Source organism: Canis lupus, chromosome 19, assembly GCF_003254725.2.
Source record: "Canis lupus dingo isolate Sandy chromosome 19, ASM325472v2, whole genome shotgun sequence".
Classification (NCBI taxonomy): Eukaryota; Metazoa; Chordata; class Mammalia; order Carnivora; family Canidae; genus Canis; species Canis lupus.
Window position 1 is genome coordinate 24,166,341 of NC_064261.1, and position 144,179 is coordinate 24,310,519.

Consider the following 144,179-nt stretch of genomic DNA (forward strand, 5'->3'; position numbering starts at 1 on the left):
TTCTTGAGTGAAATTCATTTAGAGCAGGAACCAAAAAAAAAAAAAAAAAAAAAAAAAAACCCATCAATTTACTGAAAGCCATTTAGCTGAGAACTGATCTCTACACTGCAAACTCTGTGGCTGAATCTCAGTCTTCAATTTGCTCAGTTGATCAGCAGCATCTAATACAGCTGACCACTTCCTCTACCTTGAAATGCCATGAAATGGAAGCAGGACTTCCAGGTCTCTTCATTTCCCTCTCTCACTGACTGTTGACTTGTGTTGCCCCAGTTTCCTACCTTCCAGCCTCTGCACTGTGAAGCGTTCCCCAGACTTTTCCTTACCTACACCCATTCCCTAGGCAGCCTCCACCAGTACCATAGCTTCAGTACCACAGATATGTTGACAACTCCCAAACTTATATTTCTAGGTCCCTGAACTTCAGACTTCTATCCAACTGCCATCTTGACATTTTTTAAAAAAGATTTTATTTATTTACTCATGAGAGACACAGAGAAAGAGGCAGAGACACAGGCAGAGGGAGAAAAAAGCTCCCTATGGGGAGCCCAATGCAGGACTCGATCTCAGGACCCCAGGATCACACCCTGAGCCTAAGGCAGATGCTCAACCACTAAGTCACCCAGGTGGCCCCCGTCTTGACATTTTATCTGGAGGCAGAACCTGTAAGGAAGTGATAAAATTTTAATGAAGTCACAAGGGTGGGACCCTAATCTGGAAAGGCTGGTGTCCTTATGTGAAAAGGAAGAGACACCAGAGTTCTTGTGAGTAGTGTAATATACGGGGTCCGATTTCATTCTTCTGCATGTGGTTATCCAGTTTCTTCAAAACCATTTATTGGAGGGGTTATGCTTCCCTTATCCCTACAGTGAAGACACACAAGAAAGCAAGAAGTTGGTAATCTGCAATACAGGAAGAGAGCAGGACTTAGATCTGGGACTTCCATCCTCCAGAATTATAGGAGAATAAATTTCTATTGTTTGTCATACAGTCTGTGGCATTTTATTCTGGGACTTGGTAGACTAATGCAGCCACTCCAGTTCAGAATGTCCCAAACCACCCTTCAAACCTGTGCCTTCTTTAAGGTACATCATTTTTTCAGTTGCTGAAGCCAAAAATCTTAGTTATCCTTTACTCCTGTCTCTCACTTTCCAAACCCAGTCAGCAATTCCCACTCTATCTAAAAAATACATTCAGGCTGGAACCACTGTTCATCATCTTTATCCCTACCACCCTCATAAAGCCGGCCTTTCTCCACTAGAGAGTCGCCATCGCTGCCCTTGGCCTTGTAGAGGCTATCCTTGACACAGCAGCTACTGTGGGCTTTTTAATAGTGAATCAGATTTTCTCTGCTCAAAAGTCTCCAGCAGTTTTCTATTTTGTAATGAAGCCCAGAGTTTTGTGCATGGCCTACAAGGCTCTACATCAGTGGTTCTCAAACCTGGCCATCAGTATCGAGTGGAGGTCAAGGCTGTTGTGCCTCTAGAGTTTTGGGGTAGGGCTGGACACTTTGCTTTTGTGCCTCTCTCCTCAGTTTGAACGTTTCTGTTCCATGTTGATGCAACCAGGGGACCCCACTTTGAGAACCACCAACCTGCATGCTTGGTGCTGGGCGCTGGGTCTCGCCCCCTGCTCCTCGCAGCCACAAGCTCCCTCCGCTTCTTCCCATCGGACGCCCAGCCCGTGAGGTCCAGTCCTAGGCTCACACAGCTCCTCCCTGGGGATTTGCGGAGGACACTGGCTCCCTTTATCAGAACCTCTGCTTGAATCACGCCACCTGAGAGAGGCACTGCGGGGGCTCCCCGCCTGGACCGGCCCTGCCACTCTGGGCCGGCTTCGCTCCTCCTGGAGCTCCTCACGCTGCAACTGTTCATCGCCCCCATCTCTCTCAGAACTCGAGTTCCGGGAGGCCAGGGGCTCCACTTTGCTCAGTCCTACCCCAGCAGCTAAAGACAGCGCCTGCACGCTCATACTGATGATGCTCAACAGATATTTCAACGACCAGAGGAAAGAACGGGTGGGGGAGGGGCCCGAAGCCGAACACTCAGAAGGAACCTCAGCGGAGAGCTCGCTCGCGCCCGCCCGGACCCCGAGCCCGGAGGCGGGACTTCCTGCGCGCCTGCCGAAAGGGCTTCCGGTGCGCAGCGGAAGTGAGAGCCCTGAGAGCGGCCGCCGCCAAGACCCGGCGGCGCAGGCCGTGTGCCGCTACCGCTGCCATGGGCAAGAGAGACCGCGGTGAGACGTGGTGCGGGCGCCGTGGGGGCCGTCCCCGTCGGCCGGTGGCGTCGCGGCCCGGCTTCTCCGCGGCCGCCCACCCCGCCGCATCTCGCGGCCTGTGCACGCTGCCGCGACCGGCCGCGGGGCGGGGCGGGGCGATCCGGACCCCGGTCGCGCCGGGTGGGAGGCCTCGCGGCGGGAGGACGCCGCGGGAGGACGCCGCGGCACGCAGCGGGCCCCGGGCTAGCAGGGCGTGGCGTCGGCGGAATGTGGTTGCTGCCATGGTTTCTGTCGGGCTCACTTCTGTGTCCGTGTCTGCAGATAAGAAGAAGTCCAAGAAGCGGCACTACGAGGATGAAGAAGAAGATGAAGACGACGTCCCCGGGAACGAGTCCCAGGAGGCGGTGCCCTCGGCGGCCGGGAAGCAGGTGGATGAGTCCGGCACCAAAGTGGATGAGTACGGAGCCAAGGACTACAGGCTGCAGATGCCCCTGAAGGACGACCACGGCTCGAGGCCTCTCTGGGTGGTGAGCATGCCTCAGCGAGGGCAGGACTGAGAGGCTGTGGGCCCAAAACAAATGCGGCTACTGCTCCGCAGAGCTGCTTGGGAGAGAGTTTCTTGCATACTGTGTGGGGGGCCCGCGGTAGGAATGAGCAGGTGGGGCAGCACGTGCTGGCTGGACTTGGGCCCGTTCATCCCCAGCCATTCATTCCTCTTACTCCTCTTACTTCCACCTAGACCGCATGCGTGGAAATACTTTTTTATTCACCGGATAAATGCCGTTTATTATGTAATTTTTTAATTCCCCATTTAAAAAGTTAATAGAAACTTTGTATTTGCTAGGTACCACTTTTGCTCAACTTGAAGTAATTAACACTCTACATTCTTTTGAAACCTGGCCAGAAGGTACATTGAGGGTAGCCCATCTGGTGGGCTTTCCCTGCGAAGAAAACGAGGAAGCAGCTCCTGACTTTGGAAACCTGTTCTAGTCTCTGCATTTCTTGTTTCTGGTTAAAGTAACAGGTTTCACAGTTGGCTGAAGCAGTGCTTACACAAACATCCCTGGTGTTTAAGATCACTTCTGGGGCAGCTTGTCCTTTCTGAATAGTGCTCTGGGAAAGAGTCTAATAGTCTCTACAACTCATTAATTTCTTTGCCTCTTGTGTCCATTTGGTGTTTCTTAGGCTCCTGATGGCCACATCTTCTTGGAAGCCTTCTCTCCAGTTTACAAATATGCTCAAGACTTCCTGGTGGCGATTGCAGAACCAGTGTGCCGACCAACCCATGTGCATGAATACAAATTAACGGCCTACTCCCTGTATGCAGCTGTCAGTGTTGGGTTGCAAACTAGTGACATCACTGAGTACCTCAGGAAGCTCAGCAAGACGGGTGTCCCTGATGGAATTATTCAGTTTATTAAGGCAAGTGGGGGCTAAGGCCAGCTCTTTTGCCTTCCTTGTTAATGCAGTAATAGTGGGCACAGATGCTACACGTTGTCAGCCTATGGCAGGTGTGAAAATGCCATGTGGTCAGCACACCTAACTGATTACCCCAGCTGCTCCTCTTCTGGATCCAGCTTGGTATGCTTGCTGAGGCCACCCTTCCCATGAGCTGCTCCAATACAGTGGATACTAACACACTTGGGATACTAATTCAGCCCTTCTGGCCAGGACTATTTGGGAATGCAACCAAAAGTGGATGGTGTTTTGGACTGAATTGTGTCCCCTCCAAAATTCAGATGCTGAAGCTGTGACCCCTGACACAACTGTATTTGGAATGAGGACGTAATTAAGGTTAAATGAGGTCATAAGAGTGGGGCCCTGATCCAGTAGGATGAGCATCCTTTTAAGAAGAGTTAGCCAGAAAGCTCATGTGGTCTGTTTCTCTTTGTGCACAAGGAAGAGGTCATGTGAGCACAGTGGTGAAAGGGTAGCCAGGAAGAGAGCTTTAACTAGAAACTAATCACTGGCAACTTGATCACGGACTTCTAGAAATGTTTCTGTTGTTAAATCACCCAGTCTATGGTGTTCTGTATGGCAACTGAGTAGACTAATTATAACTGGTAGACTATCTCAGGCTGAATGCCTATATGGGATCAATGGCTAACAGTTTCTGTTTGGGAATGTGGAAAAGAACTTCCAAATGTTGAAGTGCATAAGGTTCCATATGAAGAGCAGTTGAACACGCTTGGGTTTGTCCTGAGAGATGGGCGAATGCCATTCAGAAGAGATAGACAGGGACTTTTGTTGCCCTTGGCTGATCTAAAGGGAGTTGGATTCAGACCCCCAAACCTAGAGTGGCAGGCAAGTGCCACAGGCATCCGGCACACTAATGTATCCAAACTCAGAGAAGCTGACAGGAGCCCTGGTGAGAATCTTCTCTTGTGCTGTGGGGAGGGTACCCAGGGAGAAGGGCTTGCACCTTGCTGGGAAGAACCCTGCATCAGCACACTAGCTGTGCTCAGTGTTGGCTGTGAGCTGCCTGCAGGAGTATAGATACAATGCAGTAGTCGATCCAGAAGGGAAGCAGCAGGGGCAGCCTGAGATCTGAGAGTTTTCTTTTCTTTTCTTTTCTTTTCTTTTCTTTTCTTTTCTTTTCTTTTCTTTTCTTTCTTTTCTTTTCTTTTTTCTTTCTTTTCTTTCTTTTCTTTCTTTTCTTTCTTCTTTCTTCTTTCTTCTTTTCTTTCTTTCTTTCTTCTTTTCTTTTTCTTTCTTTCTTTCTTTCTTCTTTCTTTCTTTCTTTCTTCTTTCTTTTCTTTTTCTTTTCTTTCTTCTTTCTTTCTTTCTTTCCTTCTTCCTTCCTTTCTTTCCTTCCTTTTTCTTCTTTTTCTTCTTTTTCTTCTTTTCTTTTCTTTTCTTTCTTTTTTCTTTCTTTCTTTTCTTTCCCCTTTCCTTTCCTTTCCTTTCCTTTCCTTCCTTTCTCCTTCTTTCTTTTTTTTTTTAAGAGTTTATTTATTCATGAGAGAGAGAGGCGCAGACATGGGCAGAGGGAGAAGCGGGCTCTCTGCAGGGAGCCCGATGCAGGACTTGATCCCTGAACCCCGGGATCATGCCCTGGGCCAAAGGCTGACACTCAGCCACTGAGCCACCCAAGCGTCTTGAGAGGTCAGTTTCTATGGCTACCACACAACTTCTGCTGCATTCCATCCTAAAGATTGTTGGGAACCAGGAAGATTTTAGCTGTATTCTCTTCTGTCAAGAAGCTTACATTCCAGTTAGGGAAATAGGAACATTGGTGGGGAGGCCAGGAGGCTTTGCATTTAATTTATGCAGCAGTTACTGAACACTTAACTCTGCCAGCTTCATGCTGGGAACTGTAGTAATGCTGGTGTACGTAGCATTTTGTAAATTAAGGCATGTGGGGCACATTGGTTAAGTGTCAGATGGTTAAGCAACTGCCTTCGGCTCAGGTCATGATCCCAGGGTCCTTGGATCAAGCACCACATCGGGCTCCCTGCTTCGTGGGGAGCCTGCTTCTCCCTCTTCCTCTGCCCGCTGCTTCTCCTGCTTGCCCTCTCTATGTCAAATAAAAATCTTAAAAAAAAAAAAAAAAAAAATCAAGGCATCATGCATCAGAAAGAGCCAGGCAAGAGCAAGGTTTTACTCTCAAAAGTAGAGATTAATAAGGAAAAGCTCAATTGAGGCAGACCTGCTCTCTTTAGGATTCACACTGGGCTTTCCTAAAGTAAAATGAACTCTTTGCTTCAGTAGTAAGTAGTAAGACCTGCCCAGTGATGAATGTATCCCAAGTGAGTGATGTATTGCTAATTGTGCCTGTTTGATGTTGCTCCTTTCAGTTGTGTACTGTCAGCTATGGAAAAGTCAAGCTGGTCCTGAAGCACAACAGGTAAAGGGTTCTGTGACAGCAACCCCCCCGACCCCCCCCCCCCACGCCCAGCACTTCCACCCTGTGCAGACTGGGTGGCAAGGAGCTAACTCTGTGGACCGTTTGTCTGCACTAGCACCCGCTCCCCTGAGTAAGAGGATAAAAAGAATAAGCAAAGCAAAGTGACCAAAACCAGGAATTCGTTCACTCACCACTGTGCTCCCCTCTAGCAGTAGAGCTGGGGCTCAGACCTGTCCTTATTTGACTTTAAAGCAGGGCTTTGCTCACACCCTCATTTTGTTATATCTTGGCCAGTAGCTCATAGCTCAGATTTGGCTAAGGGTGTGGGAGAGTCTAGAGTGGAGAGAGGCACAAAGCCACTATTTCCAGACCATCTGATCAGATGAGCAACAGAACCTTCTGGAAATGTATGCTGGTTAGTAGTCACCTCCTTCCTTCCCTCTTGCAGGTACTTTGTTGAAAGCTCCCACCCTGATGTCATCCAGCATCTTCTACAGGATCCAGTGATCCGGGAATGCCGCCTGCGGAACTCTGAGGGGGAGGCTACCGAGCTCATCACAGAGACCTTCATGAGCAAGTCTGCTGTATGTGGGCTCCTGGGTCACCCTTGGGGGTGGGAGCATTTGGAATGTCAGTTCTCTTAGGGGTGATTAGTTTAGCACTTGCAACCTTGGGACCCCATGATCTTCTTACAACTGCAGTTCCCCTTAACAACTTTGGCGCTTGCCTGGTAGCAGGAGGGTTCATACAGAGATCTAGGTCCTAACTTTCTATTACAGATTGCTAAGACTGCTGAAGGCAGTGGTGGGCCTTCTACTTCCCGGGTGACAGACCCACAGGGTAAATCTGACATCCCCACAGACCTGTTTGACTTTTATGAACAAATGGACAAGGATGAAGAAGAAGAGGAAGAGACCCAGACAGTATCTTTTGAAGTCAAGCAGGTTAGTGAAGGTACCCCTGCCTAAGCTGGCCCAGCCCTGCATGAACTCTGCAATCTGTGTGCAAGGAAGGGGTTCCCGTCTGTCCTGTATTGCTTTCTCCTTTTTGGTGTCTGTGGACTATAGCGTCGTTCATCCTAATGGATTTAGATCTGCGTGTCCTGTTCCTTAGGCTGGTGGGGCAGTCTGCACGAGTTCCTAGGAAAATGTAGGAAGTGGCCTCTTGGATTTATGTACATTTGATTTTTATTTATTTATTTTAAAAATATTTATTTATTTATTTATTTATTTATTTATTTATTTATTTATTTATTATTTATTTATTCATGAGAGACAGAGAGAGGCAGAGACGTAGAAAGACGGAAAAGCAGGCTCCTCACAAGGAGCCCAATGTGGGACTCGATCCCCTGACCTGGGATCACTCCCTGAGCCTAAGGTAGATGCTTAGTTGCTGAGCTACCCAGGCGTCCAAGATTATGTACAGTTTATAAGCATCCTTTGGACCTAAGATCATAAAACCTCTTTCATGCTCACTCCTTAGGAAATGATTGAGGAACTCCAGAAACGTTGCATCCACTTGGAGTATCCTCTGTTGGCAGAATATGACTTCCGGAATGATTCTGTTAACCCCGATATCAACATTGACCTGAAACCCACAGCTGTCCTTAGACCTTACCAGGAGAAGAGCTTGCGGAAGATGTTTGGGAACGGACGTGCCCGTTCAGGGGTCATTGTCCTTCCTTGTGGTAAGTGACACCCGAATGAAGAAGGTGGTCAGGCTCTTTAACTCGATGTGCCAGCTTCCCCTCACTCTCTTTTGTGTGCTTTTCTCCAAATCATACCTGGCCAGGGAACAGCCAAGGTCAGATGACTCCCTGATTCAGAACTTAAATATTTGAGTGCCTGCTGTGTGCAGGACTCTGACCTCAGCAGTGAAGATACATCAGTGGGTAGAACAACCCTTCTGACATCATGGAGTGCGCTTTTGTGGTGGAGACAGGTGGTCAATCAACTAAGCGATGTGTCAGATCTTGGGCCCTGGAGAAGAGGGCAGGTTTTGGGGTTAGATGGTGATGTGGGGAAGGTGCTATTTTGCATCCTGGGGTTAGGGTTTCAATCTTTGCAGCCTTGTGAGTTGTGTATATATGGAGACTTCCTAGCATAGAAACTATGTTCCTGGATGTATGTCCAAAAAAAGGGCAGTACAGCCCCCTTGGCACCTGTCTGATACTATTTGTCCTAAGTCATGTCCGGTCCTGGCCGGAGTTCTTGGCCAGAGGTCATAACAGATTCACCTGGGGGCCCTACAGGTTCCTTTTTGTTTTTTTTTTTTAATCACCCGGGTGATTTTGATGCACATGCCCTGTAAAGGAGGAATTGCTGTTTTTATTTTTTATTTTTATTTTTTTTAAGATTTTATTTATTCATGAGATACAGAGACACAGGCTCCATGCAGACTCCAGGGACTCCAGGATCACTCCCTGGGCCCAAGTCAGGCGCCAAACTGCTGAAATATTTTATTTATTTATTCATGAGAGACACACACACACAGGCAGAGGGAGAAGCAGGCTCCATGCAGGGAGCCCAATGCGGGAATTGATCCCAGGACTCCAGGATCACGCCCTGGGCTGAAGGTGGCGCTAAGCCACTGAGCCACCTGGGCTGCCCGAATTGCTGTTTTTAAAGGAAGAGCTTGACTTTTATCTTGATATTCAAACGGTGGATGATAGTAAACTTGGCAGCCCTGGAATGTTGCTTCTGTGCCAGTAGTGTCTGCTTTTCCTGTATTCCTGAGTTCTTAGTCCAGCATGCCATGCAACCATCGAGGCTGCCTTGTACTGAGTCCTCCTCTGTGTGGCCCATCTGCCCCAGCAGTGCCACCTCCCCATGGCTTGGGCAGGTTATCCTCAGCTTTTGTTCAAAATGGCAACAATAGGAATGTCTCTTATGTCAGGTTTGTTTTGAGATTTCAGCATTTGAACAGAATTCATGAAAAAATGATACAGTAGGGCCCAGTGCTTGTCTCTCTTGATTCTCATGTTTGTGCATGAGCTGGGCAGGACTCCTTTTTACAAAAAGGGAAAACAGAGGCTCTGGAGCAATAGGTGCCCCTCAACATCAGTCGTGAGGATCAAGGAGTTTTCCCAGATTTGTGTGTGGATGAAGCCAGTCTGTCTGTATCCATTGCAACCTGGCCTTGGACATCATTGCCATTTGGTTTCACATAGGTGCTGGGAAGTCCCTGGTTGGCGTGACAGCTGCATGCACTGTGAGAAAGCGCTGTCTGGTGCTGGGCAACTCTGCTGTGTCTGTGGAACAGTGGAAAGCCCAGTTCAAAATGTGGTCCACCATCGACGACAGCCAGATCTGCCGTTTCACCTCTGATGCCAAGGACAAGCCCATAGGCTGCTCCATTGCCATTAGCACCTACTCCATGCTGGGCCACACCACCAAAAGGTCCTGGGAAGCTGAGCGTGTCATGGAGTGGCTCAAAACTCAGGAGTGGGGCCTCATGATCCTGGATGAAGTACACACCATACCAGGTGAGCAGGCGGAGAGCTGAGCCGCCCACTCCTCGCAGAGACAGAAAATGATTTCCCCTTGTTGGGTTGAGGGAAGGCCTGCTGTGTAGTACATTGGTCTTGCTAGAAAGGCTTGGTGGGTAGATTTTTTAAATAAGAGGTGGGGGTGAGGGTGAGGGTAGGTTAGGTGGTGGATAGGTGTATCCCTTCACAGCTTCCTTAATTATGGGTCTGGAGTAGTCATTCAGAAAATGGTATTTCCCTCCTTCGTCCATGTTTACTGTTGCAGCTCAGCTTCCCCTTAACCCACTGGTTTGTGATGCTATGAAAACTGGGCCAGGAGCACTGAAATCCTTGCTATAGTGGTGTTTGTTTTATTTGAAACCCAAAGTATTTCTTCTTAATGTATTATAAGAATCCTACTTCTCCAGGTGTTTCAAGTAGTCTTTTATTTTTTTAAAGAATAGCTATAGTGATAAACTATCTGCTAATAAAATCCACCCATTGTAAATGTACAATTCAAGATTTTTAGTTAATTTCTGGACTTCTGCAGCTATCACCATGACCCAGTTTTACTTTTTTTTTTTTTAAAGATTTTTATTTATTTATTCATGAGAGATACAGAGAGAGAGAGAGAGAAGCAGAGACACAGGCAGAGGCAGAAGCAGGCTCCATGAAGGGAGCCCGATGTGGGACTCAATCCCAGGACTCCAGGATCATGCCCTGGGCCAAAGGCAGGTGCTAAACCGCTGAGCCACCCAGGGATCCCCATGACCCAGTTTTAGAACCTCTCCCTCACTCCTTTACAGTAAGTGCTTTGATCCCTAACCCCAGGGACCATTGAAGTACTTTTTGTCTCTCTAGATTTGTTTTTTCTGGAAATATCTTATTAACAGAATCATATATTGTATATGTGCCTGCTTTACTTTGCATGATGATGTGTCCATATTATAATGTGTATTGATAGTGTCTTCCCTTTTATTGCTGAGTAGTATTCCAGGCAAATCTTTTTTGATAAAACAAATGAAGGGGGAGCCCTAACAAATTAAGAAGTGTAAATTAGAGATTTCTCTGAATGAAATGGAATCAGAGGCATTTTCACATAGAATATTCGAGATATGGCCAAAGTGGTGCTCAAATCTATTCTTTTCAGTGTAATGAGAGTCCCTCCAGCATTCCTGGATGTCTAGAGAGAACTAGAGAAATTCACAGCAAGCCAGGTGGGAATCAGGGGTCTTTTAGGTTGAAGGAATGGTATTTGTCCTGAGGTAGGAGGGTACTTGCCATGGTCTGACAGCAGGAAAGTGGCCATGTGGTGGGAGGGCGGACATAGGAGAGAGCGAGAGAGCAGTCACAGCCAAGGTTAGCGAGGAGCAGGAAGGGTAAAATGGGGGCCAGATGCCATAGGACCTCAGAGGTCACTGGAGAGGCTTTGGCCTGTACTGGGAGCCAGAGGGAAGCCATTTGAGGGATTTGAACAGAGAATGACATGTTCTGATCATGGCTATAAAAATACCACCCTGGCTGCTGTGCAGAGAATAGACTGAAGGAGGCAAGGGTAGAAGCAGCTGGATGGGTCCCAACAGGAGTAAGAATAAAGGTCATCTACTTCTGGATGTGTTGTGAGGGTGAAGCTGATAGGCTGGATGTGGGCTCTGAGAAAGAGAAATCGGGGATGACTGTAAGGTTTTTAGCTTGAGTAATTGGAAGGATGGAGTGGCTATCAATTGAGATGTTGAAAGCCATAGAAGGAGCAGGTTTGAAGAGTACTAATCAGGAGTAAGCTTTAGATACTTACATTTGATTGCCAGTTAGACATTCTGGCAGTGACAAAGATGTTAGAAAATGGGCAAAAGACAAGAATAGACATTTTACCAAAGAGAATGTATGTACAGATGCCAAGAAGCATTTGAAGAGATGTTTCACATCATTAGTCTTGAGGGAAATGCAAATTAATATCATGAGATGAGATGCCACTATACACCCATCACAGAGGCTACAATGAAAAATACTGACAATAATGAGTACTGATGAGAGGACAGAGCAGCTGGCATACACCACCAGAGGAATTGCAAAATGATCAGTCACTGTGGAAAAGTTGGGCAGTTTCTTAGAAAATTGCCATATGACTCAGCAGGCCCACCCCTGGGCATCCATCCTAGAGGATGAACACTCAGGTTCACGCAGAAAGTTGTTCCTGAATGTTTATAGCAGCTCTAGTCAGAGTCTTCAAAACCTGGGAACAACCAAAATGCCCAGCAGTGGGTGACCGGATAGATAAACTGGTACGTCCCTCCCCTGGAACGCTACTCAGCCATGAAACGGAACACATGGTTGCTGCGCACAACACCTTACATAAACTTCCAGAGATATGTGCTGAGTGAAATCAGCCCATCCTGGAAGGTTACAGAGTGTATGGTACCTTTAAAAACTGTAGTGATGGAGAGCAGATCAGCGTGTGCCAGGGGTTGAGGAGGGGGTGACTGTAAAGGGAGAGCATGAGGGAGTGTTTTGGGGTAATGAATGCATTGGTCCATATTCTGGTTATGGTGGTGGTGACACAAATCTATACATGTGTTAAAATTTATAGAACCAATCCCACCTACCCACCCACCCCACCCCACCCCACTCCCCAGCAAAAGTCAGTTTTACTGTGTTTGATTTTAAAAACTTAAAAAAAAAAAAAAAATAAGGAGCAGGGGGTAATATTGGGTCTGATTGTATTGGAAATTGGTGACCTAGAGAATCACATCCTGTGAATGAGTTTGGGATTGCGGCTTAGTTGGAGGCTGTGTTTGAAACTTGGGAAAACTTGAGGCTTTCTGCTTGAGTGTGTATTTAGTTTATGCTGATGTCCCTCTGTAGCCTCGGTCCTGGGGCCCACAGGGCAGCAGCCAGGCCTGGGCTTGGTTGTGTGGCAATGAGGAAGCAGACAGGTACCCCCACAGAATTTCATGCTTGCCCTGGGTGTCTGTATGTGTCTCTTTCTTCCCTGGTTCACTGAGCCACTTTGTCTCTGACTGGGTAGGAGAGTAAAACCAAACAGCTGTTAAAGAATTCGGAGTTCAGTCTCATGAGCCCTTTGGCCTGGCCATGCCCACTAGGCCAGAAAGCCAGTGCTAAAGAAGGGAATTCTAATAAATCACAGTACGTTTCTTGCTTGTTAAATATCTCCCATGTTGAATTAGATAGAATGATAAACCTTTGAGACCTATCGCAAAAGGTAAAAAGATTGCTGTGTTGTTTCATACATCTTCCAAAAAGACTCCTGTTGGGTCACTATATCAGTAAGGAATTTGCAACTGCAGGACTTGCATATAGAGTGCTTAGTGCATGCAAGACACTGCCGATTTCATTATTTCAGCAAGTATTCATTAAGAATCCACTAAGTATCAGATGCTGTGCTTGGACTGGAGATAAAGTGGGAGGGACAAAGAATCCCTCAAATGTCAAATGACAACTGACATAACATACAGTGAAACAAGCCATACCCACAAAACGTGTATTGTGATTTTTTAAAAAAAGATTTATTTATGTATTTATTCACGATAGACAGAGAGAGAGGCAGAGACACAGGAGGAGGGAGAAGCAGGCTCCATGCTGGGAGCCAGACACGCGACTGGATCCCGGGACTCCAGGATTGCGCCCGGGGTCAAAGGCAGGTGCTAAACCACTGAGCCACCCAGGGATCCCCCTATTGTGATTCTTTTTATATAAAGTTTGGATGACTGAAGTCCGATCATGGTTCCTTTGAGGGAGAGTGCTGGTATGGACAGGAAGGGTCTGAGGAGAGACTTCTAGTGGCTAAGAACACTTATCTTGACCTGGGTGATTCCACAAGCACCTACTTGTGTAAAATTTTGTCAAGCCATGCACTGTATCGTATGTGAGTTCTTCCTCTTGACAGCCGTATGACTGTTACAGAATGTGGTAGTGGGACGTGACCTGTTTGCAGGACAGATGGCACAGGAAGGCTTTCTGGCTGCAGACGGTCCGGGTGGGGTCCAGACTCATGCTTCCCTTGGGTTGATAGAATCTCTTGGCTGTCCGCAGCTGCTCCCGCATTAGGTTGGTGTCTCCATTACCTTGGCTGCCATGCCCTTCTGACACGAGGAGCCTTGTCTGGGGTCTCGGCTACCCTTTTTTGGAGTGGCACAGTCCTCGGACATAATTGTGCTTCTGGTCTCCGTCTGTCAAGTGTATGTATGAATTGTGTTAGGCTTGGAAGACCTGGTCTTTATCTGGGGGTTAGACAGCCCTCTGCTGTTTCACTGTGTTCTTACGTTTTTGGCTTGTGTTCTGGTGCAGTCTAACCCCTCTTTCCTCAAATTGTTAACGTCTGTTTCTGCAGTATCACTAACCTTACCTTTAATTGTATTATAAGATAAGCATGACTCAAACATGTTTTATTTTTTAATTTTTAAAAATTTTATGCATTTATTAGAGAAGAAAGAGCAAGAAAGCACAAGCAGGGGGGAGTGGCAGAGGGAGAAGGAGAAGCGGGCTCCCTGCTTGGCTCCCTGCTTGCAGGGAGCCCACCAAGCAGGGAGTCCTGGGGCTTGATCCCAGGACTCTGGGTTCATGACCTGAGCCAAGGGCAGACGCTTAACCAACTGAGCCACCCAGGAGCCCCACTCATGAGTCAATACTTCTTTCAGAGTATTAGGATTTTTAAAAGATGAGCGCATGAAAACCCACAGTAAGGGTTTTTGAAATTAATGTCTCATACCCACTTACGTGTTTATTTAGTTTGATAAATCAGAAAGAATTCTAATAATGCCAAAGAGAGAAAAACAGGAGGTTGCTGGTTGACCAGATGAATCTTATTGGAAAAGCACAGAGAAGGGAATTTCCAAGGCAGGTCAGGGTGCCTGAGGTTTTATGTCTCCCTGTTTTTTCCTTGGTTTCTGGGAAGATGGTGGGAAGCTGAGGAGATCCAGCTCTTTCCAGTTCTCTGATTCCCCAGTTACCCAGCCATTTTCCTGACAACCTGGGTACAAGTTTCAGAGCAAACAAATGCCTTGCATCATGTAGAATGCAATTGTATTTTAGGTGTTGTAGGTCGTGTTTCAGGTTGCCATTTGTGCCCCTGCTGGTAGCTTAGATGTTGTGAGGAAGGATCCTACGGTTTGCTAACCTGGAGCTTCCCTAAAGCCATTTCTCTCTTTTGTCTTCTTTTTCTTTCTTCTTTTGGACAGATCTGAAAGTGATGATTAAGCCTTCTTGCCTAGTCACTCTTGTCTAGAGCCAGATTCCTGTGATTCAGAAACCCGGGGGTTAGCCCACATGACATCCCAGGCCAATGTGAAGTCGCAAGGCTGTGTGTGGTCCTTGAGCATTTAAAAAAGTGACGGTGTGAATGCCCTGATTGTCTCCCCAGCCAAGATGTTCCGCCGGGTGCTCACCATCGTGCAGGCCCACTGCAAGCTGGGTTTGACTGCAACCCTAGTCCGGGAGGATGACAAAATCGTCGATTTAAATTTTCTGATTGGGCCCAAGCTCTACGAAGCCAACTGGATGGAGCTGCAAAACAATGGCTACATCGCCAAAGTGCAGTGCGCTGAGGTAGCTGGCTCCTTCCCAGCATGGTCTCCAGGGGGGGGATCTCTTCTGCACCCCGGGGTTCAGGGAAAAGGGATCGTCTCAACTCCCCACGGACAGATTCACAGGCCAGGACCTGAGCAAAAGTACCGCCACCTCACCTGTTGCCTTGGGCCCTCTGTGAGGTCAGCAGTGTCCTACCAGCTCTGCAGGCTGATGAAACAGAATCACTTTCTGGGGGTGCCCTGTCAGTAAGGGCCAAGTTGGGATGGTGACCCAGGCTGGTTTGACTCCAGAGCCCCTGTTGCTGCTCCTCTTCTCTGGGCCTGAGCCTCAGGATGTTCCCGCCCACCCTCACCCTGGAGGGATTCTTGGGAGGTCCTGCGTGGGCAGCCATTTGGTCCACCCCCGTGTCAAAGCCCCTTGGTTTTAATGCCCCCGAAGGCACCTGTGGCCTAGATCATTTTATTTCTGAACACGTCAGGAAACACATTGTCCCAATTTGGTTCTACAGTGAATACCTGCACAGGTAAATGCTTAAAGTACACAGTTAAAGTTAAGTCTTCTCAGAGGGAATAACAACAAAAATCCTCTCTAGCACCTTGAAGTGACTGTTACTCATTGGCTAGGGTAGGGTGCCTCTGTTCTGAAAGGCAGAAGGGGGCCTGCTGGGTAAAGGTGAGTCTGAAGAACCTGGGCAGGGAGACTTCATTTGCTGAAAACTTCCCCACCCTGTAGTTGCGTCTTCATACCCAGCACCCATCTTATGATGCAGAGCGGCATCTCTGAGGCCTGTTATTCCTTTCCAGTTGCTTCTCTCCTCCCCCTGCCAGGGTACCCACTATTATGGAAATGGGTTTGTTATTCTCTTGCTTTCCTTTATTATTTTACTTCCTGTGTTCATTGCCCTCACCTATTTTGCCTAGCTTTGCCTTAAAAAAAAAAAAAAACTTTATGTAAATATAAATAGGACCTGTTTCTTTATGTCTTTTTTTCAGTGCTTTTATTCCTTGCAGAATGTACTACTTTATTTATTTATTTATTTATTTATTTTTATTTTTTTTATTTTTTTATTTTTAAAAAAAAATTTTTTTTTTTTTAGAGATTTTTTATTTATTTATTCATGATAGTCACACAGAGAGAGAGAGGCAGAGACACAGGCAGAGGGAGAAGCAGGCTCCATGCACCGGGAGCCCGATGTGGGATTCGATCCCGGGTCTCCAGGATCACGCCCTGGGCCAAAGGCAGGCGCCAAACCGCTGCACCACCCAGGGATCCCCTTTTTTTTTTTTTTTAAAGACTTTGTTTATTCATGAGAGACACACAGAGAGAGGCAGAGACACAGGCAGAGGGAGAAGCAGGCTCCCTGCATGGACTCCATCCTGGGACCCCGGGATCATGACCTGAACCAAAGGCACACACTCAACCACTGAGCCACCAAGGCACCCAGTATTACATTTTTGATGCTGCAAGTAGCTGTAGTTCATTTTTTTTAATTGCTATATAGTATTCCATTGTATAAGTATACAGCAATTTGATATGTGATGGAATATTACACAGCAAATAAAAATAAAATCTCTAATGTTGACAGACATTGGGGTTGCTAAGTTGACTATTTAATAGCTTTATCCAAGGTATAAGTTATGTTTCTTAACACTTATTTTAAGTAAATAATATGATATATAAATTCTGTGATTATAAAGAGTTCTGTGGCCATCCTCACATTCCAGTTTTAGACTAGGACTTCCCACTGCCCCATCACTACCCCAGAAATTTCCCTCATGTCTGTTTGCCATGAATCCTTGCTTCTGCTCCCAGCCCTAGTGAGGCACTCATTTATTTTGTCTCTATTAGGTTGTAGTCTAGTTTTTTTTTTTTTTCCCTGTTACGACGATGTTGCTGCACATATTTTTGTACTTGTTTTGAGGGGGTTTGGGTAACTTTTTTCTAAAGCAGTATTCACACTGTGGACTGTGATTCTGTAACAGATGATGACATTGTTTTATTGGGTCATGATCAGAATAGAATAGAATCTACCAGAAAGCATAATATATATTAAGGGTATATGTTATTTAATAAAACTGTGTTTGTGCATATGGATGTTTAGTTTGTGACGTAAAATGATTCAACTGAGAAGTTCACTGCTCTGGCAGATACACCTAGAAATAGCATTTCTGGGTCAAAGGCTATACTGATACTCACTTTATTAGTTGTGTCCTAGAAAACTGTTTTCCAAAGTGTTGTATTGGTTGACATTCTCATCAAGAGTGACTGAGGTTTTCCACATCTTCTCCAACCCATAATACTATTTTGTTTTAATTTTTGCTGACGCATTATGAAAATGGTATTCCTTTATGATCTCAATATATATTTTCTTGCTTACTAGTGATGTTGAGTATCATTTCATATGTTTATAGACCATTCGTGTTCTGTGAAATGTATGATTTTAGAGATTTTACTGAAAAAAGAATTGCTTTGGCTGTAAAGAACTAGAAATTCTAATGAGGACATGGACAGGACATGGCCTAAGAGGAACCAGAAAACAGCAGCAGCAGCAAAACCTGTGAATTTGAGCTCAGCCCAGTGTTAGGCATATAGTGATGGCAGCTGACAGTGTGAAGAAAGGGTCTGTGGTGATCACATAGGGAAGTAGAACTAGTCACAGAATTTGGAGCTTGTCAGTATAGGCTTTATGGCCTGTTCCATACAAAATTTCCAGAGGGTCCTTTTTGTGTGTTCACAGCCTTGAGACCTTTGAAACACGTGGCACTTCGGTATATTTGTGTGAGCTTCCCTTACCTTGCCAGTGGCTCATGCACCGGCCTAGCACAGAGGAGGCCCTCAGGAGTGTTACTGTCATCCTTGAATGATCAAATTGTCTCAGATGTGACCAACGGGACCCACTTCCATCTGGCTTCTATATCCGTTTGACATGTCCTCATGTCATTCTTTGAGCTCATTCTTTGAGCACTTCTTTGCTTTCTGGCACAGCAAGATACTTTAGGCTCATCTGGTAATTTCCCGACCTATCCTGGCTCTGGAGTCAGCCATTTCTCCAAGCTGCCCTTTTAGTAGACAGTGGAATTTACAACCAAGATCTAGGTGCGAGGGTGTGTTCAGTATTCCTAGAATGTCATTGCTAGGCTGACTCCACAGACAGAGTTAAGAAGTATGTGTGCAGTTCTCCATAGTAGTGCTGTGTGTAGACTTGTGTGTGGAGGGTGGTCTAAACAAGAGGGATCACTTGTACCACTGGCTGAGAATCTGATTTCCCTTACTTGGAGCTGGTGTAAAAGTAATTCCCTGGATATCGATAGATTTAAAAATCTATGTGTTGGGGATCCCTGGGTGGCTCAGCAGGTTTTGCGCCTGCCTTTGGCCCAGGGCGCAATCCTGGAGTCCTGGGATCGGGTCCTGCGTCAGGCTCCCAGCATGGAGCCTGCTTTTCTCTCTGCCTGTGTCTCTGCCTCTCTCTTTCTCTCTCTATGTCTATCATAAACAAGTAAAAATAAATCTTTAAAAAAAAATCTATGTGTTAAGAGATAGAGTGTCTTGGTTCACCATTAGGTATTTGATTTGGGGTATATGTGTATATTTATATATATTTTTAAAATTATTTTTATTTTTGTTTTTTTTTCTTTTTAGAGAGGAGGAGGTGGGGAGAGGCTGAAGGAGAGAGAGAGAGAATCTTAAACAGGCTCCATGCCCAGCTTGGAGCATGATGTGAGGCTTGACCTCATGACTGGAGCCAAAGTCAAGAGAGAGATCCAAGCACCCCTGTTTTGATTTATTTTAAAGCTAGTTCTGCCAAGTGAATGGCCTTCAAAAGTTTCTAATCACGTGATATTTAAAACTTACAAACTGACCCTTGATTCTTTCTGTGTCACAGGTTTGGTGCCCAATGTCTCCTGAGTTTTACCGGGAGTATGTGGCAATCAAAACCAAGAAACGAATCTTGCTGTACACCATGAACCCTAACAAATTCAGAGCTTGCCAGTTTCTGATCAAGTTTCACGAAAGGAGGAATGACAAGATTATTGTCTTTGCAGACAACGTGTTTGCCCTGAAGGAATATGCCATTAGACTGAACAAGTAAGGACTGAGAGGTTGGGGTTGGTGCCAGGCAGCCTGTGTTCCCCGAGCCAGAGTACAGAAGGTGCTTGCTTGTTTGTTTGCGTGTTTTCCTCTCTCAAAGCTTTCGGGAATTTCTTATGAATTGGGTAAGACAGAGGAGCAAGTGGTCAGACTCAGAGGTCAGAGTATATGGAAAAGGGAGCCTGGGTCCCTTAAGCCCAGGGATCAGGGGCTGGAGTTGCACTGCTTTGGTGGGGCACTATGTTTGAGCTGGGCTCCAGAGGTGGGTGCAAGTTGGCATTTGAAATAGCGGCCAAGTGAGCGCTCCGGTGAAGCTGAGGTCAGACTATATGGGCCAGAGGCCAAGAGGGCAGGCTGACTGGTCCAGCATCCCAGCTGTGGTACTACATCTAGAAAGAGCTTCTCAGGAAACACCACCAATGTCCTCCCCTGCCCACAGTCCCACCTGGATTCTGTGTTAGCACTACTTGTGTAGACACTAAGCTTAGATGGAGAGATGTTGCCTCAGGAAAAAGCATAGTCGAGAAACCAAGGAAAAAGGAAAGGAGAGAATCTTGAAGAGAATGGGTGACCAGAACCTTGGCTCAGGGTCTGTAGCCGCTCATTTTTATGGGCCTCCTTCTGATATCCTTATCCTTGCATGATGGAGGGCTTCGTGAAGGAGGGAAACCTTGATGGAGCTCCCTTTCCCTCTGATACGCCTCCAGAATAATCGAGGGGGTGATTCTGTAGCCTTTCTAATGCAGCTTCCTTCTTCTCTAGACCCTATATCTATGGTCCCACATCCCAAGGAGAGAGGATGCAGATTCTCCAGAATTTCAAGCATAACCCCAAAATCAACACCATCTTCATATCCAAGGTCTGTGTGGCATGCAGGGTGGTGGTGAGACACCAGCACCCCCAGGGCTGGGGGGACACTGGGTGATTTCTGGGGAATGAATTCATGTTTTTGAAGGGACCTCATGTGTCAGTTTCACTCCCGTGTGTCCGCATCTGGGGACAGAGGAATGCTTTCTGACAGGTAGCAGAAGGAACAGATGCAGGGTTTAATGTATTGTGGATGATCTATAAAGTCTGTTGTTGTTTTTTTTTTTAAGATTTTATTTATTTATTCATGAGAGATACAGAGAGAGGCAGAGACACAGGCAGAGGGAGAAGTAGGTTCCGTGCAGGGAGCCCAGTGTGGGACTCAATCCCAGGACTCCAGGATCATGCCCTGAGCTAAAGGCAGATGCTCAACCGCTAAGCCACCTGGGCGTCTCTAAAGTCTTTTTGTTTTTTTGTTTGTTTGTTTGTTTTTAAAGATTTTATTTATTCATGAGAGAAACAGAGAGAGAGGCAGAGACATAGGCAGAGGGAGAAGCAGGCTCCATGCAGGGAGCCCGACTTGGGACTTGATCCTGGGTCTCTGGGATCAGACCCTGGGCCAAAGGCAGTGCTAAACCACTGAGCTACCTGGGCTGCCCTAAAGTCTCTTCATTTGAGATTTTTCCCAGTTCTTTTGGGGATATAGGAATTTTAAGTTATATTTACTTATCTAAGTGGGACATTTTCATTACCTATTCTGGCAAAAGTAGGCATTCAGATGAAGTGTCTTTGTGGAGTTGGAGATTGTTGTGGGTCGTGGGCAGCCTTGCTTCTGGCTCCTCATGTGCTTTGATGGTGGGTGATTAATGTGAGCATGATGCAAACTCACGAAGGCCCAGCTTGATGACACTGTTAGCAGCTGTGGTTCAACAATGTAGAGTAGTCCTTCAGATTAGAATAGACCCAAAGCTCAAAATAGATGAGATTTATGCATAAGTGATCATGGCGGCTCAGTAAGTGCCAGACTTGGATGTGCGTTTAGGAACCTTGATGGTTGGAACCTTCGAGCTGAGGCCGCCACCCAGAGCCAGATGCAGCCCAGTGTGGACAGTGGCCCCTTCCAGATCATGTATCCCACAGGTACTGGTGGTTTCATTGACCTCCAATTGAGAGTGTGGATGGTTTTGTGCAGACATGTTTCTGTAGCAAAAAAGAAGAGGGGTCATTTGCAGAGAGTCTGTTGATAGGGACCTCTCATCTCTGGGCCCCTGCAGGCTATACTGGGAATGCTGCCAAGACAGCTGGTGGGGATTACAGGTCCTTACAGCTTCTTTAGGACAGTTTCCAGGAGAATTCACACTAATCCTTGAGGCCTGCCTGCATCCACAGGACCCTGGTACAGGAAGAGGAGGATGGTGATTATCTTTCTACATTATCTACAGAGCTTATTTAAATTCAAGGCCAATTGATTTTTTTTTCTTTACATCCCAAATGAAAACAAAACAAAACAAAACAAAAAACCTCCCCAAACTCTCAGTTGTTTCATTTCTGTAGGTGGGCGACACATCGTTTGATCTGCCAGAAGCAAATGTTCTCATTCAGATCTCATCTCATGGTGGCTCCCGGCGGCAGGAAGCCCAAAGGCTGGGGCGAGTGCTCCGAGCCAAAAAAGGTAAAGGTGGCCTTACCCTTCTGCTCCAGGAAATCTTTCCTTTTGAACCACTTTGGTTAGAAAGAGGGTAGGCTAAGCTGCCTATGTGTTCTTAGTGGTAAGGTAGGCCCTTGGGCCCCATACATTCTGTAGGGAGAGGTTCCAAAGCAAGGACCAAGATCTGTTTGGCTCTTCTTAGTTCATGCCTTGGGGTTAATATGTAGATCTTTTCCATGGCAGTCACCTGGTTCACATGGGCATCCTCTAAGCTGAGTGCCTGTGTTGGTAGGTAGTAAGAGGGGCCAGGAAGGCAGTGTGTAATGGTATAGACACAGAGGGCTTGGCCACCAGTGACGTGTATGAGCTGAAGCTGGACCCTGGACCTTGAGTCAGGAGTAAGGGGAAAGCTTGGTAAGAGCAACTTGGGCAGCTGCAGATGGCTTCCTCACACACCACCCAGCAAAAGTCCCGTCTTGTGTGGCAGCTTGCTGCAGAGGTGTCACACGCTCAGTACGTGAGGACGTGCAAGAGGTCAGAGTGTCTCTGTGGTCACTGTGGTAAAAGGGCCCAGACCCTAACCATGGGCAAGGCAGGCACTGACACTGCTGCTTAGAGATGGCCGGGGTTGTTCTCCTAGGCCAAGCAGGCCCGAAGACGAGGACACAGGCCTGTCCTCAGGGAATCCACTTTCCTCTCTTAGGAGATGCTTGAGTGTCAGAAACAAGGTTAGTGTGTGGTTGTTGGAATCGTACCATATTAGAATGTGTTTAAGAGGCAGCCAATTGTATTTAATATGGAGACAGGGCACATTAGTAGAAATAGCATGCACTTGGGCACCTGGCCAATTTTGTGGCCTTGCAGGTAGTTTGCCCCTGTGAGCCTTGCTTTGCCATCCAGAGTACAGGTGCCATCCTGTCTTGCAGGGCTGTTGTGAGGAATAAGGCTTGTGTAACAGAATATTGGAAGCTACTGGATAAAGTGCAGCTTTTATAAACTGACCAGAATATAATCTGACTAGCATATGTGAGCATAATTCATAATATATGCCTTATCACCTCCCAGAAAAGAAACACATCTAACTTGAAAACCACTTTGAATTTGATAGGATTTTGTTTTTGTTTTTTGAAATACTGTTTGATATAAGGCATTTGGCTGCGTTCTTCGCCTCTCTGAGCTCTTGTAAGACTAAGAAACAATAGAATTCAGAGGCAGTACACAGGTACTGAGTTTGCTGACAATTGAATTGTGAAGCAAAACTCTGCAGATTGTCCAGAAGGATCAGGTTTTATAGGCTGCAGTATTTTTTGTCCTAGTTTCTGTGATGAGTCTGTTCTATGTTTTCTCTCTGAGCTCTTTTTTCTTTTTTTAGCAACTTTATTGAGATAGAATTCGCATACCATACAGTTGGTCCATTGGAAGTGTATAATTCAGTGGTTTTTTTCTTTTTTTTTGAGAGACTGAGAATGCGTGTGCCCATTGAGGAGGTGGGGGAGGGACAGAGAGAGTCTTAAGCAGGCTCCACACCCAGTATGATCACATGGCCCTGAGATCATGACCTGAGCCAAATTGGACACTTAACCAACTGAGCCACCCAGGCACCCCCAGTGATTTTTTTTTTTAAATATAATTGCAAAGTGTTTAGCCATTACCACAGGCTATGTTTAGAATATTCTCATCACTCCAGAAAAGAAACCCTTTCGCTCTGGCAGTCACTCCTTTCTCCTTCCCTCCCAGCCCCAACTGCAGGCAATCATTACTCTATTTTTACCTTGACGAACGTGCCCATTGTAGACATTGCACACATACAGAATTGTGCAGTCTGGGCCCTCTGCAACTGCCTTCTTTCGCTAGCGTGACATTTTCAAAAGGGTCTTCCCTATTAGCAGGTGGTAGTACTTTATTCGTGTTACTGCTGAATGATCCTCCATTGTGTGGGCATGCCACATCTAGTTTATTCATTTTTCTGTTGATAGACACTTGGATTATTTCCACTTTTCGGTTCTTAGAGATATTGCTGCTATGAAATTCATGTGCAGATTTTGTGTGGACATATTTTTTCAATTCTTTTGGGGATATATCTAGGAGTAGATTGTTGCATCAGCTGTGGTCTCTGTTTAACATTTTAATAAGCTGCCAGACTGTCTTCTAAAATGGCTGCACCATTTTACACTCTTACCAGCAATATATGAGGAATCCAGTTTCTCTACCTTCTTTTTTTTTTTTTTTAATTTTTTTTTTTAAATTTTTTTATTTATTTATGATAGTCACAGAGAGAGAGAGAGGCAGAGACACAGGCAGAGGGAGAAGCAGGCTCCATGCACCGGGAGCCCGACGTGGGAATCGATCCCGGGTCTCCAGGATCGCGCCCTGGGCCAAAGGCAGGCGCTAAACCGCTGCGCCACCCAGGGATCCCGTTTCTCTACCTTCTTGACAATAGCTGTGATTATCTTTTTTTGATTCTGGCCATCCTGGGGAGTGCCAAGTGGTACTTCATTGTGGCACCAGTGTATTTCCCTGATGACTAATGATGTTAAGTGCTTTTCATGGACTTGTTAGCCGTTTGTCTATTTTCTTTGGAGAAATGTCTGTTCAGATGCTTTGCTCTTTTTATAATTGGGTCATTTGTCTTTTCATTATTGATTTGTAATAGTTAATTTATACAGTCCAGATACAGATCACTTATCAGATACATGCTTTGTAAATATCTTCTCCCATTCTGTAGGTTGTCATTTTACTTTCATGATGATGCCATTTAAAGCACAGATGTTTTTAATTTTGGTCAAGTGCCTAAGCACAGTCAGGGCCATCAGCCCTCCTGACTGCAAAGCTCTCCCACTGCATTACACTTGGCCCTCGAATAACACAATTTGTACTGAGAGATTTTTTTGATAACTGTAGTTCAGTACTGTAAATGTATTCTCTCTTCTTTATAATTTTCTTAATGTTTTCTCTAGCTTACTTTATACTAAAAAATAATATGTAATGCATATAACATACAGAGTATGTGTTAATCAACTGTTTATGTTGTTGTTAAGCCTTGCAGTCAGCAGTCGGCTGTGAGTCGTTAAGTTTTGGGGGAGTCAAAAATTACATGTAGATTTTCAACTGTGCGGGGGGAGGGTCGGTACCCCTAACTCTCATATTATTCAGGGATCAGCTGTACTTAATTTTTGAGCCTAGAACCCTCGGTTCCTGGCATTTTGACAGCTAATGTTGTCCTTTCTCCTTCTCTCTGTTAAGGGATGGTTGCTGAGGAGTATAATGCCTTCTTCTACTCGTTGGTATCCCAGGACACACAGGAAATGGCTTACTCAACCAAGCGGCAGAGATTCCTGGTAGATCAGGGTTATAGCTTTAAGGTATGTATTCATTAATCTCCTATCAGAATAGAACCAAGAATTTCTTTGTACCCATGCCTCCAGGGGAAGGTAAGAACTGCTATTGGCACCAGTGTGGGAAAAAGCTCAGACAGGCACAGAACATTAGGGCATTGGAAGCCCTGCTTCAGGTTCCCTTTATCTCGCATAAGTTGCCAAGGACTTTAAGGAAAGATATTGTGCAAGATCCCTATAGTGAAGGTCAAAGAATGGGGCCTCTGAAGGCTTGGAGTCTCTACTTGTTAATGTTTTACAGTTGTCTTGTGAAAAGAGTGTTAGTTGTCAGTGGGGAAAATGTGCTAGCCTCATAGAACCTGAGATCCTGCAGAAATGTGGCCATCACTGTGCTCCCCTGAGCCCCTTAGAGTTACTTTCCTGCACCAGCAATGGTTGTCAGCCAAAGCTTTAGAATTTGCCATTGTTCACATACTTGATTTATAATACCGGGAAGGCTCTGTTGAGCTGCCCCTCCAGGTGGCCCAGGCCTGAGTGGGCCTCACATCAGAGCTGTCCACAATTGGCGGTTGCATGGTTTGGGGATCCTAAAGCTTTGGCTGACTTCCATTGACTGATGTGTTTGCTTTCTTTCCTGTTGACGCACATGGTAAGTTTATGTCAGGATTTAAGGTCCTTAAAGATTTTTATTTGTGGGGCTAAGTGGGGGGTGCTGGAAGTAGAGAACTAAAAGGGTGCCCCTAGAACATGTAGGTTCCGCATTCTTGGTTTGCAAGAGACTACAGGCTGCCTGTTCAGATGCTTCTGATTGTGTCTTTTTACAAGTTGGTGAGTTCCTGTTATTAGCCAGAGACAAGAGGTCAGGGCTGTCTAACTCCTCCTTTTTTAGCCAGCAGAGACAGCTTCACACTTCTCATGCTGGGCCAGAGGACAGGATAGTTGACCATATTTTGGAGGATTTGTGTGATGGCCTTTATATGTATCCGTAAAAAGTATGTGATGAAAACAGAATTCATACTTCCTGATCCTGGAGAGATCAGGGGTGATATCAAGGGCGAGACAAGAGATCAAGGGTGAGACAAGCACCAAATCAGGGAGTGTTCTGGGTTCTTTGAAAGGTGAGCTTGGCAGAAAGGCACCTGGTCATGGGATTGTGTTGGTTGGAGCTGCCTTTGCCTTCGTTGCCTTCAACACTGCCCGTTGAGAGCAGCCAGGTGAGAGTTCCCAGGATCATGAGCCCAGAGTTCCCAGAGGGGTGATTGGGCCAGGGCAAAAGTGCCCGGTATCTGTCCTCGGGCTCTGCGGCCACTTGAAGGCCTCAGCCAGATCCCTGCTTCTGGGACTTTGCTTTTAATGAAAATGATGAGAAGAATTACAGGGGGGCCAACAAGATTTCTCTGTGTTCTCAATCCAGGCTTTCTTCAGGGATAGGTAGGCCATGTAGTAAGTTACGCCCAGAGAAAGGAAAACCAAATCACTACCATGCTGTTCTTTTGCTCAATTAGAAAAAATTTTGTAAGTCCACCTGACAGGCTCTCATTTCTAAATGCTCCCTCCTACCCGAAGCCCGGGAGGCTAAAGACCCTGCCCTGGGGCAGCAGGCTGTGCCTGTCCATCTCTGGTCCCTTCATATAGCTGGTGCAGGATGGAAAACTGCCAGAAGGGACATCTTAGAGTTGCCAAGGCCCCTGTTGATCATCTGTAAGTGATCATGTGTCTGCTGTTTTGGGAGTAGGCTTCTCTGGAATTTCCTTCGCCTTCACTGCCCTACAGTAATCAGTTAAGCTCCCTGTTTCAGGTGGCTCCGAAGCTGGTCTCTGGAATGCCAGAGAGGAGCTCTCTTTGGTTAGCCACCTGCACCAATGGGCCCGAGGGAAGGAAAACAGGAGGGGACATGAGGCCTGCGGCTCTTGGCTCCACAGGTGATCACAAAGCTGGCGGGCATGGAGGACGAAGAGCTGGCATTCTCCACAAGGGAAGAGCAGCAGCAGCTCTTGCAGAAGGTCCTCGCGGCCACTGACTTGGATGCTGAGGAAGAGGTGGTGGCAGGGGAGTTTGGCTCCAAATCCAGCCAGGTGAGTGAGGGAATGAGGCGCCAGGTATCTCCTGAAGAGAAGCCTTCCACATACGCATGTGGTTATCTGTGTGTGTATGTGTGTGTGTGTGCATGTGCACTCGCGCACACCTGTGTGACCTTTGTAAAAACTTGGAAACGCAGGAAACCACAGAGAAGAGAGTAACAGAAATGGCCCCTATTAACCTTTTGGTGTGCATCCTTTCCTACACATCATTTCACGTGGCTGAGTCCATAGTGGCTGTAGCTGGCCTACTCTGTTTGCCTCTCCGTCTGGTCCGAGTTCTGTTAGTGCCTTGATGTTGGAGCCCAGGGTGACACATGTGGCCTCAGGCTTGCTGCCTGAGCAGGGGTGGCTGTGGGAGGGGGTGCTGTGGGCCTGGGCCTGCCAGCCCAGAGTCTCAGACAAGTTACTTCAGCTCTAGCTTCCTTATTAGTGATAGAACTGAGCCTTTCAGGCTGTGAAGGGGGTCTGAGAATGAGCTCACATTGCAGTTTGAATATTTGGGAAAATTTAGAGTTCTCTGAGAATAATGAACTTTCCATTTATTCTGCAAATACTGAATACCATGTGCCAGGCCAATATAATGTGGCATGATTAATGAAAGTACCATTATGGGGCATTCTTATCGGGCCCTTCCAAGAGAAAAGTACACTTTAGTCCAGTGCTTTGAAAACTAAATTGATATTAGAACCAAAAGGTGAGCAGTGGTTGGGACAAGGAAAGAAAAGCAGCTTCCTCTGGGGTGATGCTGCTCTCCCTCCAGCCTGAGGCCGTTCTGCCCCCAAACATGGGGACTGGTTCCCCCCTGTGGGCGCCCTCCATGCATGGATGCTTCAGGGAAATTTCTTGCCTGTGACCGTGTGCTAAGGTGATGTCTGGTAATCCCCACCAACCGAACGAGTTCTCTAAGGCCAGGCTGTTGAAGGTGTTGCTTGATGCCTGTCTGCATACTTGCCTGTGTGATTTCTGTTCACCCCACTTTTTGTCAAGACAGATGAGGCTCTCCCCATCTTAGAGATGCATTCACTGAGGCTCAGACATTCGGTGTTTGTCCAAGGTCACCCAGTGAGAAGTAGAGCCAAGTTTCAAGCTCAGGGTTTTCTGGCTTTCCACTGGATTCAAAGCCTTATGGTGGAGTCTCGAGGTGTTGAAGGTGTGCTGCCCTTACTTTCGAAAAATTCTGTTTATAAATTGTCATTAAGAGAGGCAGAGTCATGCCTCTCTTTATGACATGGTTAAGAATAGGCAAGCTAAAACCAGCTGTCTGGGTTCAAGTCCCATCTCTAAGAGCTGTGTGATCTTGGATAAGTTACTTAATCTATCTGTGCCTCAGTTTCCTCATCTGGAAGATGGGAGTTAATACACGTAAATATGTGTAAACTGCTTCACACAATGCCTGAGACACAATACGTGGTCAATAAATGTTTTTTAAAAATTAGTATTTATTAAACTTTAAAACTTTATAAAGCTTACTGTGAATAGAAATGTTAAAAAAGGAGTGTCTTTTCCTTTGGAAACTAATCATGGACTGGGTCTCCCCCATAGGTGTCTCGGCGTTTTGGCACAATGAGCTCCATGTCTGGAGCTGATGACACCGTGTACATGGAGTACCACTCGGCACGGAGCAAGGCTTCCACGAAGCATGTGCATCCGCTTTTCAAACGCTTCCGGAAATGACATCCATAGGGTCACAGTGAAGGCTGAGTGCTCGGCACCAGCATTGGGTAGGGATTTTCCATATCCACGTTCTTTCCTGTAGCATCACCCAGGCTGAGCTAGATTCAGAGTTTGTTAACTGTGTTGAAGAACATGCATTGAGACCTTGGTTTTGTCTTCATGGGTTGTCTAGGGCTTAAAAATCTTCAGAGCCTATATTTTGGGGTTTTTTTCAGACCGTTTTTTAATCATGGGGACTGGCCATTCCTGTATATAAATATTTGTAATATTTAAGGTGTATTTTATCTTAGTGTTCTGAATAAACAGAAATGGAACATTTGACCACTCTTGATTATAGGTGTTCTTATGCCTGGTCACAGGCCTGGGCTCTGTCTAGGTGACAGACCTCTACTGAGGCCCTTTCTTGTAGGAGGCACCGAAGAGTGAGATGGGGCCCATCCCTGAGGAGCTATTCTGGGGAGATGCACCCCAAGATAAACAAGACTTGCTAATTGGTGTTGAGGTGCCGACAGGGCCAAGGCCCTGATGGAGGGGAGAGCTAGAGCAGTTGCCGTGCTGCCTGTTCACTGTTTAGCGTCTGCAGCCTCCCGCTCGGGAATCCCTGTGTGCAGGTCCTCTAGGTCCCCTGCAGGCCATCGCACCTCGGAAGCCACCGCCCACACAGCTCCTCAGTTGGGCTTCTTTGATAGAGTGATTTTTTACTTCTCCCCCGGATTCATTTTTGATACTGCTGGGAGGCTGGGTTCCTGTTCCAAAAGCGGTGTAATGCCCTGGGGTCTTTAATTAGTTCCTTTATTCTCAGAAACATCTTTTTCTCTCTTGTTCCTCAAGTGAAAGAAAAGACAGAAAGACAGAAAAGACAGGATTGTTTCATAAAAAAGACACGAGGCATACACAAGTCAGGAAGAAAAACTTGTCATTTTGAGGAGGAGGCTCATCCTAATAGACAACAGCACTCACATTTGGGGAGTGTTGAAAACCCATGCTAACTAAGGCCTCTAAATTTGGAGTCCCTGCCCAACCCCCTGAGGCTCAGCAGCAGCCTTCTGTTCCTGTGTCGTGAGACACACCTACATGGCTGTTTTGTGAGGCAGCTGCCGACCAGGCCTGGGAAGACAGTATCTATCTGGTCAGGAGTGCTTCGAAGCAAGAGCCCCCTTTCCCGAATTCCACTTCTCTGAGCTGACCTTTTGGGGACAGACAGACACTCATAGTTTGGCCCACAGCTAGCTGCTCTGTCTGTACAAACCACAGGAATGGCGCCAAGCAGCCAGACCTGAGGCCTGTGCTCTGGCATGTATTCACTAAGGCCTGTGGACCTGCTCATTACTCACCCTGATGGGCTGGCACCCAAATGTCTCAAACTTGATCCCAACCGGTATTATTTCTAGATTCTTATCTCCTGTCACACCTTTATGCTTGCAGTACTCAAACAGTGCCAGATACTTGTATTTTCACATCTCTGCCCACGGTGCTCACTGTTTTCTTGTTCTGTAACCCACCTACGGATAATGTGGACATTTACCCAAGCCCTGTGATCCTGGAGAATGGGGACTGTTAAAGAAATCCTCCATCTATTGTGTTCTGGAAAACTGATTAGACCAGGGAACTACTCTTCCATGTATGACTTGGACAAGACCCAGGGGTGTCTCCCCTCTTGTCTACCTGTGACAGGGCCGGACACAGATCTTCCCGTGCCCATTTTTTAACTCCACTGTGCTATGTCCCTTATGGTTGGCTTTCTTCATTTTTATTATTTTTTATTTTATTTCTTAAAGATTCTATTTATTCATAAGAGACACAGAGAGAGAGGCAGAGACACAGACAGAGAGAGAAGCATGCTCCCTGTGGGGAGCCTGATTTGGGACTTGATCCCAGGACCCTGGGATCATGATCTGAGCCAAAGGCAGATGCTCAACCACTGAGCCACCCAGGTGCCCCGCTTCTTCATTTAAAAAAATATTTGTACCCTATTAGTCTTGAGTTCTATCTGTACCTTAGTAGCTGGTGTATAGTAGGTGCCCAGTGACTATTGAATTGGGTTCTGAAAAGTTTGGATTTAAGTTAAAAAAAAATCTTTAAACACTTCAAAACTTAAAGTTTGTGGACTTAAAAGGAACACTATGACCCCTGCCTGCTTATGCCTTGAGGGGAATTTTGAATGAATTGCCTACTTGTAACCACTCCAACTGCCCCTTCCTCCTACCTCTGCCCTGAGCCAGCCCTCACCCCCATGGCTAATGGCAGGATAAAGTACTCTCTGCAGAGGAGAGCTGGACAAAGAACTACACATTCGCTGAGGGTCCCCTGATTCTTGGATATAAAGAATGAAATGAAAGGATTGGGGGGAGTTTACCCAGGCCTGTCAGCCAGAGTGAGAAACCTCATAATTCACGGGCTATCTAGTAGAATGTACAGCAAGGGTCTGTCTCAGCAGCATGTGAGTTAGAACTAAACTGATGCTGCCTCAATCCTAACAAAGTTCAAAAGCAAGACCCGAAAGGATCAAAAGGTTAGCACATAATTTACTGTGTTCCAGAGCAAAGCTAATTGCCGCAACACAAAAATACCCAGCAACCTGTAAGGTAAAATTCATGATGTCTGACAGCCAATCAGAAATAACAGGGCAATTGAGGAGCCTGGATGGCTCAGTTGATTAAGCGTCCAACTTTTGATTTTGGCTCAGGTTAGGGTCTTGAGATGAGACCCATATCTTAAAATTCTCTTAAAATTAAATGCTTATAAGTCTGTTTCTCTTTCCCTCTGTCCATACCCCCTTCCTGCTCATGCATTCTCCCTCTCTCTTAAAAAAAAAAAGAAAGAAAAATTGCCAGATAAGCAAAGAGCCAGTAAAATACAACCCCTAATGAAAATGAAATAAAATAGACCCAGAAATAACCCACATGATATGAGTACACAGGCCATTAAAAGTTCTAACTGTGTTGCAGATGTCACAAAGCCAGAAAAATTCAACATGTTGACACAGGAGATATAAAAACCCATGTCAGGCCTCTAGAGATTAAAACTACAATGTCTAAAATGAAAAACCTACTTTATGGGTGTCTTGGGCAGCTTCTGAAATGGCTCCCAATTATGCCACCTCTGGCATTCAGGCCCTGGTATATTCCCCTCCCTTAAATGTGAGCTAGATGGATAGATTTGCTTCTAATGGATAAAATTCATCAAAAGAGATGGCCGACACTTCCAAGATCGGGTTTTAAAAGACTCTGACATCTATCTTGTTTCCAAACTCAGACACTTCTCATTTGCTTGCCTTGACCAAGCAAGCTCCCATTGGAGAGTCCATATGGCAAGGAACAGAGTGGAGGTAGGGCTCAGTCCAATGGCCCTGTGAGAGAGCTTGGAAACCAGTCATTCCCCAGTTGGGCCTTGAGATGGCTGCGGCCCTAACCTAGCCCTGATGATAACCTGAGCTGTACAGCTGCTACAGACCCAGCGGAGGCCCTGACTCCAGATTCCTGATGCACAGAAACTAAGATAGTAAATGTCATTTTAAGCCAGTGAATTTTAAATTTAAAAACTTCCCTATTATTTACATCTCTTTTTTTTTTTTTAAAGTAGGATTGATTGCTAGGTTCTGAAGATGGATAGTGAGCAGTGCCAGTGGTGCAGCAGTTTAGTGCCGCCTGCAGCCCAGGGTGTGATACTGGAGACCCGGGATCGAGTCCCATGTCAGGCTCTGTGCATGGAGCCTGCTTCTCCCACTGCCTGTGTCTTTGCCTCTCTCCCTCTCTCTCTCTCTCTCTCTCTCTCTGTCTCTCATGAATAAATAAATAAAATCTTTAAAAAAAAAAAAAAAGATGGATAGTGGTCCTGGCTGCATACAGTTAACATGGCATCAGAACAAATACCAAGAGTGGTACCAAGGGTGGGCTGCTGCCATAACAAATATCCGAAAGTAGTGGGAGTGACTTTGAAACTAGCACATGGGGAGAGGCTGCCAGGATTTGGAGAAACGTGTTAGAACACACCTAAATTGCCTTCAACAGACTTAGTAGAAATCTGGACTTGGAGGACACTGCCAATGAGTGCTCAAAAGGAAGTGAGGGACATGGTATTGGAAACGAGGAAAGGGATCTCTTCCACAGTGGCAAAAAAGTCAGTGGCACTATTACTATGGTTCTGTGGAGAGCAGACCATTCTAATGAACTTTGTGATCTAGGTTTGTAAGATTTGCAAGCAGTATTCAAGGTGCCACCTGATTTCTTCTTGCTGCCTAAGTAGTAAAATGCAAATGGAGGGCAGAACTGTTTTAAAAAGGAGCCATTTCTTGATGGTTTAAAAAATTCTCAGCCTCTCCTGATGGCAACTGACAACTAAAGCAGTGTGATTATTGGAGATCAGATGTGGGAGGAAAGATAGTGAACTTGGAAATATATCAGCTTAAATGTCCAAAATGAAACACAGAAAAAAAGACTGAAACAAAATGAGCAGAGCTTCAGTGAGCCATGGGGCGACTTCAGGTGCATATATTCAGAATCCTGGAAGCAGAAGAGGGAGAAGGGAAGATAGAAAACAGGGTTGAGGGCAGCCCGGGTGGCTCAGCGGTTTAGCGCTGCCTTCAGCCCAGGGCGTGATCCTGGAGACCCCGGATTGAGTCCCACATCAGGCTTCCTGCATGCAGCCTGATGCTGCTCCCTCTGCCTATGTCTCTGTCTCTGTCTCTGTGTGTGTCTCTCATAAAATCTTTAAAAAAAAAAAAAAAAGAAAACGGTTGAAGAAATAATGGCTGAGATTTTTCTAAATTCGATACAACCTGTAGGTCTTCAGTTCTAAGAAACAAAAGGAGCTCCAAGCACAGGAAATACAAAGGAAACAATACCCAGGATATATCAAAATCAAATTGCTTAAAACAAGTGATAAAAAAACAATCTTAAGCCACGTCGGTGGCTCAGTCAGTTAAGCATCTGTGCAGTGGGGAGTCTGCTTCTCTTGCTGCCTCTGCCCCTCCCCCCTTGCTCATTCTCATTCTCTCCCAAATAAAATCTTATTTTAAAAAAGTGATTAAAATGGTAAGTTTTATGTTATATATATTTTACCACAATAAAAAATAACTTTAGAGCAACAATAATGTATTGTGGAGTTTATAAAAATAAAATGTATATCAATAGCACAAAAGCTAAGAGAGTAGAAATGGAAGTATACAATTGTAAGGTTCTTGTATTATATATAAAGTGGTACAATATTACTTGAAAGTACTCTGTGATATGTTAAAGCAACCTCTGAAGCAACCACTAAAATAGCACAGCAAAGAATTTATGGCTAATAAGCCAACATAGGAGATAAGATGGAATCATAAAAACTACTGAACTCTAAAAAAAAGATGAAAAAAGGAAATAGAAGCAGATGGGAAAGACTGAGAATAAATAGGAAACGGTCTGAACACCCTCAATTAAAAGGTAGCAGTTGTCAGATTCTGAAAGTAAGAACCAAATTAGGCTGCCTGCATGATGAAATATTAGGATGCAAATAGGTTAAAAATAAAAGAATGGAAGAATATATACTACCCTCACACTAAGAAAAAGAAAGCTGGAGTAGTTATACTAATATTGGGTGAAGTAGATTTCAGAACATAGAATATTACCCCAGATAAAGAGGATCATTTTATAATGATAAAGAAGTCAATTCATAAGGAAGGAATAACTCTATAAATATTTATGTTCCCAGGAACAGTTTAAAAATACATGAAACAAAAACTGGTAGACCTACAAGAAGGAATAGGATAAATTTACAATTATATTCAGAGATTTTAATACCTTTCAATAATCGATAAAGTAGACCAAAAATCAGTTAAGACACAGAAGATAACACTATCCACCAACCTAACCTAATTGATACTTCTAGAATACCACCCACCAACAGCAGAATACATATTCTTTTCAAGTACAGATAGATCATTTGCTCAGACAGATTCAATTCGGTCCCAATAAATTCAAAAGGATTCAAGTCATACTGACTATGTTCTGTGATCACAATGGAAATTAACTTAAAATCAATAAAGGAAATCTCTGATCTCTAGGAAATCCCCAAATATTTTAACACTGAGTAGCACAAGTCTAAATTAGAAACCTCAAAGGGAACTTAGTATTTTTGAATTGAGTGAAAATGAAAACCGGTTGTTTATATTTTTTTGTTTCTACATATTACAATGTTTTGGTATCTTAACCTTTCTGCCTGGGGAAAGACTGACCCTAATAGGGCTAGCAAGCTCTTGAGCAGCAAAAGGTCCAGCCAGGAGCATGTCTTTGATCTGCAAACTAACCAATCCAGAGCCATCCTTCCTCTATCTGGCCCATACACCCTAAGAGCAATATTAATCATTACAAGCTAGGGACCATCCCTCTAGTTTAGAGCCTGCTGAAATTATTTAAGCTAGCCAACCCTAAAGTGTTTATCCTGCCTTGCCTTGCTTGTCCTACAGAAACTCCAATAAAGGTTCTGGCCCCAGCTCCCCCACTCCACCCCTGCTATCTGCCTGCTGACCACCCTGAGGCTTCCCCAAGTGGCCCTGTGTGGCCTGGTGTGCCCTGCCTTGTGTTTCTAGGACCTGTGAGTATAATAAACTTTTTTTTCCTGAACTTCTCCTGTGTCTTCTTTTGTAGCTACACCTACCTTACCATGACATAAAAGAACATAGAACAAAAACCAGCATATCAAAAATTGGGACATGCAGCCAATCTAGTTCTTAGAGGGAAATGTAGAGCATTAAACTATAATAGGAATTGGGCAGCCCGGGTGGCCCAGCGGTTTAGCGCCGCCTGCAGCCCACGGCGTGATCCTAGAGACCCAAGATCGAGTCCCACGTCGGGCTCCCCGCCCCCCCCCCCCCCCGCCCCCCCCCCCCCTCCCGGCATGGAGCCTGCTTCTCCCTCTGCCTGTGTCTCTGCCTCTCTCTCGTTCTGTATCTCTCATGAGTTTAAAAAAAAAAAAAAACTATAATAGGAATGAGTTGTTTTATTTTATTAACAAATTATTTTATTTTTATTTATTTATGATAGTCACAGAGAGAGCGAGAGAGGCAGAGACACAAGCAGGCTCCATGCACCGGGAGCCCGATGTGGGATTCGATCCCGGGTCTCCAGGATCACGCCCCGGGCCAAAGGCAGGCGCCAAACCGCTGCACCACCCAGGGATCCCTGAAAGAAGAGTTTAAATTAATGAACTCAGCTTCCAGTTTAAGAAACGAGAGGAGAAAAAAAAAAAGAAACGCGAGGAGAGGGACACCCGGGTGACTCAGCAGTTGAGCATCTGCGTTTGGCTCAGGGCATGATCCTGGAGTCCTGGGATGGAGTCCCACATTGGGTTCCCTGCATGGAGCCTGTTTCTCCCTCTGCCTCTGTCTCTACTTCTCTCTCTCTCTCTCTCTGTCTGTCTTTCATGAATAAATAAAAACTAGAAAAGAAAGAGCAATTAAAACACAAAGCAAGCAACGGAGAGGTTTTTTTTTAAAAGGCAGAAAATCCATGAGATGGGAAACAGAACACAGTACAGAAAACCAACAAAATTGAAAACTCATTCTTTGAAAAAATCAATAAAATTAATAAACTTTTAGTCAGACTGGTTAGGAAAAAAAAAGACACAAATTACCAATATCAGGAATAAGAGAGAAGACAACACTACAAATTCTACAGATATTAAAAAAATAAGTGAATATTATGAATGACACTCCCCCGCAAAATCATTCTATGAAGAGAGCATTGCTTTTTACTACTGATAATAAAAACAGTTCAAGGAAACAAAAACTACAGACCAACATCCTTCATAAATATACCTGCAAAAATTCTTTTTTTTTTTTTTACTTGCAAAAATTCTTAAGAAATTTTAGCAAATTGAATCTAAATGTATCAGGACTAAATGGATTTTATCCCAAGATTGCAAAGTTAAGTTTATATTTGAAAATTAATGTTATTTACTACATTGAAAAAGCCATCTGATCATCTCAAAAGATACCAAGAAAACATTTGACAAAATCCAACATCCTTTTCTTGATAGAAATTCTCAGGAAACCAAGAATAGATGAAAACTTTTTAAAACTGATAAAGGGAACCTACAAAAACCCCACAGCTAACATCATACATACATAATATTGAAAGACTGAATGCTTTTCTGCTAAGATCAGAGACAAAGGCAAGTATGTCCATCTTCACTACTTCTATTTGACATTGTACTAGAGGCTCTAACAAGTGCAATAAGATAAGAAAAAAAAAAGTAAAAGTCATACAGATTGGACAGGAAGGAATAAAACTAAATTTGCAGATGACATAATTATATAAAAAAATCTCATAGAACCTACAGAAAAAACTCCTAGGGCTATCAGTGAATTTAGCATTATTGCAGGATATAATATCAATCTATAAAAATCAATTACATGGTGTGCTTGGGTGGCTTAGTCAGTTAAGCATCTGCCTTCAGCTCAGGTCATGATCCCAGGGTCCTGGGATAAAAGCCTTATGTCTGGCTCCCTGCTCAGCCGGGAGTCTGCTTCTCCTTTTCCCTCTGCCCCTCCCCCACCCAAGCTTGTACTCTCGTTTCCCTCTCTCAAATAAATAAAATCGTTTTAAAAAATCAATTACTTTTTTAATAAACTAGAAACAAACAGGAAATTGAAACAAAAATACAATTTCAATAGCATTAAAAATCCCTCTTTTCTTTCCTCCCTCCCTCCCTCCCTCCCTTTCCTTCCTCACTTCCTTCCTTCCTTCCTTCCTTCCTTCCTTCCTTCCTTCCTTCCTTCCTCCTACCTACTTATCTCCCCATGAATGCACATTGATACCTATAATTCCAGTTCAACACACAGGTTCATCTTTCATATTTACAGTTCCTTTTTCTGACAGTAAGAAAACCAATTCCCATTTTACACAGTTTATTTTCCTATTTTCTCATTTCTAGAATGTACATAAAGTAGTTTCAGAGATGTTAATTTTTGCCTCAGTAGAAGAGAAGCCTATTAATTAGAGTTTGGTGTTTGTTCAGGGATGTTTGGGGGTTTAGCCTGAGGGTATACATCCTAATACTGTGTTCTAACATAATTTGGGTTCTTTCCCCAACCCCCCCTTTCAGTGTGGTTATGTTATTCATTGGATAAGCAGTTTGACTCATTTGGAGTTATTTTGTTAGTGGTGTTAAATTTTAGTTTGTATTAAATTTTTCCCCTCCTTGTAGATTTTACTTTTTTAATATGTGAAACACTAACATGATTCCAGAAGTCTGCACATTCAGATGCACAGCCCGGGTGGCTCAGCAGTTTGGCGATGCTTTTGACCTGGGGCCTGATCCTGGAGTCCTGGGATTGAGTCCCATGTCGGGCTCCCTGCATGGAGCCTGCTTCTCCCTCTGCCTGTGTCTCTGCCTCTCTCTCTCTGTGTCTCTCATGGACAAATAAATAAAATCTTAAAAAAAAAATTACATTCAGAGAAGTGACTTTCTTATACTCCCCCCTCAATCCATTTCCTGACATGCCCAATTGGCATCCATCGAAGCTTATAGTTTATCTTATGTGTTTCCTTCTGCTCAAATGAGTAATACATGTGTATTTTCTTGTTTTTCCTCATTATTATTGTTTCTTCTTTCTTATACCACAGGTAGTATACTGCAGATCATCCTTTGCATTTTGCTTTTTAAAGTTTTTATTTAAGGTGCACCTGGGTGGCTCAGATGGTTAAGCATCTGCTTTCAGCTCAGGTCATGATCCCAGGGTCCAGAATTCGGCCCCACATGCAACTCCCTGCTCAGTGGGGGAGTCTGCCTCTCCCTCTGCCCCTCACCCTGCCCATGCTCTCTCTCTCTCTCTCTCCTCACTCTCAAATAAATAAAATCTTTAAAAAAATAAAATTTTTATTTAAGTAATCTCTACACCCAATTCAAGGCTTGAAGTCATGACCCTGAGATCAAGAGTCACATGCTTTATTGACCAAGCCAATCAGGTGCCCTTGCTTTTTTGTTTTTATAACTTAATAAACTCTGGAAAATCATATCAATTCATAGAGAGCCTCCTCTTGTTTAAACAAGTGACAGTAGTCTATTGTGTGAAGGTACCATGTTCATTTAGCCACTGTTACTATAGACTAAATGTTTGTGTCCTCTCAAAATGCATACATTGAAGTCCTAACCCCCACTGTGATGGTATTACAAGGTGGGGCTTTTTGGAGGTGATTAGATTTAGACATGGGTGGAGTCCCCATAATGGGATCGGCACTCTTATAAGAGCAAGAAACACAAGAGTTCTCTTCCTCTCTCCACACGCTTGCACAGAGGAAAGGCTTTGTGAGCATATAAAGAAGAAACTGCCATCTGCAAGCCAGCAAGTGAGTCCACACCAGACATCCAATCTGCTGGTGCTGTGGTCTTGGCCCTTCCAACTTTTAGAACTTTCTACGGTATTTTGTTAGAGCAGCCAGAGCAGACTAAAGCAGCTGTCCTGTATTTTTTTTTTAAAGATTTTATTAATTCATTCATGAGAGACACAGAGAGAGAGAGAGAGAGGCAGAGAGAGCAGGCTCCATTCAGGGAGCTCGATGTGGGACTCGATCCTGGGTCTCCAGGATCACACCCTGGGCTGAAGGCAGTGCCAAACCCCTGAGCCACCCGGGCTGCCCGCTGTCCTGTATTTGGCATTTAGATTACTGACGATATTCTTCAGCTACAAATAATGTTTCAATAGTAAACATCGTGCAATGTATTTTCTTATTGTTGAAAGTATATCTTCAGAATGAATTCCTAGAAATGGGATCGCTAATTCAGAAGGTAAATGCAAGTGTAGTTTTGTTGGATTTCACAAATTACCTTTTATGGTGGTTGTACTAATTCTCTTTCCCTTCAGCAGTGTATGAGATGCTTGTTTATCCATTGCCTCGCCATCAGAATGTATTATAATTTTAAAATTTTGCCAATGTGATAGGTGAGAAATGATACTTTAGTGTAGCTTTAATTTGCTTTTCTTTTATGAGTGAGGTTGAAAATCTTTTCATTTAAACATATTAATTTTTAAATTGCCCATTCCTGTCTTTTGCCAGTTTTTCTTTGTTCGCCTCCCCTTCTTTCCTCTCAATTTTTAAGTTACTTATATATTGGCATATTGGTCCTTGCATTGCAATCTATGTTGCAAATATTTTTTCCCAGGGTGTTGATGGTCTTATGACTTTGTTTATGGTGACATTTGCCATGCAAAACCACAGTTTCTTTGTTTTAAGCAAATTTATCAATCTTTTAGTGGATTTCGAATCATAGAAAGACTTTCCCCATATGCTGGATAAGGAGAAATTTACCTAGTTTCCTCCTAATACTTATATGGATTCAGTTTACCTTTAGATCCTGATCATTTGGAGTTTATTCTTGAATTTGATAAAGGGGTAAAGTTTGGGGTAAAGTTCAATGTTATCTTTTTGTTCCAACATCTTTTGTGCCAACATCATTTATTACAAAAGTCCATTTTTGCCTTAGAGATTTGAGTTGCTACCTTTATGATATACTAAAGCTTCATATGTACTTGAAATTACTTCTGATTTTTCCATGATAGGCTTGGTACTATGACAGACTTGTCTGTCCATGTGTTAGCACTGTACTTTTCTAATTATAGAAATTTTATAGCATCTTTTAATGATTTATAGGGCTAGTCACATTATATATTTTCCTATTAGTGTTTTCCTTGCTATTCTTGAATTACATATTTATTCTTCCATATGAAAGAAATTTAGCATCAACTTGTATAGTTCCATTAAAAAACTTATTAGCATCTTTCTTGGGATTGCATTAAATTTATAAACTAATTTAGGGAGACCTGACATCTTTATAATACTGAGTCATTTTATTCAAGAACAAGAAATGTCTCTCCATTTGTTCAAGTCTACTTTCATACTTAAAAATTTTTCTTCATGTAGTTTTTAAATATTTCATAATATATTTACTCCTAAGTAATTTATTTTCTTGTCATATAAGTGGGATTTTCTGTATTATATATTCTTACTGCTTATTGTTTGTATAAATTGAAGGCTATTGATTTCTATATGCTAATTTGATAGCCTGCTAATTTATTGAAATAGTAGTTCACTGGTTCCCTAGGGTTTAGTCTGTACATTCATATCATCTGCAAAATAGATATAATTTTACTTTTTCTTTAACAAATCTCATGTCTGTAATTGAGTCTCTTGTCTTACTGCCTCGTATCACCAGGATAATGTTGAATAGCAGTGGAGATGGAGGGCAAACTTGTGTTGTTTATGATCTTACCAGAAAGTTCCCCAGTATTTCTCCATTAAACGAGATGCTAGTTGTAGCACACAAGTTGTGTGTATGTGTGTACGTGTGTATACACATGCATGTGTATCGATTTCCATCAGTCTCTATTTTGAGTGCTTTTTAAAATTTTTTTTTATTTTTTAAAAGATTTCATTTATTTATTCATGAGAGACCCAGAGAAAGAGGGAGGCAAAGAACAGAGGGAGAAGCAGGCTCCTCCAAGGGAGTCCCGATTTGAGACTTGATCCCGAATCCCAGGACCATGCCCTGAGCCAAAGGCAGACACTCAACCGCTGAGCAACCCAGGCATCCCTATTTTGAGTACTTTTAATGAATTTGAGGTGATAATTTTTATTAGAGGTTTTTCAGCATCTGTGGAAATAAACGTGATTTTTCTCCTTAGATCTATAAATATGACGTGTTCATTTATTGATATTTAATAAATATCAATAAATTGTATTGATATTCCTGGAATAAATCCCACTTGGTTATGTTGCATCATTTTCATAATATCGTGTTGGATTCTGCTCACTAGTATTTTATTTAGAATGTTTTCATGAATATTCATGAATGATATTTGTAATCTTTTTTACTATCTTAATCAGGCTCCGGTAATATTCCTCTTTTATAAAAAGAGTTAATAAATTTTCCTTCATTTTTAATGCTCTGGAAAAATTTGTAAAACACTAACTCTCTAGTCTTTGAAGATTTGGTAAAATAACCCTGTGAAACTTTGAGGACTTAGTTCTTTTTTAATGTGGAAATTCCTGGATAATTGGATAATTTTTTCTACTTCTACAGAAATCAGTCGGTTTAAACTGTCTACTTCTAATGGAGTCACTTTTGATGAACTGTATTTTCATAGGAAGTTATCCACTTCACATAGGTTTTCAATATTTTCATAGAGGTCTGAGAAATAGTCCTTTAGGATTTTAAAAATCTCTTCTGTTTCAATAGTTATTTCTCCATTTAATATTTACTTTGTATACTTGTACTCCTTTTTTTTTCTTCGGTAAATACAAGTAGCAGTTTGTCTGTTTTCTTAATTCCTCCCCCCAAGAAACCAGGATTTTCATTTACTAATTGGATCTATTGTTTCTTGATTCTCTGCCTCATTAATTTCTGCTTTCACTTTTTATTAGTTTCTTTCTTCTTTCTCAGCTCTTTGAACTGCAAACCTAAATTCTTCCATTTTTATTGATAAAAATGTTAAAGGCTACAAATTTTCCTCTGATCACTGCTTTAAATGATGGATTGTACTATTAGTTTTCATTATCAATTTTTAAAAGAAATTTCATAATTTTGGTTTGAATTGTTCCCTTTGCTCAGGGATTTTGATAGAAGGTTATTTAATTTCCAGGTAGAGGGGTCTTTTATTTTTTTATTTTTTTATTTTTTATATTTTTTAGAGGGGTTTTTAAAAAAATTATTAATAATTCTTGTTCTTCTGTTCCAGCACCATTTGTTGAAAGACGTTGTCCATCATATTGCTTTTGCTTCTTTGTGAAAGGTCAGTGGCTTTTGTAAGGATCTATTTCTGGGCTGTCTATTCTGTTTCATCAAAATATTTGTCTATTCTTTCACCAATATCACATTGTCTTGATTATTGTAGCTTTATGTAGGTCTTGGAAGTTGGGTAGCGTCTGTCCTGCAACTGTGTTCTTCATTTTTGTTGGCTGTTCTGGGTCTTTTGCATCTCCATATAAACTTTAGAGTCAGTTTGTCAATAGCCACAAAATAACTTGCTAGGATTTTGATTGGGACTGAATCTATAGATCAAGTTGGGAAGAACTGGCATATTGACAATATTGGGTCTTTCTAGCTGTATAATGGAATATCTCTCCATTTGTTTAGATCTTTGGCTTCTTTCATCAGAGTTTTGTAGTATTATTCATATAGAGCTTGTACATATTTTATTAGATGTATACTTAATATTTCATTTGCTAATGTAAATGGTATTCTGTTTTTAATTTCAATTTCCAACTGTTCATTGCTAGTATATAAAAAAAACTGACGTATATATTAATTTTGTATCTTGCAACCTTACTGTAATTGCTTATTCATTCTATGAGGGTTTTTTTTGATCCTTTGGGATTTTCTACATGGATAATCATGTCATCTGCAAACAAAGATGGTTTTATTTCTTTCTACCTAATCTGTATATATTTTCCTTTTCTTACCATATTGCATTAGCATGGATTTCTAGTATGACGTTGAACAGGTGTGGTGAGAACAGACATCCTTCCCTTATTCCTGATCTTAGCAGGAAAACATTTAGTTTCTCACTATTAAATATGATGTTATCTGTGGATTTCCTTTATTAAACTGAGGAATTTTCCCTCTATCCCAGTTTGTTGAGAGTTTTTATCATGAATGGGTGTTGGATTTTGTCCTATGCTTTTTGTTTCTATTGATATGATCATGATTTTTCTTCTTTAGCCTATTGATGTGATGGATTGCATTAATTGATTTTCAAATCTTGAACTGTATATATGTGGAATCATTCCCACTTGATTTTGATGTGTAATTCTCTTATACATGGTTGGAATCAATTTATTAATATTTTGTTAAGATATTTGCTTCTTATGTTCATGACAGATATTGGTCTGTGGTTTTCCTTTCTTGTAATGACTTTTTCTGTTTTTTATATAGAGTAATACTGGTCCCGTAGAATTAGTTAGAAAGTATTCCTTCTGTTTTTTTTTTTCTAGAAGAGATTGTAAAAAATTAGTATAATTTCTTCTTTAATGTTTGGTAGAATGCACCAGTGAACCCATCCGGGCCTGTTCCTTTCTGTTTTTGAAAGTTATTAATTATTGATTCAATTTGTTTAATAGATATAGTCATCTTTAGGTTATCTATTTCTCCTTGTGTGAGTTTGGTAGATTGTGTCTTTCAAGAAATCGGTCCATTTGGGCAGCCCCAGTGGCTCAGCAGTTTAGCGCAGCCTTCTGCCCAGGGCCTGATCCTGGAGACCCGGATCGAGTGCCACGTCAGGCTCCCTGCATGGAGCCTGCTTCTCCCTCTGCCTGTGTCTTCTTTGCCTCTCTCTCTCTCTGTGTCTCTCATGAATAAATAAATAAATAATCTTTTTAAAAAATCTTCATCTTTCTCTTTAAAAAAAAAAAAAAGAAATCGGTCCATTTCATCCAGGCTATCAAGTTTATAGGCATAGAATTGTTCATAATACTCCTTTATTGTCCTTTTGATGTGATAGTTCCTCTTTTATTTCTGATATTAATAATTTATCTTTTTCCTGCTTATTAGTCAACATGACTAGAGGTTTATCAATTTTATTGATCTTTTCAAAGCTTTTGGTTTTGTTTCTTTTATTGATTTCCTGTTTTCGATTGCATTAATTTCTGCTCTGTTTTTGTTTTTTATTTTGTTTTTGTTTTTTTTAGTGATCTCTCCACCCAATGTGAGACTCAAAGTCATGACCCTGAGATGAAGACTCAGATGCTCTACCAACTGAGCCAGCCAGGCATTCCTCTGCTCTAATTTTTCTATTTATTTTTTTCTGCTTGCTTTGCATTTAATGTGCTTTGCTTGTTTTGGATTTAATGTGCTCTTCTTTTCCAGTTTCCCAAGGTAACTAGATGGATTTAAAATCAATAATCTGAGTTATCCTTAGAGTATTGATTTTAAATCTTCTTTCTTTCCTAACATGTGAATTCAATGCTATACATTTCCTTCTAAGCACTACTTTCAATGCATCCGTCCCACAACTTTTGATGAGTTGTATGTTTATTTTCATTTAGTTTGAAATTTATCTTGAGACTACTTTGGTTCATGAATTATTTAGAAGTATGTTGTTTAATCTCCAAGTATTTGGGATTTATAGATATTATTCTGGTACCCATTTCTAAGTTAATTCTGTTGTGGTTTGATTGCATACTTTGTATAATTTTCATTCTTTTGAACTTATTAAGATGTGTTTTACAGCCCAGATTATGTCTATATTGGTAAATATTCTGTATAAGCTTGAAAAAATATATTTTCTGCTCTTGTTGGATGTAGTCGTCTATAGATGTCAATTAGATGCAGTTTGATTTATGGTACTGTTCACTTCAACTATGTCTCTACTGATTTTCTGCCTGATGGATCTGTCAGTTACTGATTAATAGTCAATTCATCTATTGTTCCTTGCAGTTCTATCAGTTTTTGCCTCATGTATTTTGATGCTCTGTTGTTAGGCACATACATAGTAAGGATAATTGTCTTCTTGGAGAACTGATCCCTTTATTATTATGTAATGTCTCTCTTTATTCCTGATAACTTTTCCTTGACCTGAACTGTTTTCTTAAGATTCATTTATTTATTTTATAGAGAGAAAACATGAGTATGAGGGGCAGATGGAGAGAGAATCTCCAGCAGGCTCTGTGCTGTGTATGGAGTATGACATGGGGTTCAGTCCCACTACCCTGAGATCATGACCTGAGCTGAAACCAGCAGTCCTATGCTTAACCAACTATGCTACCCAGGTACCCCTGAATTCTTTTCTCCAAAATGAATGTATTTTCTTTCTTTCTTTCTTTCTTCTTTCTTTCTTTCTTTCTTTCTTTCTTTCTTTCTTTCTTTCTTTCTTCTTTCTTTCTTTCTTTTTTTTTTCTTTCTTGTTTCTCCCTCGCCTTTCTTTCAAATCTACCTATATTTAAAGTGAAGTGTTTTTTTTTTTTTTTTTTTTTTTTTTTTTTTTTTTTTTTGTGGACAATAGATAGTTGGGCTTGACTTTTTATCCACTCTGATGTTCCTGTCTTTTAACTGATGTGTTAGACCACTGATGTTTAAGTGATTATTGCTATGGTTGGATTACTGTTTTACCATATTTGTTATCATTTTCTATTCTTTGTCCTGTTCTTTGTTTCTTTTTCTACCTTTCCTGGTTTTAATTGAGCATTTTATAGAATTCCACGTTCTCCGCTTTCTTAGTGCATCAATTATATTTGTTTGTTCACTTTTTGTAATGGTTGTATTTGAATTTGCAAAATACATTTGCAACTAATTCAAGTCTTTTTTCAAATAACACTATACCAATTCACAGGTAGTGCTAGTACTGAGGATTCCTAAATCCTCCCTCCTGTCCCTTACAGCATTGCTGCCATTTATTTCACTTCTCTATAAACTGTTGTCACTGGATATTTTGTTGCTATTTTTTTGAACAAACTTATCTATTAGATCAATAAGAATAATACAAACAAAATATTTTACTTTATCTTCATTTATTTTCTTTTTTTTTAAAAAAAGTATTTATTTATTTATGAGAGTGAGAGTAAGAGAGAGAGAGAGAGATAGCAAGAGCATAAGCAGGATTAGGGGCAGAGGGAAAAGAAGAGGAGAAGCAGACTCCCTGCTGAGCAGAGAGCCTGCTGTGGGGCTCGATCCCAAAACTCTGAGATCATGACCTGAACTGAAGGCAGACACCCAACTGAGCCACCCAGTGCCCCCATTTATTCCTTTTTTAATACTCTTCCTTTATGTAGATACAGATTCCTGACTTACATAATTTTCTTCCCAAAGAAGAATTTTGTTTGATGTTTCTTGCAAAGTAGATAGTTGGTGACAAATTCTCTGATTTTTATTTGTCTGAAAGTCTTTCTCTTTCCCTTTATTAAAAAAAAACATTTTATTTATTTAAGTAATCTCTACATCCAATATGGGGCTCAAACCCATGACCTCTGAGAACTCAGGACCCATGCTTCTCTGACTGAGCCAGCCAGATACCTCTCTTTCACTTTTTTTTTTAAAGAATTTATTTACTTATTATTTATTTACTTATATACTTATAAATTTACTTATTTATTTACTTATGGAGAGACAGAGGCAGAGACACAGGCAGAAGGAGAAGCAGGCTCCATGCAGGGAGCCTGATGTGGGACTTGATCCCGGGACTCCAGGATCACTCCCTGGGCCAAAGGCAGACACTCAACCGCTGAGCCACTCAGGTGTCCCTCTTTTTCACTTTTTAAAGATAATTTTTCTAGTACAGAATTCTAGGTTGGTAGGTTTTCTTTTCTTTTTTTTCAATGCCTTAAATATTTCACACTACTGTCCTTTTGCTTCCGTGGTTTCTGAAAAGAGGTCTGGTATATTTCTTATCATTTCTCCTCTATTGGTAAGGTGTTTTTTCCCTCTGTCTCTTTCAAGATTTTCTCTTTGTCTTTGATTTTTAGCAGTTTGAATAAGATATGCCTAGGTATAGATTTTTTTTTTTTTTTTTGTATTTATCCTGTTTGGCATTTTCTGAGCCTCCAGATCAGTAGTTTGGTGTCTGTCATTAATTTCGGAGAATTCTCAGTCATTATTACTTCAAATATTTCTTCTGTTCCTTTCTTTTTTCTTCTTGTATTTCCATTATGCAGGTGTTACACCTTTTTAAATTGTCCCATAGTTTTTAGATATTCTGTTCTTTGTTATTCGTATTTCTCTTTGTATTTCGGTTTTAGCAGTTTTGATATTTCTTCAAGTTCACTGATTCTTTCTTGGGCTGTGATCAGTCTGTTGGTAAGCCTGGCATTCTTCATTTCTTTACAGTGTTTATGATTTCTAGCATTAACTTCCAATTCTTTCTTAGAGTTTCCATCTCTCTGCTTACATTGCCCATCTACTCTTTCATGTTATCTACTTTTTTGCATTATAGTCCTTAGCATATTAATCACAGTTATTTTAAATTCATAGTCTGATGATTCCCATATATCTGCCATCCATACCTGAGTCTGGTTCTGATCTTTGCTCTCTCTCTTCAAAGTGTTTTTTGTCTTTTAGGATTTCCTTGTAATTTTCTGTTGAATGCCTGACATGACATAGTGGGTAAAAGGAGCTGAGGTAAATAGGCCATTAGTGTGAAGCTTTATGTTTACCCATCTAGGAATTAGGCTGTGTTTACTGTAGCTTTGTCAGAGGCTAACCTTTCTCTCTCTCTCTCTCTCTCTTTTTTTTTTTTTTTTTTTTTGGTTTTGTCTCCCCTTATCACACAGGAGCTCTACTGATGCCCCAGTAAGATGTGTGGGAAGGGAAACATTCTCTCATCTCATGATTAGGTCTCAGTCTTTTAGTGAGCCTGTGCCGTGGCCTTCTCAGGAGCTTCTCAGATCCACTGTCCCCTTATGTGGGATGGGAAGGCTAGAGTGGGCTGTAGTTGACTATCTCTCTTCCCCCAGATTGGCTAGGCATGGATAAAACCTCAGTCAGTTAGGCTCTGGTAAAATAGCTTTTCTTGAAAGCTGACCTTATTAAAAATGGAGTGTTCTAATGTATTTCCCCTTGTTAGTCTGCAACTTCTTTGGGAGCTTCCTGAGTGAAATCTGAAACCAACCCTCAATACATAAAGGGCAGGGAGAGACCAAAGTGAGAGGCAGAGCCCTCTAGCTTGTTTGGCAGATTTCATAAGCAAGACTTATGAGATTTGTCTTGGGCAGCTGCAAAATGAGTAGATTTCTGAACTTGATCCACCAGAATCTTAATGTTTATGTAGATGTCTTAACTGGGTGCTGTCATGCATACCATCTAGATAGTCTCAACACCACATTTCTATCTCAAGGCTGTATCTTTGGGGCAGCTTATGGGAACAGGGAAAGCAATTGGAACACACATTCCAAAGGGGGGAGGAGTGGGGAGCCTCCAATTGCCCAGTTCCAGCTCCTGGGTTGATTGGTGGTCATATCTCAATGACTTCCCCCAATACCCCTTCCAATTCTGTAAGTATTGTGAGATTTTTTTCTTGGATCTTCATTGTCAGAACCTGAAAAGGCTCCTGGAGGTAAAACTCACAAAAGTTTGAGGGCTTCCCTATGAATGTACACCTGGTGCTTTGGTCTCAAACTTGCCCACACTGAGCCTCCAGCAATTCATCAATTGCAGTTTCAATTTTCCTATCCTGGTACTACTTCCTGCAGAGCTTCTGCTCTTGGGCTTCATCTCTGGTATGTTGTGATTCTCTCAACAATGTGTGGGGTAGCAACTTGCCCTGTGACCTCAGTTCGCTCTTGGGTCTAAGAAACTTATTAATTTTGTTTCTTGTTGTTAGTACAAGAGTGATGACTTCCAAGCTCCTTATATGTCATAAAAGGAAATTGGAAACCGGTTGCCATTTCACTTTTTTTTTCTTCACTTTCTTTGAAACACAAATAGTTTAAATTTTGATGAACTGCAACTTACTTTTTTTTTTTTTTTTTTAAAGTAGGCTCTATGCTGGGCATGAGCTTGAACTCATTACTCCAAGATCAAGAGTCACATGCTCTACCAACTGAGCCAGCCAGTTGCCCCTTAATTTTCTTTTGTTGTTTGTGCTTTAGGTGTCTTATCTAAGGAACCATTACCCAGTCCAAGTTCATAAACATTTACACCTATGTTTTCTTCTAAGGGTTTTATAGTTTTGGCTCTGTTACATTTAGATCTTTGGCCTATATTTGAGTTACTCTTTGCAGATGGCATGAGACAGGAGTCAAACTTTATTCTTTTGCATGTGATTACCCAGTAGTCCCAGCATCATCTGTGGAAAAGATTTTTTCTCCACTTAATTATATTGGCAAACTTGTTGAAAATAAATTGCCCATAGATAAATGGGTTTATTTCTGGACTCAATTCTACCTCATTGATGAAGTGTCTATCATTATGCCAGTACTGCATCACCTTGGTTATGTAGTAATCTTGACTACATAGTAAGTTTTGAAATAAGGAAGTATGAATCCTCCAACTTTGTTATTCTTTTTTAAGTTTTTTTGGTTAGTCTGAGCCTCTGCATTTCTATACAAATTTTAGGATCTGGTTGTCAATTTCTGCAAAAAAGGCAGCTACAATTTTGATAGGGATTACACTGAATTAGTAGATCATTTGGGAGAGTACTGCCATCTTAATGATATTAAGTGAAGTCTCTCAGCTCGTGTATATGGATGACATTTCATTGATTTCTTTTAAAATTTACATCAGGGTGACAGGCACTAAGGAGGGCACTTGATGAGATGAGCACTGAGTGTTATACTATATGTTGGCAAATTGAATTTAAATAAAAAAATAGAATACAAGTAAAATAAAATAGAAAAGCTGTAATCATCAGTATAGCACAAATAAAATACAATTTATTTCAGTAATATTTATAGTTTCTAGTGTCCACATCTTGTACTACTTTTGTTAAATTTAATCTTAAGTATTTTAATCTTTTTGATGTTATTTTAGGTGGAATTGTTTTCTTCGTTTTATTTTTGGGTTGTTCACTGCTAGTGTGTAGAAATACAACCAATTTTGTACATTGACCTTGTGTCCTGCAACTTTGCTGAATTCATTTATTAGCTTAAATATTTGGAGTGTGTATATATGTGTGTGTGTATTCCTTACAATTTGCAAACATATAGCTTTACTTCTTCCTTTCCAATATGGGTTACTTTTTTTTTTTCTTTTTCTTTTTCTTATCTAATTGCCCTGGCCCGGATGTCTAGTACAATGTTGAATAGAAATAGCAAGGGCATATATCCTTGTGTTTGATATTAGGGAGAAAGCTTTAGTCTTTCTTCACTGAATATGAGATTATGGATTTTCTTATGAATGTTTTTTGTCATATGCCTAATTATTATCACCTCCATTTTTCAGATAAAAACACTGGGTCTCAGAGAGGTTAATTAAGCTGCTGGAAAACCCAGGATTTGAACCTGGTCAGTGGTCTCTAAAGGCTCTTGGTACTTTCCCTCTCTGCCTGGGAGTGGCCAGCAAGAGAATCCGGGAAGAGAAGGGAGGCAGTGAGAGCTCAGTGGCTAAGAGTGGATTTTCTCCACCCTACAGGTGACTTTGGGAATCATCCATTCACATACCTTGCCTATGTCCCACCAGGCCCTCCTAGCCTGAGACAGAGGCAAGTTTGTGTGTCGCCTGTCTCTACATTTTTGTCAGTGGCAGTTGCTGAACACTGGCAGCATCAGTGCCATTTGAGGCAGGCCCTGTCCACTGCCTCTGTCTCTTCTTCTGAGGTTGGAGAGTCCCGGGGTAGAAGCACTTTCTAGGAAAAGTAATGTGTTGGGTGCAAACAATCTTTTACTTTTTGCTTTTTTCTTCCTCTAATTTCTTATCTGGAATTTTTGTTTTCCCATAAAAAATTTTTGTTTTCCCTTAAAAAATTTCCATAGCGGATCTTCACTAATAATAATAAACTCTACTGCTCCCTGACAAATTTCTCATCTTAAAGAAGATTTTCTGAGATATATTAAGATCTCAATTTAGAATTTATTTCTTCAGACCATCCTTTGTCTCACCTATCTGACACAGAGGTAAGAGGCTTGGGTGCATTCCTCAAGAACAAGTAGCAAGGTACAGGCTTGGCCAAAACTCAGATTGTCAAAGATCTACAACATTAGAAGACGTCTAAGGTAGTGTTTTTTCCATACAGTATTGCTTCACACATGCTAGGGTATTTTTCAGAGACCATTTACTGCTCTTGCCTTGCCCTCTGATACTGTGGTGTGGAAGCCCAACTGAAAGCGTATAGTGCTTGGCTAAATTAGTGGGCTTGCAGCTCAAGGCCTGCAGTGAATCTTGATTGCACTGCTTACTGCTGGGTGGCCGTGGTCTTGTTAAACCTCTGTGAACGTCTGTTTTTGCTGTATAAAGTGGAGATTTTTATGATAATTGAGAAGCTGCGTGAGGAGGTCTGTGTAATGAATGCCTGGCCCATAGCAAATGCTCAGTGAATTATTATTAACACTGTTGCTTCCACTGTTGAGAGGACAGTTTGATTCTGAGTAGGTCTGTCTTGCACCAAATGTCTTGTTAGTGGCCTACTTTTGTCAGGGTGTATTTCAGTGCCTGGGCTCCTACATAGTTCAGGGCCTTCTTTACAGGCTGAGAAGATGTTCATGGACAGCAAAAACCTGTGCACTCTTCTCATTGGCCTGACAAGGGCCTCAGGCCTCCATGCAGTTAGGGTGATTTTGTGGGGAAATACTGATTCTCAGTGTAGGGCAAACCATGGGTCTTTAAAAATGATTAGAAGCAAAACAGCAATAATGCAGTGACAGACCCAAGGCATCACTAAGTTGAGAGTCAACCAGGAGGTCTGCTTCTCTTCCTGGAAGTCTCTTCATGACTGTTTCCAGCAGTCATGCCTGTCTCAGGAGCCCCCATCTCCCACTAACATGCTGAGGTTTCCAGGTTACCTTTTGCTCCTCTGGAGGCTCTGACCCTGGGCATGTGTGAAAGGGAAGGCCAAGCATGGCAGAAGGCTGTTTCCTACACCTAGCAGTCACCACTGGGCACCCTCTGCTCATGCCCAGAACATCAGTCAGTCTTTGTTCTTTCTCTGCCCCGGAAAGCAGGAGAACACAGGTCAGAATTTAGCCTGGAAGCTGACTGGCTGTGCCGCTTGGGTACACAGAGCCAGGCCCCTCCACTCTAAGACTTGCTGCATGCAGTCTGAGCCCAGCCTCGCCCTACACACAGGTAAAGCCAGTTTCTCATTCCCAGCTGTGTGACATGGCCAAGTAGTTTCTCTTCTCAGTTTTCTCATTTGAAGAGGAGGAGACAATGAAATGTCGATGGAGACCTTCAGATGTATGGTGGTGGGTGACCAGAAATGTTACCTTATTTTCAGTCACATAGTTTCCTGCACCTCAATTTCCACATCCGTAGAATGGAGATCATATTCCCATACTTCTAAATCCCACAGGGATTTCAGAGGCTCTTTCCAAAAGAAGTCAGAGGCCAAGCTAAAGGCATCACAGGCAGGATGCTCTGGTAGAAGACAGATGCAGAGTGGAATGGAAGGAGGGAAGGTTCTGAGCTGTGAGGTAGCCAATGGAGACTCACTGAGGAATGGAACTTTAGCCGATCCTTGTAATGGGGAGTGACTGCATAGGTGGAGGAGGCCAGACATCTCTTGTGGGATGAGGAACGATGTGGGATGGCTCAGAATGAGGAAAAGCTCTGGTAGAAGGAGCACACCCTGTCCTGGGATCTTCCAGGTGTGCCTCCCTTTGCTGGAAAACCATGTAATCTATTGTGGGCTCTCTGCTGACTAATTATTTGACTAAGAAGAGATGAAAGCATCAGTCAGTCCTAAAAAGGGCAGAACACCTTTGGGGGCATGAAAATGGATTATGAATTCCACATTCTCATTCCTATGTATTTATTCACAGAAAACCCAATTCATAAATGTTTAGAATGAGTTGACTCATAATCCCCCAATCTAGCTACAGCCCAAGTGTCTTTAACTGATCAGAATGATTAATGACCCATGATGGAATACTACTTAGCAATGAAAAGGAACAAACGACTGGTAATGGAACAACATGGGAGAATCCTAAATGCATCATGCAAAGTGAAAGAAGCCTGACCCAGCAAGCTGTGTTCTGTAAGTTTCCATTTATATGACGTTTTGGAAAAGGCAGAACTGTAGGAGCTAACTACAACCTAGCAGTTGACTATAGAGGAACATGAGGGCATTTCTTTGAGACAATGAGACTGGTGGCAGTTACACAACTCTGTGGTTATCGGACTGTATATTGAGAAGAGTCCACATGAAATTGTACCTCAGTGGATGAAGGACACAGGAGTTGGCACCCAGGCAGAGACTCATTTTGGTCAGCTTGTCTTGGCACCCCCCACAGCTCCTAATCTGCTGGTTTCCGTAGGAACTCAACAACTGTGGATCACCACAAGCTAACTGTAGCCTCATAAAATTCTGGGGTTGATGTAATACATCAGTATGTTTCCAGACCTAATGATGACTGCCAACAGAGCATGTGTGGGAAGAGGCCAGGCAGGTAGGTGGACAGAGAGTTAGCTCCAAGTTGGGAAAACCAGAATTCTCCTGACCACTGGCTGGCAGTAGGTCTCTGGGTGTACCACTTGACTTTGATGACCAGTTGCTGATCTGTGTCTAGACGGAGAGTTGGAGAGGATCAAATGAAAATAATGTGTTCAGATATTAGTATTGTTATTATTTTGTGTCTTCATTTGTTAATTCAATTACTTTCAAAAAGAAATAAAAATATTTGGGCTAAACTTTATTTTTATTTGTTTATTTTTAAAGATTTTGTTTGTTTATTCATGAGAGACACACACAGGCAGAGACATAGGCAGAGGGAGAAGCAGGCTCCCTGTAGGGATCCTGATGCGGAACTTGATCCCAAGACCCCAGGATCACGACCTGAGCTGAAAGCAGAGGCCACTGAGCCACCAGGCATCCCTGGTCTAAATTTTATTTATTTATTTATTTTTAAATTTTCATTTATTTATGATAGTCACACAGAGAGAGAGAGAATGAGGCAGAGACATAGGCAGAGGGAGAAGCAGGCTCCATGCATCAGGAGCCCGATGTGGGATTCGATCTCGGGTCTCCAGGAACGCGCCCTGGGCCAAAGGCAGGCGCTAAACCGCTGCGCCACCCAGGGATCCCCCTGGGCTAAATTTTAAAACAGACAAGTGAATGCCACCATTTATTTTTTCAGAGCTACCTAACATGAACACCTGTCCAAGGCAAATGCTGAATCCAGTTAGCATTGTTATTGTAATTTCAAATAGGGAACATAAATATTAGGGCTTAAGGGAGATATCCAAGACAGGAATCCTAAAGAGAGGGATGCCTGGCTAGCTCAATTGGCAGAGCATGTGAGTCTTGATTCAGGATTCTGAGTTCAAGTTTCATGTTGGGTATAGAGCTCATTTAAAAAAAAATTCCTAAAGTGAAACTCCATCATAGACCCTTTCTAAGTTAAATGGAAAGTTGTTGCTCTCAAAATGAAATGAAAAGCAAGCCTTGAAAGAACTATTTTAGGCAATTTAGAAGCCATAATCATATGAATTTGCAAGCTACTTAACCCATGTACACCTCTGTTCTTCATTTGTTACAAGGGAATTCAAATGAAGTCCCTGCATCCTGTGCGCCATGGCTGGTGTGGGGTGTCAGCATCCATGGCAGGTGAAGTGGAGGCAACCAGTCCACAGAGCTCCTGGGGACTGGGGCAATGACACGGTGTCCCAGGGGACTGTAGACTGAAGTGCCTAAGCCAACTGGTCTACACCAAATCTCCCTTAGTGGACAGTGGGCTCAGGAATTCATTTAGCGACTGGAAGGTCATTTAGCTAATGTCAAAATCATGTTATGCTGTTGCAGGGAAAGCTTCCACTTAGCAAATAGGTGCTTTGTGCTTTACATCTCTTAGGAGTAGGGGCTTCATTTTACTAACTGAAACAGAAATTTGTTTTGACATTTTTTTTTTAAGATTTTGTTTATTTATGAGAGAGAGAGAGAGAGAGAGAGAGGCAGAGACACAGGCAGAGAGAGAGGGAGAAACAGGCTCCATGCAGGGAGCCTGACATGGGACTCGATCCCGGAGTCCTCGACGCCCTAGGCTGAAGGCGGCACGAAACCGTTGAGCCATCCGGGCTGCCCTTGTTTTGACGTTTGTAAGTGTCCCTGTGTGCCAACTCTGTGTTAGGCATGAGGGAATCCAGCCATGAGTTGGACACATTCCCAAGCCCTTAGGGCATTTATAGTCTTAGACTTAGGCTGGGGAAGCATTACATAAACATGCCCAGTCAAGGGTTAAAGGGATCGATGACAGACAGGAGAACTGGGCTGTGCTCACCAGGTGAAGTTCAGATAATTTAGTTTCCAGTGTCCACAGGGACAAAATAGGCTGGTAAGGTCAGTGGTAATGTTTGATACTTTGAGAGTTCTCTCTCTTATTGTGAATTAATCATTTAATTGAAAGTCCTCATTGCTTGGGGCAGGAAGTCTCATTAATGAGGCTCTAACAGAATGGACTCTCTGAATCTGGAGGATCGAAGGCCTCACCTTGAGCTGTGATTAATTCATCAAGTAAAAGCCACTTCATAAAGGCAAACAAAAGAATGTGCTGACTTACCTAACTGAGAAATCAGAGAGAGGGTGGTAGATCTCTTCTACAGTTGTGTCCAGTATCTCAAAGGAGGGTATCAAGGCTCCTTCTCTGTTGTTTGCAAAGCTCTTGGTCAGGTCCTCTCTGTGTGTGATGGGACAGATGGCTCACAAGCGCTTCCAGATTGCAGCCTCCAAATGAGAGAGTGCCTGTATTGATGCTCTAGCAAAATCCCTTGAGAACTCTGACTACCCTGGAGTGAGGAGCCCAGGTATCCAGCCCCATCCAAACCACTTGGACTAAGCAGAGCATCTGTGAAATGAGGAGGAGGTGGCTACTCAAGAAAAGGAGAGTGAGCAAATAATTCTCATCTCCTACCAGCCTTCTGGAGATCATGGAGGGGTTGGGTCCGCTGCCTCACACAGCCTTCCTTTCAGAATTCACTACAGTCATTTTTTGTGAATCATGAGTGTCTAAGACATGGTGAGTGCTATGAATCATGTCTCCTGCAGGTGCCCGGAGAACTGGCCTGGTCTGAATATTCTTCATTGCATTAAAGCAGATAGGTGTAGGTAAAGCATATGTAGAAGCGGATTTATATTCAAGACTCAGCTCTTTGGAGCAGGTCTCTGAGGTCTGTTTCCTCACAGAAAATGAGGACAGTGTGTCTATGTCATGGGGTAGCTGTGGGAAGTAAATGGATGAAAGGGTGCAGAAGTGTCTAGGATAGGGCCTGGTGCTCCATACATGTTTATTAACATGCAAACTAATATTCATAAAGCTAGGTAGGATCGACAGTTTTTTTTTTATTATGGGAAGTTAAAGTGATTTTGGCAGCTAGACAATTGCTTCCGAAGTTTTGCTGGCTAATGAACCCTACTGGAGAACTCCCACATGCCTCTGAGGAAGGGGGAAGTTTTTCTTGTTGCCTCGCCTAACAGGGATTGTTGGGGCTACACGTCCACAGTGGCTTAAAGAGCACCAGCTTGCTCACAGAAAGAAAATTTGAGATCTCCTAGTTCCATCTTCTGGAATATCTTCATTTGATTTTCTGTTTTGTCTTTGTATTGACAGGTATGGAGAAGTAGCAAGATGATACCATTACTTTTTCTTTTGAAGCATCAGCAGTTCTTCAGATGGAAAATGAAACTGATCAGGGGCAACAGGAAGCCAGGAGAGATGTGTCCCCCAAAACATGGGAAGCTAGGCAAATTATTCCTGCCCCACCATGACCAGCAAGTTTGGGTTTTGGAATGGAAAGCTTTGTTTCCTAGAATGTCTTCTATATTGTTTTTTTTTTCTGAGATTGTTTGATCATCCCTGTTCTATTCCAAGAATATACTCCATTAAGCTTTGCTTACCTACCAGCTCCCACATTCCAGTTTTGCATCCTAGAGTCATCGGAGGTCACCTTGATTTGTGGTCAGGGAGACTTTAATGACTATCTTGATTTTACTTCCACAGATGGCTAGTTAATGTGTGTAGAGCTTATTCATCCAACTTCTAGAGGGCAGCTTTATTTCCCTTTTCTTTCTCTTGGGTAAGGGCACCTCATTGTTTCCCTACGTACTGCCAATAAACTGGTTTTGTTGAGGGAAAACAGCTGTGCACAATCTCCTGGTTTCAGGTCAGATGGGGACAGATAGTGCTGTCATGTCTACTTGAAATCAGGGTCTCATTTTTGTTTCTCTTGCTCACTGGGGAGAAAGGAATGAACACATGGACAGTATTTTCCTATTTGAAAAGAAAATTTTTTTCAGGCATGTTTTACTTGTGTTTCAGATTCTTATTCCACCCAATAAAAGGTGGAGAAGATAAATTCTCCCATTAAACTTCCCCAAAACTATATGAACCATTTTTTAAATGAACTATTTTTTATTACAAAAGCAATATTCATGAGAAAAAGAAAACTGGACAAAGACCAAAGTAACAGTTACTTTGTAATTTATTTTATTTAGGTTAGAGCGAAAGAAATTCTCCCAATCAGCATGATTTATTCCATTTCTGGGTTCATATACATTTTCCACTAATAATAATAATTAGCTACAAAACAGTAATAAGAAAACAAGAAAATGATATACAGTTCTATTGTAGAATTTCAGATTAAAAATTTATACCTACCGTAGTGAGACTCTAAAATAGCCTTCGGCTTTGTTTCATTAGAGCTTGAGGCAAATATGAAGAACTGATAACTTTATCTGTATCCTCAGCTATGGATTGAGCTTTAGAAGTTGCCATAGATGATATCCTAAGACCTAAGAGAGCACAGTGCTTCCTGAAAACCTGTTTTTGTGTGTGATTTAAATCCTTCTTTCTCCTTGTCTTTCTCTCTCTATTTTTTTACTCTCCTCTACCTTCCTGTTTTCCACCACAGGCTATTTCTTAGCCCTAAGAAAGAAGTAGCCATGCTTTAAAAAGCTTTTTATATAAATCTATATTTAACAGTTTTTTTTTTTTTTTTGTCTAGAATGGACTGAATTTCCTTTTATATGTATGGTCCATTAATAAATTATTTGTTCCAGAGGACCAGTAACCCTCAGAAATACTTTAAAAAGTGTCTAGGAACAAAGTCATTGCTTAATTCTTCATACTTTCCTAGCACAACTGCTTTCCCACTTTTGCCTACTGAAATTGAGCCGGTCTTCAAACCCTGATGAAAATGCTGCTTCTCTTGGGAGGTCTTTCTTCTGCACCAGCCTTTCAACTAGCTGTGATGGCTTCTTCCCACAGATTCCAATGATATTCTGTACCAGCTTTATGACACTGATGGTAATCCAGCTCGGATCTGTGTACCTGTTGTATTCATCTCTTCTAGCTTATGAGCCCTCAAAGGCGGGTTCCGTGCCTTGCTCTTTGAATCCCTTGCAGCTACAGTGCTTTATAAATAACAGCTGCTGAGTACTTATTAGTAAGTTCTAGAAATTGAATATCTGTGGCCATCTTTGCTTTAGTTATGTACTTACAATTATTATAAATCCAGTATAGATTTAACCGAGCTGTAAAAGCATAAATTGCTGATCAAAAAACAGATATGTTTTGGGATGCCTGGGCGGCTCAGTGGATTAAGCATCTGCCTTTGGCTCAGGTCACGATCCTAGAGTCCTGGGGTGGAGTCCCACATGGGGCTCCCTGCTCAGCAGGAAGTCTCTCTCTTCCTCTGACCCTCACCCTGCTTTATGTGTGCACGCTCTCTTTCATAAATAAATAAATAAATAAATAAATAAATAAATAAATAAATCATATATTTCTTTTGCTTAGTAATAATATTTGGTGTCTGTAGTTGGGGTTTTTTTTTTTACCCCCTTCAGCTGCACAAGTACAAATTTTATGAAATCTTTGAGTAATGTTCCCAGTTTTCGGAGTACGTTGTTGGACCTGTTGGACCGCTCATTCAGAATCTGGGCTCCCTTCCTGAAACCAGATGACACACTTCTGGCCCGTCCCACGCCAAGGCCCCCCCTCAGTGGCCCCGAGATCTGAAGTCCGGCTGCCCAACTCCTGTCTCCTGTCACCTTCCGCGGAGGTGTGGCCTTTCCTCTCAGCCTTGCGGGTCAGGACCCATCCCGGAGGGGGGTCGGAGGGGGTCGGAGGGGGTCGGAGGGGGGTCGGGGACTTGCCGCACGGTCCAGCCGGCGCCCAGGCAGCACACTTCCTCCCTACGGCCGCCCGTGCCGGGGCAGAATCCGGGAGGCCCGTAAAAGCCGAACGGAAACTGCACCCTTATCCTTATGGAAACTTGTGGTGAAATAATACCGTGGCCCTTTCACAGTATCAGAACTGCGTGCACGAATCATGCGAAACTTTTGGACGTTGAGTCATAACTGTGGGGCTTGAAATCACGGAGAACTGTTTTTAGAATATCTATCAGAAAAAGATGAATGATAGTTTGGGGGTCTGTTCTCCATAGTGATTTTAAAGGAAGAAAATGCTTCTTAAAATTCCAACAGACTTTTCTTTTTTTGGCTGTGGTCGGAAGTGGGGTGGAACTTAAAAATTCTGCGGTTTCGAAGAACGCGTAAGCGGTGAATTAATGGGACGTGCAGGAAAGCGGAGCGCCTGGTTGTCCTGCAGCCTGGGCACAGACCACCCCCTTTTCCCAGCCTTAGGGGAGGGCGTCCTCAATGGTCGGTGTAAGCTGATGCCCAGGCGGTATGAGTTCGAAGAAGCGCTGCTCGTGCACGTTAAGGCAGAGCAAAGAGCAACCCCAAAGGGCAGCAGCTCCCCAGACAGAAAACTTGCTGCAGCCCACCGGCCCGGCCGAGCGGCCGCAATGGCTCTGTGGGCGCGAATCCTGAGCACCCGCGCGGCCTCGGCGCCCAGGCGGGGTCGGTCCCCGGCCCCCGCGGCCCAGCAGCAGCCGCGACCCCAGGGCGCACGGCCGCCGGCGGGGGCGCGGGCGCGGGCGCGGGCCGAGGACAAAGGAGCGGGCCGGGCCGGGGCGCCGCGGGCGGGGGGCCGGGCCCAGGGGCCCCGCAGCCTCGCCGCCATGCCGGGGCCGCGCACCCTCGCCAACCTGGTGGAGTTCTTCTGGAAGGACGGCTTCGGCCGCATCCACGAGATCCAGGTAAGCGGGCGCGGGCGCGGGCGGGGGGCGGCCGGGGGCGCAGCGGAGGGAGCCGGAGGGGCCCGGCCGGGGGGGGACCGTGGACCCCGGCCCGGGAGCGGCGGTCGGGCCGCAGGCGGCCCCCGGGAGCCCGAGAGCAGCTGCTCGCCCCGCGGGGGCGCGGGGCCCGGCCGGGAGCGCGGCGGCAGCCCTGGGCTCCCCGGCTCTGTGTCTACGCGGCCGAGGTGCTGTGGCGCCCGGTCCCGGTCCCGGTCCCGGTCCGTGCCCCCCCCGCCCCCAGGACTTCGGAGGTTCGGAGGCCGCAGGCTGCTCAGCCTCCGAGGGACGGGGCCGCCGCACAGTGTAAGTGGCCCCGGCCGCAAGCGGGGCTCGGGCAGGGACCTGGGAAGAGCCCAGTCGTGGCAGCGCCCTGCGGGAGACTTGGGAGCCGCTCAGCCGGCGCTCTCTCGCCTCCACCCCGCGCGCTGCCCTCTTCCGCACCGCGGGGCGCGCCTCTGCCTTCACGGGTCGCGGGCTCCTGCCGCCTCCCGCGCGCCCAGGCGCCGCGTCCCCCCGGGGCCGCCCCCGCCAGCGCACCCGTCTCCTTGGGAGCGGGGCCTCCCGAGCTCTCCCGAGGGTGCCTCTGCCCCCCCCCACCCCCGAGCACACTTGCTTCTGTTCTGAAGCTGACCCTCCACTCTCCTTCTCCGGGGAAGCCTCCTGCAACTCCACCTGGCCTGCCTCGTAGTCGTTCATTTTCCCCTCAACCAGCAAACACACCCGATGGTGCAGAGGCCCCATTGGGCTGCAGAGGCAGAAACTTCATTAGGAGGGAATGAAGGTAGGACTCTGGAGGGAGTTTAATGGGACTGAAATCCCAGGCCCTTCTCTCCATCTCCCACACCAACCCTACACAGTTTCTTCCTGGACAGGCTTCTAGGGCTCAAATATGATTTTCTCTCTTTTCCGTGTGGAATCTGAATACAAGATATCAGGGTGATGGTTTTAAATGGGGCAAAAAATGTATTGTTATTTACTATGAACAAGGCAGTACAGATTTTTTTTTTAATTTTCTTTTCTTTTTTTTTTTTTTCCACTTTTATCCCCTTCTGCTTCCATCTTCTTTTATCCTCACAGCAGAAGCCCACAGTTGGTTCCACAGCATAGGTTTCTTGGAAAAGCTGACCCCTGTTAAAACCTGCATCCCTAGCAGGAGCCACCTGGAGAGCCACCTCTTCAGGGCCAGAGAGTGTCTCAGTGCAGAGGCACATTTTCCCTGCATCTGCCCTGCTTCCTGCCATCACCCTAAAGGCAGCCCTCCTGTCCAGGCTCAGACCTCGCCTTTCTCCGTGGTGGGTGGTGAGTGCTGGTGCACACCTGCCAGAGGACAGTCATGAAACTGACTCACCTGTGCTTTCCCAGAAAAACAATAGACAGGCCCCATCTATTCCCAGCTCTGTTGTCCTTCTGGGCCTTCCTTTTCCTTTATTCTCCAAATAGTACTCATTACTATGAGTACTATTCCATAGTACTGCAACTTCTCTGAGGACCCCTAGGGAGTGCCCAATAGCCTTGAGTTACCCACTTTGCAGGTATGCTCAGGTTGCTTTAGATCAAATAAGGTTCTAGTAAAACCCTCTGTCCTGCTCTCCAGGTTGTTGAGCCACTGCTAGAGAGAGTTTATTCTGTTACTCTTACCTCCACTTTCCTTTAATCAACTTGTGGTCACACAGTGTTTGCTCTCGCATCATCTGTAGGGTTCAAGTCTTCCATGTACAGGTGGGAAAGACCCAAAGTGTTGGCTGAGTGACTTGCCTGAGATCACTTAGTGACCTACTGAGTGAGCCTCAGTGAGGCTACTTAGTGGCAGAGCAGACATCCCTCGGCTGTGTCGCCAGAAGCTGTTTCAGATGTGACAGAGCAAGAGGGTCCTGTTACAATGTAACCTCCACAAGCACCTGTGGGAGTCGTGGCTAATCACTTATTCTCTCTGGACCTCAGTGTCCTACTCTGACAATCCTCATTCATCTCACAAGTTATTGTGAGGTCAAATGGGATTAGGGCTACAGAATGGCTTTGTCACCTGTAATAATAACAAAGACTGATAATGAGGATTTCTAGAACTCTTTTCATGTACCAGGCACAGTTCTGAACGCTACATGTGAGGCAAATTCTAGTATTTGTCCATTTTGCAGGTGAGGAAACCAAAGCACAGCAGGACGTAACTTCAGCTCCAGTGTCTGTGCTCTTACTGTCTATGCAGGTTTCTAAGTGCTGGGACTGATTCCTGTTCTGTGGTCCACTAGCGAAAAGTGCTGTATACTCTCTGGGTCATCCAGATTGTTCTTTCTCATGCCTCCTCAATTGCTCCCTTGTGTTGATGGTGTTTTTTCAGTAGCTGGATTTGCTGGAGGACTGACTCCTTTCCCAGGAGTTGCTATTAACAGTCATCTCCTCAGTGACTCCCATTTGGAGACCTAGAGGAACACCTTTCAGTTGAGTCTGAGTGTCTTCATCTCTGGGTGGGAGGACTCCACTCAGGTTGATACGGAAGTGAACACCTTATACCTGGGGAGGAGAAGGAAGAAAGGAGAGATGACAAACCCTCTGGCCTCTATTTCTAAGGTTGAGAGTTAGGGAGATAAAAGAAATGTTGGCAGATGCCAAAGAGAAACTTAGTCATTTTCCCCATATGCTCAGCCCTGGCTCTGCCATGGTGAGCCAGGCTGGAGGGTACTCTCTCTCTCTCTTATTTATTTGTTTGTTCACTTATTTAACCCATTTACATTTATTGTGATTTCTCTTTGTTTTTTGGTAACAGTGCCATTGAGATCTAATTCACTACCATCGTAGTCACCCCAGTCAATCTTAGAACATGTTCATAACCTTAAAAAGAAACCCCATATTGTTTCTTTTAGCTATCACTCCCCAACTTTCCATCCCTCCAGCCATAAGCAGCCACTAATTTACTTTCTGTCTTTATAGACTGGCCTATTCTGAACATTTCATATAAGTGGAATCAAAATATGTGGTCTTTTGTGTCTGGCTTCTTTCACTGAGAATCACATTTTCAAGGTTCAATTTTGTTGTGGTGTGTATAGCACCTCATCTTTTTTTTTTTTAAGATTTTATTTATTTATTCATGAGAGACACAGAGAGAGAGAGAGAGAGAGAGAGAGAGAGAGGCAGAGATACAGGTAGAGGGAGAAGCAGACTCTGTGCAGGGAGCCTGACATGGGACTCGATCCCAGGACCCCAGGATCAGGCCCTGGGCTGAAGGCAGCGCTAAACCGCTGAGCCACTTGGGCTGCCCCACACCTCATCTTTTTTAGGTATAAATAACATTCCACCATAGGGACATACAACATTTGCTTGTCCATTTATCAGTTGACAGGCATGCAGATTTTTTCCACCTTTTTGCTAATAGTGAATAATGATGCTATGAACATTCAATATGTTTGTTTTTGTATAGATATATATTTTCATTTCTTTGGATATATTTCTAGGAGTGGGATTTCAGGATCAAATGTAACTCTGTATTTAACCTTTTGAGGAACTGCCAGACTGTTTCTGAAGTGGCTGCACTGTGTACATTTCAACCAGTGGTGTAAGAGGTTGTGATTTCTCCACATCCTTGTCAGGGCTTGTTATTACCTATCCTTTTGACTATAACCATTCTAGTGGGGTGTAAAGTGCCATCTCATTATGATTATGACTTGCATTTCCCTGATGACTAATGATGTTGAGCTTATTTTCATCTGCTTGTTATCCATTTGTATATCGTCTTTAGAGAAATGTCCATTCAAATAATTGCCCAATCTTTAATTGGTTCATTGTTTTATTGAGTCGGTAATAGTTTTTTTCAATATATATATTTTCCATACAAGTCTCTTATCAGATATGTGCTTTGCAAATAGTTTCTCAATTCTGGGGATTATTTTTACTTTCTTCATAGTATCCTTTGAAACAAAAGTTTTAAATTTTGATGAAGTCCAATTTTCTATTTTTTTCTTTTCTTGTTTGTGGTTTTGATATTGTATCTTAAGACATCATTACCAAATCCAAGGTTCATGAGGATTTACCCCTATCTTTTCTTCTAAGAATTTTATGGTTTTGGCTCTTATATTTAGGGCTTGAACCCTTTTGAGGTAATTTTTATATCTGGTATGAGAGAAGGGTATAAATTCATTCTTTGCCTGTAGATATCCAGGTGTCCCAGCACCATTAGTTGAAGAGACTGTTCTTTCCCCTATTTAACTGTCTTGGCACTGGCACACTGTTGAAAATCAATTGGCCAGAGATATATGGATTTATTTCTGGATTCTCAATTCTCCTCCAGTGGTTTTTTTTTTTTTTAAGATTTATTTATTTATTTATTTATTTATTTATTTATTTATTTATGATAGACATAGAGAGAGAGAGAGAGAGAGGCAGAGACACAGGAGGAGGGAGAAGCAGGCTCCATGCCGGGAGCCCGATGCGGGACTCGATCCTGGGACTCCAGGATCACGCCCTGGGCCAAAGGCAGGGGCTAAACCTGCTGAGCCACCCAGGGATCCCCTCCTCCAGTGGTTTAGATGTTTATCCTCATGCCAGTACTATGCCGCCTTGATTACTGTTGCTTTCGCAGCAAGTTTTGAAACAGAGTAAATGGAATGCTTCAACTTTGCTCTTTTTTTTCGGGGTAGTTTTTGCTGTTCTTGGCCCATTGCATTTCCATATGAATTTCAAGCTTGTAAATTCTCTACAAAGAAGTCAACTGAAATTCTGATAGAGATTATATTGAATTTATGGGTGAATTTAGGGAGTATTCCCATCTTAATACTATTAAGTCTTCCAATCCATGAACATGGGATATCTTTCTATTTATTTAGGTGTTCTTTAATTTCTTTCAATGATCTCTTATGGCTTTTGAAATATAAATTTTGCACTTTTTAAAAAAATTTATTTCTAAGGATTTTATTATTTTTGATGCTATTATACTTTTCTTAATTTTTGTTTTGGATTATTCATTGCTAATGTGTGGAAATACAACTGACTTTTGTATATTGATCTTAGATCTTGCAGGCTTGCTGAACTTGTTTATTAGTTCTGATAGTCTTTTAGTGGATTCCTTAGAATTTTCTGTATGTCAAATCATGTCATCTATGATTAGAGGTAGCATTACTTCTCTCTTTCTAATCTGGATGCTGTTTCTTTCATTTTCTCGCTGGGGGCCACATGTTCATTACAGATTGCCTGCAGAGGGCTCTCTCTCTTCAGAACAGGGTGGTGGAGCCAGTAAGGGCCTGGGACAGGGGTTGGCAGTCTTTTTAGCACAGGGAATCAAAGGCTCTGCAGTTCATCTCCATCCATGATGACATTTCTCTCTTATTGCTCTACATAGCTAAGTATTGTTGAAAACATAGCTCTAAAGAATAAGAAAACTTGGGCAGCCCCAGTGGCTCAGGGGTTTAGCGCCGCCTGCAGCCCGAGGTGTGATCCTGGAGACCTGGGATCAAGTCCCACGTCGGGCTCCCTGCATGGAGCTCGCTTCTCCCTCTGCCTGTGTCTTTGCCTCTCTCTTTCTCTGTGTCTCTATGAATAAATAGATAAAATTTTAAAAAAATAAGAAAACTTATGTGAATATGATTATTGATGTGAAAGTACATTTCTCTCAGGAGTATGTAATGTTACAACTCTGGTTGAGATCTGTGTAATGTAGAGCTTTCCTCTGCCCCAATTTTCTGCTACCCTAAAACAAATGTTTATGTCAAAGGTATATCATATCTGTGTATTTTTTCCTTTTTTGGTGTCTCCATGGTATTGCAGCAGAAGCACACACGGGAATATGGAAAAATCTTCAAGTCTCACTTTGGTCCTCAGTTTGTAGTATCTATTGCAGACCGAGACATGGTGGCTCAGGTGCTCCGAGCAGAGGGGGCCACACCCCAGAGAGCCAACATGGAGTCCTGGCAGGAGTACCGACACTTACGAGGCAGATCCACCGGGCTCATCTCAGCGTGAGTATGTGGCCTGGGCGAGCCATGGGTGGGAGTGGGGAGCCCAGGGAGACTCCTGCCTGGATGCTGAGCTTTAAAAATCAATCTTTAATAAATTGCAGAACTCTCAGTGGAATTGTGTCAAGACAGCCTCTTTGTGTGATCTTTTAAATACTAGTGCAGAAGGGCCCTGTCCCTTCTCCTCTGGGAAGAGGTTTGATGGCAGGGACAAAGTCAGGTCACACTAGCCTGCAGGAACTGGGGAGGAACTGCAGGGGAGGAACTGTTCCCCAAGCAGTGCTCTGAGACTGTAGGTATCCTCTCAGTGACAACCAAGGGAGGGAGGCTCGCAGAGCCTATCTGTGGGCAGGCGAGGGGGTTGGAGGTGAGGCAGGCAGCTGCTTTAGGAGACACTGAAGAGGGGCTAAGAGCCTTCCTGCATGGAATGCCATGTGATGATGTTCCTGTCTCCTAACAGGCTGTGATTATTATTTGTAAACAAGACTCATCAACACCTCTCTGCCCTCTGAGAGCTAATCATAGGGACTGGATGTTACCAGAATCCCTCAACTTCTGCTCTGAAAGAAATAACCAAACACCTCCTCCCCATTGACCCAGCCCTGGAGGGGAATGGTGAAATGCCGCAAAAACTCTATTCTCTGTGCCATCACCTGCGGCTTGGCATCAACTATCTGCCCAGGAGCTCTTTCCAGGGCTTAGGAGTTCATACACATAAAACTTTTTCTCTTTTGCTAATCACAACAGCTTCATGTCTCTTTATTATAATCTTCTGGCAAGGTTTTTCAAAGGAAATCATATTACTTTCATAAAGATGATTCCCAGTGGCAATTTTCCCCCTTAAAGTTTGTGTCAAGGGGAAGAGAATGCAAGGTTGAATTTATCCCTTCTCCCCACACAGTATCTTAATTCCATTTGGATCGGCAGATCTCGTTGGCTTTTTATTGCTGGAGAGACTCTCAGAGTTTCACCGAGTTCTTTTCCAGAATATCAGTGGAAGTAAGATTATTAAGATTATCTGAAACTCGCTTTATTCTTCTAGGGAGGGTGAACAGTGGCTCAAGATGAGACGTGTATTGAGACAAAGAATTCTGAAACCGAGAGATGTGGCCATTTTTTCAGGAGAAATCAACCAAGTTATTGCTGATTTAATTAAAAGAATCTACATTCTCAAGAGCCAGGCAGAAGATGGAGAAACTGTGACCAATGTCAATGAGCTTTTCTTCAAATATTCAATGGAAGGTGAGGTGAAGTCAGGAGATAGATGGAAGAAAGGACATTTGCCCAAAATAGTAGTTCTCATCCACTGGGCATGTCCTGTGTCCCTGCGGGCATTGTGCTGAGCCCTGTGCATACACACACATAGCTCTCACGGTGCTAACTGTGCCAGATGTACCACCGCCACAGGTTTATAAGTGGGGAAACTGGAAAACAGCCCTCATTTTTAGTGGCAGAAACTTAATTTCATATCCAGGCCCCCCCCTTTTTTAAAGATTTTATTTATTCATGAGAGATACAGAGAGAGGCAGAGACATAGGCAGAGGGAGAAGCAGACTCCCTGAGGGGAGCCCAGTGTGGGACTTGATCCCAGGACCTGGGGATCACAACCTGAGCCGAAGGCAGGCGCTCAACCACGGAGCCACCCAAGTGCTCCAAATCCAGGTCTTTTTAACTCAAGAATCATGCTCCTAATTATCACACATTTTGCTTTAGCACAGTTTGTTGAAAACAGAGTAGAAGTTTAGAGGGCCTCTACTCTAGTTATTATAGCTTTTAAAATGTGGGATGGGCAGGACATTCCCATCCATGTCCTAAAATCGAAAATCAAACCCAAAGGTAGTCATTGAAAAGTCCCCTCCCTCTTCCTCTCCCCTGAGCTGGGGAGGTTACCAGTTTCTTCAAGAGATACTTTATGCACATGCAAGGAGATACATGTGAATGTTCTTTTTACTTAAAAAACCAAAACAGAATAGTAGCGTACCAAACAGGTTGTTCTGTACTTTGCTTTTTTCCATTAAGGACTTTCTATCAGCATCATCCTTTTTTTTTTTTTTTAATTTTTTATTTATTTATGATAGTCACACACACACAGAGAGAGGCAGAGACGTAGACAGAGGGAGAAGCAGGCTCCATGCACCGGGAGCCTGACGTGGGATTCGATCCCGGATCTCCCGGATCGCGCCCTGGGCCAAAGGCAGGTGCCAAACCGCTGCGCCACCCAGGGATCCCAGCATCATCCTTTTTTAAAAGTGAGCTTACCTTACTTCAAATTTAAATTTTAAGTTAACTTTTTAAAGTTCTATTAATGCTCCCCGAATGGAGTAACCAAATCAACAGAGAGCTGAGTTGTAAACACAGTGGGAAATCCTGCTTTGTCCTGATTCATTGAGGCTGTTTCCTCTGTTCCTATGGCTCTCTGGGCCTGGGGGTCCCCACTTGGTGGCCCAGAGGAGCCACCTTTCGATTCTCCAGCATTGGGCCAGTGGGCCGAGAGGTTGGGGGCTTTGCATCTTGGGTCTTGAACAAACCATCGAGAGGGAAGGGAGGGGAGTGTGATGCAGCCGAGCCCTGCCAGGCAGGAGTGACCTCCCCACTGGCCATCAGCACTGAATACTCAGAGCCTTGTAAGCTCAGGATGTGGTGAAGAAATCCTGCAGTGATAGAGCATAGCAGAGCCTGGCTCAAGGAAGTCACCTCGATTGCTTTTGAAACTTACTTTTATGGCTAGATATTGCATATCGACACTGCAAGTCATGTAGCAGATGAGGGTTTATTACATATATATATATATAATTGAAGTTTGACTTGCCAACATATAGTCTAATACCCAGTGCTCATCCCATCAAGTGTCCTCCTCAGTGCCCATCACCCGGTTACCCCAACCCCCCACCCACCTCCCTTTCTACTACCCCTTGTTCATTTCCCAGAGTTAGGAGTCTCTCATGGTTTGTCTCCCTCTCTAATTTTTCCCACTCAGTTCCCTCCTTTCCCCTATGATCCCTTTCACAATTTCTTATATTCCCTGTATGAATGAAACCATATGATGATTGTCCTTCTCCAATTGACTTACTTAAACTCTCCTTCCCGTGCAGGGGTGGCCACCATCCTCTATGAAAGCCGCCTGGGCTGCCTGGAGAACAGTGTCCCGCAGCCCACCGTGGACTACATTGAGGCTCTGGGGCTCATGTTCAGCATGTTCAAGACCTCCATGTATGCGGGCGCCATCCCCAGGTGGCTCCGCCCTCTCATCCCCAAACCCTGGCTGGAGTTCTGCAGGTCCTGGGACGGACTCTTCAAATTCAGTAAGAGAAGACTCGAGGGGCACCTGTTGTCTCACTAGTTGATACAGTTGCGTGGCTCTCATGGTGTATCTGATGCTCATGCAGCCAGAAGGGTGATGCTGTGGGTGGTGGTCTCATGCAGTTGCGTGTTATTTGGACCGGTTATTTATTTATTTTTTAAGATTTTATTTATTTGAGAGGAGGGAGAGCAAGTATGCATAAGAGCAAGGGGAGGGAGAAGCAGACTTCTCACTGAGCAGGGAGTCCTGATGTGGGCTCCATCCCAGGACCCTGGGATCATGACCTGAGTGGAAGGCTTAACCCACTGAGCTACCCAGATGCCCCTGGATCAGCTGTTTAGATCAGCTTCTCAGATGACAAGAAGCATGTGGGTTGCTACTGTAGACAACATGATAGGTTTCTCATTTTTAAATTCTTTTTATTGTGACAAACAGGCTAGCGCTGATATATGCAAGTAAATGTTGTGTAAGAAGATGATGTCTTTAGTCTAATAATTCTATCAGTGCTTGAAACGCAGACAGTGTTTGGGCCTGTGCACATTCACTCGAACATTCTCGTTTGCAGCTTTTTGGAAAGAGACAAATTCCTCTGTCTCTTACCTGGCAAAACAAACTGGGAAAGAATACTTTCTTCAAACCCAGCAAACAAGATTAGTTTTCCTACATAGCTAAACATTTCACTAAAAAAGAATTTCCAGGGATCCCTGGGTGGCGCAGCGGTTTGGCGCCTGCCTTTGGCCCAGGGCGGGATCCTGGAGACCCGGGATCAAATCCCACGTCGGGCTCCCGGTGCATGGAGCCTGCTTCTCCCTCTGCCTGTGTCTCTGACTCTCTCTCCCTCTCTCTGTGACTATCATAAACAAATAAAAATAAAAAAAAAAATAAAATCTTTATAAAAAAAAAAAGAATTTCCAAAAAGAAAAGATTTCCAAAATGTTTATTAGAACAATGTTTTTAGAACAACACTAACGTTGAAAGAAGTGTCCCATAGTGTCTTTTGAAGGCCAACTTTCATTTGAGTATATTAGTTCTGATGGATTTAATATGCCACTATCTTTTTATGGTAACATGGCCTTTACACTCATTCCATTCTCCCTTCTGGAAACATAGTGGAAAAAAAAGAACAAAGAGATCTGTATTCTTGTTACTCCAAAGCTTTCTTGGCTCTTTGATGAGTAAAGCAAACATTTTCAAATACCTTCTGCATTATTTTCAGAGAGGAAGAGATGCTTAGCTTGTCTTTAACTTTTCATTCATTTATACAAACAAGCATATTCATGAGCTTCTCAGGTTAATGATGGTAAATCAATCTGGGTTTCATTTGCTTTGGAACCTGCCACAGATTCATCTGTTGGGAAGATTAGATTATTCTCAGCCAAAACTTTCAAAGGAAATAACTCTTTTCAAACAGGCCAAATCCATGTTGACAATAAGCTGAAGGACATACAGTGCCACATGGACCGCGGGGAGAGGGTAAGAGGGGGGCTGCTCACATGCCTCTTCCTCAGTCAGGAGCTGACGCTGGAGGAGATCTATGCCAACATGACAGAGATGCTGCTGGCCGGTGTCGACACGGTAAGTGTCTTGGCCTTTCTCTCTTCTCCATAAGCAAAACACAACTAAGCCGGGGCCTTTGCTAGTAGTCTCTCTTTTTTTTTTAATGAATTAATTTTTTATTGGTGTTCAATTTACCAACATACAGAATAACACCCAGTGCTCATCCCGTCAAGTGCCCCCCTCAGTGCTCGTCACCAATTCACCCCCACCCGCCGCCCTCCTCCCCTTCCACCACCCCTAGTTCGTTTCCCAGAGTTAGGAGTCTTTACGTTCTGTCTCCCTTTCTGATATTTCCCACACATTTCTTCTCCCTTCCCTTATATTCCCTTTCACTATTATTTATATTCCCCAAATGAATGAGAACATACACTGTTTGTCCTTCTCCGATTGACTTACTTCACTCAGCATAATACCCTCCAGTTCCATCCACGTTGAAGCAAATGGTGGGTATTTGTCATTTCTAATGGCTGAGGAATATTCCATTGTATACATAAACCACATCTTCTTTATCCATTCATCTTTCGATGGACACCGAGGCTCCTTCCAGTTTGGCTATTGTGGACATTGCTGCTAGAAACATCGGGGTGCAGGTGTCCCGGCGTTTCATTGCATCTGTATCTTTGGGGTAAATCCCCAGCAGTGCAATTGCTGCGTCGTAGGGCAGGTCTATTTTTAACTCTTTGAGGAACCTCCACACAGTTTTCCAGAGTGGCTGCACCAGTTCACATTCCCACCAACAGTGCAGGAGGGTTCTCCTTTCTCCGTATCCTCTCCAACATTTGTGGTTTCCTGCCTTGTTAATTTTCCCCATTCTCACTGGTGTGAGGTGGTATCTCATTGTGGTCTTCATTTGTATTTCCCTGATGGCAAGTGATGCAGAGCATTTCCTCATGTGCGTGTTGGCCATTTCTATGTCTTCCTCTGTGAGATTTCTGTTCATGTCTTTTGCCCATTTCATGATTGGATTGTTTGTTTCTTTGGTGTTGAGTTTAAGAAGTTCTTTATAAAAAAAAAAAAAAAAAAAAAAAAAAGTTCTTTATAGATCTTGGAAACTAGCCCTTTATCTGATACGTCATTTGCAAATATCTTCTCCCATTCTGTAGGTTGTCTTTGAGTTTTGTTGACTGTATCCTTTGCTGTGCAAAAGCTTCTTATCTTGATGAAGTCCCAATAGTTCATTTTTGCTTTTGTTACTTTTGCCTTCGTGGATGTATCTTGCAAGAAGCTACTGTGGCCGAGTTCAAAAAGGGTGTTGCCTGTGTTCTCCTCTAGGATTTTGATGGAATCTTGTCTCACATTTAGATCTTTCATCCATTTTGAGTTTATCTTTGTGTCTGGTGCAAGAGAATGATCTAGTTTCATTCTTCTGCACGTGGATGTCCAATTTTCCCGGCACCATTTATTGAAGAGACTGTCTTTCTTCCAGTGGATAGTCTTTCCTCCTTTATCGAATATTAGTTGACCATAAAGTTCAGGGTCCACTTCTGGGTTCTCTACTCTGTTCCATTGATCTATGTGTCTGTTTTTGTGCCAGTACCACACTGTCTTGATGACCACAGCTTTGTAGTACAACCTGAAATCTGGCATTGTGATGCCCCAGGTATGGTTTTCTTTTTTAAAATTCCCCTGACTATTCGGGGTCTTTTCTGATTCCACACAAATCTTAAAATAATTTGTTCTAACTCTCTGAAGAAAGTCCATGGTATTTTGATAGGGATTGCATTAAACGTGTAAATTGCCCTGGGTAACATTGACATTTTCACAATATTAATTCTGCCAGTCCATGAGCATGGTATATTTTTCCATCTCTTTGTGTCTTCCTCAATTTCTTTCAGAAGTGTTCTATAGTTTTGAGGGTATAGATCCTTGACCTCTTTGGTTAGGTTTATTCCTAGGTATCTTATGCTTTTGGGTGCAATTGTAAATGGGATTGACTCCTTAATTTCTCTTTCTTCAGCCTCATTGTTAGTGTATAGAAATGCCATTGATTTCTGGGCATTGATTTTGTATCCTGCCACGCTACCGAATTGCTGTATGAGTTCTAGCAATCTTGGGGTGGAGGCTTTTGGGTTTTCTATGTAGAGTATCATGTCATCAGCGAAGAGGGAGAGTTTGACTTCTTCTTTGCCAATTTGAATGCTTTTAATGTCTTTTTGTTTGATTGCTGAGGCTAGGACTTCCAGTACTATGTTGAATAGCAGTGGTGAGAGTGGACATCCCTGTCTTGTTCCTGATCTTAGGGGAAAGGCTCCCAGTGCTTCCCCAATGAGAATGATATTTGCTGTGGGCTTTTCGTGGATGGCTTTTAAGATGTTGAGGAATGTTCCCTCTATCCCTACACTCTGAAGAGTTTTGATCAGGAATGGATGCTGTATTTTGTCAAATGCTTTCCCCGCATCTAATGAGAGGATCATATGGTTCTTGGTTTTTCTCTTGCTGATATGATGAATCACATTGATTGTTTTACGAGTGTTCTTTGCTAGTAATCTCATATGTGTTTGCACTAACTGAACATTTGCTTTACTGCTGAAAGTCTCCAGGAGAAAAATCTAACTTTTAAATAATATGCATGTATTTTATTGTATCATTTATTTATTTAGATTTTATTTATTTATTTGAGAGAGAGTGAGTTCATGAGAAAGCACGAGCAGGGGCAGAGCGAGACGGAGAGGCAGACTCCCCATTGAGCAGGGACCCACCCCTAACCCCCACCTCCACTCCCCGACCTGGGGCTCTGTCCCAGGACCCTGAGATCATGACCTGAGCTAAAAGTAGACACTTCACCAACTGAGCCACCCAGGTGCCCAATATACATGTATTTGAAAACATAAAACCATAATTCTGCAAAAAAGGTAACCCCCATTTAGTTATCATGCACACAAAGCAACAATGTGTTTTAAAATTTAAAAATCATTCCCGATTTGCAAACGTTGGTCCATTGCTTCATAATCTCAGAAATGAAGAAGGCACAGATGTTAAAAACTTTATTCATCGTTTAAAATATTGCAGGTCATGGAGAACTTCCCAATTAATTTTATAAAGCCACCATAACTCTTAAACCAAAATCTGCTAAAGAGAGCATAAAGAAAGAAAAGTGTAACAAACAGTTTGACTTAGGAATATATTTGCCTATCAATCTTAAATAAGATCCCAATGAACGGATTTATTGTGGCAGGTGAATAATCTACTATGACCAAGGAAGGAGGAATATCAGAATGAAACAAAGCACTGCCAGTTGACTGGGTGGTAATTCCATCCCCTGTTGTTAAGTGAGACATGAAGATGCAGAAAACTGTATATGCTGTGCTCCTGTTGGTAAAACAAATGGTGGCATGGCCCCTGCCCATCTGTGTGCATATCTGTGTCTGTATGTGACCTTATGAGTGTGGAGGAAGTATGGAGGTTACACACTGAGTTGTCAACATGGGTCACCTGGATGGGAGGGTGCTGTGGGGCAAAGGGAGTCCAGTTTCCTCCCAAAACATATGTAATAGGATACCTTTATTCATGTATGAAAAATGATATACATGGGGGTATATAACCAGAGAAATTTTATTTTATTATTATTTTTAAAGATTTTATTTATTTATTCAGGAGAGACACACAGAGAGAGGCAGAGACATAGGCAGAGGGAGAAGAAGCAGGCTCCCTGCAGGAAGCCTGATTCCAGGAGCCCAGGATCACAACCTAAGCCAAAGGCAGACTGCCCAACCACAGAGCCACCCAGGCATCCCGGTTCCACACAGAAAAATTTTAAAATTTGCTAAAAAGAAGTAGTGAAACAGAGGCAAGCAGGGCCAGGCTTTTAGTATCTGGTGGAAGAAAAGTTCATTGAGTGAAATAATTAAGATTTGCCTGGTGCTTTACTCTTTCCAAAGCCCTTCAAAACTAAACAACTAAGCTCCTCACCTCCAAGGTTTTCCTTTACACGAGTGCTTCCTGAACTGGACTGAGGCACAAACCTGTTTAAAGGAAGAACTACCCCCACCCAGGGTTGACATTATTTTTATTATAATCTCATGTAAACATGTAAAAGCAAAAAAAAAAAAAAAAAAAAAAAAAAAAAAAGAGTATAAACTCATTCTTATGGATCTTCTACAACAATAAAACAAAACCATCTATCAAGCTAACCAATGAAATCAATATGATCAATGAAAATTCTTATCAGCCCGTTGAATGCAGTGGGTGATGTAGGTTTGCCTAACCAGGAAGGGATGAGTGACCGGATGGCCTCACCTCTAAGCGGATTTGGGTGCATTTCCCCTCCTGCCCCCTGGTGGTAACTACGAGCATCACACGAGGTGGAGCTCAGAAAGGAAGGACCATTCCTACCAGAGGCGGGTGAAGGGTGCATCAGACAACTTCATATTCATTTTCTAACATATTACTTAAAAAAGCTTTATTGCAGTATAATTTATGCAAAAGAAACTGCATCCTTTTAAACCGTACAATTTGATAACAAATTGTTGGCAGATACAGGATAAACACAAATGCAATCATTTATGAAACCACTGCCACGGTCAAGATCCTAAACATTTCTACCATCCCTGAAATTTACTTACCCTCATTTCAGTCTATCTCTCCTGACACCCCTGCCCCTGGCAACCACTGAACTGCTTTCTGATGCTGAGCATCAGTTCTCACTTTTCTAGGAATTTATAGAAATGGAATCATGCAGTGTGTATTTTGCATCTAGCTTCATTCACTTAGCAAATGATTTCAGGATTCACTGATATAGTTGCATACAGGCATCCCTCACTTTATTGTACCTCGAAGATTGTATGTATGTGTGTGTGTGTTTTGTTTTGTTTTGTTCTTTACAAATTAAAGGTTTGTAGCCACCCTGCATTAAGCAAGTCTGTCGGCTCCGTGTCACATTTTGCTATTTCTCAGGATATTTCAAACATTTTAATTATTATATTCATTATAACAAATATATAGTACATATTATATTTGTAATAATATATAATATATAAACATATATTATATTTGTTATAATAATATATAATAGAATCCCTGGTCTGCTCAGTGGGTGATTAAGACTTGCTGAAAGCTCAGATGACCGGTTATCATTTTTTAGCAATGAAGTATTTTAAAATTAAGGTGGGTACATTGTTGTTTTAGACACAATGCTATTGCATACTTAATAGATTGTGGTGCAGTGTAAACATTACTTTTATGTGTACTAGGAAACCTAAGATTCATTTGAGACTCACTTTATTGTGATCCTCGTTTTATTGTGGTGGTCTGGAGCCCAACCCACAGTATCTATGAGGTACAAATATAGTATTCCATTCTATGTATATACTGCATTTGGTTTTTCCACAGAAATTAGATTTTAATAGAAATTTATAAATTATTTCCTTATCATTTATAAGGAAGGACTTGTGCATTATGTATATATTACAGAAGAGCTTGCCCTCTAAAAACATATAATATCTATTATAGGGAAATGATATCAGTATGGCCTACTGACTTTAGATTTTGTTTTTAGGTAAAAGAGAAGACATTTATACTGTGGAATATCCTTGTTTATAAGAGAGTGAAATATAGTCACATAGATAATAGTGAGCATGTAGTGAGAGTTTTAGAACCTAGGAGCATAAAATAGAATTATTCTCAATAACCAGAAATGTAATTCTTCAGTCTGAGACGTGATATAAAAAATGATACTGTTTTGCATAAATTACCTATTAAATCCTTCAGGCTGAGAAGTGCATGGAAACAGTGGCTGACAAATAGTGACCTCCCCCTCCCAGATGTGATGACCAAGCGGGCCCCACCCAGCCATCGTGGGCTCTTGAAGTTCCATACTGAATGGTTTTGGACTGATAGGCAGTCTGGCCCTTTCTAGCAAAAAACAGATGACTGTTGCAGAAAAGGTCACAGAAAGTTCCGGACACAACTTGCAGGCTTGACCAGCATCTTTAGGTCCTCTCAGACTCCATTGAAGAGGATTGCTCTTAAATGATCCAAAAACGTTCTAAAATAATCTCTCCTGTGGTCCTTTATTGAAGGACATTGAATCACATAGTTGATGTTGCTTTCCAAAAATATTTGTTTTTTTTTTTCTGGCATGAATTAGGGAAAATCACCTTTTGTTTGGGCAAGACCTTACGTGCTCAGATAGAGTTGTATGAATGTGACTCTGCCCAGTGCTAATGCTTATGTGACTTCATGTCTATGTTGCCTGCTACTTAAATCCTTGGCATTACTCATCTTGTGTGTGTCTGCTGATTTCTTTATTAGACTTCGTTCACGTTATCCTGGGCAGTGTATCTCCTCGCCAGGCACCCACAAGTGCAGCAGACCCTGTACCAGGAGATCGTTAAGAATCTGGGGGAGAGGCACATCCCAACGGCAGCTGACGTCCCCAAAGTCCCACTGGTCAGAGCTCTGCTGAAGGAAACCTTGAGGTAAAAAGCTCACCAAAATTCACGTCCAAAACTGTCTTTTAAGTCTGATTCCTTATCATGATGATTTATGCTTTTGACTTAAAAACCAGGTCCAAAGCAAATGCTCCAACAACCTTCAGTGGCCGCAGTGTTTAAGAAGGGGATGTTTATAACTACCTTTGTTTCCTCTCTGCCCTTGTCAGAAGAGCAGAAAGGCTGTTCTGTTTTACGGTCTGAAATATTAATTGTTCTTCATAAAGCTCTTTGGAGCTGTCACCAGGCATCGTACCTGCTTTACTCATTTGGTTCACCAAGTTCCCCAGCATGCTCCTGGATCAGTACTCCCTGGTTTCTGTTCCTCCAAAAGTAAAGCAGAACAAAATTGATCAGGAAAATATTTTGAGCTGTTTGGTTAATTACCAAATCTGCTTACTGTGGTTCTTATGTGGATTGGAGACTCCCCATAGCCTCAGTCACTCACTTCTCGGCAGGGTTTTACCAACACCCAGAAAAGCCCGGACGTGGGGAAGTGGTTGGCTTTGGGTGGATTTAGGTGGGAGGTAGGATCAGGTGGCCAGGGAAATTTCTTCCTCCTTTGAGGTTCAAGGATTCTGAGCACAGTGTTCCTCTGTGGAGGAACTGCCATGAGGAAGAGCAGAGGTGGGTACATGGTATACACTACAATAATTCTTTTAAACTTGGCTTGATTGTGGCGTTTCAAATTATGGTGCATCCTCAATCTACAACATGCTTAACCTGGCCAGGGTGAGGGGGAAGCTAGCTGTGTGTTTACTGGTATTTGTCAATAGTTTTTTTTTTTTAATTTTTTTTTTTTAATTTTTATTTATGATAGTCACAGAGAGAGAGAGAGAGAGGCAGAGACACAGGCAGAGGGAGAAGCAGGCTCCATGCACCGGGAGCCCGATGTGGGACTCGATCCCGGGTCTCCAGGATCGCGCCCTGGGCCAAAGGCAGGCGCCAAACCGCTGCGCCACCCAGGGATCCCTTGTCAATAGTTTTATTCAGAGTTTTCTTCAGATTGCCTCTCTGAGTCAATCCAAAAGCTGAAGTATAGCATTTCTCAAAATGTGTTTCCTGTGGGTCCTGTGCCCATGTAAATGTCCCAAACTCGGGATGATCCCTACTGGGAAGCAATAGCACATTCAAGCCTCTGCTTTGTATTTCCTAAACACTTTTGACCGGGGAACCTGCTTTCCCCATTCCTCAGAATACGCATGGGCCAGAGCTAAGGAGCCATGAAGGTCCTTACGAGATTTCTTAGTTGAAAGTGGACCGTGTGTTACATTTTCGAAAACTGAAAGTAGCAAAACATCCAGACTTTTGAAAGTTTAGTACATTAAAAGTGACCACCCAGGGCAGCCCGGGTGGCTCAGCGGTTTAGCGCCACCTTCAGCCCAGGGTGTGATCCTGGAGTCCCGGGATCGAGTCCTGCGTCAGGCTCCCTGCATGGAGCCTGCTTCTCCCTCTGCCTGTGTCTCTGCCTCTCTCTCATGAATAAATAAATAAAATCCTTAAAAAAAAAAAAAAGTATAAGTGACCACCCCATTCCCACTTTCATTGATTCTCTTCCAGGCTGTTTCCAGTGCTGCCGGGAAACGGCAGGGTCACCCAGGAAGACCTGGTCGTTGGGGGGTACCTGATTCCCAAAGGCGTGAGTTGAGCTGCCGGGGTGTGGGGGTGGCTCCGCCGTGGCGGCTGAGTGGGAGATCTGCTGTGTGTAGGAAGTCCTTGCATGCAAGCACATGTCAGGAGTTTCCTTTCCTTCTGCATGTGTTTTATGATGAAGATGGGGCTTTGAAAGCAAGGAAGTGCTTATTGCCCTGCGAAAAGCAAAGCCAGATGTTTCTGTCCCTTGCAGGCCTCTCTCCTGTCTCCCCCAGAGGCCCGCGGACCAGCAGCTGTGGAGGGGGTGGGGAGAGGATGGACAGCCTTGAATCACCTGGGTGGCTTCCCCGGGCACAAGGGGTGTGCATCCACAGCAGGAGGACTGCTGCCCTGGGGGTCTTTACATGGCTCCTCCTGGCCAGAAGTACTTCTGTAGGGACTGTCCAACCAGGGGGTGGAGTGGGAGGGGGTTCTGGCCTCTGCTTTGCTTTTGCCTGATCCTATTCTTTATTTCTTTTCTGTTGCAAATGGTGTCCTCAGACCCAGCTGGCCCTCTGCCACTACGCCACGTCCTACGAGGATGAAAACTTCCCTCGGGCCAAGGAGTTCTGGCCAGAGCGCTGGCTGCGAAAGGGAAGCCTGGACCGAGTTGACAACTTTGGGTCCATCCCCTTTGGGTACGGGGTTCGGAGTTGCATTGGGCGGAGAATTGCGGAGCTGGAGATCCATCTCGTCATCATCCAGGTAGGCATGTGGGGGCCAGAGGTCGGCCTTCTGCCTCGGCCTTTTTATTGAGCTCTACCAGAGGAAGACTTGGGTGGGAAGGAGAAGCGATTTTGAAAGCTCAAAAGCAAGAGCTTCATGTTAAATCTCTTTTATATTTTAAGATTTTTAAAAATTTAATTTATTCATAAGAGACACAGAGAGGCAGAGACACAGGCAGAGGGAGAAGTAGGCTCCCCGCAGGGAGATGTAGGACTTGATCTCAGGACTCCAGGATCATGACCTGAGCCAAAGGCAGGACTCCAGGATCACGACCTGACCAGAAGGCAGCTGCTCAACCGCTAAGCCACCCAGAAGTCTCTCCCTTTTATATTTTAAAGTGCCACCCCCGTCGGTCCCCTAACTACTCACCAAAACTCTTTTCTCCTTGGAACCCTGGGACAGCAGTTGGGGCCCTTGGAGGCCTGAAGGATTAGGAGGTGTGCATGTTGCGGTTGTCTACAGGGGCCTGAGAACTCAGCTCTTCATCACACAAGGAGCTCTCGACACAAGCGAATGGGAAAGTGTCAAACTAGTGGTCCTCCAATGTTGTGGAGCAGCAAAGGCATTAGGAAACTCCTTAAAATACAGGTTCCTGGGTCCGCTGCAGAGATAGTAATTTGGTGGGCCTGGGGTCAGGCTATTGGGGGGTGATTCTGACTCCGTGACTGCTGGGCTACACTCTGAGACGTGTGAACCAGCCACTTACACAGCACAGTGGTTCTCAAACTTGTTTAGGTTGTGAAATATCAGGAAGGCTTGGTTTTTGTTGGGAAATACCTTACATTTAATCTCTTGCTATTGAAATAGATGCTTTTGTACCTATGCTGTATTTTTGTTCATGCTGTAGCATGAGCTAAATTGTGTTTGAAGGAAATTTTATAAAAGAAAATCCTTTAGTAGAGAAAATTCTACTTACTAAATTTCCTTGCAAATTTAGGAAGACTACTATTAATATATCTTAGCCATGGAAGACCTTGGCCCCAACTTTGGGAGCTAGTGCCATTGACATCGTATTGGAAGAATGTAGAGATTACCTGGTGACCCAGGCTCTCCATTTCATTGAGGAGGCAACTGACACTCAGAGAATTGAGCCGCTTGCCAAAGTCACAGAGTGGCAAATGCGTGGCACCATCCAGGTGTCTTGACTCCTTCCTGTGTCTCCCCCACATGTCATGGGGGTTCCTTCCTGTGGCCTCCCAGAGCCCAGAGAGGAACACAGAGGGGCTGGGACCTTGATAATGGATGGCCCAAGAGAGCATGAGGCACTACAGAAGCCTGGCCTGCCTGGGAGGGGTGGAGAGGGATTTTGGATGGCCAGCACTTGGAGACAGCTCTGTGAGCTGGAGAAGTTGAGGGGCTACTGCCCAGCTGGGGAGCACAGAGCAGGAGGCATGGGAGGAGAACACCTCTGGAGCTGGGTGGTTGGGGTGGGAGAGACAGCCCAGTGACAGGGATGTCACATGGTCACCCCCCCATGCCCTGTCTGTCATGGTGCGGAAGTTGCTGGCAAAGCTCCGTGATGTTGCCCCCAATGCAGCCATCCCTGGGAGTAGTGGGCCCTGCGGACACTGGCCTGTCCCAGTCGTGTCTAAGGTGAACGGCAGCTCAGTGCGGCATGGATGTGAGTTCCAGGGCAAGTGGACTCAAATCCCAGTTCTGCTGTTTTCTAGTCCTGACACTCTGGGCAGGTTTTTCAGCCAAGCTCAGCCTATTTCTTTATTCACAATCTGGGCGCAATACCTACTTCTGGGTGTGTGAGGACTAAAAATTGTGTGTACACACAGTCTGTGCCAAAGAAGTGGAAGCTGCCATTGCCCATACACCTGCCCTGAGTGCTGCTCTTGGGTTTTCAGGAAGGTCCCACGCTCCATAAAATGCTGCCATATATTCTGCAGTTGCATCTTGGACAGACAGAGGCCACTTCCTACTGGGAGTCAATCTGTGGGCCGTGGGGCTTGCTGCTTCTCCAGCTCTGGCTGCCTGAAGAACGAGGGCGGGGGGTGCACCACAAGAGCACAAGGTGCCAGCCGAGGGCACAGAGGCCAGCCCTGCCCGGTGCTTCCACTGGAAGATGGTCAGAAACAGGGTGTTCAGTGGCAGTGATGGGGTTTTGTTTGTTTGGTGCTATTAACATACAAGTGTACCTGCTGCAGTTTTTCCTTAGAGTCCTCATTTCCACTTGTGCAAATATAGAAGGGGACCATCATTATTTGTAATTATCAAGAAAAAAAAAAGAGAATAGGCACAAATAAGCTGTGCTAAGAATGAGAAAGGAGACATAGCTAAACATGCAGTCATTGATTTTTTTTAAATCAAGAAAATACCACAAATGGCTTTTTTTTTGCTAATAGCTTTGAAGACTTAGATAAAATGTACAATGTACTAGAAAATGTGAATTGCCCAATTGACTCAAAGGAAAATAGACCTCAGATACTGAATACATGGAATCAGTGGTAAGAAGATTTACCCCTACCCCCAAACGTTCCAGACCTAGACAGCTTCATTACAAGTTTTATCAAACCTTCAAAGAATAGGTAATCGTCTTATACAAACAGAGGCTAGCAAAAGAAGTCTCATTTTTATGAGACTTGCATAGCCCTGATATACAAAACCTGGAGAGAATAATTTGAGAAGGGAAAACTACTGGCCAATCTGATGTATTAACAAAGATGGAAAATATCCTAAGTGACAAGTTGGCAAACCAAATCCAGCAGCATATGAAACAAAAGTGCATCCTCAGCACATGAGGTTTATTCAGGAATGCAGGGATGGCCCACCTCATGGACATCTGTTGATATCATTTGCCACAGTAGCTAACTGAAGGAGAAAAATTATATGACCACCCCTGAAAAGAATTGATAGCATTCCACACACATTCATGAAGAAAATCTCTCAGCACACTAGTAACCGAGGGGCTCTCCATAATCCTATAAGTGGCCATTTCCCCCACAGGACAGGGAGCATAACTGTAGCTTTGGGAAGGGAAAGGACTGTAATTAATGGTGCACTGTCAAACTGTTTCCTTAAAATTGGGAACAAGATATTTGTATCACAAGGAGAACTTTTAGAAGATACACCCAGCTCCTTGGAAATTGCGACTCGGGGCACAAGAGGGGCTTTGTTTTTTTAAGATCTTATTTATTTATTCACGAGAGACACAGAGAGAGGCAGAGACACAGGCAGGGGGAGAAGCAGGCTCCCTGCGGGAAGCCCAATGCGGGACTCCATCCTGGATCCCGAGATCACGCCCTGGGCCAAAGGCAGACGCTCAACCACTGAGCCACCCAGATGTCCCAAGGGGCTTTGTTTTTTGCTTGTATGTTTCCTGTATGGTTTGGACTTTTTTTAGTGAGCATAGTGTTGCCAACTCAGAAAGGGAAAAAGATCCTGCGGCACATTGGCTTTGAAGTGAATTCTCCTGCTTCAGGGGATATGCAAGCAGTTCTCTGAAGTCAGAACCAAAGGTCAGAGGTTAGATGTTTTGCTAAAGCCCTCTGGATACTACAACATGATGGACTGCCTAAATACAGGTTGTTCAGCTTGGCTCCTGGAACGTGACGATGGAGGGAGTTCAATATATGTCCCCAATCAACCCTGCCCCTGACCCCTACCTCCTGCCCCTTGCTCCCTGCGTGGCCTCCCCTGGAGCCCCAGCCCACCCTAGGACCTGTCAGTGGGCCCTGCTTCTTTGCCTGGGAGACGAGGGTGGAGAGGGAGTCAGGGCAGGGTGATGGTAGGCAGCCTGGATCTCGTGTGGCATTATATGTTCTCCAGAACTGATGCTTGTTAAGTGGGGCTTTCTTCTGGACCCAGGGGCAGCAGTAGGGGGCAGCAGCTAGTCTGCTGGTGAGCATGGCCCTCTGTCCCCTCCAAGATCCCACGTGTGCTCTGACACAGGTCGTCAGAGCAGGTTGCCTTGAGTTCCCTAAGCCAACATGACCTTGAACATCAGGCCAGGGCCGTTGATGGTGGAGGTTCTTGCTTTAGGGGATGGATACTTTGGTGCTCTTTAAAACTCATTATTCAGATGCTTTTCAGTTTTTCCCTGAGTGGTAGAGATGGTTCTCTTTTGAACCACAGAAATAAGAAACGGAATCCAGGTACAGATGGAGAATATTTAAATTAAGGACATTAATCACTGATACCTGTTTGGCTGATTCACCTGCCAACAGTGGTGCGCCCCCCAGTCCTCTATCACCTCAGATTCCTAGAGGGAGGGAACCCTGGGATTTCACCTTGTCCCCTCTGTCCTTCTTGCTCCTTTGATACCTTCTTTACCTAGACCTAAAGAGGAAGCAGAGGAGTTGGAGTTTTGAAATGGCTGAGAAAATGGAAGCCCTTTGAACGTTGTGTCTGCATAGTTTTGTCATGTGAGCTTCCCAGTTGCTCAGTGGACAGGCGGGGCTCCCGTGCAGGACCTAGTGCTGCTTTGGGCCCACAGCATTCCCCTGTGTCCCCTGACTGGTGACTGGTGTCCTATACCATGGCTGTGCCCACTTCCTGGGCTCCTGCTGCCCATGGACTCCAGAAGAGGCTGAAGGACACTCATCCAGAGCACTGCAAGTCCTCTGCTGTTCCCATTTTGAATCACCCCTCTCTTTTTTTCCTTAGTTGCTTCAACATTTTGAGATCAAACCATCCTCTTGGACTAAAGCTGTTCCTGCAAAAACCCATGGGCTGCTGACGCCAGGGGGGCCCATCCACGTGCGTTTCGTTAACAGAAAGTGAGCCTGTATTTTAAAACCCAGCCAACTGCCTGACACAACCTGGGTGTTCCCATGTCACCGATGACAGCGGAGGAGGGAAATGATCACTTTTAGAGGCTGCCTTGGTGATAACCTTCTCCCCCCCCCCCCCATTCTGGGACACTTGTATGTCTTTATGCAGAGCAATGTCAAAAGATTATTCAACTTTTTGCAAACCAGTGTTGTCTTTTCTTTGGAGAAATGGCTGTTTAAAGATGAGTGGCACAAGAGACTCATTTTAGACCTAAGGACATCTCCAGCCTGAAAATGAAAGGTTTGAGAACCATTTACCATTCAAATGGTCCTCAAAAGAAAGCTGGGGTAGCAATCCTCATATCAGATAAATTAAAGTTTATCCCAAAGACTGTAGTAAGAGATGAAGAGGGACACTATATAATACTTAAAGGGTCTATCCAACAAGAAGACCTAACAATCATGAATATTTATGCCCTTAATGTGGGAGCTGCCAAGTATATCAATCAACTAATAACCAAAGTAAAGACATATTTAGAAAATAATACACTAATAATAGGAGACATCAACAGACACCACTTTCATTAAATGACAGATCCTCTAAGCATAACATCCCCAAGAAACAAGAGCTTTAAATGATACACTGGACCAGATGGATTTCATAGATATCTACAGAACTTTACATCCAAACTCAACTGAATACACATTCTTCTCAAGTGCACATGGAACTTTCTCCAGAATATACCATATACTGGGTCACAAATCAGGTCTCAACTGATACCAAAAGATTAGGATTGTCCCCTGCATATTTCAGGTCACAATGCTTTGAAACTAGAACTCAATCACAAGAAGAAATTTGGAAGAAACTCAAACACATGGACGTTAAAGAGCATCCTACTAAAAGATGAATGGGTCAACCAGGAAATTAGAAAAGAATTAAAAACATTTACAGAAACTAATGAAGATACAACCATTCAAAACCTTTGGGATACAGCAAAAGCAGTCCTAAGAGGGAAATACATCTCAATACAAGCATCCCTCAGAAAATTGGAAAAAACTCAAATACACAAGCTAACCTTGCATCTAAAGGAACTGGAGAAATAACAGCAAATAAAACCTGCACTAAGCAGAAGAAGAGAGATAATAAAGATTCGAGAAGAACTCAATGAAATAGAGACCAGAATAACTGTAGAAAAGATGAACAAAACCAGGAGTTCGTTCTTTGAAAGAATTAATAAGATAGATAAACCATTAGTCAGGCTTATTAAAAAGAAAAAAGACTCAAATTAATAAAATCATGAATGAAAGAGAAGAAATCACAACCAATGCCAAGAAAACACAAATGATTTTAAAAACGTATTATGAGCAGCTATACACCAATAAATTAGGCAATCTAGAAGAAATGGATGTGTTTCTGGAAAACCACAAATTACCAAAACTGGAACAGGATGAAATAGAAAACCTGAACACACAAATAACCAGGGAGGAAATTGAAGCAGTCATCAAAAACCTCCCAAGACACAAAAGTCCAGGGCCAGATAGCTTCTCAGGGGAATTCTATCAAACATTTAAAGAAGAAACAATATCTATTTTACTAAACCTGTACCCTAAGATAGAAAGGAATGGAGTACTTCCAAATGTGTTCTATGAGGCCAGCATCACCTTAATTCCAAAACCAGACAACCCCCCCCAAAAAAAGAATTATAGACCAATATCCCTGATGAACACAGAGGCAAAAATTCTCAACAAGATACTAGCCAATAGGATCCAACAGTATATTAAGAGGATTGTACCATGACCAAGTGAGATTTATCCCCGGGATGCAAGGTTGGTTCAACACCTTGGTAAAACAATCAACGTGATAGATAATAACAAGAGAAAAAACAAGAACCATATGATCCTTTCAACAGATTCAGAGAAAGCATTTGACAGGAGCCCGGCCCGTCCACTGAGTAACTGGGAAGCTCACGTGACAAAGATATGCAGACACAACATTCAAAGGGCTTCCATTTTCTCAGCCATTTGAAAATGCATTTGACAAAATACAGCATCCGTTCCTGATCAAAACTCCTCAGAGTGTAGGGATAAAGGGAACATTCCTCAGCATCTTAAAGCCATCAATGAAAAGTCCACAACAAATATTCTCATTGGGGAAAAACTGAGAGCCTTTCCCCTAACATCAGGAATACAACAGGGATGTCCACTCTCACTACTGCTATTCAACATAGAAGTCCTAGCCTCAGCAATCAGACAACAAAAGGAAATAAAAGCCATTCAAATTGGCAAAGAAGAAGTCATACTCTCCCTCTTCGCAGATGACATGATACTCTACATAGAAAACACAAAGTCTCCACCCTAAGATTGCTAGAACTCATACAGCAATTTAGCCATGTGGCAGGATACAAAATCAATGCCCAGAAACCAGTGGCATTTCTATACATTAACAATGAGACTGAAGAAAGAAATTAAGGAGTTAATCCCATTTACAATTGCACCAAAAACATAAGATATCTAGGAATAAACCTAACGAAAGAGATAAAAGATCTATACCCTAAAAACTACAAAACACTTCTGAAAGAATTTGAGGAAGAAACAAAGGAATGGAAAAATATTCCATGCTCATGGATTGGAAGAATTAATATTGGAAAAATGTCTAAGCTACCCAGGGCAATTTACACATTCAGTGCAGTACCTATCAAAATACCATGGACTTTCTTCAGAGAGTTGGAACAAATCATCTTAAGATTAGTGTGGAATCAGAAAAGACCCCGGAAATATTGAAAAAGAAAACCAGAACTGGGGGCATCACAATGCCAGATTTCAAGTTGTACTACAAAGCTGTGATCATCAGGACAGTGTGGTACTGACACAAAAACAGACACATAGATCAATGGAACAGAATAGAGAACCCAGAAATGGGCTCTCAACTCTATGGTCAACTAATATTCGACAAAGAAGGAATGAGAATCCACATGAAAAAGGACAGTCTCTTCAATAAATGATGCTGGGAAAATTGGACAGCCACGTGCAGAAGAATGAAACTAGACCACTCTCTTGCACCAGACACAAAGATAGACTCAAAATGGATGAAAGATCTAAATGTGACACAAGAATCCATCAAAATCCTAGAGGAGAACACAGGCAACATGCTTTTTGAACTTGGCCACAGCAACTTCTTGCAAGATACATTTGTGAAGGCAAGAGAAACAAAAGCAAAAATCAACTATTGGGACTTAAGTTAAGAAGCTTTTGCACAGCAAAGGATACAGTCAACAAAACTCAAAGACAACCTACAGAATGGGAGAGGATATTTGCAAATGACGTACCAGAGAAAGGGCTAGTATCCAAGATCTATAAAGAACTTCTTAAACTCAACACCAAAGAAACAAACAATCCAATCATGAAATGGGCAGAAGACATGAAGAGAAATCTCACAGAGGAAGACATAGACATGGCCAACATGCACATGAGAAAATGCTCTGCATCACTTGCCTCAGGGAAATACAAATCAAAACCACAATGAGATACCACCTCACGCCAGTGAGAATGGGGAAAATTAACAAGGCAGGAAACCACAAATGTTGGAGAGGATGCGGAGAAAAGGGAACCCTCCTACACTGTTGGTGGGAATGTGAACTGGTGCAGACACTCTGGAAAACTGTGTGGAGGTTCCTCAAAGAGTTAAAAATAGACCTGCCCTAGGACTCAGCAATTGCACTACTGGGGATTTACCCCAAAGATTCAGATGTAGTGAAACGCTGGGACACCTGCAGCCCAATGTTTCTAGCAGCAATGTCCACAATAGCCTAACTGTGTCAGGAGCCTCGGTGTCCATCGACAGATGAATGGATAAAGAAGATGTGGTCTATGTATACAATGGAATATTACTCAGCCATTAGAAATGACAAATACTCAGCATTTGCTTCAATGTGGATGGAACTGGAGGGTATTATGCTTAGTGAAGTAAGTCAATCGGAGAAGGACAAACATTATATGGTCTCACTCATATGGGGAATATAAAAAGTGGTGAAAGGGAATATAGGGGAAAGGAGAGAAAATGGGTGGGAAATATCAGAGAGGGTGATGGAACATGAGAGACTCTTAACTCTGGGAAACGAACAAGGGGTAGTGGAAGGAAAGGTGGGCAGGTGATGGGGTGACTTGGGTGATGGGCACTGAGGGGGGCACTTGACAGGATGTTACACTATATGTTGGCAAATCAAACTCCAATAAAAAATATACAAAAAAAAAAAAAAGACAAGTGCACTGGATCGTTGGTGTTTCCTATGTGGTCTTACCCTTGTGCTATACTTGATATGCAACTAACTATAGTATCCTATACGTTCATTCAAGGAAATGTTGGTTTACTTATAAATTCAGTGCCTGAATATTTGTTCTGTAATACTGCACCAGGACTCTGTCAAGAGGCAAATGTAACACTGTTTCTAATTTGAAGAGGGAGCATTACGAATGTCTCTGTAATAATGTAAGTATGGGAAGAAATCACGGAGTCAACATTTTATCATGAGCACCAGTTAGATCCTGCAGGAGGGCTCAAAATTAAAAGGACCATATTCTTATTTTTCTCTCCAAGATTGGTGCTTCTTTTTCCAGTAACAGCTCCTAAAGAAGTTGAATATTAGCTTTTCTTTGAAAGAAATCATCAGTAAAACGTAGAACTTCTGGTGAAATACAGAATAATTGGGCTTTCTAACTAAGTGTAAACGTTAAGCAGATGTATAAGAAAGAAAATCTGATGGTGTGGAATTTCATTGCCTCAGTCGAGAAAAATGAATTAAACAAAGCATCGTGGCAAACACTGTAACTTTAGAACATTTTTATTTCAAGGAAAAATAAATATATAAACAGATGAACTATAGATAAAATAATATTTTGATCTTCATGGTGTTGTTTTAAATATCTGAACTGGAAATGTGATCCAGCTGTTGGTGCTTATGTAAGGCTCCAACCGGACGCCTTGGGCCTCAGGATTGCTCGCTCATGCCAAGCTCTGATGCCTTTCACACTCCTTGCTGATTGCTAATAAGAAAAAAACACCATTTTATAACATTTTCCCTGCAAAGTCATGCTTGAAACTGCTTATTCTCAATCTCACAAATCCTTTCACATAGTCCTTCCCTGAAATCACCTCCCTACTAATACATACCATATACCTCCCCCCAACTTTAGTCATGCTGCCAAATAACCCTTAAGTTAAGTATAAATAATAGCCCTTTCACATACCATCTTTGTTAAAGTATGTAACAATGTTAAGTCTATGTGTGAGGACAGAATAACTTTAGGACGAGGGCTGTAAAAGTATGTACAGTTAAATATGAAATTATGTCATAATAACCAACAAGATGTTGGATTACTTTGAGGTATGTAAACTTTTATAAGATAGCTACAATTTTATTCTGTTTGTGACTGAAATTAAAAAGTATTGAGATTAACTAAGCAACTTGAAGCGACCTCTTATTCTATAAGGCAACCCTCTTGTGAAGTGGGGCCCTTGCCTGGCAATGGAAGAACATGGCACAGACCATGAAGTGTTCTTACCAAAGAAATGGAAATTGTATTGGATAAGTCTGTAGATTTACTACCAGTTTATAGGAAACACAGGTTTCCTGATAGAGGGACATGTTAAAACTCCAAGACGATACCATGTGATTTCACTCATAAGTGGAATCTAAAAACAAAAAACAAATGACTAAACAAACAGCAAAAATACAGAGAACATGCTGATGCATGCCTGAGGGAGGGGGGACAGACGTGGGGGGATACAGGCTTCCAGTTACGGGATGATCAGTTACGGATGAAAGACACAGTATAGGGAATACAGTCAGTGGCATTGTAATGCCTTGTATGGTGACAGGTGATAGCTACATGAATGATGAGTGCAACATAATATTTCAACTTGTCAAATCACTAGGTGTTGCACACCTGAAACTGAGGTAACATTGTGTGTCAACTACACTCAAATAAAAAAAAAATGGTTTTGAAATGAAAACAAAAATAGTCTTTACGTGGAAAAATAAATAAAATACACAATAGCTTTCCAAAAAACAAAACAAAACAAAAAAAAAACAAAAAACAAAAAAAATCCCAAACAACAACTTCATGCAGATGCAATCAGTAGAACCCAGAATATAGTGAAGTCTACATGACAACTGGTTTTGTTTTTAGCAAATAAACAAAAAAGGAAAAAGAAAAAGAGGAAGGGGACTGTTGCAGATTATGAGAGATTTAAGAGACATATTGACCACATGTGAAGCTGGACTTGGATTGAATCCAGATTTAAATAAACCACTCATAAAGAGACATTTAAGAGATAATTAGGGAAATTCGAACACTGTATTTGATGATAAGGAATTACTGGTTTTTTTTTTTTTTTTTAAGTGTGCTAGTAGTAGTTATTACATTAAAAGAGAGATCTTCTCTCTTGGAGTTATCTCTGAGAGATACCAATGGGCCATGTTTGTGGATGAGCTGCTATGACATCTTGGATCTGCTTTAAAATAGCGGTGCTGTGGAGGGTGGGTGATGTGCGGGGGTGGTGGAGGGCCAGGTGATTGAGTCGGCCCAGTGCTAACTGCTGGAGCTGGGTGAAGGGTACCTGGAGAATTTGTGACATTCCCCCTGCCTTGTGTAAGCGTGTGTGCATTTCCATAATAAAACATGTCTTCAAAGCCAAAGATTGGATTGATCAATAACCTCATTTTTCATTTCTTTTTCATCACTATTCACTAACCAGCCAAACTGATTATAAATTAGGTTCTTCGGAGAGCTACCCTTTTCTTTGAATAACTGTTAGAAATGATTGATTTAAGTACAGGACCTCCACTGTGCTAGGACTCGGGGTGGGGTTGGCCATGGTCATGCCAGGCCATGGTCAGCCAGCCCTTCCCTTTGGAGCTGAGGTCAGATCCAGAGATATGGGTGAGGGAGGGAAGGAGCAGGGAGGGAGACGAGGTAGTGAAAGCCCTGGGTGTGAGACTGGTGGGACCTGCAGCATCTGTTCCCTGCTTCAGGGTTCGCAGACTCCAAACTCCACTTCTAAAAACGTGCAGGTCCAAAGGGCTCAGCAACTGGCAGGCCTGAGAGCTGACGGAGGTGTGGGGCGCTGGTGAGAAGCGGCTCCAGGCTGCCCCGCAGGGGAGCAGGGCCTCGGCACAGCCGGCTGGAGGGATGGTGGCTGCACTGAGCAAAAGCTAACAGCCAGACGGCAGCCAGGGTTCCTCTTCCCTGAGGTGTTTGACAGGCTTGGCCTGTGGCACCCTGACCCGAGGTCACTGCTGGAGAAGAAACGCCTTCAGTTACTTTTAGCTGCTGTAACATTCTCATTTAATAATGAAGATAATAGGACATCCCTGAAGTTCACTCACAGACAAGCCCCTCAGCCCCCTCCACTCTGGGCGGCCCAGGGAAGCCCCGGAGGGAGGGACAGGTTGGTGTCCCCTCCCCCACCCCACTCCTCTGGGTTTGGAGCTGGCAGAAGAAGAGGTGGCAGGAAGGGGAAGGGTGGCTTCTGAGGGCCACGGGAGATCTGGCTTCAGGCTCTTTGGCCTGAGCAGGCATGCCGAGCTGACTCTCCCTCCTTTGGGGTTTTTCTAAATGAGGATCCCCCAACTGTACAGACAAGAAGCAGGCAATGCCTTTCCTCCAAGTGGTTTCTTATGACTGTCACCAGCCATGGGGCATCCAGGGTCCACTTCTCTCTGGGTCCCATGGCCCATCCAAGCTCTTTCCTTGGGGAGACTCCACCCCCTGCCCTCACTCTGCTGTCCCCCTGCCCTGCCTCACTGTGTGTCCAGGCTAGTGTGGGGACTCTTCCAGGTGTGAACTGGACATCAGGGCCTGTACCCCACAGCCTGCAAGCAGTGAGGGTCAGGCTCCTTCTGAGTGGCTCACTCAGCCTGGGGTGAGGAGATAACCCCAGGCTGAGGTTGGGGGAGTGGGAACTCACCACCTGCTGGCTCAGCTGAAAGAGACAGAGCCCCTTTGCCTTGGTCACAACTGGGGCCCAAGGAGACCTTGTGGTGCTCCTTCTTCGGGCCTCCAGGAAGCCTTCAGGTCCCAGCTGAAACCAGGGACAGGTCCGGCCCACACCGGACAAAGTGTAGCATGCAAGTCTGCGCTACGGCTTTCTTACTTTTTAAGACAAGGACCAGACCTGTTGCCTGGAATGGGCTGTATGAATCTGCCCAGGGTGGAAAGGAGGCCATTTAGATCCGCACTTTCTTTTCTTTTTTAAGATTTTCTTTTTAAGTAATCTCTACACCCAACATGGGGCTTGAACTTGCAATCCGGAGACCAAGAATCACTGGCATCACTGACTGAGCCAGTCAGGTGCCCCTCTCTGATCTTCCTGAGATTTAAATTGCTAATTTCATTGTATTGTGACCTGTATGATGTTGTTGAGGGTTGCTTTGTGGTCTCATACAGGGTTAATTTTTTTAAATGTTGCGTCTGTGCTTGTTGTGTGCAGGGCTCAACATATGTCTTATTAGGTCAGGCTTGGTGGTGAGCCGTCCAGAACATATGTCTGCTTACTAACGTTTGCCTGCCAGTTATTGAAAATGTTCTGTTAAAAATTCTCACTCTGATTGTGGATTTATCAGGTTTTGTTTAATATATTTTTAGTTCATGTTATTAGGTGCATCCAAGTAAAGTGTTGTTTTATCTTCCTGGTGACCTATCCCATTTGTCATCACCATTGTCATTATCATTGATGACCTCCAGGTACTTTTGTCTTAAAGCCCATTTCCATCTGCCATTTCTTTAGCTACTGCATCTTTATTTTATTTGCCTGGTATTTCTATTCCCATTGTAACCCTCTTCTCTTCCCTCCACACACCCCCCCCATTCTTTTATTTTCAATCATACTATGTTCTTATGTCCCAGATGTCTCTCTTGTAAACCAAACATAGCTGGATTGAAAAAAAATCCCATTTGGTGATCTCTGTCATTTAACTCTTAACATTTATTGTGATCACTGACACATTTGGATTTATCTTACGTTTTATTTTGTGCTTTCTGTTTAACTTCTCTCCGTCTCCTTTGATTCTCCTTTCCTGACTTCTTTTTGATTTGACTGAGTTTTTTTTCCCTTTCCCCTCCCCACTGGCTTGGCAACAATGCACTCTCTTCTTACTTTTTTGATGATCACTACTAAATTTTTAAAAAGATTTTATTTTTATTTATTTATTTTTAAAAGATTTTTAAAATTTATTTGAGAGACAGCACAAGCTAGAAGGGGATGGGGAAGGGGCAGAGGGAGAGGGAGAAGCAGACTTCCAGCTGAGCAGGGATTCCCCACTTGAAGCTTGATCCCAGTATCCTGGGATAATGACCTCAGCCAAAGGCAAATGCTTAACCAACTGACCTACCCAGTGGTCCCTAAGATTTTATTTTTAAGTAATCTCTACACCTAAAGTGGTGCTTGAATTCACAACCCTTAGATCGAGTGTACAGTTTATGACCTAGCCAGCCAGGGGCGGGGGGCCCATCCCCTAAACTTTTAGCATACATCATTAACCAAGTCTGAGATTAATCTGCATCTCTACCTTTTCCTCATGACACAGGGATGTCAAGCAGGGTTAACTCCGCCCCCCCCCCCCACTTCTGTCATATGTGTCCCTCCTGCCCTGTCTTTGGGTTCACCTTTTCTAACCTCCTTATTACTTACTACTGTAATTATGGTTTTATAGCATAAACACTCTTTTAGATTTACCCACATATTTACCTCTCTCATTGCCATCCATTTATTTCTTGCATCTCAGATCTTCCTTCTGGTGTTAATTCCTTTCTTCCTGAAGTACATAATTTAGAAGTTGTAGCAATAAAAATCTGTTAGTGGTAACCTAGGGATGTCAGTCAACATGACTGAGGTTAGCACTGCCATCTGGTATTCAAAGATTGTTAAGAGAGTAGATCCTCAGAGTCCTCATTCCAAGGAGAAAACATCTTTTGTTCTTTTTCTTTCTTTCTTTCTTTCTTTCTTTCTTTCTTTCTTTCTTTCTTTCTTTCTTTCTTTCTTTCTTTCTTTTCTTTCTTCTTTCTTCTTTCTTTCTTTCTTTCTTTCTTTCTTTCTTTCTTATCTATAAGAGATGAGGATATTAAGTCAGCTTATTGTAGTAATCATTTCACAATATATATGTCAAATTGTTATGCTGTACACCTTAAACTCATACAATGCTGTCTGTCAATTATATCTCAATAAAATTGGAAAAAAGTATAAGAAAACATCACATAAAACAGAACAAATGTATTGGTAGTAAACTCAGTTTTGTCTGGAAATGTCATCCTTTTTTGTTTTGTTTTGTTTTTAAAGATTATTTATTTATTTATTTATTCATGAAACACACATACACAGAGAGGCAGAGACATAGGCAGAGGGAGAAGCAGTCTCCATGCAGGAAGCCCTATATGGGACTCTATCCCAGAACTCTGGGATCATGCCCTGAGCCAAAGGCAGATGCTCAACTGCTGAGCCACCCAGGTGTCCCTATGTTTTCAAATTTTATATAGTGTCATACTCCACAGCCTGCTTTATTCTCTCAACATTATGTTATGTATTCCTGTTGTTACATGTCGCTGTTTCTTTAACTCTCCATAGTATTTCATTATATTAATGTAGCTTAACATATTTATCCACATACCTAAAAGATGCTTTTTCAACTAACAACTTATTTTATTATGACTATTACTATAATACTTTAATTGTGAAAAATTTCAAGCAGCCACATATATAGAGTAATGAGCCCCCTACTATCAGCCTCAACAATCATCAAGTCGTAGCCAATCTGGTTTTATATGTATTTCCACTTACTAGATTACTTTGAAGCAAACACTACACATCATATTATCACATGTGCTTCTTTAAAAGATTTTATTTATTTATTCATGAGAGATACAGAGAGAGAGGCAGAGACTTAGGCAGAGGGAGAAGCAGGCTCCCTGTGGGGAGTCTGATTTGGAGCTTGATCCCAGGACTTGAGATCATGACCTGAGCCAAATGCAGATACCCCTGAGCCACCCAGGTGCCCCTCAACACATGTGTTAATAGTTCAAGGTACATCTCTTAAACATAAGGATTATTTAAAACAGATAACTTTAATACCATAATAACACCTAAAAAATTAACAAAGATTCATTATTATTATGAAATACCAGTTGGTGTTCAAACTTCCAATCATCTCATGAATAAAATTTTTACATGATTTAAATAAATTCAAATAAGGTCCATTTGTTGAGATTGGCTGATTTGTCTCTTAAGTCTTCTTTAGGGTTCTCCTTCTTTTCCTCTTTCTTTCTTCCTAAAATTTCCTTGCGATTTTTTTATTGCAGAAACCAGGTCATTTGTCCTATGAAAATCCACCCCCCCCACAGTCTGACTGTTGCTAATCTCATTCTTCTGGTATCATTGAACATGTTCTTCCATCCTCTGCTTTGCCTGTATATTTGTGGCTACATCTAGAGGCCACCCTCCTCCTTGGATAATTTAGTTGAATATGAAACTGCACTGATGATTATTCTCTCTCAACACTTTGAAGATATTATCCTGTTGTCATCATACCCTGTTGGCTTTGGTTATTGCTGGTGAGAAAGAGTCTATTCCTACTTTGTAGGGAATTTATCTTGTCTGTCCGGCTGTCCTTACTCTTGGTCTTTAAGTCCTCCAATTTCATTATTTTTATTGACCTTATGTACAGCTAATTATAATCCTCAAACTAGACAATTCATGTCCTTCATCAAATCTGGAAAATTCTCAGCCCTTATTTTCTTTAGAAAATGTTCTTTTTTTTCTTTTTAAAAGATTTTTATTTATTTATTCATTAGAGATACACAGAGGCAGAGACACAGGCAGAGGGAGAAGCAGGCTCCATGCAGGGAGCCCGATATGGGATTCGATCCTGGGACTCCAGGATCACAACCTGGGCCAAAGGGAGGCACTCAACCACTGAGCCACCCAGGCATCCCAGAAAATGTTATTTTTTCTATTCTCTCTTATTCTCTTTCAGGAACTTCTATTAAATATAAGTTGGTTCTTCTCATTCTGCCTTCCATGTCTCCTATATTTTCTTTCAAGATTTCCATCTTTGTCTTTCCTGAGTGGCATTCTTGGGGAACTCTTCAGGCTTACTTTCCAGCTTACCTTTGTTCTTTCAGCTGTGTTTACCTGCTGCTGAACACACCTATTGAGTGTCCCAGTTCAATAACCACTGCTTTCCATTCTGTAAACATTAGTTAGTTCATTTTCCTGCATGCCTGGTAACATATATTTTTAAGGATTTTATTTATTTATTTGAGAGAGAGAGAGAGAGCATGAGCAGGGAAAGAGGGAGAGGGACAGGGAGAAGCAGACTCCCTGCTGAGCAGGGAGCCCTATGTGGCATTCAATCCCAGGACCCTACGATCATTACCTGAGCTGAAGGCAGACATTTAACCAACTGAGCCATGCATGCACCTCCTGCTAACATATTTTAATAATATGTTGCTCTTTGATACCTTTTTTTATTCTTTAATAAATGTAAAAATAATTATCTTATAATCAGATCACCTTGTTCTATTATCTGGAATTCTTAGTAGTCCAGTTCAATGACTTTGACTCTTGCTCACCATGGCTGGTTTCTTCACTTGCTTTGTGGTTTTGGATTATGCATCCCTGTTGGTGGTGCCTCATCTGTAGAGCACATACAGCCCAGATTGAGGGTGTGTTCCTCAAAGGAGCTTCAATTTGTGTTTGCCAGAGACATCCAGGGCATTAACAGCTTGGGACAGCTATTTTCTCATTTCTCAGCAGTGGGGTTCCTGGACAATGCATGAGAGCACTCCTGTGGCTGTGTTATTCTCATGGAAACTTTATAAGACAGTCTGGACAAGCTCCTTTGTAATTTTGCCACTGGGAGGATTTTTTTTTTTTTTAAATCTCTGAAAGTGTAGCCCTTCAGGGGCCCTACCTCTGTGGAGTCTCAGTTCTAACTCTGCTCAGGGCATGTCTCCTGCCTTCATGGCAGGAGGGCTCCCTTTCTCATATTCTTCCTTCTCAATCCAATATGTCCTGTGTATGCTCCTAGAGCATAAGAGCCTAAGGGCTCTGGTTCTCCATATGTGGCACATTTCAGAACCAACACAGAGATTTTAGTCACTGACAAATGCTTTGTTTTCTCTAAAGGCTCTAATTTAGCTATTGGATAATAAAAATCTTCTCTAGAACTTTGCTGGCTTCTTTCATCCTTAGGCTGTTTGCTGAAGAACTGGACCTACTATGGCCATCAGTTGGGTAGGGCAGCGGGAGCGGAAGGCCCCGTAGAGAGCGAGTTTATTGTCATGAGTAAATGCTGGCTGCCAGGGGAGGTCTGTGTTTGTGGGTGTAGTGAAACCACAAGTACTCTCTGGGTACCCAGCGTGGGTTTTTAAATGTCAGACATGTGGTAGGTGGTTGTGTTAATATTACCACCCATATGGATTTTAAATTACAGCCTCAGTGAAAACTTAGGTTTACAGTGCTGCTTGCAGAGGCCTTCCTGGATCCCCCAGAGCCTGAGTGGGATTGGAGATGCAATAGCAAGTGGGCTGCTCCTCCAACAAGATGTCAAGACAACCCCCAGAGACCCCCAGGAATGTTTGAAAGTGCCTTCTGTGTGACAAAAAATATGGCCAGAACATATTTCTCTTAAAACTAAGTTTTTTAAAAGAAAACAAACAAAGCATTATGGCTTTTGGTAGAGACAGGAAGAGATAAGTAACACCCTCCTCTAGGGTGTGGAAGCAATTTCCATAAATAGATTATTCTGGAAGAGCAGCATGGGGCTCCCTGAGCAAATGACTCCCTAGCTAACCCTGCTTCAAAGGAGGCCAGAGGATAGGGTGCCATAAAAGTGATCCATCTTGGTAGCAGGTGGGCATCTGCTCCATCCCAGAATTCCGTCTCTTTACTATTGTCCTGAACATCGCAGCCAGGTGAGGCTTCCCCAAACACTTGCCATTCTCACCCTGCCTTGAAGCTCCTGGCATGAGTAGTAGGATGCTGGAGACACCTCTGAGCTTTAATGCAGACACATGGGGGGTTGGGTCTCTCCAGACCTCAGTTCTGTCCAGCACTTGACCTTGGCAAGTACTCAGGGACCTTGAGGTCTTCACATAAATACTAGGAATGGAACAGCTATTTTGCTGGATAAGGATGAGTTAAGCCACATGCACAAAGCACCTGGCACATAGTTGGGACTTAGCAAAAGGTCACTGTTGGCTTCTCCCACAGTGCTTAATAAAATAGGCCTCTCAGGGTAATTGCTCATCACTGTCAGATGAGAGGTAAATATGAGTGTGGGACAGTTTGGGCTCTGGGCTGCAGGTTAGTATGGTGGCTCTGAGGAGAGAAACCATGTGTCCCATTATGACTGGTCCTTGGGGACTGAGCCATTACAAAGCATGGTGTGTGTGTTGCCTGGGCTTGAGTTCCAGCCTCCCTGCTGACACACTACAGGACTTGTGAAATGACCCCTGCCTCCCCTTGCCCCGTACCCTGGGTCCCCATTGGCTTCCCTCTGGTGGCAGTGTTGACCTCTCAGAGCTTCTCTGGGCTGCCTGGCCATAGGAAGAAGGTTAATATTATCATGACTCTCTCGGAATCTGCTTCTCTCCTCCCTTCCCCTCCCTGCACATCCTGTCTCTCCCAGAGCCTCAATTGACCTGTAGCTCCTGATGACACACAGCACATTGGCTTTCCTGCGTGGCCCTGATGCTCCTCATGGCTTCTGTCCCTGCATCTCAGCCAGCTACCTGGAGATGGGCCCAACTTCATGAGTTAAGGGCATTGTACTTCACAAGACTTTCTTCACTTCAGACAACAGCTGCAAGTTGAAGGGTCCCCAGGCCACCCTCACTTCTGACCAGCTGGCTACAAATTTAGGGGCCCTCACTATCTCCTTGTGTTCAATAATTTACTAGAAGACTCATAGAGCTCAAGAAAATGCTGTACTTACGGTTTTATTTATTTATTTATTGGAGAGGAAGAGAGACAGACAAAGAAGAAAAGAGGGAGAGGGACAAGCACTCTGCACTGAGCACAGAGCCTGATGTGGGGCTCGATCTCATGACCTGAGCCAAAATCAAGAGGTAGACACTCAACTGACTGAGCCAGCTGGGTGGCTGTAGTACTATAGTACTATAGAACAATAATACTTCCAACTATAGTTTTATTATGACACAGGGATGTTAACCAGAACCGGTCAAAGTGAGAGATGCATTAGGGGGAGTCACCCCCAGGGACACATTATCTTCCTAGCATATCGACGTGTGACCCTTTGCAGGTCATTGCCAATTGTGGAAGCTCACCTGAGCTTTGGTGTCAGAGTTTTTATTGGGACTTTATTATGTAGTCATGATTGATTGAACTGGGGCCCATGTGATTCCATCTCCTATCCCTTTTCCCCGCAAGGTCAGGCTGGTATCACATTGCTTAAAGCCCTAAACCTGGGGATCCCTGGGTGGCGCAGCGGTTTAGCGCCTGCCTTTGGCCCAGGGTGCGATCCTGGAGACCCGGGATCGAATCCCACGTCGGGCTCCCTGCATGGAGCCTGCTTCTCCCTCTGCCTATGTCTCTGCCTCTCTCTCTCTCTGTCTCTGTGTGACTATCATAAATTAAAAAAAAAAAAAGTCCTAAATCTGTAATCATATGGTTGATCTTTCTGAGATGACCAGCCTCCTTTCTGAGTCACCTTGTTAGCATAAACCATCAGGTATGGTCCAAAGAATCCGCCATGGGAAATCCCAAGGGTTTAGGGCCAGCCTCCCAGGAACCAGGAACAAAGGCCTGCCAATTTCTCTATTCTATATAATAAACTCCAAGTTAGTGCCCACTGTCCCTCCAGCCACTGTTCCTTTCCATGGCTTCCCACCCTTGTTTCTAAGAGCAAGCACTTGACAGACCAGACTCTTCTTTCCCCATCAGGTAATGCCTTAAGTTGGCAGCAAACCTCTAGTCAAGTGTCACTGGTTCAATCAGGGGGTTGAAGTGGAGTATAGGGGTAGGGGGTCATGGGGTATAAACCATGACCACCTAGTCTTTGTCTTCAGCTACAGCTATGCAGTGGCCAGTTTCTCAACACCAGGGCTCCGTGATTGGTGTGTTGGAGAAGCAATGTCAGATAAAGGATCGGGTGAGGATAGTTTTCATTTTGACTCCTTAAAGTGCTTTGACATTACATTCTTCTCCCAGGAGAGGCTGATCCTGTGTGTGTCTCTCTTTGTCTTTCTTTTAAAAAATTTCTTCACTAGTGTTCTCTGTCTGGGGTCTCTTTCCCACTTGAAGGTCACTATTCTGAGGCTGAGGCCAAGGAGACTGGATCAAGTGTATTTTTAGAAATCAAGACATCAATCAATACTTGTCCACAAAACAGCAAATATTATGAGGCACCTACTATGCAGTAGGTCAGAGGGAGGAAGAAGTGTATAAACCTCCAGAATGGTGTTGTCTGATAGAAAGAAAACTTGAGCCATGTATGCAATTAAAATTTTTTTTGTTTGGTACCATTTAGTTTATTTGAAGGAATGGTGCACATGAAAGAGGTTAAGTAGATGTTTTTATACAACTTCTAGTGCAATTTAAAATTTTCTACGACCACAATTTTTTTACAAAACTAAAAAAGTGCAGAGACAGATCAAATTAATTTTAATAATATATTTTTTAACCCAATACACCCCAAATATTATCCTTTCAAAATGTTATTGATATAAACATATACTTAGGTGCCATTTTATAATTTTTTTTCAACAAAATATTTTTCACAAAAAATTATAAAATAGGGCATTAGTAATATTTATACCAATGTGGATTAGCTCCAATTCAAGTGCTCAACTACTTCCTGTGGTCAGTGGCTGCCATACTGGACACACAACTACATGTTTATTATATATATTATATATTACATATTTTAATATATTTATGTTATATATTATATGTATGAATTGTATGTGTGTATATATGCTCCACTGCTTCCTGGCAAGTTACCAGTCTTCTTGAGCAACTGTTTTTCCCTCTGTGGCACATGGATAATAATACTTACACAGAATGGTTGTGAGAGGTAAATGAGATTCTACATGGTACAGGGCAGGTGATTAATAAATAGCTTATTCTCTGTTCCCAGAGACTTGAAGCAGTGACACAGATGAAGACAGTTAAATTATATTCTGACCCACCTTGACTAGAATTCTAGTGAGGAAATCACAAGGTCACATCTGGCCAACAAAGACCAGTGTCTGTTATATGGACCAAGGCTTCCCGTGTGTTAGCAGCTAGAATGCTCATGTAATAGGCTGTTTGTATAACCTTGTTAATGTATTAAAGTTATCCATGATCAAATACATTTGGGAAACAATCAGTTTTATTTACTGTAGGACTTCTCTAGGTCTTAATACGTTAGCATATTAGTAGACTTTGTGAATCTCTAAAAGTGGGATATGTCCAGATGTATTTGATTACTGCTCTCTCTAACCTCAGTTTAGGTCTCCTGCCCTCTGGGTGCTCGCCAGGCCCAGATCACTGTGGGTCTGCACAGCTGCCTTGGAAGCTGCCCCTCTGAGCTGCCTGAGCTTTGGGCCCCTGCCCTGCATTCCTGCTGTCCCTTCGTGCTGAGCTCTGCCTCGACCAGTGTGGATGTGGGGAGGAGGCCCCCGCCCCCACTCTGAGCCTTTGCAGATGGGGCCCAGACACCCTACTCACATCTCCCCTGCCTCTTTCCCCACGGATCCTGCAGAAAGCTTTCTCTCTGTCTGGAGCCTTCTCTGGCTGCCCTTAGATCTGGACAATCATGACTGAAGAATGACTTGCCTTTTCCAGGGCTTCTGACTTTCTCTTAGTTTTCACCACTGCCACTTGGAATGCATTTATTTTTTAAGATTTTATTTATTTATTTGAGAGAGAGAGGGAGAGCATGAGTAGAGGATAGGAGCAGGGGCCAAGGGAAAAGCAGACTCCCTGCTGAGCAGTGAGCCCAATGTGGGGCTCGATCCCAGAACCCCGGGATCATGACCTGAACTGAAGGCAGTGGCTTAACTGACTGAGCCACCCAGGTGCCCTTGGAATGAGTTTATTATCCCCACTTTTCAGATAAGAAGACAGAGGCTTAGGCCTGTTAAATAGCTTGCTCAAAAATTGGTTTGGATCTCAGTTGTCCATGAAGTCAACAGAATTTATTGGGCGCCTACTGCAAGCTCTCTGCTTCCAGAGCTAATGTTCTTTATCTGCAATGTGCTGCCTCTCCAAGGGCTGAGTAAGATCCTCCGGAAAGGGAGGCCTGGCTAGGTACTTTGCCGTGGGGGAGGCTCTGGCCCGTCTCACCACTAGGTGGGGCTGCTGGCCCGACCATCTGAGGCTCCTGGTGGGTGAACTAGCACTCTCTAGGCCCTCACTGGTTCTTGGAAACAGGGATGCTCCAGTCATGCCAGGAGAGCACCTTCAGGTGGCCAGGAAGCCACCAAGAGAGTAACTGCATTGTGGAAAGCTGGAGCCTGAGGGGACTTGGAGTCCCCTGCCTCGGAACATGCATTTTGATTTCTCAGGAATTGTAGCTCTAGAAGGTTCCGGAAGACTCCAAAAGGGTGGTGGGCCCAACAAGACAATGGAGGATAGACCCTAAGCCATACTTCTACTGGCAGGAGGTCAACAGAGAGACTCTCAACTGTGGGATTACTTTTTCAGGTATCTTTTTTTTCCCCTGCAAACTTAATTTTGAAAAATTTCAAGCCTGTAGAAAAATTTAAAGAATGGGACGAGTGAACACCCATTTCTGTCTCACTGAGATTCACTCCTTGTTAACACGTGGCCATGACTGCCTGGTCTCTTACACTGTGTGTGTGTGTGTGTGTGTGTGTGTGTGTACTGCATGAGAGCCAGTTGCCAACATGGCACTTCTACTCTGAATACTTCAGTGTGCCTCCCCTAAAGACCAGGATGTTCTCCGACACAATCCTGATGCTGTTCTTGGTAGTGTTACTTTATAAGAAGGGGAAATGGACTTGGCTTAAGAACTCGAAAAATCCCCAATGAGATCTGGTTGCCAAGAACAAAAACATTAGGACGTCAGTTTAAAGATTCAGCCCTCTCTCACGTGCTTTGAGAGAAATTTTAGGCTTGGCTGTGGATTAGGCTGGGTGTTCCCGAGGACAGGCCTGTGTCTGATCACCCTCTCTCCCACCAAACAGAGGGTGGATTTACAAAAGGTCCAGCCCCTGGGGCCTTGCTGGCAGAAGCCCTGTGTATGGTGGATGGTGCAGGCATGGCGGCAGCTGGGCCTTAGCCTACCACCAGGCCAGTGGGCCCAGAGGCCAGCGCTCAGGAGGTTCTGCATGCAGGAGCACAGCCCACTAAGAGTTTCAGGAGCCGGAAGAGGCTCAGCTGTCTCAGGATTCCAGAAAAGGGCCTGGGAATGTGATTCTCAGAGAAATGGTGACAGGTAGAGCATTAAGGAAATGTCTTTTTCCAAAGCAGAGGACTGGGTTGGGGGCTAGTGGTTAGTTAATGTGGGGTACTGTTTAGGGAGCTCTGGAGGGGGTGCTTGTCACCAGATTTCTTTGTGGAAAGGCCCGGGAGAAGGTAGGGCATAGAGCTGGACTGAGGGCCCCCTGCACGGGAGCAGGAGTGAGGAGCTGCTGTTTATTTGTTGGGAAGGAAATCTTCCATTTAGAACATATAGACCTCAGCTTGAGTGGAAACTTCCAGGGGCCTCTATCCTAAGCACTGTCCTGGCCAAGAAGGCCATCTGTTATAGAAGGCTGGTCCTTGTTGGAGGAAAGTCAGACCCTTGGGAGGTCAAGAGCCCTCTCTAGGTTGCTGCTTGTATGCTCAGTGGTCTCTGAAGGATCTCTGAGTTTCTGTCCACGCTCTTCAACCTGTCTCGGGCACTGTTGCTGATTGCACACCATGAGGCCAGGCTTGGTTTTCAGCCCTCTTGACATTTGAATGCAGACCAGGTTGCTTCTGGCCCTGCCACACAGGGAAGGACAACACACGCACTCAAACTATTCTTGAAATAAAGAACACATAGAAACACTCAGTCCAGAACCCAGATATTATTAAATTTCCAGGAATGAATCCTAGTTGGGCATTGATGTTTGGCAAAGATCCCACACTTCAAAAGTAGGGAAGGGCCTAGGTGGTGTCTTGTCCCCAGAGTGCACAGGCCAGAGGCTCATGGGCCTTTCTGGGCTCTCAGTGCTGTGAGACACCTGGTCCTTATGCTGTGATGCCCCAGCTTGCCTTTGGTGGTCTCCTCTCCACCCCAGTATTCTCCTGGGTGATGCCCTATAAGCACATAGGCCTGAGTCTCCTGGTATGTGCTGTTTGAGCAGAGTCATCCATACTCTGGAGAAGGATATTTCTGGGGTCCTTTATCTAAAAAATAGCCTCAGGGACACAGAGCAGCTGGTGTCTCCCCTTTTTTTGCAGCCTGGCCCTAAATTCATTTGGAAATAGGCCGCAGTTCACTTGTGCCCTCCACGTGGGATGGGTTGATCAGCAGGGAGCTCACGAACAAGCTTTCTTGCATCCATGTGTTGGCAGCCAGGCCAGGATAGAGTTTCAGGGCAGATGGAGGACTGACTGCTGGGAACAGCAGTCCTTCCCCTTCAGATGCTCCATATGAAGCTGATGAGTAATCATGGCACCAAAGCGAGACCTAGGGGTGCCTGGCCATCCCCACGGAGGAGCGGTTCTCCAACTTTTTGGTCTCAGGAGTTCATTCAACTCTTAAAAGTCATAAAAAATCCTAAAGAGCTTTAGCTCATAATGATCATATTTATAGTATTTAGCATATTAGAAACTATGCATATTATCATGCATATTATGCATATAATTAGTGTGCATATTATTTAGCATATTCAAATAAAAGCACCTCAGTATCCTCAGCTACTTCGAAGTGTGTGTCCCCTACTTCCCCCTCAGAGACTGCAGGCCTCAAGACAATCTACCCCTTTCTGCATATGCCCATGTAGCAAAAGTCTCACTCAGGCAGTGCAGATGGTCTTACGGAAGAGAAGCTATAGTTTACCTCTGTAGGTCTTACTAAGGTGTACATGACTGCTCGTCCTAGACCTTCTAGGAAAAACCTGATCGGAAGAGGGGTCAGGTTAATTCAAATAGTTCTCTCCATCTTTGACTTTTCCAGCAACATGCCAGTGGAATGAACCTTCCACCCACCTCAGTGGGAGTCTTTAGACTCCATTTCCTACCTAGACCCCTTGTGCTCTTCAGAGCTGCTTCTTTATTCTTCCACTTAAGCTTTTTTTTTTTTTTAAAGATTTTATTTATTTATTCATGAGAGACAGAGAGAGAGAGGGAGAGAGAGAGGCAGAGACACAGGCAGAGAAGCAGGCTCCATGCAGGGAGCCCTACGTGGGACTCCATCCTGGGTCTCCAGGATCACGCCCCGGGCCGAAGGTGGTGCTAAACTGCTGAGCCGCTCGGGCTGCCCCCCACTTAAGCTTTTTAGAACGAATTTTCCGTCTTGGGCCTTGAACCCTCAATGTGTCTAGTCAGGAATGGGTGTGCAGCCATTGGCACCATGCCAGCACCGAAGCCCAGGAGTGAATGAATGACATGCCTGTGGAGCATCAGGTCGTCCACGGGGGCACAGCCGGGCTTCACCTCTAGCCTAATGGATTTCAGTTTACTTTAAAGCTGCAGGTCTCAAACGTTTTGGTCTCAGGTCCCTTTCCAATCTTCAATATGATTCGGGATCCCAAGGAGCTTTTTGTTTGTGTGGACTGTATCAATCTATATTTTTCCTGTTTGAACCTGAGCAAGTTTTAAATATTTATTTATGCATTAAACAATAAAGCATTGCATATAAACATAAAAGATACTTTTTTGTGAAAAATAGCTATATGTCTCAAAAATAAATTTAGTGGCAGTTTTTACAGTTTTTGCAAGTCTCTTTAATATCTGGTTTAATGTGAAACAGCTGGGTTCACCCAGCTTCCTCCATAGGCAATACTGTGCAGTAGGTTGTCCTGGTTGAAGTGTTGGGAAAAATATGCCCCTGGAGTAGGGGATCAATTTTCTTTTGCAGCCTTTTCACATAGTTGTAGATCTGCTGCTTTGTTACTGTGCCAAAATGTGACACGTGGTGTTTCTTAATTGTCATGCGGAATCTGAAACCATTTATCCTGTTTCCCCTTAAACTATTGCTCTAACTTGCTTTGTGAATGGATTTCTTACCCAGGAATGTACCGTCACATATGGGTCCTTGGGAAGATTCATGGAGCTACGTACTATCTCCCCATTGTTGAGAGTTTTCACCATCATACATCAAAAATTCAAGTTTGATAACATAGCCACTGATCTCATCAGAAAAGTCTTCATATATTCAGAGGCTGTCAAGCTTAGGATGGCAGTTACAGTTTCACAAAATTCTAATTTTTTCTTGAATGCTCAAATTTATCATTGGCAACAAATACTGTCATTGTTTCCCTTGAAATGGCAGGCTCACTTTGTTCATTTTCCAAGAAATATCTGTCAAATACCCAAGTCTGAATAGTCATTGTTTATTTGTCATTCTTTCAAGTAAAATGAGATTTTATTCTCTCCAGTAAAAATGGTATTCTATGCAAAAAAAAAAAAGTGTCCAGATCCACTTGCAATGCATGCAATTCTGCAGATGATTTCCTCGGAACAACCATCACATGTGGGTATGCACTAGAAGTGTTCTATGCCAACTCAAATTTAATACAATAATGTGTTTTACTGCTTCATCAAGGACAATCTTAAGGAGAATTGGCACTTTAAAAAATTTGTGAGTGTGTGTGGTGGAGAAGCAAATGACTCTGGTTTAGAGCCACTCTATGAGTTGTGCAAGGCCTCACAGCTTTACCCATCAATGTTTGTGACAGCCAGTGCAAATGCCAGTAGGATGAAAGAGGCAAGCCGTATTCCAGTATTATTATGAAAATAATTTTGACCTCATGCACTCCTTTGAGGGTCTCATGCGATTTCCAGCCTGCCTGGACTATACTTTGAACATCAGTAGATGGAAGCATCTTTAAGCCAGTGATTCTCCCAATCTCCTAGCACGGCTCCAAGTCCCCATGGGCTGGGCACCCAGCAGAAGTTCCATAAATACTTGCTGGCTGAATGTTTGACATCTCTGTGATGCAAGGTTAGAGAATAGAGTCTGGCTAAAGGTACTTGTCATGAGGTGCATGTCATTACTGCCCAGAGTGTGAGAGATACTCCCTGGAGACTAGTTGGTTTGGGGTGGTACCCAGGCATTGGTATTTTTAAAATATTTAAAGTATTTACAAATCCTGCAACAAGAGAACTAACTGCAGGGCTGTCTGGTCAGGAGCAGAAAAGTAACCTAAGGTGGCAGAAACTCATAGGCATTTCTTCCCTTCCTTGGCTCTGCTTAAAACAATCAAGACAGAGCACCTTGACCTTGGACCAGGCTCTTAGACATTGTCAGGTGGCTTCCAAGGCCTTCCTGCAGAATGGGTGCTAAGGGGTAAGTGGGGAAGTGGGCTCTCAGAGGCCCTGGAGGGACTAGGGAGTTGGCTTTTCTGGGTGCTGTTGGAATCATTGGGGGAACAGAAGGGGCCCTATGGCAGATGCCAAGGTTCTGCTACAGAATTTTGGAGCCATGCTGGGCAAGGTGCTGTGGGAGTGATTCTAATTCTATGCCCGTGTCCCACCTGGGGCAACCTCCCTGCTCTCTAACCCTGGGCACTCTCTGTCCAAGCAGAAGGCTCAAGGCCTGGAGCCCTACAGTCTCCAACACCCATCTGTGAGCCCCTCTCCTGTGCATCTTTCTGTGGCTGTGAAGGGGCATAAGGGGCCAGTGAGAGCAAGGCTATTTTTGTTCCTGGTGGTGATTGTAATTTCTTTTTTTTTTTCTTTCTTTCTTTTTTTCTTTTTTTTTTTTTTTTTTGCAAGTGTCTGGTGCCCTCCAGAGAGCAACTCAAGGCTACATGTCTAAAAATCTAAAAACTGGGATCCCTGGGTGGCGCAGCGGTTTGGCGCCTGCCTTTGGCTCAGGGCGCGATCCTGGAGACCCCGGATCGAATCCCACGTCGGGCTCCCGGTGCATGGAGCCTGCTTCTCCCTCTGCCTGTGTCTCTGCCTGATTCTCTCTCTCTCTCTGTGACTATCACAAATAAATAAAAATTAAAAAAAAGATGAAGAGCGAGTAAAAATCTAAAAACTAAAAGGTATACGAAATCTTGAAGACCAACAAGTTTCTCAGCAGCAGTATGAGCTTGTAAGAGAAGTAGTATTATTTTATAATGTTGTGGAGTGTAGAGAAAACATTTTTGTGTTTCTGCAGGCTTTCTAAACAAATTTTGCTGAAACTTGGAATTTGGTTGTCTTAGTGGGCTCAGACAGCTGTAACAGAATACCACAGGCTGGGTAATTTAAAGATTTTATTTATTCATGAGAGACACAGGGAGAGAGAAAGTTAGAGACCCAGGCAGAAGTAGAAGCAGGCTCCATGCAGGGAGCCCGACGTGGGACTCAATCCCGGGTCTCCAGGATCACGCCCTGGGCGGAAGGTGGCGCTAAACCGCTGAGCCACCCGGACTGCCCAGGCTGGGTAGTTTAAAAAATTTTCTTTTTTAAATTTTCATTTATTTATGATAGTCACACACACACAGAGAGAGGCAGAGACACAGGCAGAGGGAGAAGCAGGCTCCATGCACCGGGAGCCCGACGTGGGATTCGATCCCGGGTCTCCAGGATCACGCCCTGGGCCAAAGGCAGGAGCCAAACCGCTGCGCCACCCAGGGATCCCGGGATGGGTAGTGTAAACAGAAATGTATTTCCCACAGTTCTGGAGGCTGGGAGTCAGAGATTCAGGTGCTGCCTGATTCGGTCCCTGGTGAGGGCTGCCTCCCTCCTTGCAGATGACTGCCATCCTGCTGTGTCCTCCCAGGATGGAGACTGCGCATAAGCTCCCTGGTGTCTCTTGTGCAGACATAATGCCGTCCTGGGGCTCCACCCAAGGAAGCTCATCTGGCTCTAACCACTTTCCCAAGGCCCCATCTCCAAATATCATCACATTGTGAGTTACGACTTTAACATAGGAATTTAGGGGGTAGGCAAGCAGTCAGTCTATAATACTGGGCTAAAAGCAAGTGTTAGAAGTTAATTTACAATTGTGAAGATAGTGAGACAACTCTAGAGAGGCTTACCTCTTTAAGCAGAATATATGTGTTTACATTTCAGCCAGGAGTGAGGCCTGGGCTTGGAGACAACTGACTCTAGGTGTTCTGCCCTGGAGGGGTAAACAGTGGCTCTTGAACAACGTGGGTGTGAACTGTGTGGGTCCACTAATATGTGGATTTTCTTCTGGGAAATGCAGTACAGTTCTGTAAATGTATTTTCTCTTACTTATGATTTTCTTAGCAACATTTTCTATTCTCTAGATTACTTTGTTTATTGTATACTGAATATAGAGTATTTACCGTAATTTAGTATATACTGTAAGAATTCAGTATGTATATGATACATACTTCCAGCCAACAGTAGGCTGTTAGTAGTTTAAATTCTGGAGGAGTCAAAGTTATATGGTGATTATTAACTGTTTGGAGTCAGTGCCCCTAACTTTGCATGGTGCAAAGATCAGCTGTGTTTACACTCCTGGATCCTTACTTTGTCCTGATCTTTACCTTGCCATACAGTCTCTAAGGAGCAAGGGTATTTCCCTCCTCAAAGGAGAAGAGGGCCTATTGATGAATCATCTTCCATCCTTCAGCCAAAGGGTGTTGTCTGCGCACTGGAGATCTTCCATCTGGCTCTCCTCATGTCACCTGGCTAAAGCAAGGAGGGGCCACAAGCTTGTTATTTACTGTAAGATCATTAATGAGAAATATCTCTCAGATTCAGAATACCTCATACATGCATTTAGAATAAAATTAATAAAGATGAATGTTAATAACAAACCCCGAAGTGTTATGTAATATATACTGAATGTTGATAACTAGCAAAATATCTTTTAAGTAGGGATCCCTGAGTGGCTCAGCAGTTTAGTGCCTGACTTCAGCCCAGGGCATGATCCCAGAGTCCCAGGTCCAAGTCCCATGTCGGGCTCCTTACATGGAGCTTGCTTCTCCCTCTACCTGTGTCTCTGGTTCTCTCTCTCTCTCTCTGTGTCTCTCATGAAAGATAAAATCTTAAAAAAAAAATCTTCTAAGTAGAAAAAATAAAAAATAGAATCAAATGATTAATATGATGGCAGTTGTGTGGTGACAAACGTGGTGATTTTAATTTGTCTTTCTTCTTAAAATTTTCTTAAAGATTGTCTATTAATTTGACAATGGAAAGAATTAAAAAGAAATTTTTGTTTGCAATAGGATCATAATAGAGAGGATCTCTGTCTTAGTTATCCATTGCTGCCTTACAAATTGCCAAAACTTAACCGCTTAAAACAACACATCTTGATCGTCCTCCAGTGCCTGTGGTCAAGAGTCTGGGCCCAGCAGAGCTGGGTCCCCTGACAGCCACATCCCAGGCCTCCCACTGAGGGCCCCAGAGCCCCACCTCCTTAGCAGAACAATAGGTAAATATTTCAATATTGAACTTATAAAGAAAATTATATTAAGTCATTAAATATGTTTGAGTGCCTTGTTGTTCTTTTCTGTTCTTCAATTTTTGGGTTTTGTATATGATTTCTGGAGTGTGTCATTATGACCATGCTACCCCTATCTTCCCAAGGTCTTCTCACCCAAGCCCTGTAGCCTAACCGTACTTGTGCTAATAGAGCTCTCACGAGAACTGAAGGCTTGTGTTGTAGTGCTTGGTTTTCTTGGCAGAGTTCATTGTGTGTTTGGAATCAGTCACAGTAGTGGCTGGAGAAGTGGTTACACATTTCTTGGCAGTGAGTGTCTTCATTAGTGATCTGCATAATCATGAAGGCATGATGGCTTGGGGAGGGATGGGGGTGCTGTGGCTCGGACTTTGTATTAAGGTAAAAGCTGACAATGAAATAGAAAAGCTGTTATTTAGAAATATAGAAGCTAACCATGCAGAAGCAGCGCCCTTTACCTGGGATCTTGGTGACTGGAGCTCTCTTGGCCTCTGTTCTTTACCTTCTGACCTCCATTCACAAGAGAAACCCCTGGGAACTCCTGCAATTTCCCAGCAAGGCTTCAAGGGACTCAGCTCCTGGGCTGCCCTTCTCAGTCCTGGCTGAGCTGACCTGCCCTGGACCTAGACACTAGTGAGCAGTGGGGGCAGGACCATGAATGAGCTCATTTTCCCCACCATCAGCTCCTTTTCCCCTTTGGGAAATCCCATGACCAGCCTTTAGGGAGATGCTTCTTAATGTATCCAGGAGAGCAGTGTGGTTCCTCTGAGGCCCCCCAGGGTCCTAGAATCTTAGCACACAGTGAGTGTCAGGTATATACAAGTGTAGTTGCATCTGTGAGGCCTCCAGGAGGCTGACTTCAAGACCGGAGCTGTGAAGGAGGGTCAGGAGGAATAAGTACATGGCAAGGACTGGTTACTCTGTCATCTGGGGATTGAGAAAAAGATTTTGGGATCCAGAGGATACATGTGTGCATTGGAGTTCATAAACAGAAACTAGCCATGAGCCCACCTTCTCTAAGGCTTGAAATGCTTGCTACTGCTTAGACTCAGGATCACAAATCCAATGCCAGTGGATTCTTAGTTCTTAATTGTTAAGGAAATGTACAAGACTGTTAATGAAAATGGGGAATGGCCAAAGGTCAAAGGCAGGAATGTAGTGCACTTGATTCTGGCGGCTTAAGCAGAGCAGGGGTGTGTTTGGAGAGCATTGTGGTTTGCAGAGACAGAGTGGGCAGGAACCAAAGATGGCCTGATCACTGCCCAAGCTTTGTTCCAGAAGCCATCTGGAGATTGTGCCACCCTCCTTGGATCCTCAGCCCCTTTGCTGGAATAGATGATCTCACTGGCTCAGTGACCCTGGCAGTTGTGTGGTGACCCAGTCAGCTGAGCCTGAGTCCTGTAAACTTCCCTGGCTACCAGGGAGTGAGGAGGGGGAGGGCTTGGTTTTCTCTAGCAACACAGTGGGAGGTACAACCTAGCTTTCATCAAACAGATAAGAAGACCATACCCCTGGCTGAGTATCCCCAAATATCAGATATCCAGTACAGTGGCCAAGAGATCGTGGTAATTTAGTCATGCATTTGAAATGACTGGTAAAATAATTCTGTACGTATATGTATATATATGTTGTTGAGTATTATATGTATATATATATTATATATATAATATAATTATATATAGCAACATATAACATTATGTATACTACTTAATTTTATTCATTTTGAAAGAAACGTCTCTTTTTTAGTAGTATCAGAGGCTTCTAACATAGAATTTCAAGATGATAATTCCCACCAGGAAACCCTTTAGAGCCCATGGCCAAGAACATACAGTTTGGGAATGGCCAAGGTTTATGTCAGAGCTTGACTAAGTATTGAACTCAGTCTATTGGAGTTAACGTGCATTTTCCCCAGGAGCTATTGGGCTATCCTGTCCAATGATGGGATCTTCAGATAAATAAGAACATGGACTATTAATTTGGGCGCCACATTTATTTTCATTTTTAATTAATTAATTAATTAATCTAAAAAAGATTTTATGTATTTATTTGACAGACAGGGAAAGAGAACACAAGCAGGGGGAGGGACAGAGGAAGAGGGACAAGCAGGCTCCCCGCTGAGCAGGGAGCCACATGCAGGGCTTAATCCCAGGACCCTGAGATCATGACCTGAGCCAAAGGCAGACACTCAACCACCCAGGCACCCCTGTTTTCTCTTTTAAAAAAAGATTTTATTTATTTATTTATTTTAGAGAGAGAGAGAGAGAGCAAGAGAGAGAGAACACCTGAGCAAGTGGGAGGAGGGGAAGAGGGATAGGGAAAGAGAGAATCCCAGGCAGACTCCATGCTGAGCATGGGGCCCTATGAGGGGATTGATTTCATAATCCTAAAATCATGACCTGAGTTAAAATCAAGAGTCAGAAAAAAAAAAAAAAATCAAGAGTCAGGCGTTTAACTGACTGAGCAACCCAGGTGCCCCTTGTCTCCACATTTATAGTCACCTTATTTCAAGTTATTGTAGAAAACATCATTGACAGAAATGAAGGCTACTTGGTTCTGCACTATAATGAAGGTTATAGTCTGGTACAGCAGACAACACATAATTAGAACGTTATAATGCACTATACTTCTTAGCAGTATGCTGGTGGGTGTGAAGTCCCAGAATAGACTACTCAGTGTATCTTTCTAGAGAGTTGATTTCAATCCATGTTAAATAATTTAAAATCTGATATTGTTAAATTAAGACACTTGGAAAAAAACTCTTGACTATATTATGGCGTTGAATGTAAAATATGGAGTGGATGTTGGTAAAAATGGTGAAATAAAGACCTCTGACATTTCTTTCTATAAAAGCAATGAGAAAACTGGCAAAAATTGTCAGAATCAGCTTTCTTAGAACTCTAGAAATTAACTACAAGATTGCAGAAATTTGGAGAGCATTTATTTAAGACAAATGCCTGAACCTTGGTAAGAATGGTAAACTTTGTGGCATTTTATTCTGTCCTAATCCCACTCCCATGATGGTCTTGAAAAATAATAGCTCCCATTTGCAGTGTAAATCAGCAGCCTGGCAGCCACCTAACGGAGTAGAACTGGCCTGGAGCACTTCCAAAGCCCCATTACCAGAAAACTGTCACAATTTGATATGCTGATCGTTCCTTGGAAGACCTCATCTGCTAGGCTGTCTGTGTTCTGAACACACAGAGTGTGAAAAGCCTTTGCCTAGGGAGAATTAAAAAAAAAAAAAAAAAGATTACAGGAGGTATGTCTGGGTGGCTGAGTGGGTTAAATGCCAGACTCTTTATTTCGGCTCAGGTCATGATCTCATGGGTTGTGGGATTGAGCCCTGCATTAGCAGAGAGTCCACTTTGGCTTCTTTCTCTCCGTCTCCCTCTGCCCTTCCCCCCACTTATATGTGCACTCCCTCTCAAATAAATAAATAAATAAATAAATAAATAAATAAATGTTTATTTATATATAAATTTTTTTATTTATATATTTTATATGTTTATATGTTATATTTATATGTTTATTTATATATATAAAATAATTACAGGCAATTGATAACATTTGGGTCAAATAATAGACTAATCAAAAGGCTTAAGAGGAAAATCTGGAGAATGCAATGCCCATGGGATATTGAAAAGCTCTAAAATATTCTTGGGAACCTAGAAGGCCATCCTCATGTGTAGGGCTATGATCATATTAAGTAGTGTATGCACACCCAAGAAAGACTTGAAAGGCTCTAAGCTCTCACCTCTGGCTGATCTGGAGGCTCTGCAAATAGGAAGTAAAAGCTTAGAGTTGTAAACTGCCTGGCTGAGTATTGAAGGCATGCCCAACACATAGAAGAGCCCTTCAGCAAAGGCTGGGAAACTTATTGGTTCTAAGTCTTTAAGGAAATTTCTCTTTAACCATTAACTGACCACTAGATTAACTGAACAGAAACTTCAGTAGCCATATATGACAAAGAATACCTACTATGCAGGATTAGTTCAAAAGGCACGAAAACAAAACCAAAAACAACTGTAGGAAACAGCAAAAACAATAAACTCTGGGGAGAGGGACAATCTGATTTTCAGAATTGCCACAGCATATTATTTGAAATATTCAGTTTTCAACAAAAAATTGTGAGACATGGAAAGAAACAAGAAAGCTCGACCTAATCACAGGGGGAAAAAAGCAATCAATAAACACTGTCCCTGAGGAAGACCAGATGTTGGACTTACTAGTCAAAGACTTTATATTAGCTATTTTAAATATGTTTAAAGAACTGAAAAATATGTCATAGTAAAGAAAACATATATATAATTTCCACCTCTTTATTCATTTTCTATATTTGTTGTGCCATCATCATTCTCTTATTTTCTTTTATTATGACGTGGCCTTGTGTGTGTATATATATAGATATATATAAATATATATCTATATATATTATAGATATATATTTATATACATATATAAATTCTGCAGTTGAAAAATGCAATTACTAAAATGAAATCTTTACCAGAAATGCTCAACACCATATTTGAGCAGATGGAAGAAAAAGTCAACAAATTTGAAGATAATTCAATTGAGATTATCCAGTCTGAGAAACAGAAAGAAAAAAGAATGAAGAAAAATTAACAGATTCTCAGAGACCTGTGGACACCATCAAACATACCAACATGTGCATAATGGGAATCTCAGCAGGAGAGGAAAGAGAAAAAGGCAGAAAAAATACTTGAAGATATATGGGATGAAAATTCCAAAATTTGATGAAAAAAATCATTCCATATTTTTGTCAATATATAGATAATTAACATAGATTTAGATTTATGAGTGTTCAATAAACTTCCAAGTGGACAGAAACATTCAAGTATGATTAATTCAAAGAGATCCACATTTATAAACAATAATCAAACTGTCAACGCACAAAGACAAAAAAGAAAATCTTGAAAGCAATAAGAGAGAAGTGACTCATCATGTACAAGTGATTCTCAGTAAGATTCAAAGTTGATTTCTTATTTAAAACAATGGAGACCAAGAAACTATGGCTTTATATATTCAAAGTTGTGAAGGAAAAAAAAATCCCGTCAAATAAAGATTCTATATCCAGCAAAGCTGTTCTTCAAAGATGAAGAAATCAAGGTAGTCTCATATAAACAAACACTGAGAGAATTCATCACTGGGAGATCTGCCTTGCAACAGTATTAATGGGGGTCCTTTAGGCTGAAATAAAGAAACACCAGACAGCAACTTGAATCTGTATGAATAAATAAAAACCTGTAAAGTAAATAAGAGATTATAAATGTCTTTTTAAAATTGGACCTAAGGGGATCCCTGGGTGGTGCAGTGGTTTGGCGCCTGCCTTTGGCCCAGGGCACGATCCTGGAGACCCGGGATCGAATCCCACGTCAGGCTCCCGGTGCATGGAGCCTGCTTCTCCCTCTGCCTGTGTCTCTGCCTCTCTGTGTGTGTGTGTGTGTGTGTGTGTGACTATCATAAATAAATAAAAAATAAATAAATAAAATAAAATTGGACCTAAGAGACAACTGCATAAAGCACTAATTAGAAATCTGTGTCAATGGTCACAAAATGTATAAAGATGTAACTTGTATGAAAATAAAACCACAAAGCAGAGGAAAGGGAATGGAGCTTTATAGGAGTGAAGTTTTATATACTATTGAAACTAACTTGCTATTAATCTGAACTAGATTGGTATAAATTAACATGTTAATTGTAGTCCCCTGAGTAACCACTGAGAAAAAACTTGGAAAGTATATAGCAAAAGAAACACTAATAAAATAGAAATGATACATTCAGAAATATCTACTTAAAACAAAAGAAGGTAGCAGCAGAGGAATAAAAGAACAAAAATATATGAGATATAGAAAAAATAAAAGGGCAGATATAATTCCAATCATGTCAGTGATCACATTAAGTGTAAATGAATTAAGCAATTCGATCAAAAGGCAGAGATTGTCAGATTGGATTAAGAAAAAACAAACGAACAAGATTCAAGTATATACTGTCTACAGGAAACATGCTTTAGATCCAAAGATATAAATTGATTAAAAGTAAAGGCATGGATGGGGTGCCTGGGTGGCTCAGTTGGTTAAGTGTCTGACTCTTGGTTTTGGCTCAGGTCATGATTTCAGGGTTGTGAGATCAAGCCTTATGTATGGCTCTGTGCTCAGTGTGGAGTCTGCTTGAAATTATCTCTCTCCCCCTTCCTCTTCTTCTGCCTCTTCCCCCACTCATGCTTTCTCTCTCTCAAATAAATAATCTTTTTTTTTAAAAGTAAAATAATGGAAAAAAGTTATGTGATAAAAACAGCAAATATAAGAAAGATGGAGTGGTTAGTTACTGGACAAAATATACTTTAAAAATATTACTAGAGATAAGGAGGGTCATTTGTAATGATAAAAGGGTCAATTCTTCAGTAAGATGTAACAATTATAGACATATATTCAACCAACAGCAAAGCTACAAAATACATGTAGCAAGACAATAATTGAAAGAAGAAATAGACAATTCGACAGTAATAATTAGGAGACTTCATATGCCATACTCAATAATGGTTGGAACTATGCAAAAAAATCAACAAATAAAAGACCTGAATGTCATTATAAACCAAGTAGAACTAATAGACATCTACAGAACTTCCCACTCAATAATAGTAGAATAAACATTTTTTTCAAGTGCATATGCAACAATTCTGAAGAATATACCATATGCTAGGCCATAAAACAAATCTAAATAAAATTTTAAAGACATTTGAAATAAGAAAAAGAAATAAAACGAAGTATATTCTCTCATCACAATCATATACAATTGCAAATCAATAACTGAAAGAAATTTGAGAAACTCATAAACATGTAGAAATTAACAATACACTTCTAAATACCCAATGGTTCTAAGAAAAAAAAATCACAAGTGAAATTAGAAAATACTTTGAAAATTGGTATGAAGAACAACAACATACCAAACTTATGAGATGCAGCTAAAGCAGAGCTTGGGGGAAATTTATAGCTGTAAACAACTATATTAAAAAAAAAGATCTAAGATCAAATAACCAATATTCCACTTTAAAATCCAGAAAAAGAACAAACTAGGGCAGCCCGGGTGGCTCAGTGGTTTAGTGTCACCTTCAGCACAGGGCCTGATCCTGGAGACCCAGGATGGAGTCCCATGTCAGGCTCCCTGCATGGAGCTTGCTTCTCCCTCTGCTTGTGTGTGTCTCTCTCTGTCTCTCATGAATAAATAAATAAAATCTTAAAAAATAAAAAGAACAAACTAAACCTAAAGCAAGTAAAAGAAGGTGATTAATAAAGAACAGAGTGAATATAAATGAGGCAGGGAACAGATAGAGAAAATAATAAAGTAACATAGTAGAGAAAAAATAATAGAGAAAAATCAATACAGTCACAAGTTAGTACTTTTTTAAAAAAATATTTTATTTATTTATTCATGAGAGACACATTAGAGAGAAGCAGAGGCAGAGACATAGGCAGAAGGAGAAGAAGGCTTCCTGGGAAGCCTGATGCAGAACTCTAGGATCACGCCCTGAGTCAAAGGCAGATGCTCAACCACTGAGCCACCCAGGTATCTCAAAAGTTAGTACTTTATAAAGATCATCAAAATGGGCAAATCTACCCATTCTGGTCAAGAGAAAAGAGAAAATTCAAACTAAATCATAAATGAAATAGGGGATATTATTACTGAAAGAAATAAAAAGGACTCTAGAGGAATATTATAAACAATTGTATGTTAGTAAATTAGGTAACAGATGGATACATTTGGAAAGATATAAACCACCAAAACTGACTCAAAAAGAAATAGAGGGATCCCTGGGTGGCGCAGCGGTTTGGCGCCTGCCTTTGGCCCAGGGCGCGATCCTGGAGACCCGGGATCGAATCCCACGTCGGGCTCCCGGTGCATGGAGCCTGCTTCTCCCTCTGCCTATGTCTCTGCCTCTCTCTCTCTCTCTCTGTGTGACTATCATAAATAAATAAAAATTAAAAAAAAACATAAAAAAAAAGAAATAGAAAATCTAAATAGACTTAAAGCAAGAAAAGAAACTGAATTTGTAATAAACAAACAAATAAACTATCCATATAGGAAAATCCAGGCCCAGATGGTGTTATTGGTAAATCTCACCAAATATGTAAAGAAGAATTAATATCAATTCTTTACAAACCCTTCCAAAAATAGAATAGAAAGGAACACTTCACAAATAATTCTATAAAGTATATATGTATGTATGTATGCATGTATTATTATTTTTTTTTTTAGAGAGGGAGAAAGGGTGAGGGGGGGGGGGAAAGGGAGAAGGAGAGAGACCCTTCAGCAGGCTCCATGCCCAGTGCAGAGCCCAATGTGGGGCTTGATCTTGAGATCATGACCTGAGCTGAAATCAAGAGTCAGATGCTTAACTAACTGAGTCACCCAGGTGCCCCTATAAAGTCAGTATTATTCTGATATTAGAACAAGACAAGGGGATCCCTGGGTGGCTCAGTGGTTGAGCGTCTACTTTTGGCTCAGGGCATGATCCTGGAGTCCTGGGATCAAGTCCCACATCAGGCTCCTTGTGGGGAACCTGCTTCTCCCTCTGCCTATGTCTCTGCCTCTCTCTGTGTCTCTCATGAATAAATAAATAAATAAAACCTTTTAAAAAGATAAAACAAGACAAGGACATCACAAGAAAAGAAAACTATAGACACTATCTCTTATGATTATAAATGCAAAATTACTCAACAAAATACCAGGAAACCAAATTGAGAAATACATGAAAAGATTTGACCAAGGGAGATTTATCCCCAGAATGCAAGATGGGTTTAACATCAAAAAAGTAATTAATGTAATATATCATATCAATAGACTGACAACAACAACTACATGCTCATTTATCAGTTGTCAATAGATCAGACAACAGAAAAACCATTTAACAAAATCCAACCCCTTTCATTATAAGGCATTTAACAAAGTAGGATTAGAAGGGAACTTCTTCAACCTAATAAAGGCAGCTACAAAGCAAGCAAACAAACTCAAACCTACAGCTAACATCATAGTTAATAGTAAAAGATCGATTGCATTTTCCCTAGGATCAGGAACAAGACAATGATGTCTACGTTCACTATTTCTATTCAATATTGTAATGGAGATTCTAGCCAGGGAAATTAGGCAAGAAAAGGCAATACATGGAATTCAGATTGGAAAGGAAGAATAAAAGTTTCTCAATTCAAGGATGACATAACCTTATAAAAAGCAAATTCTAAGGAATCCACACACACAAAAAAATTGTTAGAGCTAATAAATGAGTTCATCAGGGTTGCAGGATACCAGCATAATATACAAACAAGAATCAAAAAACAAACCAGGTGTATTTCCATACATTAAGGATAAAAATTACAAAATCAAAATTAAGAAAACAATTCCACTAACAACAGCATTAAGAGGAATAAAATACTCTGGGATAAATTTGACAAAAGGAGTGCAAGGCTTGCATGTGGAAAACCACAAAATATCATTGAAAGAAATTACATAAAACTTAAATGGAAAGACATCTCATGTTCATGGATCAGAAGGCAATATTCTCCTCATAGATCTACAGATTCAACACAATTCTTATCAGTTTGAGCTGGACTTTTCATAGAAATTAACAAGTTGGGGGGCACCTGGGTGGCCCAGTGGTTGAGTGACTCCCTTTGGCTCAGGTCATGATCCCAGGATCCTGGGATCAATTCCCAGATCAGGCTTCCTGCAAGGAGCTTGCTTCTCCTTGCCTCTCTCTCTTTCTCTATGTCTCTCATGAATAAATAAATAAAATCTTAAAAAAAAAAAGAAATTAACAAGCTGATCCTAAAACTCATGTGGAAGCCCAAGGACTCAGAATAGCCAAAATAATCTGTAAAGGAAAAACAATGTCAGATATCTCACATTTCCAAATTTCAAAGCTTACAACAGAGCTACAGAAATCAAGACAGTGTGATATGGGCATAAGGATAGACATATAAATCAATGGAATAGATGATAATCTGGAAATAGTCTCACATTTACAGTTAGTTGATTATTGACAAAGGTACCAAACTAATTCAAGGGGCAAAAACCAGCCCTTTCCATAAATGGTGCTGACAACTGGATATCCACATGCAAACGAAAGAAATTGGACCCCTGCCTCATACCACATACAAAAGTTAACTCAAAATGGATTAAAGACCTAATGTAAAAGCAAAAGCTATTTTGAGATCTTAGGAGAAAGCATAGGGGTAACATTTATAACTTTGGATTTGGTAATCGTTCTTAAATATGACATGAAAGCACGTGAAACAAAATAAAAAGTAAATTAAAATTCATCAAAATTAAACACTTCTGTGCCTCAAAGAGCACCATCAAGAAAGTAAAAGCTGGGGCAGCTGGCTGGTTCAGTAGCTAGAGCATGCGGCTCTTGATCTCAGGGTTGTGAGTTTGAGCCCTGTGTCAAGTGTAGAGACTACTTTAAAAAAAAAAAAAAAGTGAAAGGCAACCCACAGAATGAGAAATATTTGTAAGTCATATATTTAAAAAGAAACTTGTATTTAGACTATAAAAACAACTCTTACAACTCAATAATAAAAAGACAAATAACCCAATTAAAAATGGGCAGAGAATCTGGTAACCCATGTTAGAAGTGAGATGAGTCCAGGATCCCAGGCAAAGTTACTGTGATGAAAATCAACTTGCTAGTGTTGTATAGACCAGGGGGGCAGAGTTCCTTCCAAGTTGTGAGGCTGCATCAGCTTCATCCTTCGGGCTTTAAGAGGTAGGTCAATTGGACACACTTCCAACCCAGGCACGCTCAAGAGAAGCCTCCTGGAGCCCCTCAGCTTTAATCCCCAGCTGCAATGTGAGTCAAGTTCACTCTGCTAAGCCCATGAGCTAAGCAAGGCAGCACAGCTGAAGGGCCAGCTCATCTTTCCCCCAGAACATGCAGCTACAGGGATCCTGATCCCTTCCTGAACGATGGCATGCAGCTAAGAATAGCGAGAGTACAGTATATGTGCCTCTGAAGATCTTCCCATGGAGTCATGAGTATTTACAACCTTTCCTGGAATAAAGAGATCTTCAGCCTGCGGTCCGGCTTTGAGAGTGCCCTGTGGTCTCTCCAAAATCCAACCTGAAATTCCCCTCCTCCAGGAAGCATATTTTGATTTCACTTCACCCTTCTTAATTGAATTTCTGGAATGATGAAACCTGAATTTGGCTGATGAATAGTTCAGTGCTGCTTGAAAAGTAGGTCTGCTGGACTATAGGAGGGAGACCTAGGGCTTCAACATTTCTTAGCCTAGGTATCCCCTTTTTAGATAAATAATACATGACATGAATATTAGTTATAACTCGTTGGTTGCAAGTGACAAAAACCTGACCCGAACTTGAGTAGTGGCTGGGCTGATGGACCTAGGGATGTGGTGCTACAACGACATTCTCTCTTCTGTGGCTTCTGCTCTCCTTTAGCAGTGCCTTCAGTCTCTTCTGTGGCACACTGGCTTTTTTCTAGAGCCTGGCCCTAAAAACTTCAAGGATGGTCTCCACATGTTATTTGCCATCTGAGAGGAGTGGGCTTTCCTTCTGACTCCTAATTCAGAAAATCCCTGGGAAGGGCTCTGATTAGCCCAGCCTAAGTCAAGTACTCACCTGTAAGCCAATTTATGTGGCTGAGAGGTGGGTCAGACTACACTGATACAGAGAGGGGAAAATTCCCTAAGGAAAGAGGTGCCCTTTTTAGAGGGATGGGACCAGTGGGGGCAGAAAACAACTGATGTCTGTTACGTGATGCTGACTGGTTTTCTGATGCTGAAGCTGCTCAGGTTGATAAACTCCTGGTATAGCAGACCAAGAGTGATATTTACTGTTTTTTGCCTACAAAATGCTCATTCACCTTTCTATAACAACCAATCCAGTTTCCTCTGGGGAACTACTCTACTCCTGCCCATGTGTTGATATGGGACCCCAGCCCAATGAGGAGTGGGACACATGACCAAGACTGGTCAGTTAGCACAGTCCATGACTTGTGGCTGCCCTGATGGTTCCCAAGAGTGCTTTGGGGGCTGGAGCTGTGTGTCCCTCAGTTCTGGGCCTCCCAGACCTGGATGACCTCACAAACACCTAGGCACCCCTCCCCAGATGTATAGAATCTGCAAGTGTGGGGCTGGTCCTGGGCAGGCAGCTATCATCTATCTATCTATCTATCTATCTATCTATCTATCTATCTATCATCTATCTATCTATCTATTTATCTATCGTCTATTATCTGTCATATTTTTTTCCAGGGCAACTATATTTTTAATAAGCTCCCTAGTGAATATTGATGACTGGGTTTGGGTAGCATTGCCCCACCATGTTTGTATACAGTAGGTGCTTTATAGCTGCTGGAGTAATGGAAAGGCTGGGGTCAGCTTTCCTTGTGTGGTCATACTAGCTGTCTTTGAGTTAGTTGCCCATGGAAATAGAGCTGCTAGGACTCCCTTTGTGTGTTTCAAGGTGGTCCTGCTACTTTCAGTTGGTGATTTGGGTCCTCCTTGTTGGTGACATACCACTTACTGACGGGAACAAGGCCTCCCAGTCCCAGGAGCTGGCAAAGCCCCAGAGGTCTGGGACACTTGAGAAGACAGCCTGCTTGAAATGGGCTTGCCGGGTTAGTTCCAATCAGGCCAGGATGACTCAGTTTGAATGTCAGGACCTTCTAAAATTAATCTGCAGCCACATCTAAAATCAGCACCCCTCACAAAGTCACCAGCTCTCTCTCTCCTTGCCCCATGGAGGGTTTGGGAACCTGGGGAAGCTGGAACTGGACCATCTCCATCTTTCAGCCCCTCAGACATTTCTCTGAATTTAGACTTGCTAACAGACAATTTTCCTTCTGCTTTTTCTTTGAAAATTCTTTCCCTTCCAATTGCAAGCAAAGGCTATTTTTATGGCCAGGGGTTTCATTTCTCAAAAAGAGTTTGACAGGCGTTAGATATTTTAGTGCCATGTCCTTAGTTCTTATTAATGGTACAAATTTGATCCAAAATATTCAGACTTTCTTAAAGTTAATTTTTTTAAATTAAAATAGTTGGATATAATCACTGTAAAAAAAATCAGATAATGCAGAAAGTTCTAAAGAAGAAAGCAGTAATTATTGGAAATTTATCATCCAGAGATAAATAATTGCTGGTATGTTGGTGCATTTCCTCCTTCAATTCCACATATTTAAAACAAATTAAAATGTATAACTTGCATAAATGGTAAGCCCAAGAAAGTCATTGGATTCTTTGTCCAAGATAGTCTCCTAGCGGGAAGAAATCAGATATTTAGAGTCTCTATATTAATGTTACTTTTAAATTGTCTTTCACTTTCATAGTCTGTTGATTAAATTATAAACGAGAACCTTCTGGAAGGCAATTTGGGCTTATTTATTGAAAAAACCCCCAATCTTGTCTACCTCCTGAGGCAGCAAATGAACTGAAGGAATTTATGCTAGAGCAGAGCTTTCCAAACTTTCTTGGTTCTTGATGCTTTCAGTGTCTCAGAAATTTTTTCACAGCTCCTCCTAGACCAAAAGAAACATGTAATAGTTCCATTTATTAAGTAGTTATGTCCAAACAACTTAAGTATTTATGTCCTAACAATTTAGAAGTCAACAATTTAGATTTCAGATTTTCTCTCAGTGGTTCAGCTAAATCATCAGCCAAACAGGAATAATGATGATATCTATTCTCATAGTGAGAATTAAATGAGTTTGACAGCATCCTGGAATTTGATTGCCACTCTATAAATATTAGCTATTAATTAGTGGCTAATCCCTTCGAACCACGTTTCGAGCATGTAGTTCACAGTAAGAATGAGAGAGGGCGCCCGTGGGTATGTTCTGAGCTCTGGGCTGCCTCCTGCCCTTGACTCCTCATGTTCCCTTGGCTACTTTTCTTCTCCTGGTCTCCCTATTTACAATCTCTCCCACCATCATGCTTTTCACAGCAAAGAGGAACAGGAAGTGAAAGCAATAAAAGACAAAAAGGAAAAGGACCTTTTCTTGTCTTCTGATTCAGTGGACTCCCATCCATCTTGATCATGGATATGGACTCTTTGAGGGCAGCCCACAGGACTTCCTTTGTATACTGTATAGAATTCCCTGGAGAGTATGCTTAGGGCTTGAACTAGCTCCTGTAAGATCCTGGTCCTGGTGTGTCTTATTCATTCTGGAATGGAGGGGTCTGACTACCCACTTCCCTGTAATGCCTAGACTGTCCACTCCTGGAAATCCACCAGTCCAGATGCTCCTTGCTGGAGGGAGGGACCAGGGGGTGGTGGCAGAGGATAGCTAGTAACAGTGGATTCTCCTTAGCCTTGAGCTGGTTCAATTTTTAACATCCCTTGGGCATGAGTTTCAAGTAAGTGAATTCCTTTGGAGGAATGCTTGAGGTGGACCTGATTGCATCTGATTTACACTAGGCAGGACTTTTAAAAGATAAAGTGGCAAATCTAATCATCACCATCACAGAAAAACTGTTAAGTTAGTACCTAAAATGAACCAAGAGCCATACCTTTTATGTACCTTATCTCATGTAATAGTGATAAATACCATGTGCAATATATGTCACTTATCTCATTTTGCAGGTGAGAAAACTGAGAGCCAAAGAGATTAAGATATGTCCAAGTTCACACAGATGGCAAAGCTAGTACTGATCACAGTTTGTCTGACTTGAAGATTAGTATTATGAATATGAGAATATTATTTTAAAGATTGATGTATAACCACAAACAATTGGAAATTAGCCTTAATTTCCAACAGTAGGGGATTGATTACATAATGTGTAATATATCCATACAACAGAGTATTGTACAGTAATTAAGATTGACAATGTGGTATTTATTGACATGCAGATGTTTGCATAATCGATTTTCAAGGAGAAATATATAGTGTGATTCTATTTTTGAAAGATAAAACAAATGTTCTAAGACCTCAAAAATATTTTTCGGTTAAAAAAAATTCATGTATGCAAAGAAAGACTTCTTGGCATCTTCATCTGTAACATGAGTGATTGCTTAGTAGACAGAAAAGCCCATGAGAGTAAGGATCATGTCTAGTTCATCCTAGAAGTGTTTGTAACAGAGGCTATACTCAGAAAATAGTGAATTAATGGATGAATGAGATGAGATTCAAGAGTTAGGGGCTGTGATGGGTGGGGGAGAGTTTCAGAGACCTGGCGTGAAACAGTGGTCTTCAAATGCGATCCAGAAGCAGAAGACCTAGAGGTTGTGGGACTTTCTGTGCCCACCATGAAATAATAATGAGACTGGCTTCTGCTGTAATCAATTCACCAGCTTAGGGAGTTGGTTCAGAGCCTTGAGCTTAATGTTGAACAGACTTGAGTTCCAGTCCCTATACTGCTCTTTGCCAGCTGTAAAATCTTGAGGAAATTATGAATCTTTTTTTTTCTGAGCTTGTTTTCTCATCTGTAAAATGAGAGTAATAATTAACACTTAGCTCATAGGGTTGCTCTGAACATTTAAACACTCTGTTTAGAAATTAGCTCAAAATGATAGACTGAACTCCAGCCACTTTTTCCTATCCCAAATCTTTAGAAACACCAGAAAAAATAAATTTATGTAATCCATAAATGTTCTGGCAAACAAGAGAGGATAACCTTAGTGATTTTGAAATTGTGAGGAATTGATGAGTGCAAAAAAGATGGCAGAGTTGGTAGAATTAAAATAGTGTCTAAAACAGGTGCAGGAGAGACCACTATGAAAGGTGGGAGTAGCTTTGAAGGTACTTCAAACGTGAAGACAGTGGATGTTGGGGGTGGTGGTAACTGACAAGATAATGGGCTGGGATGTTGCAGTAGCGACGATCAAGACAACCAGCTACTTACTCCTCCCTGTCCCCCATCTTCTCCCCATAGCCAAATAGCAGCAACAGATATCTGTCTCCATCATGCATATGTGGGCACTGAGGCTGGAGAAGCAAGGCAACATCTAAGAAGAATGGACATCAGTTTTCTTATCAGTTTGCTTTTTACCCTCTATCATCCTTCCCATACAATGACTAGAGACATTACCCACAAATTGAATAACAAAGAATCTCAGTTCCAAGATGAGTGCACAACCAAGAGCCATTGGACACTGAGGAAAACTACTATGATGAAATAGGCATAGAGTACAATAGACAGAAACACTGGTTCCCAAAGAAACAGAACTAACAGAGCAGACAGATTAAACATTTAGAATGAGAATAAATATCCTCAGAGAGTTATTAGAGAAAGTCTGAGATCTCAGAAATAAAAAATAAGATTCTCAAAGGCAATCCTCAATAAATGGGCTATGAACAGGTTGGCTATATATGAACAATAGCATATAAGTGAGCTGGAAGATCAAATTGAGGAATTCTTTGACAAAATACTGCAAAAAAAGAGAAAGCATAAAATATGTTAGGATATATGAAGAGTAGATTCAGAGGCTTCAATATCCATCAAGTAGAGGTTCCATAAAGAGAAATAGAGAAAAGAAATAAGGAAGACTAAAATATGTACAGAAGGAAATTTCTTAAGTTGGTGAAAAACAAAAGTCCTCTTTCTGCAAGGGTCCAACCACCACATGACAAGGAGAACAGAAATCTTAATATGACGAATAGATATGCCATGGTGAAATTTGGAACATGAAGGATAGAGAAAAAAGGAAAACAGATTACTCATAAAGGAAGGCAGATAAATGTCAGATTCAACTACAACACCGCATGCTGGAATATCTTCAGAGATCCAAGAAAAAATGATTCGAACCAGCCTAGCTATCATTCAAGTGTGAGGGTAAAATATATAAAGACAATTGCAGGCATGCAAGGATGATTAAATGGACTACTTTTAGTTTTTCCTGCAAGAAGATGGTCTCCAACACAATGAAAATAAATCCAAGAGAAAGTTATTGGATTCAAGTAGCAGAGATGAATTAAAAAATCAGTAGAAAATATTGATGTCTAAATAAGTGTTAATTGAAAAAAGAAAAAGAAATGACCTTGCCATCTGGAACTGAAATCCTAAAAAGTACTATAGTAGGTGAAGAGAAGGAGAGGAAGGAAGTATGAGTGGAGCAAGGCCTATGCAGTGTGTAGTGGCTGGTCATGAGAGGCACTATACTTATATATGGGTCAAGAAAGGAAAAAAATAATGATCAGACATTGGAGTAAAAATTTAAAAGTAAGCTCCTGAATATCAGAAATTAAATCAAGAAGACTCAATCCATTGACAGGAAAAAAAGTGTTGAAAAACAGAAAGCATGGTGAACACAAATACAAAATAAGACAGCAGCAACAGGCCTGTGCATATCAATAGTCATAAATGTGAGTAGGTTAAATCGACTTTTGAAGAAAAGAGCAACTCAGGAGGAAAAGGGGTCTCCAAAATGTAACTTCATGCTGCTTCTATGAGAGATAGCTAAAACAAAATGACAGAGACATTGAAAATGAAGGGATGGAAGAAGATATAGTGAATATATACTGACAAAAAAGAATGTCTAATGATATTAACATCAGAAAAAAATGGAATATGAGGCACAACAAATGTTATGAGTAATAAAACATTTCATAATGATGTAACAATGATGAACTTTTATTCACCTAACGACCTAGCATTAATATATAAAAAGGAAAGCACATTTAAGAAACATGGAAGCCATAACCAAATGGGGTTTATTTAATAAATATAATACTTAACATGATAAAATATGTACATACCATCACCAAGAAGGGAAAACACCAGAAATGTTCCTGCTATGATTAGGAAGAAGAGAGGCTGATCCTTATCACTAATACTATTCAACATTGTTCTCTATATATCAGCTAACTGAACTGGGGAATGAAATAAGAGCTCTAAAAATGGGAAAAAAATAGTATTATTCTTACTTGTAAATATTATTGTTGATTACTGGGGAAACTCAAGATAATTTATTGGAAAATTATAACACATGATAGAGAATTCAGTAAATTTTGTATGTACAAAATTAATATGCAGAGCACAATAAACTACATAAAAACAACAATCAAAAGTTATAATGGAAAAAGTGACTTTACTTACAATAGAAATAAAAGAGATGAAATGCTAAGGTAGATGGTGTCAGAATTGTGTTAAATTGTGGGATACACAGCTATTGTTGCAGGATTGTTTAGTGTATGGAAAACATGCATCTAGTGTCAGAAGTGAGGTAGTGTGGTAGTAACAAATTAAGAGACACACAGGAGAAGTAAGTTTGTTTTTTTAAAGTAGAAAACCTTAAATTGCTCCATGAAAAGCCCTAAACTAATAAATTCAGCAAAGTTGTAGTATACAAAATCAACACACAAAAACCAGTTGCATTTCTATACACTAATGAATAATCCAAAAAGGAAATTAAGAAAACAATTCTATTTAAAATAGCATCAGAAAAAAAATACTTGTACCCTGAAAGCTACAAAAAGTTGCTGAAAGAATTAAAGAAGGCACAGATAAACCAAATACATAAATTAAAATCCCTTGGTCATAGACTAGAAAATTTAGTATTATTAAGATGTCACTATTACCCAAAGTGATCCACAGATTTAATAATGTCCCTATCGACATCCTAACAATGGTTTTGCAGAAATAGAAAAATCCATACTAAAATTCATATGGAATCTCAAGGGACCCTGAGTAGCCAAAACAATCTTGAAAAGGAACAAAGTTAGAAGACTCACATGTCTTGATTTCAAAGCTTATCATGATGGGGGATCCCTGGGTGGCTCAGCGGTTTAGTGCCTGCCTTTGGCCTGGGGCGTGATCCTAGAGTCCGGGGATCAAGTCCGGTATAGGGCTCCCTGCATGGAGCCTGCTTCTCCCTCTGCCTATGTCTCTGTGTCTCTCTCATAAATAAATAAAATCTTAAAAAAAAAAAGCTTATTATGAAACTACAGTAATTAAAATAGTGAGGTACTGGCACAAAGACAGACATATAGATCAATACAATAGAATAGACAGCCTAGAAATAATCCTTTGCATATATGGTCAATTGATTTTGGACAAAGGTATCAAGACTATTGAATAGGGGGGCAGTCTGGGTGGCTCAGCGGTTTAGCGCCGCCTTCAGCCCAGGGCGTGATCCTGGAGACCCAGGATTGAGTCCCACGTCAGGCTGCCTGCATGGAGCCTGCTTCTCTCTCTGCCTGTGTGTGTGTCTCTCTCTCTCTGAATAAATAAATAAAAGAAAATAGAAAAAAAGACTATTGAATAAGGAAGAAGATAATCTTTTTAACAATGATGTTGGTAAAACTAGATATCCACATGCAAAAGAATGATGCTGGGCCCTTATCTTACACTATGTACCAAAATTAGTCAAAACCATTAAAAACTTAAATGTAAGGGCTAAAATTAGGAAAATTTTAGAAGAAAGCATAGGGGAAAAAAGCCTCTTGAAATTGAATTTGGCAATGATTTCTTAATATGACACTAAGAACACCGGCAACAAAAGTAAAAACAGATGAATTGGATTACATCAACCTTAAAAACTTTGTGAATCAAAGGACACAATTAACAGGGTGAAAAGGTAACCTGCAGGAGAGGAGAAAATATGTGCAAATCATATATCTGATAAAGGGTTAGCATCCAGAATATCTATATCTAATCTATATCTTTATCTATATCTATATCTAATCTATATCCAAATCTATATTTGTATCTTATACATTCAACAAAAACAAAACAACCTGATTTAAAAAATGGGCAAAGCGGGGCTCCTGGGTGGCTCAGTCAGTTAAGCATCTGAGACCTTGATTTCAGCTCAGGTTATGATCTCATGGTCTTGAGATCCAGCCCCTTGAGTCAGAGTGTGCTCAACAAGTCTGCTTGAGGTTCTGTCTCTCCTTCTGCCCCTTCCTTCCCATTCTCTTTCTCTCTCTCTCTGTCAAATAAATAAATCTTTAAAACAAATCAGTCATGTTTGGGGCACCTGGGTGGTTAGAGTCAATTAAGTGTCTGACTCTTGTTTTTGCCTCAGGTCATGAATTCAGAGTAATGAGATCAAGCCCTGAGTCAAGCCCTATGTTCAGTCTGGATTCTGCTTGAGACCTACTCTCCCTTTCCTTCTGCCACTCCCTCACTCTCTCTGTCTTTCATCAATCAATCAATCAATCAATCAATCTCATTTAAAAAAATTGGTAAAGGACTTGCATAGACATTTCTTCTTAGACATACGAATGGCCAATAACTACATGAAAAGATGCTCAACATCACTAAATCATAAAAGAAAGGCAGATCAAAACAACAATGAATTACCATCTCATACCTATTAGATAGCTACTGTATGAAAAAGCAAATAGAGACTAACAAGTGTTGGTAAGGATGTGAAATTGGAACCATTGTGCACTGCTGGTGGGGTAAGATGTAAGATGTAAGATGATACAGCAGCTGAAACCATAGTAGGGGGCTTCTGCCAAACTTTGAAAAATAGACTTACCATTTCATCCAGCATTTCTATGTCTGGACATATATTCAAAAGAATTTAAAGCAGAGTCTCAAAGAGATATTTGTACACCCATATTTATAGTAGCATTATTCACAATAGCCAAAAGTTGGAAGCAACTGTTGTCCATGGATGAATGGATAAACAAAATGTGGTATACACACACAGTGGAATATTATTCAACATTAAAAAGAACAGAAATTCTGATAAAATACAACAAGGATGTTGTACACCAAATGCATTATGCTAAGTGAAATAGCCAGTCACAAAATGATATATACTGTATGATTTCACTTATATGACGTATCTAGGGTAACAGATTCATAGAGAAAATTCAAGGTAGAAGGGTGGTTGCTAGCGACCGGGGGAAGAGGGCATGGGGAATAGTTTTTAATGTGTATAGAGTTTTGGTTTTATAAAACGAAGAGTTTTGCAGATCTGTTGTACAACAGTGTAAATGTACTTAACACTTACTGAACTGTACAATTAAAGATGGTTAAGATGATACATTTTATATTATGTGTATTTTCTTACAATTAAAAATTTAAAAATGAACTAGAATGAAGAATTTTTTCACCATATTGGTAAGAACAAAGTATGTTATATTCTTATAATGGACTATTGTGTAACTATAAAAAAGAATAAAAAAACCTTATATGAACCTCAGATAAAGCTCACCAAGATATATTAAACAAACAACAACAACAAACAAAAATACTCCAAAATAACACAATTAATAATATAGTATTATACCTCTGGTGATTTAAACACATAGCCACAGATTCTTTGACACTCTTCCCATTATCTCTCTCTCTCTCTATTTATTTATTTTAGATTTTATTTACTTATCCATGAGAGACACAGAGAGAGAGAGAGGCAGAGACATAGGCAGATGGAGAAGCAGGCTTCATGCAGGAAGCCCAATGTGGGACTCTATCTTGGGACTCCAGGATCTCGCCCTGGCCCTGAAGGCAGGCGCTAAACCACTGAGCCACCCAGGTGTCCCAGACACTCTTCCCATTAAAAGGTTAAGCTTATGCCTCACTTTTTTGAAATAGGGCAGAGCTTTGTGACCATTTTGAGCATAGGGATTCTATGTGATTTCTGTCATAAAGGATCATTCAGCTTCCTCTGTCTTCTTCAATTTAACATTTGTTTTTGGGGACCTGAGGCCTCCATGCTGTGAGGAAGCCCAAGCCACCAGGAAGACCACATATGGGACATGTGGTCACAGCTCTGGCTGAGCAGAGTGGCCAGTCATGTGAGGAAAGAAACTTCCAAGCAATTCCAACTTGCAATCATTTGGGCTTTTCTAGTTGAGATCCCAGACATGGTTGGAGCAGAGGAAAACCACTCCTCCAGAATCCTGTAAAACTCCTCACCCCAAATCTGTGGCTTTACACAATGGTCATTATTTTAAGCTAAGTTTGGAGTGTTTTGTTACCTGACTATAAATACCTGGAAGACCCCTTTGTGGGGAGGAGGGGAAGAACACATGCACGTGTTTGTACATGAACTATCTCCACAGGGCCTACAAGAAACTGGCCACAGTGGCTACTTCCCAGTGGGGGGAACCTTGGTGATAAGGGGATGGGAAGAAAGAGACTGCCCTTCCAGTCTTTGTGCCTCTTGTAATACACACTCCTGTGACCCCAAAAAAGGAAATAAAATGCCAGAGTACTTTATTTTGGAAGAGACAATGGAAGAGACAAAGCTTTCTTGTTGGAAGATAGTACAATCTTCTACCTGGCTAACCAGGCAGGAGTGACATTTGGCAACGGTTAAAGTGAATAAGAGAATGCAGCATGCTGCTCAGGCTACAATATTAAGATTTGGTCCTTTCTTAGGTCCCAGTGACAATCAGGTTGAAAATGCAACAGCAACAATCCACCATTGGTGGTTTGTTTTCTTCCAGATTGCCCTCTAAAATTAAGTTCTGAAATAGCCATATTTAATCCTCTAACATCCCAGGTTGGATGGCTTTTCTCCAGAGTGGAAAGACCAGCTGGGAAGAGGCTTGCCCAGGTGGACACAGGGAGGACAGGTGGGGACAAAGGGTGTGGACAGCAAGGGGATGACCATGATCCTCCCTTGAATCTTCCTTCCCCTGGAAGAATTGCTGGTTTAGGTGGGATGAAGCTGGCAGTGCAGAGGAGCACTCTGCTAGCGGCAAGAGGGCGGGGAGGCTGCACAGGGAGAGACAGGAGGTTAGGTAATCTCCAATGGGACTGCAGCCAAGGTTTAGATCTGACTGGACCAGCTCTCTGGTGGGAACGGGCCCTCCTCCTGGCCTCTGCCTTCCCTGGCTAGAACTCATCAGAGCCTTTGAGTGAAAGGCAAAGTCCAAAATTTGGAGGATGTATTTCAACAGAAGGGTTAATGCCTAAGCCAGTGCTCCTCAACCTTTTGGAACCTCCTAGAACCACTGAATGGGGAGGTGCAGCAGAATGCAGATGTCAGGGCACCCCGCCCTCAGAAGCCCTCCTCGAGGAGGCCCAAGGGGGTCCAGTATACAACAAAGCAAGGAAACCCAGCCCCCAAACTCATGCATAAGCAGGGTTGGAGGCCTCTCCTGCCACATTGGCCCATAGGCAGGTCCAGCTGTTTGAGTGAGAGACTAGGAAGTATGTGGTTTGTCCTCTCTTTGACATCTCTTCACTCCTGGGGCCCCATCATCTGCTCTCTACCCTTGTCTCCTGACTTAGTCATTTTTTCATCATCTTCTCCTCATTTCCACCATTAATGACAGCAACAACCAATTAAAAAAAAATCCCAGTGCCCATGCCAGAGCCCCAGACCAATTAAATAAAAATCTCTCAGGTAGGCCCCCATGTTTATGGTTTTTCTGAAGGTCCCCAGGTGATCCAATGTGCAGCCAAGACAGCTATTATTACTTAAGGGTGATTCCATTGGCCTTGCCACTGAAAGCTTAGAAATGGGGTCAATGAGACTTGCGGTCTTGGGGGTGAGGCTTCTGAAAATCTTGGGGCTGAGGTTCTGGAAGATTATTCAGTCATGAAAAGGAATAAAATACTGATGTATGCTCTAAAATGAATGCATGGGATGGGGAGTTACCGCTCAATGTTTATGAGGGCTCCTTCCTGAGGATAAAAATATTCTGGAACTAGACAGGAGTGGTGGTTGCAAAACACTGTGAATATGCTAAATGCTGCTAATGGTATATTTCAATTATGTGTTTTACAAAAAAATATGGAACCTCTCCTTTGTGTCACATTTGAAAAAAGCAGCTTGAAGAAGCCAATCATAAGAAACACAGAGCAGAAAAATGGGGCAAACCTGGTCACAGATGACAGAGTTGGGTTGCTGAATCAGCATGCCCTGGGATCTGTGGTACTTCCAGGCATCTTCCTATAGTTGATGATAAATACCCTTATGGTTTAAGGCTGCTTGGGTCAGGGTTTGATATAAAATGTTTTGGAAGATTTTCTTCTTCCAGTTCTTGGGACTAGGTGGCTTCTGAGCCTGCCTGGCTGAGACCACATCTGCACAGAATGCCCATCAGCTCCCAGAGGCCACTCCATCTCTTGCAGCTTTTCTGGGCAGTGGCAGTGTGAGCTCCAGACCTCAGTTCTGCGGGAACTCTGAGAGAATAGCATGTTTTGGTCATTGATTGGAGGGCAAGTCCCTCCCCAGACTGTCTCCTGTCTTTCTAGATGGAGAGTAGCTTCAGTCGGATTCCCCAGGAAGAGATTATTAGTGCATCGATAACTTCAAAGACCAAAGGGAAAATCACCATAAGCCTCATGACCAACTTTCACTCTAAATTAGACCTTGTGAGTGACCTGGAATTTGGGAGATACAGGCTTGAGGCTTTCCAACACGAACAACACTGTCATGGCTGTTGAACCAGAAGTGCTTCCAGGCTCATCCTTGGAGTTAGTTATGCCCATCCATCCTGCAGGAGAGACCTCCTCTCAACCCTCTGCCTCCCACACCACATCCATACTGCCTGAGCAATGTCCAACCCTGCAAGGCACCTCTCTGCCCATCTTCGCCACCTCATTCCTTCTCCCTCCTGTCACCTGGATTTCATGTTCCATGGCCAATATGTGCCTACATCATAAGCCTTTGTGTAAACTTCCATCCTTTCTTTCTCATAATGGATAGGAATGGTCACTAGACCATATTATTCCCTTGGCCACCCTCCTTTTTGTCCCATTCCATCTTTCAGGAGTGGGGAGACATAACTAGCAGCTTCTCAGCTTCTCTCATGGCGATTTTCAGGCCTTTGCTCTCCCTTCCTCATTTATTCCTCACACCTCTCCTTTTCTACTGCACATTCCATCCTCTCTACATCTTTCCTCATTCCCCAAATCCAAGCCCTCACTGTTCATTGAAGCTCTGCTTCTCCCATTTCAGCTCCTGCCGGCATCGAAGCCAATGGGGGCATCTGCTCCATGGACTAACCAGCCTCACCATTCCCTGACTTCCTACCTCTTATTATGGCTAGGTTGTACTGGGCAGAAGGTAGTGGCCAGGCCTTGCCCACCTCACCTCACTGCATTCTCACAACAGACCCATGTTGAGGCACCATTTGCAGGCCTGTGCAGTAAGGATGAACATGGGAATGCCTGCCCTTCTTATAGGTGAGGACTTCTCCAGGGTCTTCCTGCCCCTGGCTTTGACAGAGTGATGCTCTGAGAGTAGGGCTCTCATGGTACTAGGGACTCAATGCTTGGGTTTCAGGGGCAAGAGGAGGAGCAGCCAGGCTGATTTGTTAGGATAGATACTCTGGAGTTGATAAGTTGGCTGACAGGATGCTGGGCCACTGTCCATAGATACTTCCTATATAGGCAGCTGAGATCCTCTGAACCCTTCCCATCCTTCCATCTGTCCATCCATCAGTCTGTCCATCCATCCATCCATCCATCCATCCATCCATCCATCCATCTATCCATCCATAAAACAGTGTGACTTAGTTCAGGCTTCCAAAGTCTGTTGTGTACAGAACCATGTGGGTACCATGATTGACTGGAGCAAACCAGGAGGAGGGTGATCACTACCCTTTGACACTTGCCTTGGTGTTGGAGGTGCAATAAGGGAGCAGTGAGGACTTGGGGGAAAGTAGAGAGCAGAGTCTGATATAAAAGGGTCAGCCCAACCAATTATTGCCAAGAGGAAATGTGGGCCCAATGTGGCCTGATATCCTAATTTTTCTAGAGAATCCAGAAATGTGAGATTTTACGTAAACTTCTCCCAATTGTTAAATGTCAACAACAAATCAAATTTAAAACATCGGGCAGGCTCCCTTGTGCAAGTCAAGCAAAACATGTACTGACTGGAACAAACCCTGGGCTCCCCTCTGGCATGGGATCCAAAGACAGGCTTTGAAGTTAGATCTAGAGCCTGCTTTAGTACCTGAGAGATTTGGGGCAAGTCATTCAACCACTTTGAACCTCAGTTTCTTCATCTGTAAAATGGGGTAAGACCCACCCATCTCACAGGGTTGATGTGAGGGCTAAAGTGGATAATGCATGAAAAGCTCTGCATACTGTGCCTACTCAGAACACATGCTCAAATGGGTGGCTGCTGTTATTGTTTTTATCAATAGCAGGGAATGTCTGCTCTGGGCTTGGCAGAGTGGCAGGCATGGGCAGTGAGGACCCTCACAGGCTTGGTGGTGCTGACTTCAGTGGGGCTGCCTGCCCCCAGCAAGCCCCAAGGATGAGGACAAGGATGAGGGACCTCCTACTCAGTACCTAGACTTCCCTTTCTCTCCTTCCACCTTCCTTTGGCATCCGCCCCTAGTTTTTGGTTACTTCTGCTGAAAATGAAAAAGGGGAAAAAGGAATTTTTAAAAAGCAGAACAGAGGTTTTGGTTTTATTTCTTGTTTGTTCTTTAAGCTTATTTAAAATCCCGGTTTCCAGAAAAGTCAGTATAGATCATGAGGTAAGTGCAGGGAATAAAGGAGTTGTCTTTCCGGGGAGTCAGAGCCTAGGGTACAGGGAACGCCTCTTCTCAGAAGCCTTTCCTCCTCCAAGTATCTACTTGGTGAGGGTTGTGAGGGAAGAGGGGCTCAGTGAGAAGGCAGGGGCGGTCATCCACATCATAGCACAGGGGCAGGAAGGCCCTGGATTTCCATCTGTGTCCATGTCAAACATCTCCCTGGTTGCTTGAGTTGGCCTCACTTCATTTCTGTTATCTGAGTTCCAGACAGAGTAGGTTTGGCTCCAGGGAGCAGTGATTCCTCCACATTCTTAAAGACTGAGGACGGGTTCACTGTAGGTCCCTAGCAGTTCTGCTCTGGGACTGGACACCCCGGGGCTCTTCTTGTTTCCTGGGGTCACTACAGCCTCTGCTTCTCATATGATGGCTGTAGGTCAAGCCGCAATTCCCTCTCACTGGGGCCAATGGGCAGGGATGGGGCCTGGGCGCTGCTCCTGCTCCTGTTAGTGTGCTCCTTTCCCGCCCTCCCCTCCTCCTTCCCTTTCTTTTCTTCCCCTTTCCTTCCTCCCTCCTTCCCCCTCCTCCTCTCTGTCTCTCTCTCTCTCTCTTCCACCTCTCACTGACCAGCAGAACTTCTCCAAGTTCCCAGTTCAAAGAAAAAGACATGGGGGTGGGGAGGGGGAAGGTGTTTGAGAAAGTTTCTGGTTGATGTGGCTCCTGTCTTTGGTTGCTGGCCTGCTCATGGACTGGTTGCCCTATATAGGTCAGATGTCAATTTGAATTATTGTGTAATCTTAAGCAAATGCCTTCACCTCTTTGAGCTTCCATTTATCCCATATGCCAAATGGGACGATGATATTTATATTACAGAACCGTGTGAAGAACACAAATATAATCCAGGTGCTGGAAATTCCTTGAGATCAGGGACAATTCTTATTTATGTCTGGATCCTCAGATTCAGGTTCATGGCAAGGGCTCAATACATGTCTGTTGAACTAACTTGTTTCTAAGTGGTTTATGTACGTGTCAGTTAAGAATAATACTTTCTGGAGTGGGAGGAAGGGCCAAATAGGAGCAGAGAATTAAAAGATACACACTTCCAATTATAACATAAATAAGACTGGGAATACAAAGTACAGCATAGGGAATATAGTCAATAATGTGTGACAAATTTGGTGACAGATGGCAGCTAGATTTATCACTGTAACCATTTCACAATGTGCATAAAATGTTGAATCACTACATTGCACACCTGAAGCTAATATAATACTGTATGTCAATATACTTCAAATTTAAAAAGCAAATAAATAAAACTAAAACATAAAAAATATTCTGATTAAAATAATCGTATTGAGACATATTTACCAATGTTGATGAACATATGTATCACTGTAACTTGTGCTTTCTGCATAAAATGTTCAAATAAACACACACATGCACAAAAGAATGCTTTTTGCTATAAAAAATAGAAAATACTCTCTATAGAGGCCTAGTCATATAAAAAGATTCTCCAAATCATGTAACTGCTTGCATCGGTTCAGGAACTCATGGCATCAGTACTTATGTACAAATCTCTTGCCAGTTGTCTTGTGATCACAAAATAGCTGCTGGGGCTCTAGACATTTTATTTGTACTCAAGGCAGCATGAAGAAGGAAGCGCTGCAATTTCCTTTTAATCAAGAAAAGCAGAAACCTTTCCCCATCCCAGAGAATTTTCACTTAAGTTTCATTTCCCAGAGCTACGTCAAATGTCAACTTGGTTTCAGGGGAGGCTGGTAAGGTATTTAACTTCCCCAAGCTCTTTAAGGGAGGTGGTAAGGGACAGGGGGAAATCCTACTGGCTTAGCCAACTGCAGTCTGCCCCAATTTGTGGTACTCCTGCCCTCCCCTTTCTGGTGGAATTGTGGGCTAGAGGCATTTTGTGAGCTCATCAGGATTATGCCTAGAGAATACAAGAGAGAAAGTCAAGTGTGGAACTCGGGATAGGCCCAGAGGCTAGAAAATGTGGCCATCAGTTAGTCCATCCCTCTCTCTGGACTTTGGCTTCCAGGCTTCTTAATGAGCTCAACTGGTCAGGATGGTATCTGAGGGCTCCTCCAGCTATTATAGTCTAGCTTCATGAAATCACTGTATGAAGTCCAGAGAGGAAGGAAGCATATGGTGAAAGGCAAGGAGTCAAAGACAACAACACGTATGACTATGTGTGCATAAGTGTAGACAATAGGAACAGAAATGCTAGTTTGAAGCATCCCCCATGCTGGGTCAACTGAGGAAGGAGTGAGAAAGTCCTGGGTTACTGCATGTGACAATATCAACCCAGCAGGCAGTCCTGGGCTTTAGAAATGGTTTCCAGCCATACTGATGGTGAGGAGAGGGCATGAGCCCTCATCATAAAAGAATGAGTCAGGGTGTCTTGGCCTCCTTTATTATACCTCTTCCTTCTAGGGAGTCACCTATTTATTATTAGCTCTAACAGCAGTCTCTTTCTTGAGCTTGTCTGTGTTTTCTGCTTTTACTAAAAGCCAGATCTGGGCTTATAGCAGTGTCTGCCAACTCCTTTTTTTTAAAAATATTTATTTATTTATCATTCATGATAGACATAGAGAAAGAGAGAGAGGCAGAGATACAGGAGGAGGGAGAAGCAGGTCCATGCCAGGAGCCCCACGCGAGACTAGATCCCGACCCCAGGATCGCGCCCTGGGCCAAAGGCAGGCGCCAAATCACCGAGCCACCCAGGGATCCCCCGTGTCTGCCAACTCTTAAAGGAAGAAATTCTCCCTTACCCCAAATGTGGGCTTAATTTGCACTTTAAAAGTAGCTTTGTTTTTTTAATTATTATTTTTTAGTTTGTAAGAATGATCTGGGCTTATTATAAAGAACTCACTGTAGAAAAATACAAAAAGTGAATTTGTAAATTTTTGTTGTTTTTTCTTTTTTACTAACTTTGTACTTTTTCTTGCTGTTCAAGGAAGAAATGCCTACAACTGGCTTCCTTGTGAGATCTTTATTTGGAACTATGACCGAAATTGTTTTGATTATAATGTTTCTTACATATATATGAATATAAAATTAAGCATAAACTCCTTATGCTGATAGCTCTTATACTACTATAAAACCAAAGCAAATTTAGAAGCCATATGTAAACAAAATGACAAAACCAGTAAGATTCAAACTAGCATTAATCTAACATGAAGGACGTTCATACTTTACCAAAAATGAATAACTTACAGTACCACCAGGAGACATAATGCTTTACTTTTGTTTTTTTGTTTGCTTTTTTTGTTCAGCATATCTATACTTCAAAAGAATTGAAAAAAACTTAAACTTTAAGTTTTAGTCCTCCAAGTAAGTTAGTAATGTAATTTTGAACTTATCTGATGCATGGTTTAGGAGAAAGTGAGTAAGTAAATGTATTAATTGCAACCAAGACTTTCAGCTTTTGGGAAAAGAGATATAAAATCAAAGAAGTTGAGGGGGATATGTAATATTTGCAATATTAAATTTGAATTTGAAATATCAATAGGATGTATGATCTTTAAAATGTGAATTTTCTAACAGCATCCATGGAAAGGGCCAATGAGCGATCATATCTCAGGAGCAATGGGCAAACTAAGCACCCGGATTTTGTTTTTTACTATCAGTTTTCACTGGAAGAAATTAAAACTTTTGGAGAAATGGCTGATTCTAGGACTGGAGAGAGAAAAATACAAGGTAAGCTTGCAACACTTTTGCCAGAATGATAAATTTTATGTGTCAGCTTAGGTAAGTTATGGTGCCCAGTTTTTTGGTCAAAAACTAGTGTAGACATTGTTATAAAGGTGTTTTGTAGATGTGATTGACATCTGAAATTAACTGACTTAGGTAGAAGAGTTCACCCTTGATAATGTGAGTGAGCCCTTATCCCATTGGTTGAAAGCCTTATGAGCAAAAATGGAGGTTTCCTGGGACAAAAGACATTTTGCCTAACTATAACATCAAAAGCCTGACTGAGTTTCCAGCCTGCTGGCCTACCCTATAGATTTCAAAGTCATTTGTCCAATCATGTGAATTATCTTATAATAATTATATAGCAAATATATAATACTTAAATATATTTATACACAAAATATAATTACATATTAAATTAATGTGTAACTATATATTATAATTATATATTAACACATGAAATATATTTATATGGTATACAAATATATACATAATTATAATAATTATAGAATTATAATAATAAATTATATTGGTTCTGTTTAATTGGAGAATCCTGACTGATACTCCTTTAAAGTACTCCTTAAAAGGTTCTGTCAATAAATTATTGGTTCTGTTTCTGAGAATCCTGATTGATACTCCTTTAAAGACTAATAGGGACATAAAAATAACAAGGGGCCAGATAGATGGGCCTCCCACTGGCCAAATTTGGGACAATTTGAACATTAAAAAAAAAAAAAAAAGGACTGAAGTGATTAGAAACACTGAATAAAACCCATGAGTCCATAGTAATGTTTAAAAAGAAAGAGAAAGAGAAAGGGAGAGCAAGAAGAAGAGGAAAACCCCACCACACTTAGCCTAGATGGCTGGCTATTCTGCCAATTCCTTATTCTGGAACTAAAGAGAAAGAATTAAGCATTTAGACTACCTTTTTGGCAGAAAGTGTAGAAGCACTGTTAGAATGAACAATTATTTTGCAATCCTTATTGAAGTAACTGACTTTGGAATGAATGGCTCATCAATAGATGCTAAAACCACTTAGTTGAAAGTGTGGTAGGATCAGGATATTTGCATGATGCCACACTGACATTTCTCAGCTCCTCTGCTGATTGCAAGATAAAAAACAGGACTCCACAATGGAAAGAATGGACTGCCACCACCTTGGCCAAATGAGTAAACAAAGTATCACTAATACTGGCATGAGCCAACATCGGGCACTTCCTGATATGAGGATATGGTGTGATATGATGATATGGTGTGAGGTACACAGTGTCAGGGGTCTGCTGATGAGTGGTTAAACTGAACTTCCAGTTGACAGTAAGTCCAGGGGAACAAGTCGAATCAAACCTTGAGGAAGCATGGTTCAGAATATGGGACATTCTATAGGACAGCCAACCTGGTTTCTTCAAACAGGTAATATCATCCCCCCTGCCAAAAGGGAGGACTGTTCAAGATGGACTAAAATGTCCCAGCAACAAATGCAACACGTGAACCTTAACTGAATCCTGTTTCAAAAAAAGGAAAAAAAGAAAAAAACCCAATAAGGGTAAAATTACGCTGATAAAACTGGTAGAATTAAATTAAATTTAATATAAATTTGATATGAGATGCTGTAGACATATTACTGTTGAATTTCTTAGGTATGATAATATTAGTATAATTTATGAGCTGCACACTGAAGCCTCTATGAGTGAAGTGTCATGATGCCTGCAGCTACATTTCAAACAGGTCATATATATTATACATTTATTTAAAAAAATATATTCTATGTATTGTTTATACACTATATATAATATAGAAATTATGTATGCTGTATGTATAATACATAACACATGTATATAAGTTAGATATAATTATATGTATATCATGTATATATGTAATATTTACTACATATGTAGAATGTGGCCAGCGAACACAACTGTTGCATTGAGGTGATGGGTATAGTAGGATTTGTGATGTTATTTTTTCAAAAGATATTCTAGTATTTATTGATAATGTAAGATTAATGCTAATGAAACACATTTTTAAAAATCAAGATACATTATATTGGTTTCCAGTGTACAGCATAGTGATTGGACAACAGTATACATTATGCAGCACTTGCTGCAATAAGGGTAGTCACCTTCTGGCACCATACAAGGTTATTACAACTATATTCCCTATGCTGCATTTTTTATCCCCATGACATATTTATCTTAAGTAAATTTGTACCTGGAAGTTTATACTTCTTAATCCTCTTTACCTATTTTGCCCATTCCTCTATTCCCTCTCTCTGGCAACCACCAGTTTGTTTTCTGTATTTATGAAACTGTCTATGGATGTGTGGATGTGTGTGTGTGTGTGTGTGTGTGTGTGTTTGATATATTTTTTTAGATTCCACCTGTAAGGGAAATCATACAGTATCTATTTTTCTCTGTCTGACTTATTTCACTTAGCATAATGCCCTTAGAGTCAATCCATATTGTCTTGAATGACAAAATTACATTATTTTTATGCCTGTGTAATATTCCATTGTCAACGTATACCACATCTTTATCCATTCATCTATTGTGGGCACCTAGGTTCCTTCGAAATCTTGGCTTTGACAAATACTGCTGCAATAAACACAGGAGTGCATCTTTTTTTTTTTTTTTTTTAGATTTTTAAAAAATTAGATACTATTTATTTATTTATTTATTTATTTATTTATTTATTCATCAGAGACACAGACAGAGAGGCAGAGACATAGGCAGAGGGAGAAGCAGACTCCCTGCAGGGACCCCTTTGTGGGACTTGATCCCAGGACTCTGGGGATCATAACCTGAGCCAACAGCAGACGCTCAACCACTGAGCCAGCCAGGC

General features: G+C 42.5%; 2 protein-coding genes across 13 annotated transcripts; both read left to right on the forward strand.

The window, feature by feature from the left end:
* The first annotated feature begins 2,106 nt into the window (after nt 1-2,106).
* ERCC3 (ERCC excision repair 3, TFIIH core complex helicase subunit) lies at nt 2,107-59,025 on the forward strand. Of its 5 annotated transcripts, none has more exons than XR_007403980.1 (19): nt 2,107-2,232; nt 2,536-2,741; nt 3,400-3,636; nt 6,012-6,061; nt 6,510-6,645; nt 6,841-7,005; nt 7,544-7,748; nt 9,231-9,545; nt 14,905-15,089; nt 18,955-19,157; nt 19,923-20,019; nt 21,522-21,639; nt 24,859-24,977; nt 26,873-27,025; nt 28,574-28,752; nt 32,285-35,275; nt 42,417-42,470; nt 45,290-45,444; nt 56,860-59,025. XR_007403980.1 is itself a non-coding variant. In XM_025435970.3 (15 exons), exons 1-15 carry the CDS (start codon nt 2,214-2,216, stop codon nt 28,703-28,705), a joined length of 2,340 nt encoding a protein of 779 aa, XP_025291755.1. In that variant the 5' UTR covers nt 2,107-2,213; the 3' UTR covers nt 28,706-29,026. The 5 variants fall into 5 exon arrangements, 1 of the variants encoding a protein (XP_025291755.1); XR_007403981.1 differs by having other exon boundaries at nt 32,288-35,275; XR_007403982.1 differs by having other exon boundaries at nt 35,148-35,275.
* On the forward strand, nt 45,308-90,146 carry LOC112652432 (cytochrome P450 27C1). Of its 8 annotated transcripts, none has more exons than XM_049097383.1 (9): nt 45,308-45,444; nt 66,213-66,330; nt 67,370-67,569; nt 69,420-69,629; nt 71,040-71,203; nt 77,435-77,601; nt 79,174-79,252; nt 79,747-79,950; nt 84,583-90,146. In XM_049097383.1, exons 1-9 carry the CDS (start codon nt 45,420-45,422, stop codon nt 84,697-84,699), a joined length of 1,284 nt encoding a protein of 427 aa, XP_048953340.1. In that variant the 5' UTR covers nt 45,308-45,419; the 3' UTR covers nt 84,700-90,146. The 8 variants fall into 8 exon arrangements, with proteins under 8 accessions (XP_048953340.1, XP_048953339.1, XP_025291754.2 ...); XM_049097382.1 differs by lacking the exon at nt 45,308-45,444 and adding an exon at nt 59,177-59,335 and having other exon boundaries at nt 66,213-66,334; XM_025435969.3 differs by lacking the exon at nt 45,308-45,444 and adding an exon at nt 59,196-59,335.
* The last annotated feature ends 54,033 nt before the right edge of the window (nt 90,147-144,179 follow it).

Excerpts from the sequence above, each read along its gene's own strand:
- LOC112652432 (XM_035702174.2), top strand. The coding sequence starts at position 59,816 with ATGGGACGTGCAGGAAAGCGGAGCGCCTGGTTGTCCTGCAGCCTGGGC. Across the intron at positions 60,350-66,139 it reads GCCGCATCCACGAGATCCAG|CAGAAGCACACACGGGAATA; the intron begins GTAAGCGGGCGC and ends ATGGTATTGCAG. Across the intron at positions 77,602-79,173 it reads CTGCTGAAGGAAACCTTGAG|GCTGTTTCCAGTGCTGCCGG; the intron begins GTAAAAAGCTCA and ends ATTCTCTTCCAG.
- ERCC3 (XM_025435970.3), top strand. Across the intron at positions 3,637-6,011 it reads GAATTATTCAGTTTATTAAG|TTGTGTACTGTCAGCTATGG; the intron begins GCAAGTGGGGGC and ends TGCTCCTTTCAG. Across the intron at positions 20,020-21,521 it reads ACACCATCTTCATATCCAAG|GTGGGCGACACATCGTTTGA; the intron begins GTCTGTGTGGCA and ends TCATTTCTGTAG.